Source organism: Myotis daubentonii, chromosome 15, assembly GCF_963259705.1.
Source record: "Myotis daubentonii chromosome 15, mMyoDau2.1, whole genome shotgun sequence".
In the NCBI taxonomy this organism is placed as follows: Eukaryota; Metazoa; Chordata; class Mammalia; order Chiroptera; family Vespertilionidae; genus Myotis; species Myotis daubentonii.
Window position 1 is genome coordinate 46,247,379 of NC_081854.1, and position 138,132 is coordinate 46,385,510.

Consider the following 138,132-nt stretch of genomic DNA (forward strand, 5'->3'; position numbering starts at 1 on the left):
GCACCGGAAAGAGGTCCAACTGAGCCGGGTTCAGACTCCCCAGGAGAGTCAGACGAGCAGGGGTGGGGGCTTCCCATGCAGAAATAACCCCTAATCCCACATTTCCAACACAGCCTGTTTGACACAGGTTTACAGGTTTCACTGTCCTAGCGGGTTTGATGAATCAGGAGGAGTCTTATTACAAAATGGTATTTATTTGGTGTGGGGGCGAGGGGCGGGGCACGCATATGCTCCAGTAAAGAGACCAGGGGGACTGAGGTCGCAGTCCCAAGAATACTAATATCTAAGGAGTAACCAAAGAACATCGAGGAAGCCGTGACGTTCGAGGGAACTGCCGTTCTGCAAAGATGGGTCGTATCCAATAGCAGACCTTCCTTCATTCCTGAACAACCCAAAATCACCAGTTTCCAGAACCTTCTAGCTCGTGATGCGGGCGGCGAACTAGAAAGAATCTCAGGCTGGGAAATATATCCCTCAGCCCCTTCACCGCCGGAAATGAATGACCAAGGCCTCCAGCCAAGCTATTTAACCTGCCCGCCCCCTTCCCCCCGCCTCCCCCCACCCCCTCGCCAACACCGAGCGAGCATGCGCAGTACCGCGTCTCGGCTCCTCCCCGCGGGGTTCCACCCCCGTCGGGGAGCATGCGCAGATCTCCCTCTGACCCACCCCCTCCCTTTCCAGAGCCCCCGGTTCCTTAGAAACCAGGCGGTGCGTTCCCGGTAGCAGCGCGCTAGACTCCGGGCCGGTGAGTCCCTGCCAGCCTCCCTCCCGGGGAGCTGGTGTCGGCGGAGACCGTCCGGACCCAAGGTCTCCGGTGCGGAGCGGGCCGGGCCATGCCAGCGTGCCAGGTGAGAGGCGGCCCGCGGGTGAGGATGGAGGAGGGCATGGCGCGGCTGCCAGCGGGCGTCGGCCGGCCTGTTCCGCCGCCCGGCGTCCGAGGTCGGGGCTGGAGCGGGGGCCGTTCTAGCTGCGAGCACTGGCGCGGGGTTTGGGGGTTGCGCGGAGTTTGGGGATGGCCCGGAGTTGGCCCTCCCCACCTCAGAAATTGGACCTGGTCGTAAAATTGTGAAATTTGGGCTCCCGGAGGGACCTCGGCCCGAACCCATCCCTCGATTGGACGTGGAAACCTGGGCTTCCCCGGGCCCCGTGCAGGCGGACCCACCTACCTGTGCGCGGACCGACGCCTCGTGGATGAGGATGTGAGGGGTGGACGCCTCAGACAAAGGGCTCGTGAGGTGGCTGATCCATCCCCTTTCTGAGTGGGATGGACTTCCCTGGTGTGTGCGTGTGTGAGTGTGTGTGTGTGTGAGAGTGTGAGTGTGTGTGTGTGTGTGTGAGAGTGTGTAAGCCTAAGGAAAGAGAGAGTGTAGGTGGCAGGTGGGAGAAGAGACGCCTCAGGAGGTGCGCGGAGCTCTGCCAGCCCGAGTGCCCCCTGGCCATGTCTCGAGGGCCCCGGCCTCCCTTGGAAGCTCGGGGAGGAAGCCGGTGGATCCGCGGAGACAGAGGGGGGCGAGGTATTCCCCGCGAGGAGGCGCCGTCACAGGAAGGGGAGGAAGGAAGAGCGGGCAGGAGATGAGCCTCAGTGAAGGGTCCTGTGAAGTTTACCTCCCAAACCACTGCAGAATGGGAAGAGCGGGACGGGGATAGAAGAGCCCAAAGCTGCCTTGGAGAGACACCACGTAAGGTGATAGGCCATCCTGTTTATGTCCTTTGTCCCCATAGTGTCCTGCTGAGGGCAAGACACAGGAGGACAGTGGGTATCCTGTGAGCGTCCGGGTCCAGGGCCCGGCCACCCCCCAGAGGACCTTAGTACCCTCTGGGCCCAGGGGTCTCAGAAGGAGACCCCGTAGTGTGTGACCCTCCATCCGAAGGGGACAGCGGTTCAATGAGCAGCCACCCTCGAACCTGTGGGGTGATCTGAAGAGAGCTGGCGAAGATGGCTGTCTGTAAGAGTTGGGGAAGCCAGAGTCATTCCTGATAAGGAAGCTCATTTCCTTCTGAAAAGCTACATCAGGAAACCAGAGTTTTAAGGCCATGCGTTTTACAGAAAATGTGAAAGAGTGACTGCCTTTGGACTAGGGGTTTAGATTACCTGTCTGGACCAAGATTCGGTGGTGAGAGACTTTCTCTTACCACCTGGTTGCACTACTTTTCCTGTGGAATGATTGATCTGGGTCTGATCAATTATTTTTATTCGCTAGGAAAATTCAGAGATAAGATTTCTAAAGTAATACTAGAACCCACTAGTAGTAGGATTAGCCGTGAAAAAAATCCCCCCTCCCCCCAAAGAAACTTAAAGGTTTGTAATATGGGGGGAAGAAGTGTGCCGTTTTTAAAAGATGGTCGCTGATTCTAATCATCAAAGTCAATTTATTGCTAGCTTGATAAAACTAATTTTCAGTGTATATTCAACTTTGTAGCAGTTTTGGTGTGTTTTTTTTCTTGCTCCCAGAGTGGAGATACATTGAAAGTGTGATAATGTTGTTAGGTCATATTTTAAGAAGAATGCTTTAGGTTCACAAATCAATGCCAGACCATAACTGGACATTCAGTGGTAAATTTATTTTATTTAAAATTGCCGAAACCGGTTTGGCTCAGTGGATAGAGCGTCGGCCTGCGGACTGAAAGGTCCCAGGTTCGATTCCGGTCAAGGGCATGTACCTGGGTTGCGGGCACATCCCCAGTAGGAGATGTGTAGGAGGCAGCTGATCGGTGTTTCTCTCTCATCGATGTTTCTAACTATCTCTCTCCCTTCCTCTCTGTAAAAAAATCAATAAAATATATTTTTAAAATATAGTTAATTTACTATATTATATTAATTTCAGGTGTATACCATAGTTATTCAGTATTGCATGGCTATGCATTTTATTGACTTTTCTTGCATCTGTGGAAATATTTTGTGTAAATACCTCAAGAGGTATAATGGGGTATGATCAGAAGGATATGTAATCTGTGGGGGAAATTGGCACTGTTAACCAAATCCTGTCAGAGAAGTTTTATGAAAGTTATTGTATTCTCATTAATTTATCATTAGCCCAGATAGAAGACAAACAAGTAAGCCAAAATCAAGGTAAGGTTGATGGGGGAGCAAGCAGTTACCATCAGCAGAGCTGGATGGGCTGTGGGAGCATGCTTTGAATGTAAGTGCAAATACTAGCTTGAATGACCAGTTTGAGAAGATACTGCTTACATGTAATGAATGTGCTTCATGGATTTGTGTGCATATTTTTGAGCTCCTACAATCAGAAAGACACTTGTTTTCAGAGGAGAAAGATGGACTTACACACTCTCAAGGTGTTTCTTGTTTGCTGTGGCAATGAAACCTTGGACAGATAATTACTTACCATCCACTCTACTTTCTGGGGCAGCTGAGGGAAGTTATCAAATCTGGCCTGTAATAAAGTAATCAACAGTACTTAATAGGCCAAGGTACCAGATAAACCAGTAATGCCAACAGGGTTTGCTTTCACTGAACTGATTTTCTAGTTATACAGTAAGAGGAGAAATTAAATGGCAGTGCAGTGCCGTCTGATGTAAGAAGTTGTCAAAATATAGACGTCAGTGTTCAGAAGATTAGGAGTCAAATAAAGCAGCGGTCGCCAACCGGTGGTCCGTGAGGTCCGAAAGGTTGACGACTGCTGAAATAGAACTTGGAAGTGCCTTTCTGATGCCTGTCAACTCATGCATATTTATAGTAGAAGATCTAATTCTAGAACAAATCCACCATTGGAATTGGAAAATATCTAGGAAAAAATTGTAGATTTTGCTCTTTTTGAAAATGTGTATAAAGTATGGTAATGGGACGTTATTTTTCTTACATATAAGAATAACAGCTTTGTATTTAGAAAACTTCAAGAGAGGCCCCGGCCAGCGTGATTCCGTGGTTAGAGTATCAGCCTTCAAACCAAAGGGTTGCGGGTTCAATTCGGGTCAAGGACACGTACCTGGGCTGCAGGTTCCCTACCCCGGTTGGGATGCATGCAGGAGGCAACCAGTTGATGTGGCTCTCTCACGTCGATGTTTCTCTCTCCCTCTCTCTCCCTCTCTCCCTCTCTCCCTCTCTCCCTTTCTCCTCTCCACCCCCTCCCCCATCCCTTCCACTCTCTCTAAAAATCAGTGGAAAATATCCTCTAGTGAGAAATAACAAAAAAAAGAACACTTCAAGAGAATCTAAAAGTCCAAAAAAAAAAAAAAAAAAGAGAATCTAAAAGTCCAAATTACTTGCAAATTTAGGTGTCGGGTGTTTTAAAAAGTGGGGAATTAAAGATACTTGAAATAGGCTTAGACTCAAGAAAGTCGTTTTAAGTGTGTATGTTACATGCCATTGCGTTGGCTCCGATGCCTGGTGACCCTATGAATAAATGATGTACACAGTGTTCTGTCCTCAGCAGCCTTGCTCAGCTCCTGTAGACTCATGCCTATGGCTTCTTTTATGGAGTCAGTCCATCTCATACTGGGTCTTCCTTTTTTCCTGCTGCCTTATATTTTTCCCAGCATTCTTGTCTTTTCCACAGAACCCTGCCTTCTCATGATATGACCAGAGTAGAACAGGTTGAAGTTTTGTCATTTTTGCTTCCAGTGATGTTTAAGCAATTCTGAGAAAAACACGAAAGCGGTGAGACTTCCTTATACTCTAACACTTATGAATTAGCCATTAGGTCAGGAATGAGCTCAATAAAGTGTTCCTTCTTTAAACTGAGACAAAGAAAATGGAGTAAATATTTCCACCTCATGATGATGGAAATGAACACTTAGAAAATAGGCATTAAACATTCAGAAGAAAGAGATAAATATTCCTCCATTACTTAAAGACACTCAAGCTCTATCTTAAATACTTGTTCTTTAGTTCCTGCTCTTAGAAGGGGTGTAGCAAGTAGTGCTTTTGTCCTAGGTACTGTCAGTTCTCTAGGTGGTCAATAACAAAAATGCTGCACTCTTTGGGACCCAGAATAGCCAGGAATGCTAAGGGGATAGCTCACTCTCCCCCACACCTCTCCAAGTTGTTTACAAAAGCTTCTTCTGTTTCTGTTCGTCCTTCAGAATGACTAAGAAGGAAGGCTGTGAGGAATGGGAACTGAGTACTGAGCACAGTCTTCCTTTCTGGCCTGGGATAACTGTGTTATTCTCAAACTGTCAGCCTTCAATTTTTCATGAGAGGAGATAACCCCAAAATAGAATGAGAAGCACTTCTACTTGGCTTTGAGACATATCACTGTATAACCTCAAAGTCTTTATTATTTACTTTTACAATCCTATATAATAAAACGCTAATATGCTAATCAACTGAACAGCAGAACTACCAGTTGCTATGATGCGCACTGACCACCAGGGGGCAGGCGCTCAATGCAGGAGCTGCCTCCTGGTGGTCAGTGCACTCCCATGGGGGGAGTGCCACTCATCCAGAAGCTGGACTCACGGCTGGCAAGCACAGTGGCGGTAGCAAGAGCCGCTCCTACCTCCACGGCAGCTCTAAGGAGCAGTGAGCTGAGTGGTAAGGGGTAAGGAGCAGCGAGCAGGTAGGCAGTAAGGAGCAAGGGGTCCTGGACTGTGAGAGGGAGAGTGGCCCATCAGTTTTTCTCTCTCCTCCCCTTCCTCTCTCTAAGCATGTTCTTGGGTGAGGATTAAAACAACAATAAATATATACGTACTAGAGGCCTGATGCACGAAATTCCTGCAAGGGGCTTGGCCCTCACAGCCCGGGCTTCATCTGGAAGGATGCCCAGAAGGTCGTTCAGCTGTCCAGTCTAATTAGCATGTTGTGCTTTTATTATTATAGATACTAGAAGCCCAGCGCAGGAAATCGTGCAGCCCCGCCCACCCGCGCTGGTCTTTGGTCTTTACGGCATTAGGACCACTGGGTTTTTATAATATATAGATATTTTTTAAGCAGAGAGGAAGGGGGTAACAATGGCAGGGTCTGGGCAGCACTGACATTTCTTCTTATCTAAGGTGTCAGTGAACCAAACAGTAATGTGGTTACCTAGATAATGAATGTATAATTGAAAGGTGACTTACAGATCTTGTGCTGCTTTCTAAAACCATTATTTCTTTGGTGCTTGTTGATGGATAGTTTTGACCCTTATGGTCTCTTGGGTGCTTGTAGCAACAGTGTCCCAAAGCATATTATAGGAAGTTCCATGTGATTAGTGGTTCTGCAGTCCGATGACGGTTCCCGCTAGGAAATAGTTTTCATCTCTGAAGAGACTCTCTGAGGGTGGTATGTGAGACGGTGTGTTTGTCGTGTCAGGCATCCTCTGATTTTCCTGGAGATGTGGGATGGTAGAGAGATCAGCCATACCTCCTATTACTTTTCAGCCTTTTGAATTCATATTCTTGTGCCAGGGCCTAAGAGGACAGATGTAGCTTGAATCTTGGAGCAATGATTCAACATAGTACTTCTTATCTAATGTTGTTTTCAAGAGTAAATCATTGTGCTTACTAGTACATGGCTGTTTCATTCAGTTCCCCAGTCCTGGGCTTATTCAAGTTCCCCAGATCCTGGTTATTCTTTTAAATGTATTGTCTTTGCCCTAACCGGTTTGGCTCAGTGGATAGAGCGTCCGCCTGCGGACTGAAAGGTCCCAGGTTCGATTCCGGTCAAGGGCATGTACCTTGGTTGTGGGCACATCCCCAGTAGGGAGTGTGCAGGAGGCAGCTGGTTGATGTTTCTCTCTCATCGATGTTTCTAACTCTCTATCCCTCTCCCTTCCTCTCTAAAAAATCAATAAAATATATTAAAATAAATAAATAAATGTATTGTCTTTGTTTCTCCTTCAATTCTTTATGTTTGTTTGTTTCTTAATCCTCACCCTGAGGATATTTTTTTCCATTGATTTTTTTAGAGAGATTGGAAGGGAGGGAGAGGGAAAAGGGGAGAGAGAGAAACATCATTGTGAGAAAGACACATCGATTGGTTGCCTCCTGCACACACACCAGATCCAACCTCAACCCAGGTACATACCTTTGACTGGGAATCGAACCCTTAACTCTCTGGTCTGCAGGCCAACACTCTCAACCACTGAGCCACGCTGGCCAGGGCCTTATGTCAGTTTTTAATATTGCTGGCATACTAAATTAATGTTGCACAAAGGACATTTAAGTGCCTTTAGTAATTTCTAAGTCATTATAGGAATGTTACTAAGATACCTTGAAGTGTTACGTTTCAGGGACCTGTTTTCTCCTTAATATCATATAACAGCCCAATCTTGGTTCTGAAAGAGTTTAGAGTCTCAATAGTGACATAAGACATTGTGCATCATTTAAACAATAATTAGAAAATTCTAAAATACTGAAATGAATGTTTATTTTCAGGTAGGCATATACATCCTGTATTTTATAACCAGCCTTCTTCATTACACATTAACCTAAAAGAAAAAAAGGGCTCCTGTGGCAGACTGTCCTGAGCTTAGCTTATTTTACATCTCACTTTTAACAGAAGATTGTTAAATTATAGTTGAGCATGGTCATGGCCTAGTTAGTAAGCAGTTTTCTGCATACAAGTAGGAGATATTTGTGAAGACACTGGGCATTCAAGTCAGTGGAGAACTACTTAACCTTCCTGGTGACCAGAGGCCATGTAACACAGAGCTAGAGAAAGCTGGTCAAAGTTGCTATGCTCTGAGGTGCCCTAAGAATGTCCGATACTCGAAATCAAGAAGGTAGGCGGATAGGTGACTCTCTCAAGTGTCTCTTGCTGCCATAGAAATAGCAGTTTTCACTGGACTAGAATACTTGTCTCCATATAGGAGGTGGAAAACACTAAGAAAACTTAAGTTTGCACATTGAAAAATGTTTATTATTATAATTAAAACCTCATCCTCTTGGGACCACAGGTAAAGACAAAGTATGTAATATACCTCTCTCTAGGGTTGGCTGTTTCACAGGCATCATGGCCTAGTGTGCTTTACCTCAGTGACTTAAAGGCAAAGGCAGAGGGTTTTTTTCCCACTTACCTGCCACAGGGAATGACCTTTGAACTCTCATTATGTTCCTGCATCAAATCAGTCCTTGATATTCAGCTATGAGTGTAACAAGAAATGGAAACTAACCTCCAGGAACCTGACCTGTCTGATAACTGCTATGTGCTCAGCTCCTGGCATAATGCCTAACTCATTGTGGTGCTTAAAAATATCGGAGGCCTGGCCAGCTGGCGTGGCTCAGTGGTTGAGTGTCAACCTATGAACCAGGAGGTCATGGTTCAATTCCCGGTCAGGCCATGTGCCCTGGTTGCGGGCTCGATCCCCAGTGTGGAGCATGCAGGAGGCATTCGATCAATGATTCTCTCTCATCATTGATGTTTCTTTCTCTCCCTCTCCCTTCCTCTTAAAAAAAAATCTATAAATAAAACATTTAAAAAATATTGGAGAATGAATGAGGAAGGGGCTCTGGTGACTGGATATTGTGTCATTAAAAGGGGTGGGGAGCACAGGAGGAGGTTCATGTTTGACAGGAAAGATTTGGGTTGGGAGAAGTTGGTAAGTCACTTGGGTGGAATTTCCAGTAGACACTTAAAAGTATAGGATTAGAGTCAGAGCAAGTTGTCAAGGCTGGAAATGGGAAGTTAAGAATCTTTATCTTCACAGGGAGGTCATGGTGAAGTTGAAGAATTAGATTAAATTGCCCTGGGAGAGAGTAGAGCTGAGGATGGAATTTTCAGGTTAATGTCAATCTGAAACTCATTCTTAAAGCAATCTTAGAAAAATAATCTTCTGGTTATTGTCAGATTTTCAAACAATAAAGAATTAATATGTAAGCCCCTGGCCAGGTAGTTCAGTTGACTAGAGCGTCATCCTGATATGCTAAGGTTGCTGGTTCGATTCCCGGTCAGGGCACATACAAGAATCAACCAATGAATACATAAATAAGTGGAACAGTGAATAGTGAATTGATGTTTCTCTCTCTCTATCAAAAAAAAAAAAAAAAAAAAGAATTACTATAGCTGGTAGATGAGTACTTTTTCCTACTGTCATCATCAGCTAAAGTTAACTTTTAGACCTAATAGTGATCCAGCTACCTCTGTGGGTGTTAAGTTTACTTCTCCTTTATGACTTGATTTAGCTGACCCTATTGTACATTGGGTAGTTACGCCTCATTGGACAGGTCGTTAGGCCTTTCATTAGTATCTTTCCTGGGACACTGTGTGGATGAAGGCGGGGGAGGGTAGAAGGGGGAGGTATCTTTGGCCAGGGCTAGGTATGCTCTCTGATTTCCTGGTGGCTGCCTAACAGCTTTGTTCCCTATGTCAGCTTGTGGAGCTGAAGGAATAGCATTTCTTTCCTTTGTCCTGTTTGTGTGTTTTCTGTCAATGAGAAGGCAGCAGTCTGTGACCATGTCATTGAGTCAGTATAGGCACTTAAACAAGTCAAAGGAAGACTAAACCTCCATAGAGAAGGGACCAAAGCATTTATCATAATTAGTTTGTAAACTCAATACCTGTTTCTTTAGTTTGGCTTTTCTTTTTCAATGGGAACATAAATGCTGGTAAAGAAACACATCTGTCTGAAAATAGCCTCATGTTATTGTTTCAGACTAAGAACAAGTTGATTAGTGGGGAACTGTAACTGGACTGCTGGTAGTTGCTCTGCTATGGACATGTAGTTTAAAACTCAGGCTGCATACTTTCCCCAGCTCCTGCTCAGGCTCTGTTGATGAGGTGTGGTTGGCTTTCCTCTTTGGGTCCAGGTCTGCTATCCAGGCATTGGTGGCCTATCTGCCACATGGGCTCAATTCTAGATATTGGAGGGCTAAAAGGAGGGCTGGAGGACAATTAGACACACCTTCCTAATTAATTCTTGGTACAGGATTGATTTGAAGGTCACGTGAAAGGCATTCCTGATTATTTCTCCAACAGGCTCCTGGGATAGACAAGGTCCTGCCATCATGACAGAAACTAAATAGGTGATCCCAACGAAGTATGAGGGGCACTGTGAAAGCCAGAGCCCAGGATGCTTGGTAACTGTGAGCAGAATCACTTAACCCAGCGTAGGCACAGCCTCTCTAACAGATCTCCTGAGAAGGAGTTAGTCTGAGGAAGTAAGAAGGAGTGTTATTCCAGGCAGAGCAAACAGTTTGGACCAAAATCTCTGAGCAGGACTGAAGAATTGGATTTGGTAGCTGCTAGCATGTAGAGTGCAGTGTAAGGCGAAAGCGCTAAGGTGGAAAGGTGAGGAAGGGTCCAACCCAAACTGGGGAGATTTGGCATTTATCCTAGGGACACTTAGAGGCTGGGAATGAAAAGGTTAGGACCAGGATAACTGCAGGTATCTGTTCGGGGAACCAGAGCAGTGGATGAATTCAAGAGGTATTACAGCCTGGCTGGTGTGCCTCAGTGGTTGAGTGTCAACCCATGAACCAGGAGGACACGGTGTGATTCCCGGTCATGGGTTGTGGGCTTGATCCCCAGTAGGGGGTGTACAGGGGGCAGCCAATCGATGCTTTGCTCTCGCATGGATGTTTCTCTCTTTCCCTCTCCCTCTCTCTGGAGTAAATAAAAACGTGTGTTTTTTTAAAAGGCATTACAATGTACAATTGTTGGGATGTAACGATGGACTGACTATGGAGTCAGAAAGGTTTTTCTACAGCCAGTGTTTCCTTAGAACTGGTTAGGTTTAAATCACAACCACATGTCTTTCCTTCGTGGTTGTCTGTTGGCATTTGACTTAACAGCCCCTGAGTGCTGGTTCATTGTGGTCCGTCCTGCAAGGCTTGACGTACAGTATGCTTCTTTGTTAAGAGAGAGGACACTTGACTACAAGGGGGCTGAGCTAACTGATAAGCATGAGTCCTGTCATGTGGTGGTTGGAGAGGCAGTTCTGAGTGAAGGATCCTCTTGACAGGCCAAACTGTAGCTTAAGGCTGAGAGCAGCAGCTCATTTTCCTAATCTCAAGTGGCCGGCAGAGCTGTTCTGTTATCATATGGTGTTTGTTTTCTTTCCTGAACCATTAAACCAAATTGTGCCTCAAACTAATTAGGTTAGTGACATGAGTAATTTCTATTAAATTTGTGAACGTATTCCAAGACACTACTGAATTATATGCAATTTTGATGAGTTCAGTATGTGTCTTGATTTATTGATTAGCTAACTATGCAGGAACAAGCTCTGAAAGTTTACAGTTTTTCAGCAAATATTAAGCACCTACTATATCAGGCCTTGTTCTAGGCACTTGGGATACAGCACTGAACAAAAAATAGACAAAAAATTCCATGTCCTGCAGGAGCATCCATTCTAGCAGAGGTGGGAGGGGGCGACAGTAGGAAAATAGACCGGCTTCTGGTCAGACAGCACTTGAACCCTGAAGGAAGCAGGGGAGCAAGTAAGCCAAGTGGATGGATATCTGTACAATAGAACTGCAAGTGCAAAGGCCCCGAGACAGGAATGTACCTGGTACGTTTGAGATACATTAACAGTGAACCACTGTGGCTGGAGCAGAGTGCGTGAGGGAAAGAGAAAGAGGATATAAGGTCAGAAAGAGGAGGGGGGTACAGACAGATTATGTGGGGCCCTGTAGGTCATTGGAGGAAACTTGGCTTTTATTCTAAGAGAGATGAAGTATCCAGAGGGCTGGAGTGTTTAAACCAGTACTCCTTGGTTGTCAGCTGTGATGCCTGAAAACAGATCATAAGATCGTTGCGTAATTGAAGTTCTGATCACTTTGCTCCTACTTTCTTTGGACCCATTTTATATGAAGAAATGCTGTTGGGTAGAGGCTTAAACACTGCTCTGGGTGAAGGCACTGTCTGCCAATCACATACTGGCTTTTTAATGCCATTAGACAGCTGTGCTTGCTTGTTTGTGTGTGTTTTTAATATATTTTATTGATTTTTTACAGAGAGGAAGGGAGAGGGATAGAGAGTTAGAAACATCCATGAGAGAGAAACACCGATCAGCTGCCTCCTTCACACTCCCTACTGGGTATGTGTCTGCAACCAAGGTACATACCCTTGACCAGAATCGAACCTGGGACCCTTGAGTCCGCAGGCCGACGCTCTATCCACTGAGCCAAACCGGTTAGGGCTGTGCTTATTTCTTTACTGAACTACCCATATGTCAGTGTTTTTATTATAATTCAGTCTTTGAGTTTGGATAGTGACTTTTTCATATGGAACCTAAAGTGTGTTACAGATATATCATTTAACACTTCTTTAAATAAGTTAATTCATACCCTTCAGACTGCTCTCATACCACCCTGTTCTTTTTCAATATAACACTTTTCTCAAATTGTAATGACATGTTTAAATGATGATTTGATTGTCTTATCTCTCCTACTGGACTGTAAAGTCTGTGAAGGCAGAAGCTCTACCTGTTTTGGTCACCAGTGTATCCTGTGCTTTGCCTAGACCTGGCCCATAATAGATGATACTTAATAAGTATTTATTAATGAATTAATCTGCATAAATTACAGGTGTCATTTTATACATAAGCACCTGAAACACAGACTATAAAATGCAGCTAATGATGCCTAGCCTGTGTTGCGTGTCGACCTATGAGCCAGGAGGTCATGGTTCAATTCCTGGTCAGAGCACATGCCTGTGTTGTGGGCTTGATCCCCAGTAGAGGGTGTGCAGGTCAGTCAATCGATGTTTCTCTTTATCCCTCTCCCTTCCTCTCTCTAAAACCAATAAAAACCAGTTTTAAAAAAATAAACACAGCTAATGTCACAATCTGTTTTAAAATTAGGTTGAGGGCCCCCATCTCACTTAATAACTGGGGTCATGACCTCATCTCGCCACAGTGCTTTATTTTAGTATATTTTAACAATTACTGGGTGGGAGGGGTTACCCACAGAAAAAATCTAATTCCCAAACAGGCCCCTGACACTCGCTCTTAGGAATGTGTTCGAGAGGACAGAAGTCTATAGCAGTGTCTGCGGAGGCACCTCAGAAGAAGGAGGGGCTGCCCTAAGAATGTACAGTTCTTGATAGTGGGGGGTGGGTACCAAGCAAGGACTTCCCACCCTGTGGTGTTCCTAGCCTCAGTGCCCAGCCTGTATAGCTGCAACCACAACTGTTAATACAGTTTCTCATGCATAGCCATCATGAACTTTGCTTGCCTACAGTTCTGTAGGAAAACTCATTTTGAACCCCCCCTTCCTTAGTATGACTTGTTCATGAGTGGTGAGGATTTGCAGCTCAGTAGCTTGCCCAGTATGATGTTGGCTAGGGAAAAGTACCATCTTCAGATACTCTCGACAAGTGCTGAGAGTGACTAGATCATTGGGCCTTAGCTTGAAGTTACTTCCTCGGGAAACTTATATATTCTCTTGGCTTCAGCCATTGTCTCTATACTGGTGATACCGCAAAAGTAAGCTTACAAGGTTTTTGTTTTAAAGGAAAGAGACTTTCAATTCACACATATCCATTTAGTTTGATTATGGACCTGAACCTGTAAGCTGTGAATAGGTTGTTCTGTACCTTTAGACACAACAAAAGGTATAATTTATATGCAATTAAATGCACAGACCTCAGGTATTCAGTTTGATGAGTTATGACAATTGAATCATCATATAACCACAGTGCAACACAAGGTACAGAACATTTCCATTACATAGAATATTTCCTTGTGCCCCTTTCCAGTCAGTCACCCATTGCCCAACTCAACCACTACCACTACCACCTTCTGACTACTGTCATTATCAGTAAGGTTTGCCTGTTCCTGTACTTCAAATAAATGGAATCCTATAGTGTGGGTGTTTGTTTGTTTTTTTTGGAGGGGAGGGGGGGTGTCTGTTATCTTTCATTCAATGTAATGTTTTTTAAGATTCACATGTGTTGCATGTATTAATAGTTCACTTATTTTTACTGCTTTACTGTATTCCGTTGTATGACTATACCATAATTTGTTTATCCAATGTCCTATTCATGACCATTTCAGTTTGTTTCCAATTTGGGGCTATGATGAATAAGGATGCTATGAACATTTTGTGAGTGGAGTTGCTGTGTCATTGGGTTGATGTTTAACTTCATAAGGAAATGTCAGTTTTCCAAAGTGATTGTACTGTTTTACACTTCTACCAACAGTGTATGAGAGTTCCATTTGCTTCATATCCTCTTCAAACTTTGTGATTGTCAGTCAATCTTTTTTTATTTATTTGTTTATTTTATTTGTTTATTTTATTTTTATTTTTTTTAATTAAATCTTTATTGTTCAGATTATTACATTTGTTCCTCTTTTTTCCCCCCCCATAACTCCCCTCCTCCCAGCTCCCGCCCCACCCTCCGCCCTCACTCCCCACCCACTGTCCTCATCCATAGGTGCACGATTTTTGTCCAGTCTCTTCCCGCATCTCCCACACCCCTTTCCCCCCCAAGAATAGTCAGTCCATTCCCTTTCTATGTCCCTGATTCTATTATGATCACCAGATTATTTATTCACTTGATTCTTAGATTCACTTGTTGATAGATGCGTATTTGTTGTTCATAATTTGTATCTTTACCTTTTTCTTCTTCTTCCTCTTCTTAAAGGATACCTTTCAGCATTTCATATAATACTGGTTTGGTGGTGATGAACTCCTTTAGCTTTTCCTTATCTGTGAAGCTCTTTATCTGACCTTCCGTTCTGAATGATAGCTTTGCTGGATAAAGTAATCTTGGTTGTAGGTTCTTGGTATTCATCACTTTGAATATTTCTTGCCATTCCCTTCTGGCCTGCAAAGTTTCTGTTGAGAAATCAGCTGACAGTCGTATGGGTATTCCCTTGTAGGTAACTGGGTTTCTTTCTCTTGCTGCTTTTAAGATTCTCTCTTTATCTTTTGCTCTTGGCATTTTAATTATGATGTGTCTTGGTGTGGTCCTCTTTGGATTCCTTTTGTTTGGGGTTCTCTGCGCTTCCTGGACCTGTAGGTCTATTTCTTTCACCAGGTGGGGGAAGTTTTCTGTCATTATTTCTTCCAATAGGTTTTCAATATCTTGCTCTCTCTCATCTTCTGGCACCCCTATAATTCTGATGTTGGTGCGCTTGAAGCTGTCCCAGAGGCTCCTTACACTATCTTCGTATTTTCGGATTCTTTTTTCATTTTGCTTTTCCAGTTGGGTGTTTTTTGCTTCTTCGCATTTCGAATCTTTGACTTGATTCTTGCGCTCCTCTGGTCTGCTGTTGGGTGTCTGTATAATATTCTTGATTTCAGTCAGTGTATGCTTAATTTCTAGTTGGTTCTTTATCACAACATCGAGGGTCTCATTAGATTTCTTGAGGATCTCACTACATTTATCGGCGGTCTCACCAGTCTTTTCGAGGGCCTTACTAAGTTTATTGGCAGCTTCTAGACAGTTCTTAAGAGACCTTAAAAGTGTGGTTCTGAACTCAATATCCTCCATTGACAGTTTTGTCCAGTTTCTTTGTCTCCGCATTTTTTATGCTTTCTTGGTACACCCCCTAGTGGTCTTTGTGCGCAGTCTTGTTGCCTTTAAGCCTTGATTGATGTCGGCAATACCGGGGGTGATTTGACCTCCAGGCTAACTGGCTATGAGAGTCCGCTGTGTCTGCAGTGGGAGGGCTTCTGTGCTGGATCTCTAGGGCGGTGCTAATCTAGCGTTTGCCTGAGGCTATCCGGCAAATGGTCCTGTGCAGGGCTTGGGCGGGGCGGGTCCCCGGGGATCTACAGGGCAGGCGGAGCAAGCACTTATGGCTGCTCTCAGTTCCTTCCCCAGGGGCTCTGCCTCTCAGAGTCCCAGCAATGGCTGCAAACCTCGGAGAGAAAGCTGCCTTCGAGTTCCGACCGAAGCCTGACAGTCCCGCTTCTCCCGTTTGAGTCTTGGTCCCCAGAGACTCGCCCGGATCTGGAGCTCAGAGTCTGAAACTCCCTCCCGATTGAAAACAACAACCGTGCCCTCCGCCGCCAGCCTGCTCCGCGCGCGCACTCCGCACCTGAGTATTTCACTTCAGCACTGCGCCTCCTCTGAGTCTGGGTATGATATTCTCTTTCCTCCTAGTTGTAGAATTTCCACTCAGCCAGCCTTCCTGTGGTTCTGGATGATGTCCGTTCTGTCCTTTAGTTATATCTCTGAAGTGGTTGTTCGAGGGCAGCAATCTCCGGCGTTAACCTATGCCGCCGTCTTGGTTTCTCCTCAATCTTTTTTTTATTTTTGTTAATCTAGTGGGTATATCAGTGTACTTTTTAAAATAATATTTTTTAATTGATTTTAGAGAGGAAGGGAAAGAGATAGATAGAAACATCAATGAGAGAGACATTGATTGGCTGCCTCCTGCACACTCCCTACTGGGGATCGAGCCTGCAACCTGGGCAGTGCCCTGACCCAGAATCAAACTGGGGACCTCTTGGTTCATAGGTCAGCGTTCAACCACTGAGCAACACTGGCTGGGCTCTCAGTGTACTTTGAATTGTATGTCCCTGAAGACTAGTGATAGGAGCACTTTTTCATGTGCCTTTGTCCATTCTTGTATCTTTGGTGTGAAGTGACTGTGTCTTCTGATATTTTTAAACATTGGGTCATTCATTGTTTTATTGTTGATTTGTAGGAGTTCTACAAATTTTTTTTTTAGATTTTGAAATCCAGTGTATCAATGGATTAGTGCTTTTTGTGTCCTGGCCAAGAAATCCTTATCTACCCCATAGTTTTGAAATATTCTCTAGTATGTTTTTTTCTAGAAGCTTTATGATTCTGGCTTTTACATTTAGGTCTTTGATCTCAAATTAATTTTTGTATATGCAATGAAAGAAGAGGGGTCAAAGTTCTCAGTTTGCCATATGGATATTCAATTATTTCAACACCATTTCTTTAAAAGAGTTTCCCCCCCATTGAGTTGATTTAATGCTTTGCCAGAAAATCAATTGACTATATTTGTGTGGCTTGCAGAGTAAAGGATAGTATTACAAGGCAATAATTTTGTCTCTAGAAATCCCTAATGGCCCTTTTTGAAGCCTGGCACTGAAAAATAGAAAGCATGATTTGTAATTTTACAAAATATAGTTACAGAGCAAACTATTATAGATACATTTTTAAATAGCTTGGCTGCAACCACCCAGGCTCCATCCGTCTGTAAGCTTCTGGAGAGCTTGATGCTTTTAATAGGATCAGGAAGACACAATCCCAGAACAAGTAATGACACTTGAAAAAACCTGCCGTCAATCAAAAATATTCTTAAAGATATACTGAGAGGTGAATAAAGGATAACATGACAGAGAAAACATGGCTACTCAATGTGTCTTTTATATTTCTCCTCTTATCAAAGACCTGGATGGAAAGAGCAAGCCTGGGGAAAGTACAAACTCATGCAGGAGGCAGCGATCGATGTTTCAGTGTTTTGCTCTCACTTTGATGTTTCTCTCTCCCTCCCTCCAAAAAACCTTTTTTTTTAATTTCTGAATTTCAGACATTCTAATAGGTGTGTAGTTTTAATAAATAAATTTTAAATTGCATTTTTAATTAATCTAATAACTAACCTAATGACTATTGATATCATGAATTATAGTAATTGATTTAGAACAGCGGTTCTCAACCTTGGGGGCGAACGACCCTTTCACAGGAGTCGCCTAAGACCATCGGAAAACACATATATAATTACATATTGTTTTTGTGATTAATCACTATGCTTTAATTATGTTCAATTTGTAACAATGAAAATACATCCTGCATATCAGATATTTACATTACGATTTATAACAGTAGCAAAATTACAGTTATGAAGTAGCAATGAAAATAATTTTATGGTTAGGGGTCACCATAACATGAGGAACTGTATTAAAGGGTCGCGGCATTAGGAAGGTTGAGAACCACTGATTTAGAATGTTGAAGCAACCTTACTTTCCTGGGATTAAACCCTCTTGGTCATGATGTATTGTCTTTTTTTTTTTTTTTTTTTTTTTTTTGAGAGGGAGAGAGATAGAAACATCAATGATGGGAGAGCATCATTGATCAGCTATCTCCTGCAAGCCCTTTACTGGGGATTGAGCCCAAAACCTGGACATGTGCCCTTGACTGGAATCGAATCTGGCACCCGTCAGTCCGCAGGCTGACACTCTATCCACTGAGCCAAACCGGCTAGGGTGATGTATTGTCTTTTTAACACATTGCTGGATTTAGTTTGCTAATATTTTGTTGGAGGATTTTGTGTCTATGCTCATGAGTTCTACAGTTCAGTGTCATTTTGTGCTCTTCCCAAATCTTACTCATAGCTGTCTGCTTCCTTATCTTTTACTTGATATCCTAATTGGTTTTCTATGTCTAGTGTCTCCTAAACTCTATTCCACCTACATTAACTTAAGAAATTCAAAGGTTCTCATTGCTTACTGTATTAGTCAGGGTCCAAACAGGAAACAGCCAGCACATTCAAAGGGTTAATTGAAAATCCTTTAATGACGGGATTATTTACAATGGTGTGAGTTGTGAGGGAAACCTACTGAGAACTGGTGGAGCACCACAGGGACTGGCAGGGACTGGCTACAGCTGGTAGAGTCACTACCCCAGGCATGATGAGGGAAGGGAGAAATTACTGGACTTATTTCTCAACGCTATGCCTGTGGGAGAGGAATACTGTGACCTTGGTCAAAGAACACGTCCCCTATCAGAAGCACATCCTGGTAGGGAGAGAGCCAGAGAATAAATACCTTGACCTTTCTTCTTGCTCCTGATCTCTTCCTGGTGCTTCCCCATTGGCTGAATCAGGTGGAAACCAGATGGCCTGGAGCCCAGGTGATGTAGTCCTTAGAGATTAGCATTCTGACTACTGAGAGACAGAGCAGGGCAGAGAGGGATTTGGTGGGGAAGATTGGGCAGACCCAGAGTACAGAGCACACCCACCAATCAAAGTCTAAACTCCTTAGATTAGCAGTTGTTGCCACCAGCTCTGGCTTCTACTCCCTTTCTGACTTGTTGCACATTAGGACTGTGTCTTTTCATCTTTTTCTCTCCCAAAGCCTCTCGGGTAGGCCCTCAGTAAAGGCATGCTGTATGAACATGTCAATGTTGGTTTGAGTGGTGGGGCTGAGGCAGGCAGTTGCCAAGCCAGACAACAGAATGAACTTTTCCCTCTCACACTCATCACTAAGAATGAAGGAGTTGTTTCACACATACAAGCCTCTGTTTTTACAGAGGTTCAGAGAAGCTAAATAATCTGCCCAGGGTTGTATAGCTGGTTGTGGCAGGTCTGGCACACACAGCTATCAATGTAAGAACGTCCAAACCTGTAGATAATTTTAATAAAATTTTACTTGAGCCAAACAGGATATGCCTGAAAGCAAGAGTTCAACAGACTGAGAAAAATTGCTTTCAGAGAATAGTAGTTTGTAGCTTCTCTTATGCATTTGTAATTAAGGAAGGAAGGTAAGGAAGATTGCATGAAAGTAGTAGAAAACAAGGCAGGGATTGGAATGGAGGATAGGTAACTCAATTATGTGCTCCTGTGAGGGTGGTTACTTTGAAAGACAGGAATTTCAAAGGATTATTAACCTAGATGCACAGAAACAATGGACAAGTCTTGCTTAAGGTAAAAATACGCCTTTTACAAAAGAAGCTTTATGCTTGGGACATGAGTACCCACCATGACCTGCCTGGCTAGGAATCTATGATCAGATCATCCTGTGAGGTTGCTTTCTGTAGAGCCCCTTTTTTGTCCACACAGCCAGCTGTGGAACCCTGGAAAAGTTACCTAGCCTCTCTGAGCTGTTTTCTCCATCTGTAAGAAAGGGTTGCATGGACTTAGAGATGTACTATATATTACACTGAACACTGCCTGACCTATTGCACTCACTGCACATTAGCTCAGAATATTATCTTCATATTCCTACTCAGCTTTTGAAGGCGAGATATTTAAGTCAGTCATACATATATCTTTTTTAAAAAGACGTATGTAGCCCAGCCAGTGTTGCTCAGTGGTTGAACATCGACCCATGATCCAAGAGGTCACTGGTTCGATTCCCAGTCAGGGCACATGCCTGGGTTGCGGGCTTAGTCCTCAGTAGGGGGCGTGCAGGAGGCAGCCAGTTGATGTTTCTCTCTCATTGATGTTTCTATCTCTCTATCCCCCTTCCTCTCTCTAAGATCAATAAAAACATATTTAAAAAATAATAAGAGACTTATGTAGTGATTTACTATGGGTCAGGTCCTGTTATAAATGCTTTACAAATATTAATCATTTAATCCTAACTCCCCTAAGAGGTAGATACAATTATTCCCATTTTACAGATGAGAAAACAGAGGCACAGACTGATTAAGAAATTTACCTGGGGTTACCGGTCTTGAACCCAGGCAAGGTTAGCTGCAGATTCCATGCCGCTAATCTCTGTGCTGCCTTTCCCATAACCTATAGCCTTGTCAAAGTATGTATAGCCAGTCCTGTCAAGGCACTTTCCACCATTTATTCTTTTATTTTATTCTATATTGATTTCAGAGAGGAAGGGAGAGGGAGACCTAGAAACATCAATGATGACAGAGCATCCTTGATCAACTGCCTTCTGTACGCCTCCCACTGGGGATCAAGCCCACAACCCGGGCATGTGCCCTGACCAGGAATGGAACCACAACCACTGACCCACAGCAGCTGGGCTCCACCGTTCATTCTTGACCGGCATGGAAAGTAGGCCTGGGTTTATAGAGATCTTTGTAGGCACATAAAAGGTATATGCAAGGATATTAGGGGCAAGTAGAAGGGAAACGTTAGGGGTGAGAAAGGATAGTCACTGAAATAAATGAGGAAAACCAGCACTGCCTGCTTGAGCAGGAAATACCTAGTCATCCAGCCTGCCCAGCTTCATGCCACCTGGCTTCCTCAGTCCGGCTAATGCCCCTTTATGGATGTTGATAAAGCTGCCCTTTGAGTCAGTGTCAGTAAAACAGAGGTTATTAAAATTTATTTTAATCCACTTTGTTGTTTTAAGCCACAGATGCAAACGTAAAGCCAAACATAACTAGAGCATGAAGGAATGTAGTGCTAGAGAGGAGGAAGTGTGCCCTGGATATGAATTTAGAGGGGCCATGGATATCCTTGCTTATGGTGGCTGTGTCTCATTCCCCTGGCCCTTTTAGCTGGTAATTAATGACCCATAGAAGTTAAGCAGAATCTCACTTACCTAGTACAACAAATTTGACACTCAAGTTCTCAGGATATCCATGACCTGTCAGTAACCAAAAAGAGCCTGTAAATGCAGAAAGTGACCAAAATTGCTCAAGAGAGTCAGGACATGAAAATTTTAGAAGATTCTATGTGACTAACCTGTCTTCTAATTAGAAGGGAGGCTGTAAGGGCAGGAAAATTATCAGCAAAGAGGAAGGAGGAGTGGCTGAGGCCACAGACATTCACCATCAGACAGAAAGAAAGATGGTTAAGATAAAACCCAATGGTAGAGTTCAGGGGACAAGCCAAGCTGCACAGCCCTAGACAGTAGAGACCACAGGAGGCAGGAAGCTGAGAGGGGTCTGGAGTTAGAGGCAGCCCAAGTCATGCTTCTTTCAGTATTTCACACAGGCACAGGTGTCTTTCATGTAGGATCTAGTAGTATAGGATGCTGTACTAGGCTATACTGGTGAGACAACCCCTAACATAGACATGTACTTTGCACAGTACACTCGTATCTACCTTGAAAGTAAAAGAGATGCTGGGGGACCCTTTTCCCCCTCCCCACATGGAGTCCATTCTGTGGGACTCTTTCCCTCTCCCCATGTGGAAGTCTGTACTTGTTGTTCGAGAAATCTCCACCTTTGCTATACCACTTTCTGTCCGTGGATTCATTCTTTGATTCCGGTGGACAAAGAATCCGGGTTCCAGTCCAAAAATTCCATTTCAATTGGTGCGTTGGCCGGGGATTTCTCCATAAATCCATCTACCCTCTTCACATCAAATTGTCAGTGGCATCAACTCCTAAATCTCTCTGTCTCAAGTGAGCCTTGAATGCCAGCATAGGAGAAGGACAAAGCTGCATTGCCATCAACTAGAGCACCAGATTTCTACTCATATGAGCCTCTAAAGGACCTGAAACTTCTCTTTCGAAGGGATCCTGAAGAGTCAATAAGTACCAAATAAGTAACATACTCTGAAGCCCTAAAGCTACAACTGATCCTCCGCGTGAAACCACAGACGAAGGCTGAAGGCTGCTAGAACCATCATCCATGGACCCTTAGTAGCCCACTTCCAACGGGACCCTGACTGCTGCCCCCAAAGGACTACCCCTTTGCCAGCAGGAAGCAGACAGACAGATTGGCGTCCATTGTCTCCAATGGCAGTTGGGGTTTCCTAATCAGAGGGGGGACTTGCCGGGAGCCGGTCCATCCTTGCTGTTTCAAGGGACCTGGCATATATGGCATACTGTTCTTAATATGTTTGCTCACCTTCTTGGCACTATGTGTTTTAACCAAGGTCACCTCTCTGAGAAAGGTTGTTTCCCCAGGTAGGGATTTTCCCCTGAAGTTAGGGAGGGAATAAAACCCCTTAACTAAGTGCCAGGCGGGTAATTAATCACTTTAACTATGAACAATCATGCTTAAGCTACATAATCTTTACTCCCTGGAATAGAGATAAGAAACGCCCTAACCTTTGGAATAGAGATTGATAGGATTGGAATCAACTGGTATAAATACAGATGTAACAAGACAACAGGACACAGAACCTAGAAACAGAACCTAGACACAGAACCTAGAGACAGAAGAACTTCGCTGGAGAGAACATGGCAAAAGATCCTGGACAGAAACTGGCCACAGAACCTAGAGACAGAACCTAGCGAGAGAACATGGCAAAAGATCCTGGACAAAAACTGGCCACAGAACCTAGAGACAGAACCTAGCGAGAGAACGTGGCTGAAGAACCTAGAGACAGAACCTGGCTACAGAACCTGGATAGAACATGGCAAGAGAACCTGACTAGAACCTGGTGACTGAACCTGGCAAAAGATCCTGGACAGGACCTGGCTACAGAACTTTGTTGGAGAACCTAGCCAGAACCTGGCTGAAGAACCTGGCTACAGAATATGGTGACTGAACCTGGCTGGAGAACCTGGACAGAACCTGGCTGGAGAACCTAGCAAGAGAACATAGACACAGAACCTGGCAATAGAACCAGGCAAGAGAACCCAACCATGCTGATCAACTGAACGCTGCCTCCGAGTCTTTCCCTCTTCGCCGACTCCGTCCACACCTTTGGGGACCCCTGGACCTGCTGGGGTTGGACCTCAGCAGGGACTGATACAGGAATTTTTAGGGGTGAAAAAGACAGGTTTTAAGAAATTTTGGAAATTAAGGGGACCATGGAGGAAGCACAGGGCTTCAGAGCAGCAGACGGTACATTTCCATAGAATAGGGAAGCTGGGAACAGCAAAAGGTCTATATTTATAAAATAAAGAGAAGGAAGCCCTTCATCCAGAAGGAGAAGAAGAAAGCCCAAAGGGAATAGGAAAACATTAAGGAAGGAGCGGGGTAGAGCCTCACATGTCCCATGTGAGGTTGACCTTTGAACCCAGGAGTTACTATAGTAACCAGTCTAAGGAAATAGTGACCGATCAGAGGGGATATCAAGGCACCAGGATCTGCAGCCTTTATAAGCCATAGGGAAAAGGAACTCTGTGGGACCCTTTCCCCCTCCCCACATGGGAGTCCATTCTTGGGACTCTTTCCCTCTCCCCATGTGGGAGCCTGTACTTGTTCTTCAATAAATCCTCACCTTTGCTATACCAAAAAAAAAAAAAAAAAAGATGCTGGATCTGAAAATGAAATTAAGAAAAAAATTCCATTTGCAATAGCATCAAACAAAATTAAATGCTTAGAAATAAATTTAACAAAAGTGTAATTTCGCCGAAACCGGTTTGGCTCAGTGGATAGAGCGTCAGCCTGCGGACTGAAAGGTCCCGGGTTCGATTCCGGTCAAGGGCATGTACCTGGGTTGCGGGCACATCCCCAGTGGGAGATGTGCAGGAGGCAGCTGATCGATGTTTCTAACTCTCTATTTCTCTCCCTTCCTCTCTGTAAAAGTTCAATAAAATATATATATAAAAAATAATAATAATAATAATTAAAAAAGTGTAATTTATACTCTGAAAACTCTAAAACATTAAGAGAAATTAAAGAAGACCTAAATAGCCCAACCAGTGTTGCTCAGTGGGTTGAGCATCATTCTGTGCACAGAAAGGTCTCCGATTGATTCCTGGTCAGGGCACATCAGCCAGGTTGCAGGTTTGAACCCCAGTTGGGGTGCATGTGGGAGACAACTGAACGATGTCTTTCTCTTTCTCCCTCTCCCTTACTCTCTCTCTCTCTAAAAAAATCAATAAAAACGTATTTTTTAAAAAGACAACCTGAATAAATGGAAAGACATCCTATGTTCATGGATCAGAAAATTCTATATTATTATGATAATTTTCCTCAAGTTGATCTATAGATTCATAGCAGTCTCTGTCAAAATCCAGTATTGACAATCTGATTCTAAAATTCATAGGAAAATATAAGGGACCCAGAATAGCCAAAACAAGATTGAAAAAGAGCAAGGTTGGAAGACTCACACTGATTTCAGAGCTTACTATAAAGCTAAAATAATTAATACAGGTGGTACTGGCATAAGATAGACATATAGATCAATGGAATAAAATGGAGAGTTCAAAATAAACCTATGTATTTATGGTCAGCTGATTTTCAACAAAGGTGCCAAGGTCATTCCAGAGGAAAGAATAGTCTCTTCAACAAATGGTGCTGGAACAACTGGATAACCACTTGCAAAAGAATAAAGTTGGGTCCCTGTATCTCCCAGTTACTCCCTCCCCCATCCCTTGCTGCTGATTTGCTGTCTCCATGGATTTGCCTAATGTGAACATTTTGTATAAATGGAATCATACACTTCTGTGACTAGCTTCTTCACTTGGCATAATGTTTTCAAGGTTCATCCATATTGTAGTTTGTATCAGTACTTCCGTTACTTTTTGTGGCTGAATAATACTACATTGTATGGATAATACCGAATTTTGTTTATCCTTTCAGCAGTTGATGAACCAATTGGGTTGTTTCCACCTTTTGGCTATTACAAATAATTCTCCTGTGCTTGCTTCAGCAACACATATACTAAAATTGGAATGATATAGAGAAGATTAGCATGGCCCCTGCGCAAGGATAACATGCAAATTCATGAACGTTCTATATTTAAAAATAATAATCTTATATAATAAAAGAATAATATGCAAATTGTCCCCTCTACTGGGAGTTCCACTGGAGTTCAACCAGAAGGCGGGGCTGACCCACCAACCGTCCAGAGCCCCTCCCACTGGCCAGCCCAGCCCAATCAGCCCTGATCAGGGCGGGCAGACCCCACCCATGCACGAATTCGTGCACCGGGCCTCTAGTAATAATAATAATAATAATAATAATAATAATAATAATAATAATAATTCTCCTATGAACATTCTTTTCTTTTAAAAAATATTTTTATTGATTCCAGAGAGGAAGGGAGCGGGAGAGAGAGATAGAAACATTAGTGATGAGGGAGAATCCTTGATCGGCTGCCTCCTGCACATCCCTCTACTGGGGATGGAGCCCACAACCTAGGCATGTGCCCTTGACCAGAATCGAACCCGGGACCCTTCAGTCCTCAGGCCAGTGCTCTGTCCACTGAGCTAAACTGGTTAGGGCTCCTATGAACATTCTTGTATGAGTTTTTGTGAGATGATATGGTATTAATGTGATCTGAAAGAATCTCAGTAAACAACTATTCCCCACTAGATATTTAATTCTCTCGGAAAGAAAAACACATCATCAGTAACTCTGAAGCCATTGTTGTCATTTTGAGTAACTGTACCCCCAACTTTTAACTGGTTTATAGCTAATAATTTCACACAGCATTCTTCTTACTGGGTTATCTAAGTATGTGTTTTAAAACTCATCTCTCTTGGAAATAATCCTTGAAAGTGACTGCACAAAGCTAGACTTATCTTAAGATTTATGGGTCATGCAGGGACTTGTAAGTCATTCTGAGTCCAATGGGAAGTGGCAGAAAGGATGACAAAGAAGGCGTGGATTTAAGAGATAACACAGAGTCCTAACCGGTTTGGCTCAGTGGATAGAGCGTCAGCCTGCCAACTGAAAGGTCCCAGGTTTGATTCTGGTCAGGGCATGTATCTTGGTTGTGGGCACATCCCCAGTGAAGGGTGTGCAGGAGGCAGCTGATTGATGTTTCTCTCTCATGGATGTTTCTCACTCTCTATCCCTCTCCCTTCCTCTCTGTAAAAAATCAATAATTTATTTATTTTTTTTTTTTTTAAAGAGAGAGATAACAAAGAGCTAGGATTAACCAGACTTGATGTTGAGTTGCCTGTACTGGTAAGAAAATAGAGAGGTTGCAGATGCTGGCGCTAGCTTTCTGAGTTGACAATGATAACATTCCATGAGACAGAGAATATAGGAAGAAATTATTGGAGGGAAGGTTTATGATAATTTCCTGAGTCTGGCTCAGTGGTTGAGCATTGACCTTTGAACCAGGAGGTCATGGTTCGATTCCCAGTCAGGACACATGCCCAGGTTTCGGGCTTGATGCCCAATATGGAGGTGCAAAAGGCAGCCGATCAATGATTCCCTCTCATCATTGATACTTCTATCTCTCTCCTCCCTTCCTCTCTGAAATCAATAAAAATATATGAAAAATAGAATAACTATGTGTTCTGGGTTAAGATGCTAAGTTTTCTGTGTATTTTACCACAAAACAAAACATAAAGACAATAAAAATAATGGTGACATGGCTCATCCTGCAGTTTGATTCAGTGGGTATGGGACCAGTGACCCTAATACACAGCCAGAGTGGGGACCGCTGGTTTAGCTGGGGGAAGGGTGCCCTATGGGGAAACCTGATACCCTGAGCACACCTAAATCTCATCTTTACTTCAAAGCAGAATTCTGTTTAGCTTTGTTCTTTGTTTCATTTTATAACCCTTGTGTTCAGAAGGAAAAATAAGTAAACATATCCATTGTAGAAAATTTGGCAATGTTTAAAAAACAAAAATCACCCTGAATCCCATCAGCCTGAGTAATCATTATGAAATTCAGGTGTATTCTGGTCCTTCTACTGTTATGTGTAATATGTTTAGAGATACGTTATAGATATCCTTGAATATTTTCATATATATATATATATATATATATATATATATATATGTGTATATATATATATATATATATATATATATATCTTATGCTTTAAACAAAAACAAAATTGATGTCATACTGCACACAATGTTTTGTTTTCCCACTTTTTAAGGAATATATGGTGATGTCTTTCAGGTTATTGAGGGCCTGTAGTGTTATTTGTCAAACGCATTACTGCGCTGGCTAGTGTTCCCCCCAATGGTTAGAGCACCATCCCAAACACTGAAGGGCCACGGGTTCGATTTCTGGTCAAGGGCACATATCTGGGTTGTGGGTTTGATCCTCACGGGGCCGGGGACCCATGCAGGAGACAACCAGTTGATGTGTCTTTCACATCAATCTTTTTCTCTCTCCTTCCCTCCCTCCCTCCCTCCCTCCTTCCCTCCCATTCTCTCAGAGCAATAGAGCTGCTAGTGGCTGGCTCAGGGGATAGAGCCTCGGCCTGTGGACCAGAGGGTCATGGGTTCGAGTCCTAGTTAAGGGCACGTACCTCAATTACAAGTTCCCCAGCCCCAGTGGGGACACTTGTGGGAGGTAGCCAATCCATGTGTCTGTCTCATATCGATGTTCCTCTGTCTCCCATTCTCTCTAGAAATCAATGGAAAAATATGTCCTTGGGTGAAGATTAACCAAAAAACACAAACCAAAAAAAAATCTGCATTACTGTTATTGAACATCTAGATTGTTTCCCAATTTTTCACTACCATAGTCAGTGTTGGTGTGAATATCTGTATACAAAAAATATCATCTCCGGTAGTATTTATGCATTCATTGGTTGACTCTTACATGTGCCCAGATCAGGGATAAAACCTGCAATCTTGGCGTATCTGGACGATGCTCAGCCAACTGAGCTAGCCAGCAAGGGCTGCTACCATAAACTTTTTAAAAATTATAATCTGTATAACTCCTCTTTCATCTTTTACTGGTTTTTGTTTCCTACTCTTCATGAACTTTTACCATTAGGCCCTGAAAGTATAATGTGTTGACCAGAGTCACAGAGGAAATTAAGTAACAGAATAGGGATTTGAACCCAGCTTTGCTCATATTTTTATTTTCCCCTCTTCCAGGAGATGGATTTTGCTGATATCCTTTAGTCTCCCTGCGAGAAGCTTATGCAGCTTTTCATTTCGGAGGAGTGTTTCCTTTGTGCTTTTGAGAACTTTTTGCTTCCGAATAAGCCAGAGAGCCTAGACTGCGTGTGCCTTCACTAATAGCCAGTGTACTCTTGCTGTTCCAGGAGCCATGTTTGACCAGGACTGTGGGACGGTCGTCTTCATGTTGGAGACTCTTGTGAGGAGATGAGTTGGTGAACAGAGAATCCGGCATGAAGATGCTCCCAGGAGTGGGCGTGTTTGGGACTGGCAGCTCCGCCCGGGTTCTGGTCCCACTGCTGAGGGCAGAAGGGTTCACCGTGGAGGCACTGTGGGGGAAGACTGAGGAGGAGGCGAAACAGCTTGCAGAGGAGATGAACATCACCTTCTACACCAGCCAGACGGACGATGTCTTACTGCACCAAGACGTGGATCTGGTGTGCATCAATATCCCCCCTCCGCTCACCCGGCAAATATCTGTGAAGGCTCTAGGTACGGCGGGCAGACAGGCAGATTGTGCTTCCCTCTGGGTCATCCTTTTGGGGCTTGAGTCTGCAGGGGCTGGTACTCTGGGGCAGTGCTCTAATGCTGGGGAAGACAGCCTTCCCCGCCTCCCGTAAGTAAATCTCTGAGAAGAAATTAAGCCAATGCCTCAAGAGCTGGCTTGTCACGGGGACGAGAGAGTATTACATTTCAGGCAATGTAAAAAGTTTCTCTCTATGAAGTCAGAGTTCAAAGACCTGGGCACTGGGGAATGGACAGATTTGTTCTTCCATTTCTGTGCCATGCATCACCACAGAAAGGGAGGGGAGGGTGTGTAGCGAGGCCGCCACTTCCAATGTTTTGTTAGGCCTTGACTAGTTTGAGCACACACCCTTCCTGCCAGACTTGGCAATCTTGTATGCCAGAGGGCAGGAAGGCGCTCTACAGCACTGGGCTGCCCCGACAGGATCCACAGGACAGCCTGCTCACATCTCTGTTGCCTCGGGAAGCAGTTGGCTCAGCAACCTCCTGCCCTTGGCTGGGCGTAGCTTGCTAAGCCATTTTCCTACAGTTCCTGTTAGGCTTCTTTCCTGTCAACTAGAAAAATTCTTCTCTTTGTCTTATATAAGCCAGAATCTACTTTAATAGGAAAACAAATCAGTAAACATTCATCCAGCGGTTTTTCAAATATATATGTTTCTATTGATTTCAGAGAGGAAGGGAGAGAGAGAAAGAGATAGAAACGTCAATGATGAGAGAGAATCATTAATTGGCTGCCTCCTGCATGCCCCACACGGAATCAAGCCCGCAAGCCCTAACCAGAAATTGAGCCATGAACTCGTGGTTCATAGGTCGATGAGCCACACCGGCCAGGCCATACACAATGTTTTAAATGCCTTCTGTGTGCCAGGCACTGTCCTGATACTATTCTGGACATTCAAAGTGGGGTTGGATCAGAGAGCTCGCCTTACCTTCGGATTTCACAGTCCAATTGAAGAGCCTAGAAATAACGCACAGTACAAGATAAATGAGAAAAGGCAGGTAATAATTCAGGTAGCATATAATTAATTGACTGAATTAATAATTTGATAGGAACCAAGTGTTTCTCAAATGCAGTCAAAGGTCCCTGTGTCTTGGCTGACCACCACACCTTCTGGCCACTACCACGGTGGAGGGTCCAAGGCTCTGTTTTTTTGTTTTTTCCTTGTTCTCAGGTTAGAGGGTGTTTGTCACTTTTGGCCCATTTGGTAGGGAAGGATAAATGTTCATTGAATGAGCAAGAACATGAGTCTGTCTAGTTGTTGATTTGAGGCGTGTAAGTTTTGACCAAAAATTATAGGTGGCTGGCTTTCTTTTCCAAAGAGCTCTCTCTCTCTCTCTCTCTCTCTCTCTCTCTCTCTCTCTCTCTCAGGATATATGTAACATTGGAGCTGTTCATTGGCTCTGATTCTTAGGAAAGCAGATAATGAATGGCTCCCAGATTGAGTTTAAAAGTAGACCTAAGCCAACACTTTAACAGAGGGCTGTTTCAAGGGAATCGAGCTACCATGGCCGCTTGACTTTTTGCCATCCTTTGTGGCATGAATGCAGGTTGGTGAGGCCAGGTATGTCAAGAGGCAGAGTTCTAGAGGCTTCTTGAATTTTAGGGTCCCCACAGAAACCCTTCCCAAGCTCTGTAGGAAGAAAGGCAAAATCCCAGGATTCTTTGGCCACAAGGCTGCTATTTTCAGGTTCCTGGTATGGGAAAAGGCTGACTTTGGGCCATCCTATATAATAAAAGCATAATATGCAAATCGACTGAACTGCAGAATGATGGTGGGGGGGCAGGGCCAGCTGGGCAGGCGGTGCCAGCCGGCAGAGGGAGGGGACGGCAGTGGCGGGGAGAGGGCAACCAGGGGTGGTGGAGGAGGATGGGAGAGTGGGGCCGGCCATCACCGTCCCATGATCAGCCCACCAGGTCGCCTCCCGCAGAGGGAGGCCAATGGCAGCTGCAGCAGTGGGGTGATGGGGGGCAGGGCTGGCCACTCGCTAGCCAGCACCATCCCTCCGCCCACCTGTAGCCTCTCGCAAAGGGCTGTCAGTCAGACATCCCCTGAGGGCTCCCGGACTGCAAGAGGGCGCAGGCTGGGCTGAGGGACCCCCCCCTCCAGTGCATGAATTTTCATGCACTGGGCCTCTAGTTTCATATAAACAGGAATGTACAGGAAGTACAGGAATGATTGGAAACTTCTAGAATCTTGTGTCCCAGCCCTTGGTGAAGCAGGGTCATTAGCCTTCTCTCCATGTCTCTGTTGTCAGGAAGAAGTGTGAATGAGTATCCTTGGTGGTACATGATCCTAGGAGTTGGTGGGCCTGGGAGAGCCCATGTCCCTCAGGCATTGCCCACTCAGGCCCCAAAGGAATCACTAAGACTGTTGTGAAAGCAATGCTTTCCCTTTTTTTTTAGTGAGAATTCTGACTTCACTTTAACATATATGGAAGAGGCCAGAAGAACTCCTCTAGTGTTCCCAAAGGACGGTGTAGTTAATATGAACTGCTGTACGCAGAACACCAAACTGACCATGACATCAGACCCCACTTCTGGTCCTATTTCTGTCCCTCTCAATCTCTGTGGGCCACTGTGAAATGAGGGTAAAATAGGGGCATCATTCAGCCTTTCCAGCCTGTGTTTGACTTCCTGCAAATGCTGACCAAGAAAGACACTGGCATCACAATATGAGGGGAAGTCAGGTCTCCTGTACAATGTATTTAAAGGTCCTCAGAGCCAATATCCCAAAAGACCCTCACTGCCATTCCACCTAACTGTGTGCCCCCATGTATGAATCTACATATATACATGTATACACACACACACACACACACACACACACACACACGAGAGTATATTTTCTGTGCTTTTACCACATATGTCTCTCTTTTTTCCTTTCTGTTATTAGGGCTGTCTAAACCGTAGATCCTCAATCTTTTTAGAGCTTAAAAAAATAACATATTTAGCCCTGGCCAGTTTCGCTCAGTGGGTAGAGCGTCGGCCTGCGGACTGAAGGGTCCCGGGTTCGATTCTGGTCAAGGGCATGTACCTTGGTTGCAGGCTCCAGGGCGAGTGCAGGAGGCAACCAATTGATGTTTCTCTCACATCGATATTTCTGTCTTTCCCTCTCTCTTCCAATCTCTCTAAAAATCAATGGAAAAATACCCTTGGATGAAGATTTAAAAAAAAAAATGATGTTGAAAAACAAACAGATAAATAATAAAATAATTTTTTAAAAAACATATTTAGTCCTGACCGGTTTGGCTCAATGGATGGAGCGTCGGCCTGCGGACTCAAGGGTCCCAGGTTCGATTCCAGTCAAGGGCATATGCCTTGGTTGCAGGCACATCCCCAGTGGGGAGTGTGCGGGAGGCAGCTGATCGATGTTTCTCTCTCATCGATGTTTCTAACTCTCTATCCCTCTCCCTTCCTCTCTGTAAAAAAATCAATAAAATATATTTTTTTAAAAAAACATATTTAGCACTACAACTATTGAAGTACTCTAATTTTAGATTAGCTCTTTCAGATCTTGAACCAGTGAAAAGTTTATCATATGCATCTAAAGCAGTGGTTCTCAACCTGTGGGTCGCGACCCCTTTGGGGGTCGAACAACCCTTTCACAGGGGTCGCCTAAGACCATCACAAAACACACATATAATTACATATTGTTTTTGTGATTAATCACTATGCTTTAATTATGTTCAATTTGTAACAATGAAATTGAGTTCACCACAACATGAGGAACTGTATTAAAGGGTCACGAGAGTAGGAAGGTTGAGAACCACTGATCTAAAGCCTCTATTTAGTTAGGAATCCTCTGTCATTGTGCTATGCTAAGCATTGTAAAAGATAAGTCTTTGTAAAGTTAAGTTGCGGAGACTTAACAAGCAGTAATGTGAGGCATACAGCACTGATACAGATATGTGCCTATCCTGTATAATAAAAGCCTAATATACAAATCGATTGAATGGCGGAATGACCAGTCGCTATGACAGGCACTGACCACTGGGAGGCAGACACTCAACTCAGGAACTGCCCCCTGGTGGTCAGTGCACTTCCTCAGAGGGCGGGTCCACAGCCACTCTGCTGACCAGGAGGAGTGGCCCTCCCATAGTGGGCCGATCCTCACAGGCCATGCCCCCCCACCACCACCACACACACACCAGTACACAAATCCCGTGCACCGGGCCTCTAGTAGTGATATATATGACATAGATTAAGATTTTCCTAAAACTTTCATAATAGTTGTAGAACTGTATTTTCTTCTGGAACTCATGGGCCAGCAGGGGCCGTGGAAAAATGTTTAATCCACTGGTTCTGAGAGTGTGGTCCCTGAACCAACAGTATGAGCATGACGTGGGAACTTGTTATACATCCAGATTCTAGGGCCCCATCCCAGACCTTCTAAATCTAGGGTGAGGCCTGAGAATCTGTTAAACAATCCTTCAATTCTGATGCACACTAAGGATGGAGAGACGCTGATCTAATCCACTGTCTTCATTTTCAGTTACAGAAACTGAGGGATGTTAAGTTTACTTCTCACTAAGTCTTTTTATTATAATTCTTTATTGTTGAAAGTATTATATATATCCCCTTCCCCCCCCCCCCCCATTGGCCTCCTCCAGCCTGCCCCCATACCCCTCTCCCGCCCCAGGCCTTCAGCACCCTATTGTCTGTGTCCATGTGTTATGCATATATGCATTCAAGGGCTTTGGTTGATTACCTCCCACCCACCCTCCCCCACCTTTCCTCTGAGATTCCCCACTCTGTTCCATGCTTCCATGCCTCTGGATCCACTCCATTCATCTGTTTATTTTGTTACTTAGGTTCCACATATGAGTGCAATCATGTGATACTTGTCTTTCTCTAACTGACTTATTTAAATTAGCATGATACTCTCCAGGTCCCTCCATGCTGTCTCAGCAAAGGGTAATAGATTCTTCTTTTTTACTGCTGCATTGTATTCCATGGTATAAATGTACCACAGCTTTTTTTATCCACTCATCTACTGATGGGCACTTCGGCTGTTTTGAGATCTTAGCTGTTGTAAATTGTGCTGCTATGAACATAGTGGTACATAAAGGGTGTCCCAAAATTCACGCAAGAAGTAATTTTGATAAAAAACACAGGTTTATAATTAAAAATTGTAAATTTTTTATTGATTCATAAAGTATACAGTATAGGGTTATGTATGGAATAGCATATCTGGTAAATGGCCTCCACGGCACAAAAAACTGGATTATCATGTCGCGATAGCGAGCACCATTAACTGTTATTGCCTGAGCAGCCGCATTTTGGTCATAGAAAATTTCAACAAAAAAGTGCGTATGTGCCAGCAAAGCCGTGTACCATTCTGACAGGTGTGAGATGGTACCTCATTGTCGTTTTGATTTGCATCTCTAGATGATTATTAACTTTAAGCATTTTTTCATATGTCTCTTGGCCTTCTGTATGTCCTCTTTGGACAAGTGTCTATTTAGGTCCTTTGCCCATTTTTTAATTGGATTGTTTATCTTCCTTTTGTTAAGTTGTGAGTTCCTGGTATATTTTGGATATTTACCCTTTATCAGATATATCATTGCCAACTATGTTCTCCCATACAGTGGGCTCTCTTTTCCTTTTGTTGATGGTTTCTTTTGCTGTGCAGAAGCCTTTTATTTTGATGTAGTGCCATTTGTTTATTTTCTCCTTAGTTTCCTTTGCTGTAGGAGATGTATCTGTAAACATATTGCTACTAGAGGTGTCTGAGATTTTGCTGCCTATGGTCTCTTCTAGGATTTTTATGGTTTCATGACTTACGTTTAAGCCTTTTATACATTTTAAGTTTATTCTTGTGTATGGTGTAAATTGGTGGTATAGTTTCATTTTTTTGCCTATATCTGTCCAATTTTCCCAACACCATTTATTTTATTATTTAAAAAAAACCAACAACACATTTATATTGATTTCAGAGAGGAAGGGAGAGGGAGAGAGAGAAACATCAATGATGAGAGAATCATGGATCGGGTGCCTCCTGCACGCCCCCCATCGGGGATCCAGTCCGCAACCCAGACATGTGCCCTTGACTGGAATCGAACCTGGAACCCTTCAGTCCACAGGTCGACACTCTATTCTCTGACCCAAACCGGCTAGGCCCAACACCATTTATTAAAGAGACTGTCTTGACTCCATTGTGTGTTCTTGCCTTCTTTGTCAAATTTTTTTTTAAACTGATAGCCAATTTATTAAAAAGCCTGATTTACGCATCTGCAATGGTGACCTCGACCTCTACCCCCAGCTCAATGCTCATGGAAGTGATCTGCTTGGCGATCTCAGAAGGGCTGTGCAGGTCGACGAGCTGCGTGTGGATCCACATCTGGAACCGGTCCCCACAGGGAGTCTTCCTTGTGGTGATTCTCAGCGTCTTGGTTGGCATCTGCACGGGCCCCTTCACCTTGGGATTCTTTTCCTTTGCGCCTCTGATCAAGTCAGCACACACCTTCTCCAGGGACTTGACGTTGCGGCTGGTTAGCGTAATTCTGATTCCGTGAATTGCCACCTCTGGCTCCACGGGTGTCTTCCGGGTATCTTTAAAAGGCATGGCTGTGGCCCGGCTTCCTGACCGGCTTCCTGACCGACTTGTTCCTCGGCAGAGCGAACAGCGTGAGTCAGGAGCAGGCGGGAGGGACGGAGCTGCACTACAGCAACCACGTCTTCCTCCTCTTTGTCAAATATTAATTGAGCGTATGACTTGGGTCAATTTCTGTTCTATTCCATTGATCGACATGCCTGTTCTTGTGCCAGTACCAGGCTTTTTTGATTATGGTGGCTTTGTAGTATAACTTGAAATCTGGTATTGTGAGTCCTCCAACTTTGTTTTTCTTTCTGAAGATTGCTGCAGCTATTTGGGTCTTTTTTACTTCATACAAATTTTTGGAGTATTTGTTCTAGCTCTGTGAAATATGCTGTTGGCATTTTACTAGGGATTGCATTGATCTGTACATTGCTTTGGGTAGTATGGACATTTTAATGATGTTAATTCTACCAATCCATGAACACGGTATATTCTTCCACTTGTTTATATCTTCCTCTATCTCTTTTTTCAACGTCGTGTAGTTTTTTGAGTACAGGTTTTTTGCCTCCTTGGTTAAGTTTATTCCTAAGTATCTTAGTTTTTTTTTGTTGCAATGATAAATGGGATTGTTTGTTTAGTTTCTCTTTCTGAGAATTCATTATTGGTGTATAAAACAGCCATTGAGCCCCGCCTGCATGGCTCAGTGGTTGAGCATCGACCTATGAACCAAGAGGTCACAGTTCGATTCCTGGTCAGGGCACATGCCCAGGTTGTGGGCTCGATCCCCAGTGTGGGGCATGCAGGAGGCAGCTGATCAATGATTCTCTTTCATCATTGATATTTCTATCTCTGTCTCCTTCTCCCTTCCTCTCTGAAATCAATAAAAATATTAAAAGGGAAAAAAAAGCCGTCAATTTTTGGGTGTTGATTTTTGTATCCTGCTACATTGCCAAATTCATTTATTAAATCTAGTAGTTTTTTGTTGGAGTCTTTAGGGTTTTCTATATACAATATTGTGTCATCTGTGAATAATGAGAGTTTCCTCCTTTCCAATTTGGATGCCTTTTATTTCTTCTTGTCTAATCGCTGTGGCTAGGATTTCCAGTACTTTGCTGAATAAGTGGTGAAAGCGGACATCCTATCTCGTTCCTGTTCTTAGGGGAAATGCTTTCAGTTTTTGCCCATTGAGTGTGATGTTGATGTAGGTTTGTAATATATGGCCTTTATCATGTTGAGATATGCTCCCACTATTCCCACTTTGCTGAGAGTTTTTATCAAAAATTGGTATTGGGTCCCAGCTGGTTTGGCTCAGTGGATAGGGCATCAGCCTGCGGACTGAAGGGTCCCGTGTTCGATTCTGGTCAAGGGCACATGACCAGGTTGCAGGCTTGGTCCCCAATAGGGGGCAGGTAGAAGGTAGCCAATCAATGATTCTCTCTCGTCATTGATGTTTCTATCTCTCCCTCTCCCTTCCTCTCTGAAATCGATTTAAAAACTAAATAAATAAGAATATGGGTGTTGGATTTTGTCAAATGATTTTTCTGCGTCTATTGATACAATCGTGATTTTTCCCTTTCAATTTGTTTATGTGATGTATCGTGTTTATTGATTTGCGACTTCTTACTAAGTCTTAATGCTGTGGGCAGAATTGCATTTTCCTCTGCTTGTTAGATCATTATATATTTTTTTTTAATATATTTTATTGATTTTTTACAGAGAGGAAGGGAGAGGGATAGAGAGTTAGAAACATCGATGAGAGAGAAACATCGATCAGCTGCCTCCTGCACATCTCCTACTGGGGATGTGACCGCAACCTAGGTACATGCCCTTGACCGGAATCGAACCCGGGACGCTTCAGTCCGCAGGCCGACGCTCTATCCACTGAGCCAAACCGGTTTCGGCTGTTAGATCATTATATTTTTGCCTGACTTCTGAGGCCATAAAGATTGCTTTTTGCCCTCATTTTTATTAGTTTTTCCTAAAATTAATTTGTGGACTGATCCTGCATTGGTGTTCTTTTCATATCACAACTCTCTCTGTGGCATCTGATTTTCTGTTTTTGTTTTACCTTTTTTCATTTCTTCTACAAATTTTATCCTTGAATCTTTCCCATAAATTCCTTAAAGGAGAGGGTGGGATCCTGACATGTTTTATTTCTCAGTTCAGAAAACTATATTTTAATGTGCAAAGTGCCCTAACATCTTTGCCACCGTTGAATGTTTTCTTAAAACTGTCACTAAAAGGTAAGTTTCTGTGCCCAGTTCTTGGCACTTATATGCTTCATTAGAAAAACACTGAGTTTGCCAACTCTTTCCCCACAGGCTCTTGAGATAACAAGAGATCATTCCTCAAGCAGCGTGACCCAGATAATTTAATCCCAAGAACACCAGTCCCTTAAGATACCTTCCCTGAGCCCCAGTCCAGGTCAGATCCCTGCTATATGCTTTCATATTACCATTTATATCATTCATGGCATTTATCACAGATGCAGTTCTACGTGTATTTATATGATAATTTGGTCAATGACTCTCTCTCTCTACTAAATTGTAAGTTGTCTGAAGGTAGAGACTATGCCCGATGTTGTGTCCCCAGAGTTTGACACAAGGCCTAGCACAGCGGATGAATGAAGACAGTCACAAGTTCTACCCATGGGAGCCAGTCTGCTGGTGTGACCCATGGAGCCGACATGGGACTGTGACCCAGGAAAGGGTGTAGAGGGGCCGTGAGCAAGAGTGACTCAGTCTAGTGCTTTCCAAGTTATTTCCCTAGTAGCAGTACCTTTTATGTTTTAAAATACATAGAGATATTCCTTGGATTTTATAAAAACACAAAAGTGTTGCTTTTCCTGGGCTGCTTCTCTACCCTGCTGTTTGAAGTCATTGATCTAGTCCCACGCCTCTAGGCAGGGGCACAGAGGTGTGTGGTCCCAGAGCTGTGAACCTGTGGTGCGTTACTAGAGAGCGAAATGGTGGTCAGGCAGCTTCTCGGGCCTCTGGTGCTCAAGGACACTTCACTCCTAACTATTCTGGGGATTATGGCTGCAGAGAGGCTTGCAGCATGAAACTTGTTCACCCCACAGGAGATCAGAGCTAATAGGCACTCAACATCCACGCTTTCCCCATTCCCAGGAGACAGAGAGCAGTTTTCGGCTTCGCTAAACCTTTGACTTGCTAGCAGGAACGCTAGAGAAACTTAAGTAAGCAAGTCTTTCAGGCCACCCAAGTCTTCCTAAAGGTAAGATCCCATGTAGCTGGCCTGCAGGAGCTTATTTAACTCAAAATGGCTTTTAGCCCTAGCAGGTTTTGCTCAGTGGATAGAGCATAGGCCTGCAGACTAAAGGGTCCCAGGTTCGATTCCTGCCAAGGGCACATGCCCGGGTTGCAAGCTACATCCCCCCTAGTAGGGGGCGTGCAGGAGGCAGCCAATCAGTGATTCTCTCTCATCATTGATGTTTCTATCTATCTCCCTCCCTCCCTCTCTGAAATCAATTAAAAATATATATATATTTTTTTTAAAAATGGCCTTTAGCTCCTCCCACACTGATAGTACTGCTGGTTCCTGAGTTCAAGAGCTCTCTATTGTTTGGGGCTCAAGAAGGAAGGTCTCTCCCCCTTCCATGACCTCTCCTGGCATGAAACGGAGATTACTTACCCTAGTTTTATCACCACCAAACTCTCAGAAGTCCTCTTCCTTCGCACCCACCTCTTCTCCTCCCCACACTGCAGTGTCCACCCATTGAAGAGAATAGTTCCAGCAAGAAGCCTCTGGTTTGGCCGGAGCTACAGCTCTCAGATGGGGTGCTTGTGTATGAGGATCTAATATCCTCATTGCTTTCCTGGGCAGTCATATGTGTTCCGCAGCCAAGTGGCCAAATTCTCACCCAGTGTTGTGATTCTCCTGTCCCTAATCCTAAAATCCTACAAGTGTGAGGAAGCGTTGGTTGAGCATCGTCCCATAACTGAAAGGTGGCAGGTTTGATCCCTGGTCAGGGCACATACCCAGGTTGCGTGTTTGATCCCCAGTTGGGGTGCATGTGGGAGGCAACTGATCGATGTTGCTCTCTTACATTGGTGCTCCTCCCCATCCCCTTCCTCTCTCTCTCTAAAAAAAAAAAAATGGGATGTGAGAGATGACTCCCGTGACTTTGGCTTGAGAAACTGGGTGAATGGAGTTGCTATTGACTGAGATGGGGAAGACTTGAGGACGAGAGTATTAAGAGCTCAATTTTGGATTCCACCCCCAAACTTACCCCTCTCCCTTGAATGTCTCTGTGAGTGATACAACTGACTATTCAATTCCCACATTGCTTATAGGCCCTGTGTAGCCCCTTCAGCCAAGTTCCTGGTGTACACACAGGCCTATAGGAATCTTAACTCTTGGCCCTTCCTTACCTCAGTGCCTTTGCACATGCAGTTTCCTCTGTTTGGATGCCTCTTCCCCTTTATACTCCCTGGAACCTCACTCCGCTGTGAAGCCTTCCCTGATCCTGCCATCTGCACCTGTGTGTGCGTCTAGCCCAGTGATGGCGAACCTTTTGAGCTCTGCGTGTCAGCATTTTGAAAAACTCTAACTTAACTTTGATGCCGTGTCACATATAGAAATTTTTTGATATTTGCAACCATAGTAAAACAAAGATTTATATTTTTGATATTTATTTTATATATTTAAATGCCATTTAACAAAGAAAAATCAACCAAAAAAATGAGTTCGCGCGTCACCTCTGACACGCGTGTCATAGGTTCACCATCACTGGTCTAGTCCATACCACTTCTTGGGCTTTGTAAGTTCTTTATTGAAGGGTAATAGCATAGGACTACTTTTTAATTGAACCACCCCTAGCTCACAGGTGTACCCCAGGTGTTGGTGTCTTACGGCTGCTCATACCCTCATGAACTTGCATTTTAAAACACGGAGGGGAAAAAAAACACACGGAGGAATGCTGGTCTTCTCTGTTTCCTCACATGGAAGTAAGCTGCTCGGTCTCAGGCTCTCCTTGGGTTTCGTCTAGCTTTGTTTTCCTCTCGGCGTGCCTTCCAGCTTCAGTGGACTCAGAATGGGCATGAGGGCAGAGCAGATGTTTTCACTCCCTTTCCCCACCTATTGGAGCCAAGCGTTTTCTGGCCTTTGACTATACTAACTTACTGAACCAGTGTTTCCAAAGAACAGTCTGCAGGGAATCTTAGAGCCCTTTCTGCAGTTACACCTGACAGTGCAAAGCCCATCCCCTAAAATATAGATTCTCTTGCCCAAAGCTGGTGATGTAATAAATGCATAAAAGTACATGAGCATGCCCTGGCCTGTTGCTCAGTGGATAGAGTTTCGGCCTGCAGACTGGAGGGTCCCGGGTTCGATTCCAGTCAAGGGCATGTACCTGGGTTGCGAGCATATCCCCAGCAGGAGGCATGCAGGAGGCAGCTGATGGATGTTTCTCTCTCATCAATGTTTCTAACTCTCTATCCCTCTCTCTTCCTCTCTGTAGAAAATCAATAAAATATATATATTTTTAAAAGTACATAAGCATGTCCTGGCCAGTTGGCTCAGTGGATAGAGTTTCGGCCTGCAGACTGAAGGGTCCCGGGTTCGATTCCAGTCAAGGGCACATGCCCAGATTGCCCAGGAGGCAGCTGATCAGTGATTCTCTCTCGTCATTGATATTTCTACCTCTCTCCCATCTCCCTTCCTCTCTGAAATCAATAAAAGTATATATTTTTTTAAAAAGTACATGAGCATGTCCAAGAAGCATGTCTACCTCTCCAGCCCACTTATATGAGGCAATGTTCTCCAGAGAAACAGAACCAGTAAGATATATTGGGGGGAAGGGTGTGGATAGAGATTTAGTTTAAGGAATTGGCTCATGTGATTGTAGGAGCTGACAAATCTGAAATCCACAGGGCAGGACAACAATATGGAAATCCCAGCAAAAGTTGACGTTGCAGACTTGAGTCTGGAAGCAGAATTTCTTCCACTTCAGGAAACCTCAGTCTTTTTTCTTAAGCTCTTCAACTGATTGGGTGAGGCCCACCTACATTATGGAGGGTAATCTACTCTATTCAAAGTCTACTGGCTTAAATGTCAATCACATACCTTCCCAGCAATGTCCAGAGGTATTTGATGGGCACCATAGCCTCGCCAAGTTGACACATAAAATTACCATCGCACCACCTCTGCTTCCCCCTCCTGGTTTGTGCCTTGTGTCTCTACTCCTTTCATTTTTCCTTAAGAACTTACTCCTCTTTCTCCAGCTCATAACACTTTCTCCAGTCCCAGACGCTGGGTACCATTTTCATCCAAGCTGAAGTCGTGTTTCCTCTTGTCCGAGGCCATCTGGTCTCATAAGAGGCTTTCCTGAGTCCATCTGATGTTCGAGAAATACATTCCCCTCTCCTTCCCCCCATTGTAAACCCCTTGGAACTTTGAGATTTCCTGTTGTGTTTTATTCCCAGGTATTGGGAAGAATGTGGTTTGTGAGAAGGCAGCAACCTCGGTGGATGCCTTCCGGATGGTGACAGCCTCTCGCTACTACCCGCAGCTGATGAGCCTGGTGGGGAACGTGCTGCGCTTCCTGCCTGCCTTCGTGCGCATGAAGCAGCTGATTGCCGAGCACTATGTGGGCGCAGTGATGATCTGCGATGCCCGCGTCTACTCAGGCAGCCTGCTCAGTCCCAACTACGGCTGGATCTGCGACGAGCTCATGGGCGGAGGAGGCCTGCACACCATGGGCACCTACATTGTGGACCTGCTGACCCACCTGACTGGCCAAAGAGCGGAGAAGGTCCACGGGCTCCTCAAGACCTTTGTGAGGCAGAACGCGGCCATTCGTGGCATCCGGCATGTCACCAGCGATGACTTCTGTTTCTTCCAGATGCTCATGGGCGGGGGGGTGTGCAGCACAGTAACACTCAACTTCAACATGCCGGGTGCCTTTGTGCATGAGGTCATGGTGGTGGGCTCTGCAGGACGCCTTGTTGCCCGGGGAGCTGACCTCTATGGGCAGAAGAACTCTGCCACACAGGAGGAGCTGCTGCTGAGGGACTCGCTGGCTGTGGGCGCAGGGCTGCCCGAGCAGGGGCCCCAGGATGTCCCGCTGCTCTACCTGAAGGGCATGGTCTACATGGTGCAGGCCCTGCGGGAGTCCTTCCAGGGGCAGGGGGACCGCCGCACCTGGGACCACACCCCTGTCTCCATGGCCGCCTCGTTTGAGGATGGGTTGTACATGCAGAGTGTGGTGGACGCCATCAAAAGGTCCAGCCGAACCGGGGAATGGGAGGCTGTGGAGGTGCTGACGGAGGAACCCGATGCCAACCAGAACCTGTGTGAGGCGCTCCAGCGGAATAACCTGTGAGCCTGTACATGGGCTCCCTGCCGTGGGGCCCAGGCGCCAGGGAGGGACCAGGAGCAGGATGGCAGGGCTTGGCTATAGCATAGACGGTGTCATTCATGTAACAAGTCAACATGGGTAGGGCCCAGGGGGAGCCCAAGGTGGCCCCAGTAGAACGCCCCTCCAGCACGTGCTCACTCCCCAGAGCTGCAGGGCGGTGATGCTCCTGTTGCATGGCCTGTGGGCTCGCACCGTGTGCGAGGGGCGGAGCTGCTGCCAGGTCTCTGTGTAGTTAGTGCTGGTGAGCAAGGCGAGCACAAGCTTGACTTGGGGGCTTCTTCAGCATATCTGTGGTCCTAACTGGATGTGAAGGCCTAGCCAGGAGCCAGTTTGGCTGATTCCTCCGTCCTGAGGAAAATGACAAAAAGCCTCGTTTCCATGCCCTTCTTGGGCTTGAGGCATCTCAGGAATGGTGAGGACAGCAAGGCATCCCTCAGGGATCCGCACCGCCCTTTCTCCCACATGACTAGGCCCTTCCAGATTTCAGACTGCCCCTTCCCTGGTGGGTGGAGGGGTTATTCATTAGGAGAGCTCTCAGGGGCTGTTGACTAGAGCAGAGGGCCCTTGGTTTGGCAGGGAGAAGACGAGGGAGAACTCTGGAACATCTGATAAATGTTAATAAATCAAACTCTGACACTACGGCACATGGTTGTTGGCTGTTTGGTAGGTTAGGTTTCTTTAGTAATGAAAGGCCTGTTTATTGCTGTAGATTGTTTCTATTTTCATCGTTTCTGATGTCTCCACAGCAGCCCTGACCTCAGATCCATCGCTGTCTGGTGGGCCACACAGGCTCCTGCCACCACCTGCCCTCACCTCCCAGCTTCTTCCCTCGTCCCCACATCCCAGGAGCCTCCAGAGCAAAGTCTTTGCTCGGAAAACGGGACTCAAGCCTTCCTGATGGGGAGCTGTCAGGCCTGCTGGTCCAGGGAGATCCTGGGGAGTGTGGGGCCTTCCTGGGCTGCAGGTCCGGAGCGGTTCTGTTCTTAAGACCATGAAGTTGGCTCCAGGGGAGCCCTGGGGGAGGGGAGGGGAGGAATGGTCCCGAGCGGCTGGATGGGATGAACTTGAGGAGGAGGCCCCACACGCTTCCCCTTGAAGTGGGTATGGCCAAACACTGGCTGGCCAGCCCGCCAGGCACCAAACATGCATTTATTAACTTCTGCACAGGGACGGCCTTTTAGCCATGTCAGTCCACGGTGAGGGTGCGGGGAGGGACATGTGCTTTGTGTCCACTGCCAGCCTGCCAGGATTGTACCTGGATCAGACTTTTCCCTTTTCTAACCCTCCCTGCCCTGCCCTGGGCTCCTTGCCAGAAAGAGGAAGACAGGGTGGGCTCCATCTTCCTCGTGGCACCCCTTATAAAAGTCATCTGGCCTGTTTCCTATATTGCCCTGGTTTTATATCTTGTCTTTGTGAGTTGAAATCACAGTGGCTAGTGTTGGAGTATGCTTTTGTTTGTTTTTGTTAGTCCTCACCCAAGGATAGTTTTTCCATTGCTTATCAGAGAGTAGAAGAGTGGGAGGGAATGGGAGGGAGGGAGAGAGAACCATTGATATGAGAGAGACACATCAGTTGGTGGCCAGGGATCAAACCTGTGACCCTTCGATGCAAAGGGCTGCGCTCTAACCACTTGGCAACACTGGCCAGGACTGGAAGATGTTTTTTGCATGCTGGGCCCCCTAGGGTAGACGTTTTATGCATACTATTTTATTTAATATCCAAATCACTCTAAGGTGCTAATATTAATATTGTCATATTCAGATCAGAAAACTGAGGCAGAGAGGAGCAAAGTTACTTGCCTCCTGTAAGTTATAAGTGACGTAGTCAGGAGCCTGGTCAGGGTCATTTGACTGCAGCCTGACCCTGAACTGCTTTCCCAGCACTAGTGGCTCCTCAGACTCCCAGTGCCCTTTAACATCATATATTTTGTGGGTTGGCCCCTCCTCTCTTAGATCCCCATCCAGATTACTGCCCCCTCCCTGCAGCAAGAATCTCAGCCTGGCCTGAACGAGGAGGTGGACTGCAGAGAGAGCCCCACCAGGCAGGACGCTAGTAGAGCTGAAAGAGGCTGCCCCCACCCCCCTTCCTCCCAGGGACCACCAGCTCGGCTCCAGATCAGTCCCTCTGCGTTACTAGCATGTTGAGATCCATCCTAAATTTGGGAATTGACCGAGAACACACATGCATCTATTCTGCCCAACTCAGATGCTCCTACTTAAGAAAGGCTCACATTGCTGACTCAGTGGCACTACTTAGGTTTTATAGGGCTCAGCAGCAAACCCCTTGTTTACAAAGATGTAGTCCCAGAAGTCCCGGGGCAGACGGCAGTGGGCTGAGTGCAGAGCTGCTTTGAGAAAGATCTCAGATCCTTTGTTGGCACTCCCAGAGTCCAGGGCCACCCCTTAAACTTCTTTAACTGTCCTATCTCTTGGGTTGGCCCCAGGGAGGATATGAACCTTGAGGTAGCTAGATGCCTGTGGTCAAGGAAGCCAGCAGTGTTTTGGTCCCCGGGGGTAACAGCCTGCAGCAGGTTCCAGGCTTGTCCTGCACCGCCCCCTCCTGGAGGGAGGCAGCATCACCTCCCAGAACCTGTGTCCCAAACTCAGGATCTTCTTTTGAGTCAAAGTAAATAGTTTTTCCAAGCCATTGAAAGTGCAGTCAACTTTTTCCTCCCTCTTCCAGCAACCAGACGCGAACTTCCAAAATACCTGTTGCTTATTTTCCAACCCCCAGCCAAAACGAGGCCTCAGACCCGGACAGTGACAACAGCTCCCACCCAGTGTCCCGCCTCTCCCTTTCTCACTCTGTCCTTCACTCAGCTGCCCTAAGAACCTCTCCAAAATGCCGGGCCCAGAGCCTTCCTTGCCTACACCCTTCATCACTCTCAGACTCACCTACCCTGGCCCCCTGATGGCCAGGCTCTGCTTCAGCCGTGCCAAGTGGCCCTCCTGCGTGCAGCTGGCATCTTCCATACTAGCAAGGCTTCATCCCTGGCATAGCCTCTGCCTGGAAGGCCACCCAACTCTCCAGGAATCGGCTGGAGGGCTGCCTCTTCACTGTTTCCTAGGCATAGTGACCGTCACCCCCACCGCCTGTGGTCCCGCAGTCTGTCCTCAGCTCTTCCATAGCGTGTGTCTGCTTGCATCGTGCTGCTTCTGCATTTCTCCCTTAGAGTGAGCTTCTAGGAGGAGTGGTGACTTGTTCCTTTCTGTGCCCAGACACACCTGTCAGGTAACTTCTATGGTTACTGAGTATTTCCTACCTCACCTGCTGGAAGAAAGGAACAGAGCTTCCTTATCAGTGTTGGTCCATACCTCCAGCCCTGGAGACCACACAGGGAAAGCAGATGCTTGGCCTTCCTGTGTCAGGCCTTAGCCAGAGAGCCCCAGGGTACTCAGACCTGCAGGGCTCAGGAAAGGGTGGAGCTTCCTTGAGGCCCAGGATGTGGTCTCATAAGAGGCCATTTCTCTCCAGGCTTCAACCATAACATGAGGGGGTCAAGCTCAGTTACCTTGAGGGGCCCTCTACCTCTGAGAACCTCTGTTCATCCCTATGGGAAGTATTCATTCTGCATGGTCCCTGTGGACAGTATTTCCTGGGTAGTCAGATCATTATCCCAGGAAAAGCATAGGTATCTTTTAAACATATGTATGTATGTATATGTATATCAATAATAATAAAAGTGTAATATGCTAATTAGACCAGACGTCCTTCTGGACGACCTTCCGCACGAAGCTGGGGCTGCAAGGGAAGCCCGGGTCCTAGGTGCCAGAGGGAAGCCATTGCCGGCATCTGGGGAAGGAAGGCCTACTCACACAAATTTCGTGCATTGAGCCTCTAGTATATGTGTATAATATATGTGTGTGTATATATACACACTTTTTTTTATTTCAGAGAGAAAGGGAGAGGGAGAGTTGGAAACATCGATGACGAGAATCATTGATTGGCTGCCTCCTGCATGCCCCACACTGGGGATTGAGCCCACAATCTGGGCATGTGCCCAGACCGGGAATCAAACAGCAACCTCCTGGTTCATAGGTTGAGGCTCAACCACTGAGCCATGCCGGCCGGGCTTCTTGATACCTTTTATGGGGGTCCTCTGCTAGGTAGTTGTGACGCAATGACAAAGGCCTTTGGGGAGTTCACAGTCTAGTCCTGAGACGGTTAATAAACACAGGGCAGTGGTATGTGGGTGCTACAATGCAGGGCAACGCTGGCTTGCCAGGTAACAAGGTGCCCTGAGTTTCTCAAAGGTCCATGTGAACTAGCCAAGTGAAGGGGTGAAGGATTTGGGCTTGAACATTGTGCAGATGAGATACAGGAGGAAAAGCAGGTTGTAGGGAGGAGAAGTTATTCATTTGAAATTCCCTGTGTTTATGGTGTCAGAGGGACATGCAGGAGGACCAGGAAACAGTTGGATATGAGGGTTTTCAAAATGGCCAGCACTGGCCGCCTCTTCCCAGAGAGTCTTACGGGTGAGAGGCAGTGGTCATCTGGTGGCTTGACTGTCAGACTCCAGGGAGACCATTCACCTCCACCACCACCCCTGCCTGCCAGTAAAAAGGCCCTGATCCTCTGTCACTAGGGGCCATTATGGGGGCAAAGTCTGGTCCAGCTGTGGTTTAACAACAGAGCCTCCCAAAGCTGCCAGTCTTGGGGCAGGCAAACAACTGCCACTTCAGAGGGAGTATCCCAAGTGTTGGTCCCCTCGAGGTCAGACTAAATGCAAGCCCCTTCCTGGGAGACAGGGAGCAAGGCCACGCACCTGCTTCCGTGACCTGACAGTCCCTTTCCTCTCTCTGCCCCCTGTTCCTCATCACATCCCTCCCCATCCTCACTATATCCTGTCTGATCCTCAGGTTTATTTGAGGAGCCTTTAAATCAGTGGTTCTCAACCTTCCTAATGCCACAACCCTTTAATACAGTTCCTCATGTTGTGGTGACCCCCAACCATAAAGTTATTTTAGTTGCTACTTCATAACTGTAATTTTTCTACTGTTATGAATCGTAATGTAAATATCTGATATGCAGGGTGTATTTTCATTGTTCGCGACCCACAGGCTGAGAACCGCTGCTTTAAACGCACAGAACCAGGTCCCACCCCTGCAGATTGATTCAGTTAGATCTGAGGTAGTGCCCACGAATCTATACTTTTGTCAAACTCCTGGACGATCCAGATGACCAGTCAGGCTTCAAACCCTGCCCTGGGGAATCCTCCACCCTTCCCAGGCTCTCCCACTTCAGGTATCTTATTTGGGAAGTCAAAGTCTGAGAAAAAGGAAAAACATTTATTTTCAGCAAGTTCAAGGTCCCAAGTTGGGGCAGGGCAGAATTCCCCCTTTCACCTGAAGGCTGAAGCCCACAGGCTGTGCTCTGGTCCTGGCTTGGGAACAGAGGAGCAACCCCTGGGATGGGACAGTCACTTGTACTGAGGAGACAGTGGGGGTACAAGTGGGGCAGCGCAGACACTTAGCATCTTGCTGATGTCCACCTGAGTTGACTTATCCATCTCGGTCTTGAGGAGGCCACTGACTCCCAAGCTGGGCAAACCCCCAGGCTCCTCTCCAGCCTCCTCTCCAAGGGGAACCAGAGCATGGGTGGGAGGCACGAACATACTGGGGCAGGGCAAAGTGCGGCCTGAGCCCAGCTCACCTGCCACTGGCAGCAAGGCTGGCAGTTGTTCCACACATGCCTCCTTGGGGACCAGGGTTGGGTCCGACTCAGGTTCCACCTCGGCCTCAGCCTCCCTCTCCGCTTCCCCTGCCTCGTTCAGCTCAGGGTTGCAATAGTTGATGTACTGGTACAGGGGCCGTAAGCGTTGGGCCTTTCCTGCAAGGACCCGGGGCAGAGCAGGGGCTGGAGCACCATACTGTGCCATGTCAGGAGGCCAGCAGGCAGGGAGGTGGGGGTGGGGGGCGGACGGAGAGGAGGGTCAGGGACTGCCACTCACGCTCTAGCCCCAAGGTCTCTGAGGGTGCAGACGCTGTGCTGGCCACAGCTGGGAGTACTGGGGCGCCCAGACTCTTGCGTTTCTTGGCTTTTTTGTGCTGTTTGGTAGATGGCGAAGGCTCGCTCTGGCTACCTTCCAGGTCCTCTCTCTGCAGCGGCAGTCCCTGGGGCAGCTCAGCTTCAGCCCTAGGATGGGCTTGGTGACTAGGCCCGGGGAGGCTGGGGGACAGGAGGCTTCAGGAGGGAATAGCCCTGCATGCCTACCACCTCAGGCCCAGATTCTTGTCCCTTTCCTGGTCAGTGAGGCCCCGAACTGGATAAGGGCTGAGAGCTCATGTGAGTTCAGTCCTGAACAAGGCCTTGAGGCTCCCTCTCTTAGGGACAGAAGGGGTGAGGAGTGATGGTGGTGGCAGGGGAGAAGGATGCACCCTGCCCTGCAGGAGTGCAGGAATTTGGAATCCTACTGGGGTGTGATACCCCCCACCCCACCAACCCTATTGTTCCTTCCCTCTGAAAGGCCCCTCACTTGACTGGCTTCCTCTTGGGACCATGACTGGACCTCACAACAGAGGCCATAGGCCTGGGGCCTCTCTCCGCCAGTGCCTCCACCTCTGGCTTGAGCCGCTCTTCCTCCAGCTTGAGTCGTTCCTCCTGGAGCTCCGGCTCTGAGACTGGTCCTGTTGGACGCCTGTCTTCACCCTGGGTCCCACAGGCCTCATGGGCTGACACCAGGCCCTGGTTTCCCATTACTGGACACTAGAGGTGACACAGGGGTAACTGGTCACCATAGCCAAAGGATACAGGGATCAGTCATTAGACACCAAATGCGGATGAAGGGCGCCAGCCCCTGCCCCTGTCTGTCTGTGAAGCCTGTCCTGCCAGTTAGGGGGTCAACGTACAGAGTTTGGCCTCCTAGAGAGCGCCGAGGCCAACAGTAAAGGCTAGACAGCCCCGATGTTCACCTCAGAGCTCTGGACGTGGTCACGGGGTGCCTCCGAGAGCTGTGCAGGCCCTTCCGCCGTCCCCTCTTGGGCTCCTGGTCGCCTCTCGGTCCCTGCTGAGGCCATAGCTGCGCGGAGTCAGCACATCTGCTGGGAGTTGGGAGTGAAGGCGAAGACGGGCCCTTTTCACTGCTGTACTCGGAAGACTGGCTCGGAGGCGAGGGCCGGGGTGGGAAAAGGGACTGGCGATCGATCAGCTCTACCCTGAACTGGAACTACAAACCCCAGAAGACTTTGCGCCAGGGGCATTGGCCTCTGACCCCAGAGGCGGAAACTAGTGTTGCTTAGCAACAGCAAACCCGTCGGGTTTCAGCGGCGGGCTGCAAAAAACTGCTCCGGTGAGCCCCCTGCCTGGGTGTCGAGGGGGAGGGGCGCGAACGAATGAGGGAAGTGGGCGAGGAGCGCAGGCGGCTGGTGCAGGCCGGGCCGGGGTCCCGTCCAGGGAATGGCCCGGGCTGAGGACGGAGGTCGGAACCCCAGGCAGGCCTCGGTGCACCGTTACAGGGCTACGACGGCGGCATGTGCGAGGGCCCGTCCCGCATTTCGGGGCCCATCCCCCCAGACCCCACGCTCTGTCCGGACTACTACCGGCGCCCCGCCTCCGGTGAGTTGGGGGGTGTGGCGGCCCAGGAAGGCCCGAGCTAGGCCGGGGTCCGGCTCCACCACTGAACCCCGCACTCCGCTGTCGGACCCCTCAGCCCAAGGGCGCCTTGAGGGAAACGCGCTGAAGTTGGACCTGTTGACCTCGGACCCGGACCCGGACGCCACCCCGCCCCGCGGCCCCCGCATCCGTCCTGAGGGCAGAGCGATCCTGGAGCGCGGCCGATGCGGCGTGGGGGGCATGCTGCTGCAGCTCGGGGGCATTTCCCTAGGCCCACGGGCCTGTCCCAAGAGTAAGTTCTGGGCAGAACGGGCAGCGAGGCAAATCTGAGAGCAAAACCTGAGGTCAAAAACCGGTGCTTCGCTGAAGCCGGTTTGGCTCAGTGGATAGAGCGTCGGCCTGCGGACTGAAGGGTCCCAGGTTCGATTCCGGTCAAGGGCATGTACCTGGGTTGCGGGCATATCCCCAGTAGGGGATATGCAGGAGGCAGCTGATCGATGTTTCTCGCTCATCGATGTTTCTAACTCTCTATCTCTCTCCCTTCCTCTCTGTAAAAAATCAATAAAAAAAATATATTTAAAAAAAAAAAAAAAAAAAACCGGTGCTTCTCCTGCCCTGACCTGGGTTCAGGCTTTGCCTCTCCGAGTGTCCCTTTCCCCGACTGTAAAAGGAGGGAGACATGCACTACCTTCTCCTTCTCACGAAGAGGGCTGGATGAGGTAGTTCAGCGGCAGGAATTCACATAGCAGCTAGCTGTTTGCTGCTCAGTGCCCACTGCTTGCCAGGCCCAGGAGGTGCTATGAAACAGGTTGAAGACAAGCATGGGCCATTATTGAGTCAAAGTGGGAGACAATAGGCAAGTAAGACAAATGTTATATATAAGATGATTAACGGTATACTTCACACTAAAAATGTAGAAAATAATCAGGGATAGAAGATAAATGACCATGTCAGGAAGGAAATCAGATGGTGAGGGGGATGGAGTACCTGCATAGGGTCTAACTTAGAGCGGTCAGACCTGTGTGTGAACTGGTGTGAGTTGGATTTCATGGGCTACATGCAGGGCAGAGCCTGGTAACATCTTTTTCCCAGGGAAGGACCCTAAAGACCATGAGAAGGAGAATCTGAGGAGGATCAAGGAGATCCAGAGGCGCTTCCGTGAGCAGGAGCGCAGCCGGGAGCAGGGCCAGCCCAGGCCCCTGAAGGCTCTGTGGCGCTCGCCCAAGTATGAGAAAGTTGAGTCCCGAGTCAAGGCCCAGCTGCAGGTAACTGCCCCAGGGAGCCAGAAGCATTGTCCAGCTTATTTGCCAGGAGTCACTTATACCCTGATCTGAGTTATGGGGAGGGAGGAAAATCCCAGGACTAAGGTAACAGGAGACTAAGAAATAGCTGGTTCTGTTGCAGGGGATTCTCAGAAGTGGTGATGGCTGGGTGTTCCTGAGGGGCAAGTAGGAATTAGGCAAGGGGCGAATGGAAGAGAACATTCTTTATAGGTGAAAACTCACAGGTAGAAGTCGTGAGATTAGAGGGAGTGTGGGCATGGGGATGCTGTGTACACTTTACTGTGCGGGGATAAGAGCATGAGGGTAGGCTAAGAAATCAGCTGGGCCCATATGAAGAGCCCCATAACCCACTTTTCAACCTTTATTTCTACGGGCAGTGGGAAGGTCAGGGACAGGGGTAGGATGGTGGGATTCTGTCTTGAGTAGATGGTGGCACCATTTCTCTATCAAGGGGAAGATCAGGATTGAGAGAAAAGACAATAAGGTTATCTGGGGATGTGTTGAAGCTGGAGCATTTGTGAAACTCCCAGGGGGTGGGAGTGTGTCCAGGAAGCAGCAGATGGAGAATCAGGTCTGGATCTCAGGAGTGAGACCTAGGAGTTATTGAGGACCAGGCTGAGGACGATGAGACCAGGGAAATGACCCTGCATTTGCGGGCTTGGAAGTCAGCTGCCAATGACCTTGGTGGGGACATATCCAGGAAGCTTGGCTAGGAAGGAGAGAAAAGAATGGTAGCTGGAGCCAGAACTGAGGTAGGAGGGGTGGTTTGTTGTTAAGGATGTGAGAGACACACATGTTTAAAGGCTGATGAGAAGTGCTTTTTTAAGAGGGAGGAGGCCCAGAGGGCCTGGCATAGAGGCTCGGTTTTGAGACCTTGACCACAGCCTGACTGATCCCTTTTCTATGCCCTGCCCTCCAGGAGCCTGGCCCTGCCTCTGGGACAGAGACTGCGCACTTCCTGCGGGCTCACTCTCGCTGTGGTCCTGGGCTCCCACCACCCCGTGTCCCCAGTCCCCAGCTAACCCCACCAGATCCCAATGCCAAGGTAAGAGTATGTGTGGGATAGAAGATGGGACAGGGATCCTGGGGGTTCCAGGGGAACAACTCAGTGCTGTTTGCCCATCACGTTTGCCATGTCCTGCAGGAGCCAGGCGTAGGTGTGGACTTCATTAGCCACAATGCCCGCACGGCCAAGAGGGCCCCCAGGCGGCATTCCCGCTCGCTGCAGGTCCTGGCACAGGTGCTGGAACAGCAGCGGCAAGCCCAGGAGCACTACAACGCCACACAGAAGGGCCACGTGCCCCATTAGTAGGTCCCACTGCCCAACACCCAGGGTGAGGGATGCCTGTGGCAGGTGGGAGCCAACATCTGCCCTGGGATTATCAACCTGAATCTGTGCATCCACAGCTTGTTGGAGCGTAGGGATTTGTGGCGTCGGGAGGCTGAGGCCCGCCAACTTAGCCAGCCGGACCCTGCCATGCCCCCTGGTCACACGCGTATGCCTGAGAACCAGCGTCTGGAGACACTGAGCAACCTGCTCCAGAGTGAGTATGTGGGCATTCTGCTCCAGAGTGAGTACGTGGACTGGATGAGGAACGCACTGAGGACCTTGCATTCCTGCCTAATACTGCTTCTGGGCCCCCTGTAGGCCAGAGCCAGCTGCTGCGTGAGCTGGTGCTGCTGCCTGCCGGGGCAGACTCACTGAGGGCCCAGGGCCACCGTGCTGAGCTGGACCGGAAGCTGGTACAGGTAGAGGAGGCCATCAAGATCTTTTCCCGCCCCAAGGTCTTCGTGAAGATGGATGCTTGAGCCCTTTTACAGGGGTAGTGACGGCTCCTAGCTGAGGATCATTGCATGGTTGCAAAGGACAGGGTCAGGCCCCATCATCAAGTCTAAAGACAGGAGTAGTGTGGGGGGGCTAGGGGGGTATCCCCAGAGCACTTTTCCTAGCCACTGGTGGCTGCAGAAGGGCCATCCTAGCCCAGCCTCTTTACCCCTTTGTCAAAATTAAATTTTTTTGTACACAGTGTGGTTGGTTTCCTTAAGAGCTTTTCTTACCCTGTAAATTCTAACCGTGGTGGCCCTCCTGCTGCTCAACTGCAGGAAGGTTTCTCTGCTGCCCTTATCACTCCGGCCTCATGTCCAGGGCAGAAGGCAAGGCTGTGGGATCAGGGAGGAGGCTGGGGCTGGGACACAGAAGGACCGTCACTGCATTTGTAGAAAACCTTTAATGTTCCCCATACTGAGAGGGCCCTATGAACAAGCTAAAACCCCACTGAGGAGTCCCCTGGAGTGGCAAGGACTGCTTCCTCGTGTGTCAGAGGCTGAAGCCACTACCATCTCCTCGCATGCTACTCCCCCAGCCAGAGCTGGCTTGCTCCTGATTGTCCAGGGATGGCAGAGAGCTGCGGGCACTTGGACGTAGGTGGCCTGGGTGCAGGTCCCAGCATGGAGAGCCCTGAGACAGCCCATTGGAACAGGGAGGCTGGCGGTTCTCAACGACCAGATCGCTACTGTCATCATCGCTTTCCGGCTCAGTAGGCCCAGGCCCAACAGAGGGAGGCCCTGTCAGACGCCCAGATGCCCCACGCACCACATTATTGCGCTGATTGGCTGGCTTGACAGTGACGATGAGGTTGTGGCTGTTGGCGACCATCATATCTGTCACTTGGTCCAGGGTCTTCCCAGCCACCTCAATGCCATTGACTTCGAGGATCTCATCACTGACTGCCAGCAGCCCTGTACTCTCAGCCAGGCCCCCTCGTACCAGGCGAGAGATGAAGATGCCTGGGACACGTTCCAGGCCCTGGGGAGCTACACGAACGCTCATGCCATCTCGGATGTAGAAACCTAGTGGGCGGTCAGAACCGTGCTTGTGCAGCCGCACACGCCGGTGGGTCTCGGGCAGTAGGTCCACATCTATGACAGAAGAAACCTGGCGGAAATCTTGGGGCAGGCTGATTAGGAGGGGTGGCCGGGTGCGCAGAGGTGCCACTGGCCGAAGTAGGAGCCCCTTCTTACGCCGCAGCAGAGAGTTGGAGGCAAAGGCTAGGACGCTGGAGTCAGCTTCTGGAGAGGGAGACACTGAGATCAGAGACCCTGTTCTCCCTTTCCCATCAGGCCCAGACACTATAACTATTTCCTACCACCTGGAGGTCAGCCCAAGGGCAGGGGTTGCTGAGGGTGAAGCCTGAACATCCTGGTCATGAACTTAATCCCTGTAGACCTGCCCTGTCACCCCACCCCACAGAGGCTGCCCACTGTACCCCATTCTCCTCACCCCGCTTCTGCACTAGCAGGCGCAGCGGCTGGGGCCCACTGGTCAGGGCCCGGTGCAGGCTGTCGTCGTTGGTGAGAGGCAATAGGTCGCCGTGAGCATCTGTATAGCCAAGCAGCACGTCCAGCCCCGGGATCTGATGCACCGCACGCAGTAACCTCGAGAACTCCTGGAAGCCGCTCACAGAAGCGCGGGGCAGCGCGAAGCGTCGGAACTCGGCGTCAAACTAGAGGCAGGGGGGAGAGGAGGGGTCAGGAGGGAGCCTGCGTCCTTTCTCACCACAGGTCGAGGGGTGGCAGGGGTGAGAAAGCGGGCTGCGGCAACAGGGGCAGCTTTGTGCCCAGACCTCAGCTCCAGTGCAAGGGACGCTGTCCAAGGTCTTCTCCCCGCCCTCCAGGTAACCCAGGCCACAGAGGGACTCCAGAGGCCGGCCGGGAAAGGAAGAAGGATGGGCGCGGGAAAGCGAGAAAAGCCAGAGAATGGGATGTGAAGGACAGTGGAGAGAAAAAGGTGGTGGGACCAAGGAGCCAGGGAGGGGAGAATGAGGGAATTGGAAGCACCTAGAGCCGAAGCCGGAGCTAGGACTGGAGGGGCCCTTACTTTGCTCTTCACCTCCACGATGCTGTCCGGACTGCGCGCCGGGGTTCTCTGTGGCCTGGCCATGGCGGGGCCGGGCGGGCCCGGGACCCTGCGCCAGGCGGCCCCGCAGGTGCACAGCCCGGCCGCCCGGCCGGCCCGCGCCGCCCCGCCCCTGGCGGTAGCACTCGCCCCGCCCTCCCATCCAGACCGTGACGTCAAGGGGCCAGCTACGGAGCGTGGAACGCGGAGTCCACGTTTCCTAGGCAACGGTGGTGGGGCTAGAGACGTCTTCGTGTGCTCTTACGTCATGACGCTACTGTTCGTCCCGCGTTCCGGAGCCTGGGGAGCGATACCGAGAGTGATACCTATTGAGTGCTGTGTGTCATATTTCTTCTGGCCTTACAAGACTAATTTTGTAGATGAGAAACTGAGTTATAATATTTACGGAGTCCTTCGGGGTCACACGGCGTTGAAGTGGCTTCGAGCCAATTCCCTCGGACTACCCTAGGCCGCAGCCTCACGCCCCAGGTTCCTCCCTCTCCATCTGAAACAGCCCTGGACCCCTTCCTGCCCGGTGCCCAGGGAGTTTTGGCAGACGGCCCAGAAGAGTCTCCGGCTTTGTTGCTCAGAGAGGTAACGAGCAGGGAAGGATCTAGTCGAGCCGACAGGAATCTGCGCGCAAATTCCCTAACAGTATGCGCTCGTGCGCACGCGCGGGGACGCACATGGGCGGGGCCTCGATCTCAGGTCCCGCCCAGCGGTCATGCATTTCCTCTTCCGTTGAAAGGCGGGACCGGGCGCCCGCGGGAAACCTGGGTGAGCGGTGCTGCGTTAAATTCAGCTGCGGGGATGGCGAGGTTGAGGAGCGTGGTCCTGCGGCCGTGGATTCGAGAGTTGGTCCTGGGCTTAGAGAGACTCTCAAGCCCACGGGCCGGGCAGCTGCTTCAGGTGAGCCCCCCAAGCCCTTAGGGCCCGGAGACTGGGGTGGGTCCCCAGGGCGGTGGAATTGACGCCCGTTGCTGTCGTCAGGTGCTGCAGGAGGCAGAAGCCGAGGCCCCAGGCCCGTCCTGCGCCCCTGACACATCTGATGTCGGGGCCGCGCTGCTTGTGTCCGACGGGACCCACAGCGTCCGGTGCCTGGTGACGCGGGAAACTCTGGACGCCGCGGACTGGTGAGAAAGGCGCCACAGGACCGTAGAGGATTTGAACCCAGCTGGGCTCGAGGTGGGCGGGCCCCAGGCGGGCGGGACTCAGTTTCCGCCGGCTGGGCTGTGAGGGTCGAGCTCTCCGCAGGGAAGAGAAGGAATTTGGTTTCCGAGGGGCTGAAGGCCGGCTGCTGCTGCTGCAAGACTGTGAGGTCCGAGTCCAAGTGGCAGAGGGCAGCGCGGTGAGTGGTGAGGCTGGCTTGGGCGGGTTACTTGGCCTGACTCCGTGACAGCCCCTTAGACCCATCCCTGATTTCACCCCTCTAGCCCGCGGAGTTCTACCTGCAGGTGCACCGCTTCAGCCTAATGCCCACGGAGCAGCCCCGGGATTGGGTGATTGGTTGGTAAGTGATGCCTCCACCCTCCAACTGTTCTCCCTATCCAGGCCTGGCTGGCGTGGGCATAGGCCAGGGATGGAGAACCTTTTTTCTGCCAAGGGCCATTTGGATATTTATAATATCACTAGGGGCCCGGTGCACGAAATTCATGCACTGGGTGTGTGTGTGGGGGGGGAGTGTCCCTCAGCCCAGCCTGCCCCCTCTCACATACTGGGAGCCCCCAGGCGTTGACCCCCATCACCCTCCAATCGCAGGATCGGCCCCTTGCCCAGGCCTGACGCCTCTGACAGAGGCGTCAGGCCTGGGCAGGGGACCCTCATTTCCCCGCATCACTGGTTCTGCCCCCAGCCCAGGCCTGATGCCTCTGGCCCAGGCATCAGGCTGGGGCAGGGGACTCCCAGACCCTCTGATTGCTGGCTCTGCCCCTTGCCCAGGCCTGATGCCTCGGCCAGAGTCGTAGACCCCCATCACCCTCCGATCGCCTGATCGGCCCCTTGCCCAGGCCTGACGCCTCCGCCAGAGGTGTCAGGCTTGGACAGGGGACCCCCATCTCCCCCCGATCACTGGCTCTGGCCCCCGCCCAGGCCCGAGGCCTCTGGCCCAGGAATCATGCCTGGGCAGGGGACCCCCATCTCCCTCTGGTCGCTTGCTCCACCCCCCGCCCAAGCCTGACGCCTCTGACCCAGGCTTCAGGCCTGGGCAAGGGGACCATCATATCCCCCCAATCCCTGGCTCCGCCCCCCACCCAGGCCTGATGCCTTGGCCAGAGGAGTTGACCCTCATCACCCTCCGATCACCAATCACCGGATCGGCTCCTTGACCAGGCCTGAGGCCTCCGGCAGAGGTGTCAGGCCTGGGCAGGGGACCCCCAGCTCCCCGCGGTTGCAGGCTCCGCCCCTGCCCAGGCCTAACGCCTCTGGCCTAGGCGTCCGGCTCGGGCAGCGGGGACCCGCAGCTGCAGCGGCCCCGCGATCGTGGGCTCCGCTTTAGGCCCAGGCAAGGGACCCCTAGCTCCCAGGACTGCCAGCTTCGACCGTGCCCAGCTCCCATCGCTGGCTCCACCCCTACTTCCTGCTATCACTGGCCAGGGCGGAAAAGGCACCTGATTCTCCGATCATGGCTGGGGGGCAGGGCAAAGGCGGCCCCAGGGCTGCCTTTGCCCTGCCACCCAGCTCTTAGCTCCCCCCTGGGTTCCCGATCACTGTCAGTGGCAGGGGGCTTCTTCCTGCTTTCCCTTTTGCCTCCCTGCATTGTGCCTACATATGCAAATTAACCGCCATCTTGTTGGCAGTTAACTGCCAATCTTAGTTGGCAGTTAATTTGCATATAGCCCTGATTAGCCAATGAAAAGGGTAGCTCGTACGCCAATTACCATTTTTCTCTTTTATTAGTGTAGATTCGAAGTCCATAACAAAATTATCAACTTAAAAATTAGCCTGCTATATTTGATTGGACAATTATTTTTTTTTCTCATTTTTTTTTTCTTGATCGGACATTTAATTAACTCACCCCTAGTGCCTTGATAGGGCCAGATCAAATGATTTTGTTGGTCTTATATGGCCCGCGGGCCAAATGTTCCCCCACCTCTGGCCTAGGCCTTTTGGGTGAGAGGGCGTGGGTCCTTAGTAACATTGACTGCCTATCACCATCTTTTTCCTAGCAACCAGGACCCAGATGTGCAGAAGAAGCTCAAAGACTGCCTCGCGTGAGTCTAGAATTGGGTCTGGGCCAGATGTGACTTGGTCAGATGATGGCAGACGTGTTGACAGGCCTCAGGGTCGTTCCTCAGGACTGTCCCCTCTCTTTCTGCAGGGAGCACCTTTCAGAGTCAGCCTCCTCCAATGCAGGTAAGTGGGGGTTGATCCTAACTCTCTGTAGAGTGACTTTCCAGCTATCACCTCCTGCTCCTTTAGTAAGCCTCTTCCCCACCCACCCTACCCTTATCTTCAAACTTCAGCCCAACCCTGCCCCCCTGACTCTAGGCCTTTCACTGACCCAACTTCTGGATGAGGTGCAGGAAGAAGAGGCGCATCAGGGGGCACTAGTGCGCCTGGCTGAGAGCTGTCTGATGCTGTCAGGCCCTTGCACGGCACCCCCGCTCACCCGCTGGGCCACCTCCAGCCACTTGGCCATGGTCAGTCTAGGGCCTCCCTTGGGAAATGTCAGGGTGAGGAGTTTGGCAAGGGCCAGGCTGACAGTTCACTTCCACAGGGAGAAGCTGTGTACACTGTCCCCAGCCTATGGCTACACATCTCTGAAGATGACCAGCAAGTCCTGAACTCTCTGGGCGCAGATCAGAGGACACAGGGTAAGGACTGGAGAGGTCCAGAGGGGAATATCTGGGGGTCTGGTCCCCACAGTGCTGATAATCCTTTCCCCTAGGCCCTGAGTTGCCCCCACCAGACCCCGCTCTTCAGGACCTGTCGCTGACCCTGTCCTCCTCGCTTTCCTCACTCAGTTCCTCAGGTAAGGTGCTGCTAAAGCCAAAACACTGCCCGGGCTACGCAGGAAGCTATGAAAGGGACGAACATGGCCCCTGGAGACCTGCCTAAGGTCATAGGTCACTCAGCTGGTCTGAGCTGAGAGGGCTATGCTCACAGTGAGTCCCTTCTTCCCCAGGAAACCCTGCCTTATGCAGCCACATGTCATCACAGGAAAGCAGTGCCAGCGTCAGCCTTCTGCCTGCCCTATCCTTGGCTGCTCCAGACACAGGGCAGAAGGGCAGCTCCCAGTCCCAGCCAGCCATCTGCTCAACCCCCCACCCCCTGCCCCCTAGCTCCCCACATCCCAGCCATATAACCAACTCCCCACTCCTGAGTTGTACCCCAAGTCTGTCACCTCTTGGTCACATCCCCAATTCACATCAGGCCGATGTGACCAGGCCCCAGCCCCAGAAACCTAGACTGGAGTTCAAGGAACTAGGGTTGCCCCCCAAGAACTGGCAGCATTCTCCAAGGATAAGAACCACCGAGGGAGTCCTGGAGTCCAGTCCTGTCTGGGTGAGCATAGTCCCCCTACAGCTGGAGGGTAGAATGGGGTGAACCTTGGATAGAGCTGGGAGGAGAGCTGGGGTAGCCTTGGATGGGGTTAGGGGTCCTTCTTGGCCCCTCTCCAGACACCACATCCTCTTCAGGACCCACCAAAGAAGCATCGTGATGGTTCCGCCTTCCAATATAAGTACGCTCCACCCTGCACGTCCCTCTGTGCCCAGGTCCAAGCTGCCAGGTGAGTGCCTGGGGCTGTCCTGCTCTGTGTGGGAAATGTCCGGCCCAGGGGCCGTATAAGGGCCTCAAAATCATTTGGTCTGGCCCTGCCAAGGCCTTAGGGGTGAATTAAGTAAATGTCTGGCCAATTATAGCAGGCTAGTTTTTAGGTTTATAATTTTGTAAGGCCTGAGAATGATGTTATAAATATCCCAATGGCCTTGGTAGAAAAAAGGTTCCCCAAACCCTCACCTACAGCCTTGGTTCTCTTCCCAGGCTCCCTCCCCAGCTCCTGGCCTGGGCCTTGCATTTTCTGATGGAGCCACAGCCGGAATCTGAGCAAACCCAGGTGTGAGGGGTCATGTGACCACGTAGGAGAATGTGTGCATATAGGTCTATGCCTCTGGGTGGACAAACAGTGCTCCACACTCTGCTTTGAGTTTTTTAATAAAATAATCTCATGCGGCAGGAAAGGAGAGGATCAGGGGTTGGGGCCGCCTCTTTGGTCTGTGGTTGGGGAGGGTGGACTCCGCTCAGGGCTGGAGGGCTCTGTATACTGTGGGAGCAGAGGCTCGGCTTCAAGGCCAGATCCTGCAAAAGGAGGTGGGGAGAGAGGAAGGTCAGAATTGGACTGAGCGGTCCTGCCACCCTAACCACCAGCCCAGCCCCTTCTTACCTAGGCTTGGTGACGGGGGTGCCTCAAGCTTTGGCCTTCGCTTGAGGACAGGGGACCGCTGCAGCCTTAAAGGCCGTTCTGAGGGACACAGAGAGGCTGTGGCAGGTTAAGTGCTTGCTGCTTGCCCCCACCCCTCCGCCCCCAGTGTGTGCCAGTGCACACACATGCACGCACACGTTGCTTCAGAGCCTCCCCTTCCCCTGTGTCCTCCTACCCAAGCAGAGGTTGCTCTTTTGGAGTTGGAACCTGGGCTCATTGGAAGGGCTGTCAGACCCTTGCTCCCTGGTTTCTCACCCCTCACACCACCAGTGGCCCCCTCACCAGAGCCATGAAGGGAGACCCGAGCCCACCCTCCTGCACTCAAGCACACATGGACGTGTCCCCTCACCAACAGGGGCCTGGAGCTGGTCCTCATGCACAGACACTGCTCGTCGCCCTGCCGAGAGAGGCCTCGGCCTCAGCTGGCCATCTGGGGGAGGCCAGGGTATCAGGGTATGGTCCCAGCAGCTGCCACCACTCCAGCCCTTGTCCCCTACCTTCAGGGTCCCCAGAGGAGCTAAATTCCCAGCAGGGACTCCTCTGGCCCCCGGTCCAGTATTGGGGTGGGAGCTAGCATGCCCATTTACCTTCATTTCTGGGGCCCAAGCAAGGATCCTCTGGGAGGCCCAGGCTGTCTGGGGAGGGACTGGCTTTTCGTGGGCTGAGACAAGGGGAAGGGGGTCCTGGACCATCGTGTGGGCCCCAACCACGGCTCCTAAGCTCTGCATTCAGCTGCTGCCCCAGTGTCTTCCAGGTGGTGGACTCGGGTCCCTGGCCCCCTGGCCCAGGTCTGCATGAGGGGTCTGCAAGGAGAAGAGTTTCAGCCAAGACCTAGGCCAGGCATTGGAAGTGAGCTTGACCTGCATATTCCCCCACCACACAGTGGCCCTCACTCACCAGCAGACACGGAGTGGGTGCGGGACTTGATAGAGATGGGAGGGGCCTCCGAGGAACTGTCCATAATGTCCCCTGCAAAGTAGGTCGGGGGGCTCAGGCACCAGGCCTTGGGGGTGAGGAGAAGGAAAACATGGCTTCCCCACCCCTCTCCCACAACATCCCCCTCCCCCAAAATGTACTGCCCTAGCCCAGGATCTCACCATCTGAGCCAGCTTTCTTGATCTCTCCATCTTTGCTCTGTAGGAAATAGGGAAGTCAAGCTCAGCTGCGCACCACCCTTACCCTAGCCTTGTTCTTATAACTACCACTAAATGTGGGCAACATGCCCTAACCGGTTTGGCTCAGTGAATAGAGCATCGGCCTGTGGACTCCAGGGTCCCAGGTTCGATTCTAGTCAAGGGCATGTACCTTGGTTGTGGGCACATCCCCAGTAGGGAGTGTGCAGGAGGCAGCTGATCAATGTTTCTCTCTCAATGTTTCTAACTATCCTTCTCCCTTCCTCTCTGTAAAAATACCAATAAAATATATTTAAAAAAATAAATGTGGGCAACATGCAAACTCAGTCCTGGCCTTCTTAGAGTTCAAAGTCGGGGATGGTGGGACACAGACACACACAATGTGATTTCTTAATTCTCTGATTCACTTTCTATAATGTAGTTCTTATTAGGGACTGATCAGAGTGGCATTAGCCAGATAGCGATGGGAAAGAGTCAGGGAAGGCTCACAGGGAAATGCAGGGATGGATGGAGAGGAGCCTGTATAACCAACCCATGGGTGGTGATGAGCTGGTTCGGGAGGTGCAACCAGGGGTGGAGAGCAGTGAGAAAAGCAGTGACCAGGGCTGAGACCCCACAGGCCCTTGAGGCAGAGTTAGGAGTCAGGGCAGAGGCTTAAGAGGAAGCCCCTAGATGACTTGCTGTTACAAATGTAGGTAACAAGGTCAGATTGCTGTTAGATCTGCAGAGAAAGGACTGTCACACCTCCAAGGAGGAGATAGCAGTGGCCTGGGCCAGGGCCGAAGCCAAGAGGGAAGAATGGTTCACTATTTTGAGAAGGAGGGGGTGGAACAGACCTGTGTCATGAATCTCCTGGTCACACACGTCACCCATAACAGCCACATGGCACCAGCCCCCTCACTTCACACTTGTGTCCCCCCCAAACTCACTTGTTTCCTCTTCCCTTCGGCACTCCCGCTGCCTCTGCTCACGCCAATCCTCTGCAGCATCACTTGTACCCTCTGTTCAAAGGATGGGGTCAGTTCTGTGTCTCCTCGCTCCAGAGGCCGCCTCTGGGGTCAGAGATGCCAAAGTGGGGAGAGAGCCCAGTGCCCTCAGTTCCAGCAGAGCCCTCGCCCCTGGCACCAGGCCTCACCTTGTCAGGTCTGGCACCCAATGCCGCCTCCTCCTCCTCAGCAGGCAGCAGTATCATTGAGTAGGCCTTGCTTTCCCGAGTGTAGCGAGGCCGGCTCCTGCGAGCAGGGTCAGGGCTGCCGGTGCCCCCTTCAGCCCCACCAGGCTCCTCCCCACGGCCAGGGCGGGCCGGTGGCCGCAGTAGGTCCCCAAGTGTGGTTTTTCGCGTGCGGGCAGCTGCCCCAGGGCTGGTCTCTAGATCAGGCCGTGGCCCCCGTGTTGAACGAGGCTTCTTGAAGGCAAAGAGGGTGCCCAGCTTCTTTCGCAGTGTACGGGGGACAGGGGTGGTACCACCCTCGGTGGCTGGGTCCTCCTCAGGGGCCCAGCTGTGGGAACAGCCAACAAACAGTAAGCAGGAAGGCCCATGCAGCAGCCCACCCGCTCCCACCCCCTGCAACTGCCCCTCACTCACAGGCGATCCTGCTGGATCAGCCTTTTGGAGAAGAATTCTTCCACACCCTCATCCACTCGGGCACTGAGCCCATTTCCTTCCTGCGGCAATGCTGGGGGCACCTGGGGGACATCACACAGTCAGGTGTCAGGCTGAGTGCAACTGTGAGTTCTTTCCATCTCCCGTGTCCAACGTCTGCTCTGGGCAATTCTGGGAGCTGGGATGACTCTAGGGGGCTGCTGACATGCAAGCTCTCTCCCTGTCCAGCTAGTGGGCAAATACACTGATTTCACATACCTCACCCACAGCTGGCCCTGGACACACACCCGCCCACACCTATTCTTGTCCCAGGGAGTGTCCTACACTTTCTGAACCACCCCATCACTAGCAGGCTGGAGCCCACGCATCCCCTGGGTCACACGTTCTCACCTGCCACCCCCTCTACTCCAAACAGCTTCCTGCAGCATCCCCCACCCCCACCCCACCCGGCCTGCTGCTGCTCAGCAGCTCAGGCCTGCTGCGTCAGACCCTCTGGGGGGCCTCAAGCCAGCTCCAGTGCCCTGTGCCCACTACCCAGCCAGTACCCGGTCCACACACACACCTCCCCCGCCACACACCATCCAGATGTGCAGGAGACACAGGATTGTCCCTGTAGTCAGGGAGCCCAGTACCTCTCAGTAACCCTGAGGGATGTTGGATAAGAGAGCCACCCTTTCTTGCACATCCACCCATACAGCAGGCCAGCCTGAGGCAGGGTTGGTTCTACACCCAGGTACACCCTTAACAAAGCCCAAACACCCATGACCCCACATGGGTATGGCCTGGGGTGGGGGGTGGCCGGGAAGAATCCAGGATGTAGCCACATGACCAGGTGATTCTGGGCCTCCACAACCCACCTCCTTGCCCACCATCGTCTGAGAAGCAAGCAGGCCACCCGCGACCCCCAATCCACCACCTCTGGAGGGGGAGGACACTCACCTGAGGGCCCCCAGGCGGCGGGCGGTGGTGGTGCTGGCGCCTGGGCCGTGGCCGGGCCCTGGTCGGATGGCGCAGAGGCTGCCCGGAGGGTGGCAGGTCCATGCGAGGCAGCGGGCCGGCGATGGCCCCGGGAGCGGCAGGGCTCGGAGAGCCGCGTGCAGATGGGCCCGCCTGCGGCTCCGCATCCTCTCCAGGAGCCGCCAGCTCGGGCTCCGGTTCCTCAGCAGCACCTGAGGGGAGAGCACCAGAAGAGCACAGAGCACGGAGGAGCTCGGGGAGGTGGCAGTGGCGGCGCTAAGGCGGCAGGGGACCCGCCCAGGGCGCGGGGAGGGGCCCGGCAACGCCGCCCGCTCCCCTCCCCCCTGCCAGCCCCTCCCTGCCGCTGTCCATGGTGCTGAGCGCGGCCCCGAGCGAGCGAGCAGCGCGTCATGCGCGTACTGGGGGTAGGGAAACGGGGGAGGGGGGGGGGGCGAGTGGAGACAGTGTCCAGGCCCTGTTCTGCCCAGGTCCTGCTCCATGCTGACTGACCACAGCAAACCCCAACGTTGCAGGGTGCACGGGGGTCCTGGCCTGGTCCTGGCAAGGGTGAGTTTCCAGGACAACAGGACTGAATGACTGTGTCCAGGTGTTCAGATCTAATGGAGCTTCAGCCCAACTGAGTAACTCCCCTTTCCCCAAGCCCTGACTTACTGTGAGCGGAGGGAACCAGGTGAAGACAGGGGCTGGACTCAGGCCATTTCCGTGGAGGACTGTCGTTCTGTTGGGGAGGGCACAAACTAGGCCTGGGGCAAGCGAGCCTCCCCACCTTCCACACTCCAGAACAAGATGGGAAGATCTAGGGTTCCAGGCCCAGAGTTCTGGCAGCACCTACCTTCCGCTCCTCTTCATCCTCCCTTTCCTTCTCCTCAGGGAAGAAAAGGCCTTCCAATTTCCCAAAGGGGGTGGGCTGGCCTTCTTCCAGGGCCAGTGTGGCAGAGGGCATTGCCACTGTTGTCTGCTGAGCCAGACTCGCCACCTGCAATACCAGGCACCCCAGAGATGGGTAGGTAGGGCCCCAGCCATAGTCCCATCAGTACCTAGGGAACCCTAAAATATCCCTGGGGTTTATGACCCCAGAAGACATTAGAGAGTCCCTACCAGGTAGTGTGTGTGTATGTGTGTGTAAGCGCAGTTTCCCCTCACCAGCCGATCCTGTGCTGCACTCAGACCCGCCAGAGCTTGAGCCACAATGCTCTCTGCTAAGGACCCTGTGACTGACAGCCGCATGTCCCTGAGGGCAAGAAAGCATAAGGATCAGTGTGCTGTCTCTGCCCAGCCCAGCCCAGCCCCATCCAGCTTACCTGAGTCTAGTGAAGGCATCTTGCAGCAGGTGCTCTGGGAGCAGCTCTGGGAGGCCCCTTGAGCCCACCAGGACCCCCTCTAGCTGCTCCCTCCACCTGGGTCCCTGCAGCATCTGTGGGCAGAGGCTCCTTGTTGTGTCCAGTGTGGCCTGAGTGAAGTCCTGGGCAAAGGTCAGAGCATGGTGAGGGTGTGACTAGGGCCTAGACTGGATGGCTTGAGAATCTGACCCCCACGGAATATTAACTCAGGGAATATTAACCCAGTCAAGCCTATGGGGTGGGGTCAAGCCTACACATGGAGGTGGGGCTCGGGCAAGGATGCCATCTCACCTGAATGTCGTGGCGGCAGACCTCGCCCACCTGCTCCAGGAGGCCCTCCAGCTTTTGCCGCAGCTGCCACTGATGGCTTGGGGAGCTTCCTGCCTCATATAGAATGGGGAGAATCTGGAGACCAAGGAGGAACAGGAGTTGCAAGGTGACGCTTAGCGAAGAGGAGAAGGGTCCTCATAATGGGAGGGTGTGCTCACACTGAGAGAGAAGTTGGCATTTTGGATGGCATCCTCGGCCTGGTGCACGGCGGCTTCACCCTGAGGCCCAGCACCACAGCCCAGCAGCTCCACCAGCTCCTGCACCGACTGGCAAAGTTCATTCACTTCCTGAGGAGCATCAAGAATCAGTCTCAGCCCTAGCTGGTTTGGCTCAGTGGCTAGAGCATCGGCCTGTGGACTGAAAGGTCCCAGGTTCGATTCTGGTCAAGGGCACAAGCCTGGGTTGCGGGCTCGATCCCCAATAGGGGGCATGCAAGAGGCAGCGAGTCAATGATTCTCTCTCATCATTGATGTTTCCATCTCTCTTTCCCTCTCCCTTCCTCCGTGAAATCAATAAAAATGTATTAAAAAAAAAAAAGAATCAGTCTCAGTCAGGTCCCTCCCAGTCCCCCAAGCCCTGACTGCCTCCTTCCCAGGGTCTCCCTCCAACAGGGTGTGAGGTCCTGAAGCCAATACCACCAGGCCCAGCCTATCTGTTCGAGGAGGGAGAGCAGTGCCTCCTTAGGTTCATTGCAGGGACCTTATATATACTTCCTACGTGTACAGAATAGAAAGAAAGGAGCCATTAGTCATGTCTGTGTTTTAGAAGCTCCGTTTGTCCACCACCCACCTGGAGAATAGACTGAGAGGTGGGAAGAAAGGGGAGTGAGGCACCATAGAGGAAGAACTAGGGAGGGGAGCAAGGGAGAGCTGGGATGGGGTGAAGAGGCCTGTGCAGGCTCCAACATGGGCAGGAGAGGCCCGGTTCAAACCTCTGTCCACAGTACTTCATGGGGGTGGGCACCAGGGAGACGGGGCCCAGGGCAGAGAGAAGAGTTTGTGGGAGATAATGCGATCACTTGAAAATATACAGCGTGGGAAGCCCCTGTAGGATGTCTGGGTTGAGGTGCCTGGGCTCTGGAGCTTGGGAGAGAAGTGGGATTTGGGAATGGAGAGGTAGGAACATTTCTCACAAAGGGAAGGTAACGGAGGGAGATGAAGCCAGAAGAAAGGCCACTGGGTTGGCCACAACAGGTCAGTGAAGAGGGGAAGGGAGACCTGTAAATGGGAAGTCACATGTGGGGCTACAATGGGCGGGGGGAATTGAGGGGAGATTTTTAAACGCCTCCCATCTTTAACAGGAGAGCCTAATTAAATGCTTTATAAAGGCTGCGGGGGGCGGGGGGGAATGGGGGGATAAGGACACGTGTAATACCTTAATCAAGAAAGAAAGAAAAAAATAAAAAACAAAAAGGCTGCCAGTGGTATTATTTGGGGGAACTACTTCAGGAATGAGTGGTTCCTCTCCAGACCAAGGAGAGGGAACTATCTGGAACAATGGACTTTAGACACCCGGCCCCCAGAAAGCCAGCCCTTCAGACCCATGGAGGCTCCCAGGTGCCACAGCTCTCCCATCTCTCTATCTTTGTTTGTACTCAAGGTTTAGGGAGGGGACACTGACCTGCTCAGAGGGATTGGAGACCCGACCTAGTGGCTGCTGGCATGAGGTGCTGGCAGGAGAGGCCTGGTCTGTGTGGTTGTTCCTCAAGAGACAGGCTTGGATCTAGGGACAAGGGATGTTGGTGAGTGGTGGGGAGGAGGGCTACCGCGGAGAGCAGAGCAGCAGAGAAGGGACCCCCCACACCTGATGCACTGCACGTGCTGTCATTTCCGGGCGGCTTCGCTGCGCCTGGGCCACGTCGGTCAGTGGCAGAGGCATGGCCTTCAGACTTCTGTTCTGCTCCAGAGCCTGAGCCACGTCCAGCAGGCCCAGAGCAGATGTGTGATTCCGGTCCCAGACCACAGACCTGGGCCGGGAGGGGCGGGGCTTCAGCCGGGGGCGGAGCTCCTTCAGGCCACACCCAATCAAAGGACCCGGCTCATCCCCCCTCCATTCAGCCCCACCCCTTAGCCCAGCAAACTCCTCCAAGCCACGCCCTCCTCCCCATTGGCCCCACCCCTCTGACCCCGCCCACCGGAGTCGGGTGTTAACTCGGAGCGCCTTGGCCAGCATCTTGGCACCCGTGTCTCCCATGGCGTTGCCGCTGATATCCAGGGCTGTCAGGTTAGGGTTGGTGGCCAGGGCCCGAAGCAGAACGCTGGCGCCCAGCTTCAGCCTCGACTCGGCCACAGACAGAGACTGCAGAGGCTGGGGTTAAGAGAAAGCCATTTGTCACTCAGGAGTCAGCAAGGAGGGCAGGTCACAAGGTCTGAGGGAGCAGGATTGGGGTCGGGGTCACAGGGGCCCATTGATTGAGAATCCCACTTGGTCCCGTGAACTCACACAGTCGTCATCCTGCATGAGCTGGACAATCCGGTGCAGGACGTCGTCCAGGGTCTCCCTGTGGGCATAGGCCACAGTTGGGGTGGGGGGTGGGGGATCGGGGGGGGGTGCTGTCTGGGAGGCCCAAGAGTGGGATGGGGGCTCACTTGCACCGGACGTTGAAGTTCCTTCCAAGGGCCACATGTCGCAGGGACCGACTCCTCCCGATGGCCAGCACCAGAGTCACCATGTCCGAGCCGAAGCCTGGGGGCGGTTGGGGTCACGCATGGGCGATGTTGCGGGAATGCGGGTGGAGTGGGCATTGGGGGGATAGTGGGAGGACGGGTTTCCGGGCGGCCTCACCATTATCCGACAGATCCAGGGAGCTCACTGCGCCAGCATCGCACACTAAGTCCTGGATCACCTGGGCGCCCGCCGAGCGCAGCTGAGGGTGGAAGCGGAGCGTCTCAGGCAAACAGGCCGCAGGTGGGGAGGCTCGGCCGGCCAAGGGCCCCGCGCTCCCGCAGCCCCACTCCCGGCGCTGGGGCTCCGCGCTCACCTCACAAGCGCTGAGGTCCAGGTGCAGGTCGCCCATGTGCGTGTTGAGCGCGAGACCTTCCAAAAGGGCCCTGGGAGGGGATGTCACAGGGGGGTGGCGGGAGCTGGGATAGGGGCCTCCACGTCGCGAACAAATACCAAGAAGGGAGGGCCAGGGTGCTGGGAAGGTTATGGGTCCGACAGGAGCGGAGCGGGGTGAAGTGCTGGAAGCCTGGCTTGGCTGATGGCCGCACAGGTGGGGGGCGTGGCCACGGGCAGCGACACTCACCTGAGCGCGTCGGGGGGCAGCTTGCAGCCCGCAAGGGCCAGGTGCCGCAGCGCCCCCGCGCGGCTGAGGAAGAGCTGCAGCGAGGCGGGCGCGGCCCGGGACTTGCTGGTGGGAGAGCGGGAGGAGTGGGCTTCCGGGCGCAGGAGGCGGCTCCCGGCAGTCTGAGACCCCCCCCCCCTTCTCCCGCACCCCTGACCACGCCGGCCCTCCTTACGTGCGGGAGAAGACATTCCTGGAAGCGTCGAGGTGGGTGAGGCTGGCGCAGCAGCCGCGGGACAGCGCGGCGAAGAGCTGCGGGAGGAAGGTGTGGGCTGCGCCGGCCAGAGGACTGAACCCTCCCGCCAGCCTTGCCCTCCAGTCCACCCACGGGCCTCAGAGCCGGCGACCAGCCCTATTGATCATCCCTCTCCCCCCCCACCCCCCCACCCCGCCCCCTGACCACCTCCTCACAATGTCCAGGGCGGTGTCGGTGCCGGCGAGATTCAGGACCGTCAGGACGTTGGGGCGGCTCAGGAAACTGTAGAGGCCCTGGTGGCAGGATGGGATGGCCGGGAGGAAAGGAGCCAGGGATCGCCTCGCCCAGGGCGTTCTGACACCCCACTACCCGCAGCGCCCCCAGTCACTGCCCCTAAAAGACAGCCACTCACCCCGTTGTCCTCCGAGGCCCCCAGTGCCCCGGGGTTTCCCGAAAGATCCAGGTGGGTCAGGGCCGAGTCAAAGGCGGCATTGGAAGCCAGTGCCCGGCCTAGAGCTTTCATTCCTGGTGGTGGAGGAGGGGGTGGCTCAGGCCCACCCACACTTGCTCCACCAGCCCTACCCCCTCCCTGGCTCCACCTACCTCGAGGTGTCAACCCCGTCTGTGCTAGGCTGAGTCTCCTCAGGGCTCCAGGACGGTGCTCCAGGTATCTGCTGAGTGCAACCACGCCTGGGGGTAGGGGCACACCTTGTGGGTCCCCCCTTCTCCGGCTCGCACCCCGGGCCCTTCCCCAGGCTCAGCCATACCTCGGTCATCCAGCAGGTTTCCCGCCAGGCTGAGTTCCCGAAGCCCGGAGCTCGAGTGGCCTGCCAGCGCCTGGGCCAGTCGCCGGACGAAGTCTCTGGGGACCAGACCCCAGGCTTGACACTCTGACTCTGGGTTCCCAACTCCTCCCAGTCCCAACTGCCCGGACTCCCCTCCTCAAGCCCTTCCTGTCTCCCTTACCCCCTCAGGCCACAGGTCTCCAGCACCAGCTCCTCCAGGTGGGCCGACTGACTCATCATGTGCAGAATCTGTTCCAAGACCTCAAGGCTCTGAGAACCAGAGGGGAGGCTCAGTGGCTGCACCCTGGTCCCCACACCCTCGCCCCCTCCTTGCTCCTACACTCGCACCAGCTTCACGTCCACACAGGAGAGACACCGGAACCACAGGTTGTAGGACAGGGCAGCCACACTCAGTGCCAGGTCCCTGGGTGGGAGAAGGGGCAGGGGCAGGGCTCAGGGTCCTCCAGCCAGATCTCAAGCCCAGCATCCTGCTCTATGGAGAGGCTCGGGAAAGTGGGTCATGGCATCCTCCTCCCTTCCCAGTCCTGGCAGGCCACACACCGACTGCCCAGGTGGCTGAAGTCTCCGAGGCTGAAATGGCGGCAGCCCTGACGATGGTAGATGGTGTCCACGTCCTGGAGGAAGAAAGTGTCTCCAGCTGGCTTGGGGCCACCAGGAGCAGGGAGGGACTCAATGCACACGGGGAGGAGATGTCTCCAGAGCCCCCCAGAGAGGGCCCTACCCTCACCCACTGAATCTCCTCTCGGAAAGGGAAGCCATTGTAGTCACACAGAGCCTCGTACGTCTCCAAGAAGCCACCTGGGGAGGTGCCAGGGGTATGACAGGGTCAGGTAGGGGGAGGAGAGAGACAAAAGATGGTGAAGATCAGACCCAAGCTGGGAGGTGGCTGTACCTCAAGTGGCTCTGTTCAGTTTGGGAGACCTCCAAACCTGGGGGGCTGGGGCTGCAGGAAGGGGTGGGCTGGAAGCCCCCCGTGGCCCTTACCACAGGGGCTACTGGGTGCGGTAGCCTCTGAGGGGCTGCTTCTCTCCAGACGAACCAGCATGGAGGGGGGCGTGGGCTTCCGGAACAGCTTCCTGAGGAGGGGGAGAAAGGAGAAGGGAAAAGGTGCTTCCAGCCTCTGGGGTGTGAACCTGCCCCCTGCCAACCCCCTTCCCTGCCAGTCCCTTGCAGGTGCTGGGCCTCACCCCAGGGTGGAGTGAGGGAAGACCTTCTTGATGGCCGCAGCGATGTGCTGGGCCAACTGTTCCAGAGCAGCCACACCAGGGAACTCCAGGACCAGCTCAGGCAGGGACTCCAGCTCAAAAGTGACCTGGGGAGAGCAGGTGGTGGGCTGGGCTGGCTGGGCTCCATGTGTGGGGGAGGGAAAGGGCAGGGGGAGGGGAAGGCAGGCCCTGGCAGGCGGGTACTAAGGTTTTCACCTGAGGGGGTGTCTCCTGCAGTGCCATGGCCTGGACCTCCAGGTAGCTGAATGTGCAGTCCACCTGTGGAGGGCCTGGGTCAGCCGGGACCAAGGCCGGAGCCCCACCCTCCTGGGAGCCCAGTCCTTCGTGCAGCCTGGAGCTCAGAGCCTGATGGGCCTACACTCCAGTCCGGCCTGCTGCCTGAGCCCAGTGCTGTTGGAAGGGCAGAGCCCACAGGACAAGACGAACAGTGCTGCAGCCGTCTTGTCAAGGAAGCTGCTGGAGGGCAGGGTGGGTGGTGGCCGGCCGGGAAGGACTCACCCTTAATGGGAGGCAGGTGTGCAGGAGGTAGGCTCTCCATCGCAGCAGCGCCTGGGGAGAGAGCGCACCTGACACCCTGTTCAGGGCAAAAGGTCTTTCTGCTTGGGCCACAGCACCCTCCCAGGCTGACCCCTGCCATACCAGGACGTGGCCTTGCTCAGTACCCTCCCGCTCTGGTAGCCAGGTTTTCAGCAGCAGGTCTGCCTCCTTGGGCCACAGGAACCTGGTGATCTCGCCTGCGGGAGGGCAACCTGCTGGATGACTCTCGTCCTCCCGTGGAGGTCAATACATGCCCATGGTCTATACCAGGCTAGGGACCTGGGCTCATCTATGAGCCAGCAAGGAAGAGTGGAGTGGATCTTGGGGAAACAAGCCCTCCGAAGGAGCAGAGAGAAGCGCTTGCCCGGCATCCCCAGGGCTCCGGGTCGGCCTGGTTTTGGGGCCCGCACTGCTTCCTCCCAGACAAGTAGGCAAAGAGGGGCCGGCGCTTACCTCGCAGCTCACAGGATATGCCGTCGGGGGTCTGAGCCATGGGGCCCGGCCAGGCGGCGGGGGCGGCCCAAGGAGCTCCGAGGAGAAACTGCAGCTGGCAGGCGCGCACAGGAAGCCTGGGGCCCCGGGCCGCACTGCAGCCACCTGCTCCTCTTGCAGCGGAAGGTACGCGCTGCTTCCTGCCAGGCCGCCCCCAGCCCGGCTCCTCCCCGCCCTCGCCTCCGCGGGCCTGGAGAGGTCGCCCGGTTACGTGGGTGCGGAAGGAAGGTAGAGTCCCCACTGCCCGTCCACCCCGTCGCGCAGGAGCTAATCCGTCAGGCCGGGCGGGTGGGAGTGGTGAGGCCTGCAGGGTCGCGCAGGCGTCCGGACCTCTAGCGGTTTCTAGCCCCCTACTTCTACCCCATACCGCAGTCCCTGCAGCGAGCACCAGGGGGTGCTGTCCGCCCGGGGATTCCCTCCCCGGCTCACCCTGGTTAGTACCCTGAAAAGCCCAGCTGGGGAGGTGAACACGGGGGCGGGAAGGAAGGGCATCTGTTCAGCAGGGGTGTGGAATGTCTCCCAACTTCTAACCTGGAGGCTGAGACGCCCTTCTCTGTGGCAGAGGTTCCGCAGCTTTCATCAGGTTCAGGCTGGGTCAGGCGAGAAAGTCCACGTGTGTGTGCTCAGGGGGCAGCTTGGACTAAAACCTGAAACCAGAGGGCTTCAGGGAGGGACGGAGTGAATACGAAAGGCGGCCAGGCACACGGGGGTGGGGTCCTCCTCTGGGTATGCATTCTCCCTGACCTGGATTTGGGGAGGGGGAACCACTAGGAGAGAGGAAAGCTACTGCCTTCAGGGCTGGGAGGGATCAGAAGGTCAGCCCTGAGAAGCACGCTGGCTTATAAAAGACCAAGGACCTAGATTTTGGAAGGTTCACAGCAGGGGATTAACTTTTCCCCTTCCATTGCTTATGGATAAAGAACATTCTCTGCCCTGCCCACAGCTCAGCTAGGCACAGGTGAAATAACCATGAGTAGGTGAGCGATATTGGGCAGAAATCTTGGTTTTTCTTTCCCACCTCCACTTGGGGCTACCCCTCCTCAACTTGGGGCTCAGAGACAGTGCGAACACCTTCTCATCTCCCTTTGTTGAGGTCCACCAAGGACTGGGACAAAGTGGAAAGTAGAAACTGAATATTAACAACTTGGGGGCAGCCATCTCTCCCCTCAAGCAACAGGCTCATGGTGTGAGAGTTGAGAGCTGACGGGAGGATGGGAGGACTCAGCTGGAGAGGGAGCTAGGAATTCCTGCCAACAGAGGCAAGAGAAGGTCCTGCTCCGCTGCCTTTCAACTTGAAAGGAGTCAAGAGCTGGTTAAGATCGAACTCTCTCGAAGACCACATAGAACCCACAAACTGCTTGTAGGGTGAGAACTCACAACGGCTGGCCAAGTGGTCAAGAATGCAAGGTCTAAAGGCAGACTGCCTGAATACACGCCCCGACTCCATTTCTTACCAGCTGTTTGACATTGTTACTTAACCTTTCTGGGCTTCCAGCTCCAGCTGGAGCTATTAACTTATCTCCAAGTGCTGCTTGTATGGATTCAATATTAAGAGATGTGCTCACAACAGTGCCTGGCACTCAGTGAACACTCACATTTGCCAAGTCTACCATGGCAACCCTAGGACTCCAAAACATAACCACAAAAAACGCCACCTCATTAGGCTTTTCCTGTTTAGAACAACAAGGATGAGAACTAAAAGAGGGAATGACTGCCAAAGGGCTGGAGCGGTTCCCTAGGTGGGGACTCTGGAGGCCTCAGTCATTATGGTCCAGTGAGTGCTGGCAGGGAACGCAGGGGGCTACGGAGAGGGAAACCAGGATCAGCATGTAGATCAGACCAGGGGTGCTGAGCTAGCCACAAACCCTCATTAACTGCTGGCACTCAGGGTGGCAGAGACAAAACAAACAGACCAAGTAAGCGCATGGGACTCCGCTCCAACAAGCAGTGAGTGACTCAGTGAGAGGGGGAGGCCTTAGCTTGTTCAAGCGGCTCCTGTTCCAGACAGCATGACACTCCGTGGGCGCTCAGGAAATGCTAAAAGGTCCTAATGAGGAATCAGCCCCGCCTGCTCCAGGAGCACAGGCTGACGGGCCAGGCTGCACCTCCCCGCGCTGCCACAAGGCTCCCTCAGATGGTTTTAAAAGACAAGAGCTGGGCAGCAGTGGACGGGCAACACCACTCAGATGTAACTATTTCCTCACTCCAGTACCTACCACAGTTTAACAGTGGGGAAGAGTGCTGTAGACAGGCCAGGGAACTTCCCCATAAGTTCTCAGGTGTGGAGTAATAATGAAAACTGTTTTTTGCTGAAGGCTTTATGTATGTATGTATTTTAAAATATATTTTATTTATTCTTTACAGAGAGGAAGAGGGATAGAGAGTTAGAAACATCAGTCAGCTGCCTCTTGCACACCCCCTACTGGGGATGTGCCCGCAACCAAGGTACATGCCCTTGACTGGAATCGAACCTGGGACCCTTCAGTCCGCAGGCCGACGCTCTATCCACTGAGCCATTCCGGGTAGGGCTATGTCTATTTTTTTTAAATATTTTTGATTTCAGAGAAGGGAGGATAGAAACAAATTATGAGAATCATTGATTGGCTGCTTCCTGCACACCCCCTACTGGTGATGGAGCCTGAAACCCAGGCATGTGCTCTTGACGGGGAATCAAACTGTGACCTCCAGGTTCATGGGTCAATGCCACACCAGCTGGGCAGAGTTTTAATGAAGTCACATAGGATTATCAATGCAGAATCCCTTTTCAGCCGCAACTCCCATGAGCATGTCACTTTTCTTGCACTTCCTCTAAAATCCACATTTAAACTTTTAAACACGAATGTATACAATGAAAAGCTCTGCTGAAGATAAACATCTCACTGTTCTGCAGAGGTTTTCTATTATAAATACCTAACAATTATTAAAAGCTATGTGCTCAGTGAAAGAATTCTAGTAGGGGGTACTCTGGTCCCTGTGGGGGATAGCCCATGGGTGGGATGGAGATGAAATACTGACTGCCTGGTGTAGTCTTGAGGCCCCAGATGATATATTTTCCTGGAGATCTGACTGCATGGACAGCACAAGCCAGCCAAAGGCTACACACATCTTGTCCTTTGTGTTACCTCTCACTAAAAACTGGAAAGTTGAAATTCGTTAAAAACCCGTAAAATCATTGGCTGAAGCTTTCACCTTGCCAAAGCAGTCTGCCCAGAAATGGACAGCAGAAGCAAGATGTCCTTCCACTAATGTGTAAACTTCCTAACACGACTCCCTTTGCCTCCTGCTTCCTGTGGTGCTAATAAGCAGCTGTGCTATCCAGGTCTCTCCTGCTCATTGTTCTGTCTCCCCTCAAACAGACTGGCCAGCTTCCCTGTTCCCCTGTAGTTGGCAGAGCTTGAGGTACTGATCCTAACCCTTTCTGAGCGGAGATCCTGAGGACAGAGCTTCCCCATCAGCCCCTTCTACTCTAGGCTCGGTGGCCCACCCCCGTGGCCATGGGGACCCACTCCCTAAAGTGGATCATGGAGAATGGCAGATGTCCATCCACTCACACACACACACTTCCAGGGAGTTAAAACTTGGAACAGATGCACTTGGTATCCCATCATCTGCCAAGATCACCTCCCATCTGCTAAAGAGGAAGTGGCCACACAGCCTGCCTGTACCTCAGGCCTGTACCACCTGAGGCCACACATGTGGACCCCTTTGGGCTTCTCATTAGACAGGAATCACACAAGGCAGTGTTTGAAGCATTGTTAATCCGTTATGATTTATTAGCTGTACAGCAGTAGATCCTCCTCCCCAGCTTTCAACCCCATTACGTATTTTATTACAGGTCTCATGTTGGTGTCCTAAAATAATGAAAAATATCACACAGTACAGCTAAGTACAAAATGTATCAACCTAGAGTCTGACAGCTAACTGATGGCTCTCTTAAAAGCAATACACAGAAGAGAAAAGTGTTTGAAATCAACAAGACTGAGGCTCTCTAAAAAACACATTTTTAAACGTGACAGTTCATGTGCAAGAATCATTTATAGTTGGTTTCACTTCACATCATTAACCGCCCCCCCCCCTTTTTTTTTTTGAAGATCCAAAGTTTAAATTACTGACCTAATGAAAATTTCTGGCCCAGCTTTTAAGGGACTGCTGTGACCTGCTCATAATCACCCTTCTGCTTTAACAGAGGATTTATAAAACAGAAAAATTCAGCTACAAACAGAGCAAAGAAAATGTGGATGGGAAATTATAACTGAAAGTTAATTGTACAAGGTTCAAATGCTGGCTCCATGGGCTGGAAATCACGATCTTCTACATGGGCGTCCATCTCTAGTGGGCAGCAGTCTGGGTGCCGTTCTGCTACATGATTGCAATCCAATTCCTTGTCAACATTTACACACTACAGTCTGTGGTAACTTAATTTGCAGGTAATTAAAATGCTGGGTTTTCTTACACTGCACTTCTTTTCAACCTCTTAATTAATGGAAAAGATTAAAATGTAAAAAAAGTTATTTACAAGCTTGACCATACCAGAAACTTTGCCAAGAAAGAGGCAAAGCCTTCAGGACAAAAACCGATCGTAGCATGCCATGTTATTGGTGTGCAGCCGACTCCAAGCAAAGGGAGTCAGGGAAAAAGCAAAAGCAAAAACCAGTTTAAAAGTCTAAGTCCTTCCCAAGTCTGCATTTACAATTAAAAACTCTCCTGGGAAGAAGACCGTAGAACTCTGGGCAACCCGGTGGCTGTTCTGGAGTGGTTTACCATAGCAAGGAGGAGGGTCCAATGTCTCTGTTTCCATCTAAGAAACCAGTTAGGCGTCAACACTGTCCTCAGCACTTCCTGGTAAACCCTCAGGGACTCGGAACATTCCATGATTTGCTAACATCAAATGGCAAGTTCTAGTTAAATCACATTTTCCTAACATCATCCTTGAAGTTTTAGTTCTCAGTATGTTTGGTAAAACGGTGTAAAACGGTGCTTTTCCCAAAGCCAAAAGAAGAAAAAGGGAGAAAAATTAAGATGCAGGCCGTTTAAACACAGCCCTGAGCAGTCCTGGTGAAGACAGGCCCTGCCATCACCGGTCCATCATGCTGAGGATCATCTCAGGGGTGAGGTCTCCGTTGGGGGCATCTGTGGCAGCGGGCTGGGCCTCCTCTTCCTCCCCCTCCACGGGCTCTGCATCTGGCTCCTTTTTTACTTGAACTATAATGTTCTCAATTGCACCTGTATTCTGATCTTCAACCTGGATGATAGCTGTTGCTGGTGAAAAGGGGCACGAACAAAACACATGCTCCGTTAAAGCCCTCAAAGATGGCAAAGGTCCTTCCACACTTGACACTAAATGGTATTAGCAATTCAGGAAAGTCTTCGTAGTTATACAGAGCAAGTCAGTAAAAAAAAAAAAGATGGAATGATCTAAACATGGCCACACATAAAGCCCAAACACTCTAGAAACTATCAAAGAACAAAATGCTGGCAGTTACCTTCATATGCCTCCCAAACTACATATTAAAAGCCTTATTTTTCCTTTATGTCATAAATTTGGCCTTGCAATAATAGTCTGAGACAGGCAAAAGATGTGGACAGCATGACCAGGATCATAGGATGTGTGATGTAGGTCTGTTTTAGAGATGGGTCACCTACAGCAAGAACCTGACATTTGATTCTAGCTCTTCCACACCCAGGGCCCTCCCAACAGTTTGTTTATTCATGTGTGTGCAGGTGAAACGGTTCCCAGGATCTATAGTTAATCACCCCGCTGTGATATATGTCTATACATGAGGCTCAGTAAACACATTTAAAAAGTAGATTAGCCAAAACCGGTTTAGCTCGGTGGATAGTGCGTTGGCCTGCGGACTGAAGGGTCCCAGGTTCGATTCCGGTCAAGGGCATATGCCTTGGTTGTGGGCACATCCCCAGTGGGAGGTGTGCAGGAGGCAGCTGGTCGATGTTTCTCTCTCATCGATGTTTCTGGCTCTTTATCTCTCTCCCTTCTTCTCTGTAAAAAATCAATAAAAATATATTTTTTAAAAAAATAAATAAATAAAAAGTAGATTACACCCTGCATTTATTAAAGGAACAAAACAAAACACACCAGCTTTCAGGAGATCTAGAACAACACATAAGTAGAATAGAGACCTGAGTTCCCTAGAGTCTGCTCTCCTAGGGCTGTGTCTAGTATAGGACTGCTACCCACTGTCATATGTGGTGTGAAGTGGAGGGTGACCACCTCCTCGGTGTCCGCTCAGAAATCAGAAGGCCAGCAACTAAATCCACAGGCCTTAACAGCTCCTCGTTAGTATAGTGGTTAGTATCCCCGCCTGTCACAGGCCTGGGATTCTTAATAGGAGGACCAACCTACTCACAGAAACTGCTTTCTTTCTCCATCCTTTAAAGTTTGGCTCCTTTACATTCACTACCACATCAATTCTGCCAGCTGACTGACTGTGGTTGTTTTGTAAAACCTCCCACATTAACAGCACCCATCGGGTAGAACATAAGCACCCTTCTACGCTAAACTTTTATTCACTGAAATGTAACAGGCCTGATGTTCCCCAGTAAAAAGTAAAAAATCACTTCCTGAGTTTGTTCCTGGCACAACCCTAACTTGTTCTCATGGCTTAGTTCTCATCTTCCCCAAGAACACGGACCTGCATAGCTTCCCCACGTGCTGGGAGAGGATGCCAGCCAGTAACTGAGGGGAGACTTACGCTGGGTCTGTTTGGGTTGGTTGGTTCTGCCAGGGGGGCGTCCTCTCCGCTTCTTGGCAGGTGGTGGGGCTGGGGTCACAGGCTGAGGCTCTGGCTCAGGTTCAATTTCCATAGCAGGCTCCTCTTCATCGTCATTGTCATCCAGGTCTGGCTCAGCATTTTCTTCTTATTAAATCAGGGAGAACAGGTGGTGGAAGAAAAAAATAACACAAATAATCATATACTCTGTGAAGTTTAGTTATGTATTTAATTTCATTGTTAAAAAGCCCATTTTAAAAATGCTTTTGCTGCCCAGTCAGTGTGGCTCAGTGGTTGAGCATCGACCTAAGAACCAGGCGGTTACGGTTCAATTCCCAGTCAGGCACATGCTCGGGTTGCAGGCTTGATTCCCAGTAGGGGGCATGCATGAGGCAGCCGATCAATGACTCTCTCTCATTGATGTTTCTCCCTCTCTCTCTCTCTCACTCTCCCCCTCCCTCCCTCTTCTCTGAAATCAATAAAAATATATTTTTAAAAAATGCTTTTGCTGAAATTATTGCTATCAGTCAAAGCAGAGTAAACTGGTATTGTGGCAGAATTAATAAGCAAAGGAATTTGACTGCTATTAATCATATTTTACATGGACTAGATATTTTTTTCTTTAGCTTTAGACATCAGAAAATATTGAGTTTAAATTCTTTTTTTAAAAAATATATTTTATTGATTTTTTACAGAGAGGGAGAGAGAGAGATAGTTAGAAACATCGATGAGAGAGAAACATCGATCAGCTGCCTCCTGCACACTCCCCATTGGGGATGTGCCTGCAACCCAGTTACATGCCCTTGACCGGAATCGAACCTGGGACCCTTCAGTCCGCAGGCCGATGCTCTATCCACTGAGCCAAACCGGTTTCGGCGAGTTTAAATTCTTAGAGGCAACTTCACCTTATATGTCAGTCATAACAAAACCACAAAATAGCATTTAGGTTGAAAATAAAACAAATATTCCCTCAACCTACTCTACGAGGATAAAGGAGGACATAAACCTGAAATGGACCCGTAAAGATGTGGTCCTGCTCATCTGAGTGGGTGAAGGGTACGTGTGTGTGAGGAAGCAGGACAGACGCTCCTGATGCACTGTAAGGTCTTATTTACCAGGGTAAGTAGCAGGAGTTCTTTTAGGAGTACTACTGATGGCTTTAAATAGGCCAAGTATTTAGAGTTAAAAAGCACAGGTTGCAATCACTTTCTTCTTCCCAGCTTAATATCAGTATCAGGCCCAAAGGGTCATCCTTAATCCCTTACTTTGTCTCTAATGCCATCTAAATATATAAAAAGCCAGTGACCGTAACGCAGTAACAACCGGTCACTATGATGCCCTCTGAGGCCAGTGAACCTGCCTGATGGGGGGGTGGGGCCAGACAGCCAACTTCCCATGGCCCCTCCCCCCAGCGGGCCCTGATCAGCCTCTCCCACCCCAATTAACGGTGGGGCGCCAGCCAACCCCCCCACGCCCCCTCCCCCCATCCAATCCCGTTCCTGATCGGCCCACCACCCCTCCTCTGGCCAGCTCTGCCCCTGATTGCCCCCCCTATCCCAATAGGGGGAGGGCCTGACTGGCCAACCTCCTGCCCCAATTGGGGCCAGGGAGGCTGGACCCCACCTGTGCACAAATTCATGCACAGGGTCTCTAGTAAAAGGAGAGGGAACTATTGTAGAAAAAATACTGATGAGGAGCCTGATAACATATGGCTTTGAGCCCTGGATATCTTACTAGGTATGAGACCTAAGACACTGACCACACTGGACCTCAGTTTCCTTGTGTAATTTTTAGAACTCTCAATCTACTTACTAGTGATTTGAGTATCAAAAGGGTTGAGATAACACATGTAAATCATGCTCTGTAGCTTACAATCTACTACACAAACACAGCTGTATTGACACTGTACACCACGATTTAAAATGTCTCCATTACTCCACTCATTATTTAGTAAGAGATGTTATCCCTATTTTATAGAAAAAGTGAGAAGCTAAGTGATTTGTAAGCACAGCTAAGCCACAGCAGGTGGAAATCCAACCTCTATCCTCAATTTGGGGCTGTTCTGCTGCTCACCCCTGCAAGCAGCCAAAGACGTCTTGTTACCCCTTCCTCACTGCCGTGCCACAAAATGCACACTGCCTGCCTTCCTCCAAGAAGCACAGGTTGCAATCACTTTCTCTTCCTCTGGAACCAAATGTTTAAATTTAGACATCTGTGAGTAAATGCCTGATCTTCGGGACAAAACAACTTATTTATCAAATGACTGACATCCTAAGTGAAATGTGGGGAACGTAGTTTTATGTGGCAGTGTGTCAAGAACTTCCCTGTTTGAACTTATTCACACCCCCTATTGCCTAAGTTAGCCCAATGCCTAGAAAACGAAATAAATTCAGTCAGAAATGGGGAGGTGGGTGGAGGGGAGAGAAACACACAAAAAGGGTTAATAGGGTCAAAAGCTTATTGGCTTGGAGAAATTTGGGCAAAAAACCCTTGAAAATAGCAGTAGACTCTGCTGTACCATCTCTGCAGATGGCCAGGCAGAGCTCCTGGGAGGGGATACATAACTGCTTGGCCTTTGTAAGCAGTGGGATAGAAAACCCAGACTGGGGGGTGGGGAGAGACTAGTATTAGGTAAGAGGCCCAGAACCAAACTGTGCTCTACAAACTAGAATTCTTCAGCTAAAACACGCTTCTGGTGAAGTACAATTAGGGACTGACCCACAGAAACGAGCAGGGCAGTACCACGGGAAAGAAGGGATATCTGTGGCAGCACGAAGCTCTGCAACTAAGAGCAACTCCTGGGACTTCAAGGTCAGGATTATCTGTGGGTCTCTGGCGATATTTGGGGTCTTTTGACCCCAAATATTCCTTGGCATCTCCTAATAGTCCACACATTTTCTTAATGATACTTAGTAGAGTCATGTGTTCTTTTCTAAAAAGCAAGCACACTGACATTTTTTTAAATAAATATATTTTTATTGCTTTCAGAGAGGAAGGGAGAGGGAGAGAGTTAGAAACATCAATGATGAGAGAGAATCATTGATCGGCTGCCTCCTGCACGCCCCCTACTGGAGATCGAGCCTGCAACCTGGGCATGTGCCCTTGACTGGAATTGAACCGGGGACCCTTTAGTCCGCAGGCCGACGCTCTATCTACTGAGCCAAACCGGCCAGGGCAGCACACTGACATTTTAAAGGAGGTAATTCACTTAAAACTTTGAAGCTAAACAAGATACTACTTAAAATACACTTTGCACTAAAAAAGGCAGCAAAAATAAATTGCTCCAAGCCCCAGCTGGTTTGGCTCAGTGGACAGAGTGTCGGCCTGCGTCCTGGGTTTGATTCCGGTCAAGGCCACAATCCCTAGTAGAGGGCATGCCAATTGGTGATTCTCTCTCATCATTGATGTTTCTATCTCTTTCTCCCTCTTCCTTCCTCTCTGAAATCAATAAAAAATAATATTAAAAAATAATAAAATTGCTCCTAGAAGCTAAAGTTCTGAATAGAAAAGTGAATAAATAAAAACTAAACTAAATAAATAAAAACTAAAGGGACCTTCTTTTAGATCTACATATAAAAAACAGTGCTTTCATGAGCAAGTTTTACAGTAAAACTAATAAAATAACTGAAGCTTTTTATTTAATTTTCAAAAACTCTGTTCCCTTCCCACTATTTCTACTAACAAATAACACAGAAAACAAAATGAGGAATCCTTAGAAATAGCAATTAGGCACCATCTGTAATCTCTCCAGTCTGATGGTGCTTCTGGGAAAGTGCATTCCCCAAAACAAAACTTCTCTACATTTTTTTCCATATAAAGCTTACATCTGTAGTCACAGATATGCCTTCTCACCTGGGTGCCAGCAGCCCAAGTGTCCACATTATAGAACCTAACACTTTGGAACAAATTTGTATCCTCAAATGTGACTCCTACGTTACCAACGTTCTTGCTCTCCCTCGCTCTTCATGAGTCTAATACCTCAAAGCATACCTTCTGCCTGGATTTCATGACTAGAAAGGCAAAAACACCCCAAACAGCATCAATGGTAGGAAAATAGGCCAAGTTTTAAAACATAAATGGAGAGATTAAGGAAGGAAAAGAAAGGCTGACCTTCAACAAACTTGATCAACACATCTCAAGGCTAAGCTGACAGAGGCAGTCAAACCAGAAGTTGGCCAAGATGCTTTAAGCAACCTTCTTCATGCCCATTAGATTCACTGCTCAAATCTAGACCAGCTTCCTAAGTGTGGAAGTTACGAACATAGAAAAGAAACTCTGCTGGCCTTAAAATATCACTAATCTGAGTAAACTGTGTAAATATATTAATTTTGCTTTGGCTTTAAATGAACATAACATATAAGGTATTATTAAGCAATTTCTAGAACGCCATTAGAAAAAAAAGAAAAAAAGTTGGCCCCAAAACAAACTAACTGCTGTTGTAAATATATACACACACTACGAAGATTAGAGGTTTAAAGGAAGCACTGGCCTACTTCTATCTCCCAGCATACCCGTACCTAAACTGGGTACCAAAATCTGCCATGTTCAACTAAACCAAGAAACAAGCCACTTACCACTGTCAGAGGAGTCTTCTTTTTTAGAGCGCATCTTTCTTTTTCTTCCACGTTTACTTTTCTTCGTTTCTCCTCCATTTTCTCCTTCTACACCATCTGGACCAGCACAATTATCAGCATGCCTTGCCATGGTATTCTGACAAAAGGAACAAACCCTCTTTCACATCACTGACCAAGTAAAGATGAGACTGGAAGTTCTCTTTATTTTAGTTAAATAAATAAATAAAATGAGTATCTATATTAAGTCTGAATGTCTGCTAAAGCATGTCCTAAAATATTCTCTCCTCATTCAGGGAAATGATCTCCATTTGGAGGGGGACAAAAGGGAGAGAGAAGGGAGGGAGAGAAAGAGGAGTCCTTCAGAAGATGAAGCTGGGTCCCCTGAGCAGAGAGCTCAGCAGCATGAGGCAAAAGGAACTGGGGAGGATCAGACCAGCCCCGTGTCCTGTGCAGGCCTGACTAACATGGTCCCAGATGAAGACCCAGGACAGACCGACTGGGGGACTCCCTCCAGCAGAGGGTTCACACATGGACACAAGACCTCTGTGTCTATTACCTCAGTGGGAAGCACTGTCGTGCTCTGCAGTGAAAGACCAAGACACAATATTAAGAACCATTATAATTAGACTTGGGGTGGTGAACACACAATACAATATACAGATGATGTATCATACAATTGTGTAGCTGAAACCTATATAATTTTATTAACCATGTAACCCCAATAAATTTAAAAGAAAAAAGAACCAAAATAGAGGATGTTAAGCTCTGATGCTTTCTTACCCGCCGTGTGAATGTTTTCCCACACTTAGAACAGACAAAGGCCGCAGGGACAAAGTTGGGGTCGTGATAGCGTTTGAAGTGCATGTCGAGGAGCTGTTTCTGGCGGAAGGTCTTGTCGCAGTGGCTGCAGGCGTAGGGCTTCTCGCCGGTGTGGGTGCGCTTGTGCATGATCATGTGCCTCTCCTGAAAGAGCGGGCGGGGCAGAGGCTTCAGAGCCTGTCAGTCAGAGCGCTGCTACCCCAGCTACCACCTGTGTGCATACGGCTGACAGGCTTCTCTCTCCCAAGGATCTAGGCTTGTTGGAAGGATAAACTGATCTTTACTGGGGTGAACTACTTCCAATAAATCCCAGGCAGATATGCCCACTCCTGCCAGGCTGCTTCTTTAGATCATTCCCCAGCATCAGGCTCCAGGACCAAATTCTTCCCTTCTTTCAAGTCCTGAACTTAATCTCCAGAGTTCCGAGAAAGAAGTCAGTAGTCTGCCTGAGGTGGGGGTGAAGTGGGTAAGCTGTGACTGAATAAAACATCAGCTGGAGATTGAGATACAATCAACAGAAACTTTGAAGATATTCCTCACAAATCATAGCTTGAACATATTAAAAATAGCCACCATACAAGGTTGGTAAGAACCCTTTGATGAAACCTGACACCCACGAGGCATCAACTGCTCTGTAAACATGAGTCTCTACCTGTCTGCAAGCGTAATCACACTGGTCACACTTAAAGCGCTTCTCATTCTTGTGTGACTTCTGATGCTGAATGAGGGCATAGCGCTCATGAAACACAGCATCGCAGTATCGGCACTTCTTGCCTTGCTCAATATAGGAATGCTGCTTTCGCAAGTGGACACCTGAAAGCAAAATATAGAGCCCAGTTTAACTTGTGAAAACATAAACAAGCATTTCAACAAGTTAATAATACATTTGTTTCTGCTTCTTAAAAGGATTACACTGTTACACAGAAAATTAAGTAAAAGGAGGAATAACTACAGATGTGAGGAGACCAGTTACAATGCTGAAACAGGATAGGTGAGAGAAGATGGTGGCTTGGATAAGGAAGATAGCAAGGGATATGGGAAGAAGGGGGAGAAATGATGAGAAATCTAGGAAGTTGAATCAGTAGGACTTAGTGATAGAGTGCAGAAGAGGAAGGTGGGTGTTAGGGACAATTACCTGGTTTCTGGCTCAGAAAACCAAGTAGATGGTGGGGTCATTTACTGAGACAAGGAAGAGTGGAAGAGGGCTGGTCAAGGGAGTTTTAAGGATTCAGTTTTGACATGTTGCATTTGGAATGCCAACACTATCCAAGTAGGGAGAGGGACAGCAAGGTACAGATGGTTATATAAGCCCAACTCATAGGAACATAAATTTAGGAGTTGTTAGAATTTGAGTGAGACCATGGGAGCTGATGAAATCACTAAGCAAAAAGTAAAGAATGGAAAAGAAGAGCATGAGTCATATTTTAAGAAATCTAAAAGTTAATGCCAGTAAGAGGAAAAGGGTTAAAATAAGAGAAGTTTGAGAATGGTCAGAGAAACAAGCCCAAGCCAACAGATTGCAGTGCCATGAAAGCCAAGGGAAAAAAGTGTTTTAAGGAGGAGGCAAAAAACCCCAACACAAAAAACAAAACAACAAAACAAAAGAAAGAGGAGGGCACAGACCACTACAAAAAATGGTGCTAAGAGAGCAAGGGAAACAGGAAGAGCCATGTTCCCTACGCTCTACCACACGGGGTTATTACAGAGTGAGGGGGCATACTCCAGATGAGAGGGAAATTAGGAGCTGTGGAACAGAGAATGCGAGGGACCTAATTCTTTATGAGGGTTGGCTAGGAAGGAGATAAAAGTTAAACCTGGAAGGGGAAATAGTTTTTTAAAGACAGGAGAGGAAGCCCTGGCTGGTGCCACCCAGTTGGTTGGAGTGTCCCGTACTCCAAAAGGTAGTGGGCTCAGTTCCGGGTCAGGGTGTGTACGGGAGGCAAGTGATTGATGTCTTTCACACTGATGTCTCTCTCTCTCTCTCTCTCTCTCAAATCAATAATAAAAAATAAAAATACAGCCAAAACCGGTTTGGCTCAGAGGATAGAGTGTCGGCCTGCGGACTGAGGGGTCCCAGGGTCGATTCCAGTCAAGGGCATGTGCCTGGGTTGTGGGCACATCCCCAGTGGGAGATGTGCAGGAGGTGGCTGATCGATGTTTCTCTCCCATCGATGTTTCTAGCTCTCTATCTCTCTTCCTTCCTCTCTGTGAAAAATCAATAAAATATATTTAAATAAATAAATAAATAAAAATAAAAAAATAAAAATAAAAATACAGAAGAGGCACAAGCATGCTTACAGTTGAGGGGAACATCAAGGAGTGAGAACGTGAACTTAAGTTATTGAGGCAATATTAATGGTGCTAAAGGCTGCCATGACAGGAGAGTGGGATCAAGGCAAACGCAAAGGGACAGACCTCAGACAAGATGGATAAGGGAGGATGAATATAGACATAGGTAGGTTTAATAACAGAAAATCTGGAGTTTCAACCTGCTGCCTTAATTTTATTTTTAAGTAGAAAAAGAGGTCATTCACTGACACCAGGGAGACAGAAAAGGGAAGATTAGAGGCTTAAAGAAAGTGATTTACCTAACTGTCACAGTGCCTCCCACACAGCAGGCACCCAAACATTTGTGGAATGAATCAATGAACAAACTCACTGAGGAGATTGGGAGCACACCTGACAAGGATAAATAGTTGGACTGTCCAGCAGCAATGAGCCCTGTCAGCTGCATTTGGGATCATGAATTTATGGTTCTACCAATCTGATTCAATCAAGGCAATATATCAAACTTACCGAGGGCCAACTCTGGGGAATGGAAATGAGTAAGGGAAGGGTTGGCTATACATGTTCATTATATGAAGACTATTTATTACTAATCCTCACTCAAGGATATTTTTCCATTGATTTTTTAGAAAGAGTGAAAGAGAGAGGGAAAGACAGAGAAACATCAATGTGAAAGAAACCAACCAGGGCCCAGGCCAGGGAGGAGCCTGCAATCAAGGTATGCGCCGTTGACTGGAATTGAACCCAGGACCCTTTGGTCTGCAGGCCGGTGCTCTATCCACTGAGCGAAACAGGCTAGGGCTTAAGGCCTTATATATATATACGTATATATTTCGAATAATTTTTAGGCCTCAACTTTCCCCTTCTGATCCTCTGACAGAGGCCTACCACTCTTTCATATATTCTTATTAAATACTTGTAATAACAGTCCTGTAAGATAGGTATTATTCCTATACATCAGTTGAGGGGGTGGGGGGGAGAAGGCTCATAGTAGTAAGTATTTGGAAGTGAATCTTGATTCTAGTAGGTCTGTCTACAAAGCCCAAGTTTTCCTGTGTCACAAAGTGAATAATTTTATTTACTGCATAGAAGAGTGAAATCAGGTCTGCTTTAAAGAGGAAACACATACTTCTCTGGGATTAATTTTGGGAGATAAACTTGAATATCCAGACAGTGGCCTAACAGCTCACACACTGCCATGAGGTATTATTGGTTTAGATTTTAGTTTCTATATAAGACCAGTAGAACTTTATCAGAGGACAGTGCCTTTAAATCTATGTTCCTGATGCAACCTGGGTACTTATATATTGTCCCCAATGCAAGAGACAACTAAAGAGGACTCAAGTCCAGCTTTGTTACTCATGAGGTGTGTTGTGTAGCTTTTGGTGAAGACATCTGTCTAGCCTATAAAGCTAGAATACATTCCTTGATTATTTAATGTGGTTGTTGTGAAGATCAAAAGGGTCAAAAAGCAAAAACTACAATGTGACAGCTCATAAGCAATTTGTAAAATAATTATCTAAATGTCAAACATTTTTACAAGAATTACTTCTAGGGACAGTATTTTTTTTTTTTAAATAAGAAAAACAAACTGATAATTCCAAGTGACCATATCTCTAAGTATGACATACTAAAATTTCTACTGCTGAACTCTGCCTCTATATGAACTCTAGATTAATTATGCACAGGATTGTAGTTATCAGTTACCAATGAAACAGTACAATAATCCAGAGAAAGCATAAATGTTTTTGAAAAATCTGACTTGAACTGACCTTAAGTTTGACTCATACTATGTCACTTGTCTATTTGGGGACTTAAACATTCTGGCTACTAATTAAAGGTATACTCTGTTTCTTCTCATTACAGCTCCATTAATTTATAGATGAGCTATATGCAGTAAGAGAAAGAAGAGATAGAAAAAAATATAGCAGCTAAACAATAGCTTTTATTAAGTGGTAGACCATCCACATACACAAACTTACACAGGTCAGATAAAGAAGTTATTTATGGCCCTGGTTGGTTTGGCTCAGTGGATAGAGTGTCAGCCTGAGGACTGAGGGGTCCCAGGTTCGATTCTGGTAAAGAGCACATGCCTGGGTTGTGGGCTTGATCCCCAGTAGGGGGCGTGCAGGAGGCAGCCAATCAATGATTCTCTCTCCTCACTGATATATCTCTCTCCCCCTCTCCCTTCTCTCTGAAATCAATAAAATATTTTTTAAAAAAGAAGTTATTTATGATCTTCATACTTTCCCTAATCCTTCAAAATATTTTTTTTCTCAGTTGCCACTAACTTACTTACCCAAATCACTTTTTCGGGCTATGACAGTGTCACAGTGGGGACAGTGAAATTTGGCCACATTTTCTGTGTGCTTCTGTAAGATGTGCATCTTCATGGTACCACTTTGGGTAAATCGCGCATGACAAATATAACATTCATAAGGTTTTTCCCCTAAAAAGGAAATACAGAATGAACACATTAGATGAAATGACTAAATACTATCATTTAATTGGAGGGCAACTCAGGTGGCAGATATATAAAGCCCCAGAGAATCTTTAGTCTTACTCAGGAAGGCTGAGGCTCAGGCCCACTAACTGGCTCGTGCTTATCTTGAGAGATGGCAAACAAGCCCTAAACTGCTGCTGCCACAGGGTTGTACATATTAGAAAAAGAGTAGGACTTGTTCCCATCTCAAAGCCCCACCCTCCACCTATAGCGGGTCCTTCCGCACCCAACACATTGACCTTCACCAGCAGGTGAGGAAGAAACCCCCACAACCCCAAGTCTGAATTCTCAGGTTACCATCCCAAGCTGCCCAGTATGAATGGAGCTCTACTTCCTCTTCCACATGTGCCTGCCCCCCAGGCCTCCCCACCTGATGCCTTATGCTGGATGCCAAAGCTTGGGAGCCGACAGGGCCACTTTCCTGAGAATAGTCTTCCCACCAGGCAGAAGAGCCTGGGCCCCAAGGGGACAAGGAGCCTCCACCCTGCTGAGGAAGTTCCCCTTGCCTCTAACCCCCCCTCCCCACAACCCCAGGCCTTATATATAGATTATAAACATATAAGGGGAAAAGTGGTGGGTGGGAAGGGTTGTGGGGCTGGGGCCTCGCTTCCCCTTCTCCCTGCTCCCCTGGTCTCCTATCCCTGGGGCCATTTGTTAAAAAAAATAATAAAAGAATTAAAAAATATTTCCAAAATGAAAAAGAAACAAAGAAGAGAGTTCCCACAGCAATGCTTACCTTTTGGGGAAAGCACATGGGATGACAAGAGGACCTACAGGTAGATGTTTCTTTTAGGAAAACTGAATGAGCTGGGTTAGTCTACCCAGATTTCCAACAGTAAAAACTTTCTTTTCTTCAATGTATATTCAGAACAATGAATTCAGCAGATATGCCAGAAAGGCACTCATCAATGATATACTTCCATTCAGGTAATGGAGGGGCATGTGGTAGTTCACAGGGTGCCACAGAACCCACTGAAAAGCAGTTCAGTGATACAACAAGGAGGGGAGAAGTCCTACCTGAATGGGTTCTCATGTGCCTTTTCAGCTTGTATGTGTCCCTGCTGGCATAACTGCACAAGCTACACTGGAACGGACGCTCTCCAGTATGAGAACGAATGTGACGTTTTAATTTGCTGACCTGAAACATGAAAGCAACCAAACCTCTTACACTTTAATTAACATACTGTAACGTGAGTGCTGTGGGGTAGGCACAAAAGTTAGCTTTTGGGCACTGAAGGTCAGAGTACAGAAAAAGTCTAAAAGATAGCATCTCTTCCTCATTCTTTGTAATCTTCGCTTCTCAAGTCCATACTGTAATCTAAAGGAAGAGAGTAAATAAACAGGGGCATACATAGTCGAGATTGGTCATTAATAACTTTAAGCTGGATAATAGGGACATGGGGGTATATTATATATCATTCTATATACTTTTATATTTTTGAATTTTTCCTAATAGTTTAAAAATAATCCGTGCTCATCAATTTTCTTCCAAAATTTGAATCCGAATTAATAAGCACGTTTTAATTCCCCCCGTCCTCTCTTCCCATCATCAACACTTCCCAGACAGGCCAGGCTTCAGGGGCCTGTCACTTACGTTCCTCACTACTGACTATGATCTTCGTCTTCTATGGGTACCTTTTCAACAAAATAGTGACTTTCAAACTTGATTCTAAGTGCTTTAAACATACTTATTAATCCCCTTGCACTCATAGCAAATTTTCAGACTGTGAGTGGTTTAACAATGGTCCCAACAGCATTACTGAATAATTCTTTCCAAGATTTGCCTCCTTATCACACATTAAATTCCTATGTGCACAAGACTCTATTCGGTCCCAACGAGCTTTTTGTTTATTTCTGCTCCAGTATCACATTGTCTTCATTTATAACTATATGGTGTTTACAACATCCAATTGCACAACCCCCTCCTTCTTTTGTCAAATTTTCTTAGTCATTCATATTTATTCTTCCAGTTGAATTTGGAACTTGTAGTGTCTCTTCATTTATTAATGTCCTTCAGAAAAATCAAGTTTTCTTCACACAGGTATCAGATGTTTTTTATTGTTCAGTTTATCTCTAAATCATTATATTGCCTTGCTAGAATTTGAAACTGTTTCCTACTATTGATAGTATTATAAGGTAGCGCTTCTCAACCTGTGGGTCGCAACCCCTTTGGCGGTCGAACGACCCTTTCACAGGGGTCGCCTAAGACCATCCTGCATATCAGATATTTACATTACAATTCATAACAGTAGCAACATTACAGTCATGAAGTAGCAATGAAAATAATTTTATGGCCGAAACCGGTTTGGCTCAGTGGATAGAGCGTTGGCCTGCGGACTGAAGGGTCCCAGGTTCGATTCCGGTCAAGGGCATGTACCTGGGTTGCGGGCACATCCCCAGTGGGAGATGTGCAGGAGGCAGCTGATCGATGTTTCTCTCTCATCGATGTTTCTGACTCTCTATCTCTCTCCCTTCCTCTCTGTAAAAAATCAATAAAATATATTTTTAAAAAATAATAATTTTATGGTTGGGTCACAACATGAGAACTGTATTTAAAGGGCCAGAAGGTTGAGAACAACTGGTATAAGGTAAGTCATGGATTTCTGTGTACTTAACTTATATCTGGTCACCCAACTGAACACTTACTACTCTTTTTTTTAGCTAATACTCTTGAATTTTCTATAAGGAAATATGTCTGAAAGAAAGGACAATTTTGTTTCTTTCCATTTATCATTCATTTCTTATTTTATTCTATTAGCTAGGATTTCCAATACAATGCTGAACAAGAAGATAGATGTCTTGTTCCAATTTTAATGGGAATACTTCCAATATTTCAGAGTTAGAGTTTACTATGGATTTCTGGTATACACTCCTTATAGTAAAGACATTTCCTTCCACTAGACAGTAACTGAGTATTGAAATTTAGTTTTTCAATAATCTATACAAATGATCATATGGTTTTTAAAAATCTCTCAATTTCGTTCACACTAATAAATTCCTAATGTTGAACTGTCCTTGCATTTTAAATATACTCTAGTAATCACTTTTTTTTGTCTTGCTAATCTTCTCCCCAGGATGTTTTTAGAGAGAGTGGGACAAAGGGGTAGGGGGGAATGAGAGAGATGGATTTGTTCCTCCCTCACATGCCCCAACCAGGGCCAGGGATTGTTGAACCTGCAACCCAGGTATGTGCACAAACCTGTGCATGGGCCAATGCACTAACCATAGAGCAACACTGGCCAGAGCAGTAATCACTTATTTTTTTAAAATATATTACTATTTTTGATTTAAAAACTAATTTTACTTAGAATATTTGCTTTTCTGTGAGAATAAGGTAGTATCCTTATCCAGTTTTGATAACAGGGTAATCTAAAATAATAAAGGTGATAAAACTCATTTTTAAATACTCTGGATATAGTTATTTGTTTCTGTGAAGTTTGGTGGAAGTTGCCTATAATGACACGTGGAACTAGTGCTTTTTTATAGGGTAAATCTTTCATACTCATTACAGTTTCTTTTGGTGATGGGGAGTGGGGGTGTTAATAATCTAATTAGATTTTCTATCTCATCTTAAGTCAGTTTGGGTAGCTTACATCCTCATACTGGTATCATGATCTTAAGAGTAGCCAACAAGCTGAATACTCACTTCTACGCTGGCGTAATCGCACATGGAACACTTGAATGGCTTCTCATGGGTGTGTTTGTAACGACGATGCCGCACCAATTCTCCACTAGTCACAAAGGCCATGTCACAGTCTGGGCACTTGTGAGGACGTGTACCTAAGAGAAAAGAGGATATAACAGGAAGACAAGATCAAGGGCACAGTTAATGATTCATGAGAATGGACCCTGGTTATTTCATTAACTCTGCAATAGCCAGAAAGTAGGTCAAAAAACTATAAGAAGAACTGGCAGACTTTACGACACTAACCCTAAACTATTAGAAAATGTGCTAAACATTTAGTATCTCTTAATTACCCATTTGATAAAGAATTCTAGAAATTTATCAAAGGTTTTACCAAGTACGACTGCCTTTATACAGATCACTTTCAACACTTTCCAACATCCATGTCTATCATTCTATGATCTGCATGTCAATTCAGGAATATTTGAACATTTCTATAAACTAATAATATACACAGCCAATACATTTCTTGTTTTTCCCCCCGTCATTGAAAGAATCTTATTGTTTTCAATATGTCCCATATTACTTTAGTAAACCTTTTCTAGCCACTTTATATTCTGAATATTGCATTGGAAAGAAATGCCCAGGTAATGACAATGAGGTGATAAAGCTGACAGAAGAACAGAGTGCTGTTTTTACAGACTATTATTCAGACACTAGGGATCATCTTTAATTATGGGCTGCAGGTAAATGGGGACAGCAAGGTAATCCCAAACACCAAAACCAAAAGAAGGCTACCTCTGAGAATGGAATTAGGAAGAGCTCCAATGTAATGAATGGAGGCAGCCATTACAAAAATGATTCTCCCAGAGATTGAGAGAACCATGGAGAGCGAAGTGTGATTGGAGTATGATCATTAACTAAGAAATTCCAATGAATGCTTATTTGCTCAATTTGCTCCTTTAATACCAGAGGATATAGGAGTGAAGGACAGAGTTCTTGTCTATGAAAAATGTATAGTCTGGTAGTATAGAGATATAAGTAAAATAACAGTTAACAAGAGAAGGAAAGCAGCATCCACTTCTAAAGAGGCAAACTGAAAACCAAGAATCTCCAACGCTCACCTAGTACTGTCTAGAGCAGGGGTGGGGAACCTTTTTGTTGCCAAGGGCCATTTGGATATTTATAACATCATTTGCAGGCCATACAAAATTATCAATTTAAAATTTAGCTCTGCTATATTTGGTCAAACATTTAATTAACTCACCCTTAAGGCTTTGGTAAGGCCAGACTAAATGATTTCTTGGGCCTTATATGATCCACGGGCCAGACACTCCCCACCCCTGGTCTGGTGGACGTAAGAATGGCAATTAAGGAAGAATCTCTGCTGTGGGGCAGATTTTCATCGGGTTGCACCACAAGACCACGTATGGCCCGCTGCTCAAGGTCCACGCTCACCAAGTCACGCTTCAATTGCTACAGCATTTTGACATAGGCAAGGGTGTACCTTAGAATGCAATACAACTACATCTAGAAAATGCAAAGATGTTATTCCTCAGCATGAACTGACTTTCTGGGGCCAGCTACTTTTATCTAGTCAGTAGAGGCCTGATGCACAAAATTTGTGCAAGGGGCTCAGCCCTCGCAGCTTGGCTTCGTCCAGAAGGTCGTCCAGCTGTCCGGCCTAATTAGCATATTACGCTTTTATTATTATAGATATGCTGCTTTTATAATGTCTTCAAACTGCCAAATAAAACATATCAAGTGTCTGAGTAGAAACTAGGAAGATCGCGAAAAGTGACTAAGTCAGCCATAGCTGGTTTGGCTCAGTGGATAGAGCGTCAGCCTGCAGACTGAAGGGTTCCGGGTTTGAATCTGGTCAAGGGCACATGTCTGGGTTGCAGGCTTGATCCCCAGTGGGGGGCATACAGGAGGCAGCTGATCAATGATTCTCTCTCATCACTGATGTTTCTCTCTCTCTCTCCCTCTTCTCTGAAATCAATAAAAAAATATTTTTTAAAAAGTGACTAAGTCACATCAGCAAAAAAATACAAATACACACCATACTGCTTATAGGCCAAGCCCCACTTAATCATACTCATTGGATAATCAGCACATCAAATAAAAACAAGAGTCATCATATAAAATTATGTGGAGAATCTGGATAGAGAACAGCTACTCTGCATAAAGAACTGGGTGAAAGAAGTTTCACTGTTAGCACTTAGAGCCAAAGCCAACACTAAAATGCCAAGAGCCCGGAAGAGAGCCTAAAAGAGAGCTCCAGTGCATAGTCCTCCACTTTAGTGACCCCCAAGACCTGACCACAGTCAAGGTGAAGCTAATGTTAGAATGCGGAAGTACACATGGAGTGTGAATGAATAAATGTCTGAACTGTTAGAAAGATCAGCCTTACACTTTCCATTCTGAGATTATGAATTACTTATCTTCCTTGCGGTAAAACAACCAGAAAGCATGGTTTTTGAAATCCTACAAAGGTAGGATTTCACTACTATTTCTAACATTCTTCAACAAAGTGTCTGGCAATTTTTGCCTAGGAATTTTGGGGGTCATTTTTAGTAGTTGTTAAAACCTTAGTAACACAATGGTGATGTCTTTAGGAAATACGACAGGTTATCTACCACAGATAATCTTTCTCTGGGTCACCATCCTTACAAAGTCCAAGTTTTAATCGTAGCTATGCTGTAGTTCCCAACATCTTATCCAGCACCTGTGTGTGTGTTAAGGTGATTCCTCAGGAGGGTGACTGTCCTGAATGCCCTGCCACAGAGATGGCACTTGTGTGGTCTCTCATCAGTGTGACTTTTCATGTGACGATCCAAATTTGAACGCCGTGGACACGTGTAACTGCAAAGCTCACACTGGAATGTCTTCTTTACACCTATATGCAAAATAAAACACTTACTTGTTGTAGGGTTAAAAAATGTTAAGATTAATCCCAATCTTAAATTTCTATAAATATCATAATTATTTTTTTTGCCACTAATAGATTTACTTCTTTATCTTCAGGACTTAAAAACTTATTTTAGACTGGCTATAAAAAGACTAGCACTCACATCATGATCTTAAAAAATAAGTTAATTTAATATAAAATAACCTGCATATATATATCGTTATGTACTTCATTCCAAATTGGTTTTATGAGAATAGAAGGGATAAAATCATTTTACCTTTCTTCTTAATTTTTGTTGGTTTTGGAGGCTTCATGTTACCAACCACTTTCTCTGCATTAACCTCGGATAGCAGACCCTCTTGTTGCTCTTCCTCGAAGTCATAGACAGAAACATCCACATCTTTGCCCTCCTCTGTGTAGCGAAGTTTGCTCTTTTTGGTTTTCTTTGTTTTTTTGGCTGGTGGCTGATAGTCTGGGTCTTTTTGCCAAATAGGATCTTCCTGAGGTGGAAGTTCCCCTTGCTCTAGCGTCTCCACCTCTCCATTGGCCCCCACTTTCACCACTTGAAACCCTTCGGGCAAAGGTAAGGTGTGACAGATCATGGGTTCATTTTCTGCAAGGCCCTCTTTAGACACTTCATTCTCATAAGCCCCGTGGAGTTCATCTACTGAAGTGGTAGCAACAGGTACAGTCACGGGAACGGGGACTTCAACAAGCTGAAGCTCTCCTATGTTTATGGGCTGTTCCTCCATATTTACAACCTGCAAGGTTATGATCTGGGTATCGTCCACAGCAGCCTCTGCTTCTGGAGCGACCGTACCCTCCATTACTTCGGTCTTCATCTGAAGAAGGGTAGGATCCAGCTGTTCCATCATGACCATCTGCACACTACTACTGACATCCTGAACCACCTCACCCCCATCAGTCTGGTTCTGGGGTAGGTGGCAAGCGTCCTCTTCCTGGCCCCCTTCCCGGCGTCTCTGGTAAGTCTTTCTCTCCTTCCCTTTAATGAAAGTTTCAGATTCCTCCACAATGGCTTCAACCGCCTCACCTTCCATTTCCCCTTCCTTTATTAAGAGAGAACACAGATTGGTATTTAAATAAAGTTTATATCTACATGAAAATATATGTAATACATTTTTAAAAAGATCCCTGAAGAAAATAACACACACCATGTGCCTCCTGACAGAAGGACAAAACATTACCCATGAAGCAGTCTTGTCAAACAAAACAAAAACATTTAAACTAATATAGCTTCTCGATTCAACTACCAATTAATAGGGAATTGGTGACAGAGGATGTTAAGTTACACTACAGGGGTGAAATCTAGACAGAAGGAAACTGCAGTTTCTTTTGCAAATAAATCACAAGAAAAAGATGGGAGGGATAGAGAGAGAACCTACAGATCAGTAGTGGGGTGACTTTGCCTCCAGGTGACATTTGGCAAGGCCTGGAGACATTTTTGGTTATCACTTCTAGAGTGGGTATGCTACTTAGCATTCAGTGGGCAGAGAGGCCAGAGATATTACTAAAAACCTTGCTATATGCACAAGTCAGTCCTCCACAAAAAAGAATAGCAATAGTGCTGAATTTGAAAAACCCTGACACAGATAAAAAGAGACTTAAAAAAATGCAGCAATCAATCACTGCATATGGATCTTCTTTGGGTCCTGATTCAAAACAACAAATGGTTAAGAAATATATAACATGAGACAGTTAAATTCTACTCTAGATAGTTTATATTAAAGAATTATTAACAAAACCAGGGGGGGAAAATCAGCCAATTCATAGCTTCTGGCTCTTAAGTCTCGTGAATACTCAGAGTACCCAGATACCTAAGAGTAAAATGAGTCTGAACAATCATCTAACTGAAAGTAACGACTTAAAACCTGCAAGTATATACAAGGCTAATTAAAAATTAAAAAATTTCAAGTGTTTTCCATTCTTCCCTCAGTCTCAAGCAAAGCTTTTGCTACTTCTATCAGAGGTACATTTCTTTAATTCTCTGTCCAGGCACCTTAATGCTGTATCCATGCTAACAGTCAGGGAAGGTTCTTCTTAAGCCAGAACCACCTGCAAAGGAGTACAAAGACTACAGAGGGGTGGGCAAGACCTGGTTCTGCACTGTAGGAGTTACTGTCTAACATGAGGGACAGAACAGGTACAATGGTTTTAGGTAAAAGTAGGTAGGTTTGGAGGCTATTCAGGTATGAGAGACAGGAGAATGCTATGTTGGTTGAATAGCTTTGGATAGTCTTTCCTGACACAAAGTAAGAAGATTATATGCATATGGTACTGGGAAACTACATGTGCTTTCTGGCAGGGGAAGTTAAGACTTACTTGGTTCACAAAAACAGTGCTTGATTTCTACAACAAAGTGTATCCCCTTATTGGCAAAAGGGAGAGATGCATGGCTTTCAAGGCCTCTTACTATCTAACCCCAGATAACCTATTCAGATTTATGACTTGTTGCTCTGTAGCCACTACTTTCTCTGAATGTGTCTGCTGATAAAATAACCACACTATTTTATGCTTAAATTTTTCTCAAATGATCCATTTTCCCAGCTGGCTTGTGAAATCTCTTTGAGGGCAAAAGCCAGGCTTGAAGCAACCTACATTTTTTTGGTAGATTCAGCAAATCCTACCATCTGCACGGAACATAACCCAGGCTGATGGAAAACATTGTGGGTTGCTGGTTGTCAGTCTGATTTGTTCTGCCATTACTTACTTTCATTAGTCCCTTGTTCTCAACAACAAAGAGAAAAACACTACAAGGCTCAATGCAAAGACCTCTTACTAGGTGTTCCATTAATAATGGGGACAAATATAAAATGTTACTACATAAGGTGAGGATCAAGGAACATTTGTAGAATGCTTTATAATTTCAAGCATCAATGTGCTAGCTTTTTATTGTAAGGTCTCGTATTTCTGATAAAAGACCACTTTAAGCATGATCCTAACTGTAATTTCTTTTATAAAACCAATATTGTTCAGATAGATTATTCTTAGGATAGGAATTAATGCTCTAGACTAGAAATATAATAGAGGCCACAAATGTGTCACATAGATGTAATTTTTCTAGTGTCATATTGAAAAAGTAAAAAGAAACAGGTGAAATTAATTTTAATAATTTTATTTAACCTAGTATGTCCCAAATATTATTACTTTAAGATGTAACCAAAAATAAAAAAATAAAAAATAAAAAAATTAAAAAAAGATGTAACCAATAGCCCTAGCCGGATTGGCTCAGTGGATAGAGCATTTGCTTGCGGACTGAAAGGTCTTACGTTCGATTCCGGTCAAGAGCACATGCCTGGTTACAGGCTCAATAACCTGTAGGGGGCGTGCAGGAGCAGCCGATAAATGATTCTCTCTCATCATTGATGTTTCTATCTCTCCCTCCTCCTTCCTATCTGAAATTAATAAAAATATATTAAAAAATAAAAGATGCAACCAACAAAAACATTAATAAGATATTTTATATTCTTTTTTTCATAATAAACCTTTGGAATCTGGTATATATTTTACATTTATAGTACTCCTCAATTTGAACTAGTCACTGTAGGTTCTCAACAGCCCCATGTGGCCAGGGGCTATAGTGTATTGGACAGCACAACTTTATGCCGTTGTTGCTCAGAGTACAGTCTAAGAACCAGCAGCACTGGCGTAACCTTGGAACTCATTGGAAACACAAACTTAGGCCTCACCCTTGACCCATAGAATCAGAATTTGCAACTTAATGGATCCCTATGTGGTTTCATAAAAGAAGTACTACTTTATAATATTACTTTCACACATTTTAAGAAATATTTTTCCAGACCACGAAGGTCTCAAAATTGGGACCTCAGCAAAGATGGCAACTCCAAACGCTGGATTTAGGGAACAGAGAACAAACCCCATCTATGTTGGTGACATTCTTGAGAAAAGTAACAAAAGGACAAAAAACAACATTTCACAAGCTGCAGATGCTATTGCTGGCCCTGCCAGAAAATCACTACATAATCCCAGCTATTTAGATATCCTTTGTAATAAAACTGGTGGAGGAAAAGCATTTAATCTCTGAGCTCTGTAGGTTTTTGTAGCATACAATAATTTGAAAAAAAAAAAAAACCACACCAGAAAAATCCCTCTTGTCCATCTTGAGAACTTAAAATGTTAGAAATTGCTTGTAAATAACCAAGTCCAACCTAAAAGACCAGGTAGAAAAATAACTGGTACAAAGGAGCACAAATTGAAACCAACTGTGTTGCCGGGGAGTCGAGCTGACAGAGTATTAGGTCCATGAACAATCTACTCAGGGTCTTAAAGCAGCAGCTTTTATTTCGACAGAGAAAAAAAGAGCCTCTCCCATACACTGCTTAGAAATCCCCTCAGGCACTGGATTCCTTTACCTAACTTTCTCCAGAAGGGAGTCTCTCCTCTGAAATCAATAATTAACTTTAGAGGCTGGACCAGGTCTCTCCCCGCTCCCAGGGGACTGACTGTGTTCTCCTAGCTATGTCACCACTCCCTCTCCCCACTCAGTAGTTCTGATCCATCTTCTCTCTTTATGGATTCAGCTCTGCCCACTGAGGGGGGTGGGGGAATGGACATTTTCTCTCTCATATTCTTTGCCAGTCTCCTTGCTTGGGTTGGCCATGCTTTCTAGGTTTTGTAAAATCTTTTTGTGGATCACCACCACTAAAAAGGGATTTACATTTATTCCAGGGACACAACTTTTTTTCTGATTATCAAAATATGTTAGCTTACTTATTGAAATCTGAAAAATGAAGCACATAAACGATTAATTTGCATACTACTGTATATGGCTTTGCTCTATTTATTTATTTTTTATTTTTAATCCTCACCTGAGGATATTTTTTCTCATTGGTTTTCAGAGAGTAGAAGGGAGGGAGGGAGAGGGGAGAGAGAGGAAGAGGGAGAGAAACATTGACGTGAGAGAGACACATCAACTGGTTGCCTCCTGCAGGTGCCTGGACAAGGGGTGGGGAAGGAACTGGCAACCGAAGTACCTATCCTTGACCAGGAATTGAACCAAGGGCTCTTTGGTGCACAGGCCAACAGTATAACCACTGAGCCAGGGCATGGCTTTGCTCTATTTTAAGAACTTGTCCTTATGAAAAAGGACTCCAGCCCTGGCTGGGTGGCTCCACTGATTGGAGCATCAGCCTGTATACCAAAAGGTGATGGAGGGGTTCCTTCCCCGTCAGGGCACAGACCCAGGTTGCGGGTTTGATCTGTTTGGGGCTTGTGTAGAAGGCAACTGATCCATGTTTGTTTCTCTCTCTCTCTCTCTCCCTTAAACAAAACAAAACAAACAAAAACCCATCAATAGATAAACCATGCTCTGTTTTTTAAATAAAGGACTCCGCTGCTTCTTAGCCTACTCTGTGGTGCTTCTATTTGGTCCACAAGCACCATTCACCAAAACCCACACCAGCCAACCCAAAGGCCTTTCCTTCATCCTCAACCTTAGTTTCCTCTGGCATCTAACAGTATGAAACTGATATTCTTCCTTCATCAGGGCCTCTTTTTCCCTTGGCTCCTGCCTTCCCTTGTCTCTTAGAGCTCCTCCCTCTTAGCACATTAAGGCTCTGTTCCTTTCTCTGTAGCCACTCCATTTGCTAACCTTTTTACTTCTGCTGTCGCTACACAGAGATCTTTAAAATCCACATCTGCACTCTCAGTTTTACTACCTAAAGGTCATCTATGTGGATGTTTGGTTATCACCTAAGAAGTAAAGAAACATGGACTCTAGTCCCTAATCCGTTACTAACCAATCAAAAGAGCGTGGCAAAGCAGGTTAGTCCCCTGGGACACAATATCACACATAAAATGGAACTCTGAGGACCAGATCCTTCCTGTATTTTCTATCATATTGGTGAAAAAGTAAAGCTTAGAAACATTAAAAAAAAAAAAAATCATTCAAATCAACATCTGGGTAGAGGGTAGGCAGGAGGTTCCCTCAGGCTAAGGCAGGACGATCCTGGTACCTGGGGGTGAAGAGGCTAGAAGAGAGGAAAACTGGCACCTGAGCACCTCCCTTGGCTCTGCTGACTTGTGGAGTGGGAAGATACAGAGGCCTAGACTAGGACACAAAGGGCTCTGAGGTCTGCGCTTGCTCACAGGCCACCCAAGGCGCCTCGCCAGCATCCTTGGGGAGTCTTCTAGATCAGCCCTCTCCCTCTTGCCTCAGCCTCTTGTCTGCCAGCTCTATGTTGCTCAAATCTTTCCCATCTTAAAACTCCCTTTAACTCCCCCTGACAATTTAGCATCTACTATCTCTATATTCCCTCCATGTTCAACTCCACACTGGCTGTCTTCACTCCTTTCTCTTCCACCCTTTGGTTTACCAGTCTGGTTTCTGTTTCTCAATTATTGAATTGCTCGGAAGCCAGGAATGGCCTTTAACAGGTAAATTCAAGAGCCTTTTCTACCCTGGCCAGGTGGCTCATTTGGTTGGAGTGTCACCAAAGGTTACAAGTTCGATTCTGATTGGGGTGGGGCAACCTATTGCTGTTTCTCTCTCCCTCCCTCTTCCTCTCTAAAAATATCAATAAAAACATATCCTTGGGTGAGGATTAAAAAAAGAAAGAGACTTTTCTGTCCTTATTCCACCTCAGTGGAATTCAGCATTCTATTCTAGTCTTTATCCCAGAATTATATGCCCAGAACATCAGAAAACTGGGTATACTTGGGTCATAGGATCTTATCCCCTAAAGAACTGCTTTCATCAAGTTTTGTTTTGGCATTATGCCCTTGGCTTACACTAAAGGATACGTGGGAGAAATTTCATTTGGAATCACATACATGGAAAAGTTTTTCTTTAAAGATTTTTTTTTCTTTCACTGAGAAACCTATGTAATATCGCTTTTTTTTAAGTTGCCACACATTGATCAATTATTTTCCTCTCAAATTATGTACCAATTATTCTATTCTAATTGGTATTTTCTGCAGGTTTGACTTTATATCATTTACTATTTGTACTTTCTATATATTTCTTCAAATGAGATGGACTATACATGAAATTGTATAGAGTATACGTACATATTCAATAAATAGAAAGTACAGAAAAACAATACAGAAATATAGAAAGTTATACTATTCTTATCAAAATAAAAATAACCTCAACTCAAAATGTGCATTTGTTATCTAAAGATTACAAAACTCTTCTAGGAGGCATAAAAAAACACCTCACTAAATAGGGACAGTACTATCTGTATCCATGATCAGAAAGACCAAACATTGTAAAGACATTCTTTCTACTTTTTACATACAATAATTTTCAAAATCTGTCTGAAATAAACAAGATATTGATAGCAATAAAATTTCTGAAAAATGAAGGCAATCTTCTATAACCAAATGTTAACATATTATAAAGCTACAATGATATAATCTAGTACTGTCACTATCACAGAAAATTTAAAACATTATTAAAGCAAATAATGATAAACAACCTAAATTAAAGCGACAGGGGAATAGTTAAATCTAGTAAATGATACGTCCACTAAATGGAATACTATGCAGACATTAAAAATCGTGTTTTAATGTAATAACATGAAGAAAACTCTTGTTTCACATTAAAAGCACCAAGAACCAAAAAAAGAATAGTAATTTTCTTTTTAAAAAGGCAGGACAAGCAGAATGGAATAGTCCAGAGCTTAGACTCTCCAGCCAGAGACCTACATTCCAATTCTGGTTCTTTTATTTACTAGCAGTATGCTGCAGTGAGGGCAAACCTTTTGAGCTCTGCATGTCAGCATTTTGAAAAAAAAAAAAAACAAACCCCTAACTTAACTCTGGTGCCGTGTCACATATAGAAATTTTTTGATATTTGCAACCATAGTAAAACAAAGACTTATATTTTTGATATTTATTTTATATATTTAAATGCCATTTAACAAAGAAAAATCAACCAAAAAAATGAGTTCGCATGTCACCTCTGACACGCGTGTCATAGGTTCGCCATCACTGACCTAGAGTGAGATATGCTACCCCTCTGTGCCTCCATTTCCTTGTGTACAAAACAGGAATAATGTTATCCACCTCATAGGTTGTCATTAAGATTAAATAAAACAATGTGTGCACAGAGCCTGGCAACTGTGCTTCTCTGTATTCCCTTCCCGCCCCACCTCCCGGTCCCACCAAAGGCAATGAATACATGTTAGCTAAACAAAAATATATGATGTTTGTTTCCTACAATTCTAATCACAAGCCCTAGATAAATTTTCTCCACCACAAAAATGACTTATTTGATAAACTACTGAATCTCTGTAGAATAAAGGCTGCAACCAGTTAACAGAACCTGGTGACTGACCAAATCCAGGAATGGAAGAGAAAACTTAAGAGCAAAACAAACAAACAAAACCACCACCACCCCCCGAAAAAAAGAAACCCAAAACACCCAGAACAGCTTCCCAGGCTGGTCTCTTACTAGTTTAGTCTGTCCGGTATATTGCTGCCAGACTAACTCTTGAAATGAGGCACAAAAAACACGTGGTTGAGGCTTACTAAATCAACTCCCCGGCTTTGCTCCCGGACTTCTGTACAATCTGTTCCCATACTTTCCACCCACCCACCCTCACCTTTGGGGCATCTTCCACACAATAGCCAACTCCGTTGTCCCCCACCCTCTCAGCTCAAGTCATCCCCTAAACCAGCGATTTTCAACCTGTGTGCTGAAGCACAGTGGTGTGCCACAAGAATTTGTAAAACATGCAACCTCACTTTTCCCTTAGGTCATCAAATAAAAAAACGACAAGTCAACAAAACAATAGTCGTCCGGTGTGAATGAGTCAAAAGTATACCTATTTTTTGTCAGATAGGCAAAATACATATATTTTTTTTGGTGTGCTGAAGAATTTTAGTAATTAGTGTGTGCTATGAGATGAAAAAGGTTGAAAATTGCTAACCTAAATCAGTAGTCTTCTCAACCTTGACTGCTGACTTCAAGTTTGTTTTTTTTTTGGTTTTTACTGTAGTCAATTGTTCTATGTCTGTGTCTTTTCCCCAAATAGACTTTTAGCTTAATGGTAAGGGCAGGAACTATGTTTTTTATTTCTGCAGCAATGAATATAAAAGTGTTAGATAAAGAGCAGACACTCAACATTGGTGCCAATGTCATATGAAACATGCACAAATGGTTCTTGCACATGACAAGAGCAGGAAGAACACATGGAAAAACAAACATTGTGTGCTAAGTAGAAGCTCTATTGTATGAGCTTATTTTCTTTTTTGCTATGTTTATGTCATTTATTAAGCAGAAAAAGAAGTCCTAACACAATTGTAGGTTAGATTAAAAAAAAAAAAATCCTTAGATGGTTTGGCTCAGTGGATAGAGCATCGGCCTGCAGACTGAAGGGTCCTGGGTTTGATTCTGCTCAAGGGCACATTCCCCGGGTTGCAGGCTCAACCCCCAGTAGGGGACATGCAGGAGGCAGCCAATCAATGATTCTCTCATCATTGGTGTTTCTATTTCTCTCTCCCTCTCCGTTCCTCTCCCTGAAATCAGTTTTTCTTTTTCTTTTCTTTTTTTAAAATATATTTTATTGATTTTTTACAGAGAGGAAGGGAGAGAGATAGAGAGTTAGAACCATCAATGAGAGAGAAACATTGATCAGCTGCCTCCTGTACATCTCCTACTGGGGATGTGCCCGCAACCAAGGTACATGCCCTTGACCGGAATCGAACCTGGGACCTTTCAGTCCGCAGGCCGACGCTCTATCCACTGAGCCAAACCGGTTTCAGCTGAAACCAGTTTTTTAAAAAAATTTAAAAAAATATTAAAAATCCTGCCACGTAAAAATAAAAGCTAATTGAATACACTAATTTTTTAAGACATTAAAATTTAGTAATTCTTCACCAAAAGGTGCCTGATGCTAGTCACACAGATATGAATTTCCCTTTTAATTACTTGGTACTGTAGTGGAGGTCCTAACTGCACAGGGCTTAGTTCCAGGAAGCTCATCTGGCAGGGAGACAGATAAAACAAATAGCAGCTATACAGTGTGATGGCTGCTGTAACAGGAGTTAACAGACTTCCCATACCCTGGCACAAAGGATGGCTTAAATGAGTGAAGGGCTTTAAGGAGAATTTTTATTAAAGCTGGATTTTCAAGGGTGAGAGGATCCTGCCAGGCAAACTATAGTAAGAGAGGAGCATTCTAGCAGGGATATAGCATATGGGGAAATTTAAATATGTAAGGAATTAGACCAACTTTGTGCAAAAATATTCAACGTAACATGGAAATGTGCTAAACCATCTCAAAGTTATTATTGTAACCTGGTTACAGAGGCCATGTTCTAGCCCCACATTAAGGGTAGCCTGTTTATTTCATTTATTGAACATTTAAAACAAAAGACAAAACTTACCTGAGAGTCAACATGCTATGCCACAGTACTGACTGGAGGCTGCCTCCTACACACATGCTGTCCCTCTCTACTTTCTACAGCCTGGATCACACTTTTGCTGGCACACAGCAACCTAATGTCTCACTTCTTTTTGCTCTCTCAAGAGTGACCACCAAATCCCTCCTTGCCGTGCTCCAGGCCCATATCCCTGAAAGCAGCTCAGTTATACTGTCTTTGGAGCAGTTCCACAGTTTTCCATTACTGGGAATAGGAGAAAAGGGTGGGAATCTGTAGCAAATCTATCATCTTGAATGAATGCTATAAAATGGAATAAATTACACACAGAGAAAATTTATAGAACATCTAACAGGCACCTCCATGGATTTTGGGGCACATTCTACCTAAGCACTGTTTCCCAAACCTGGTTGGTAACAGAATCACCTGGTGAACTTTAAAATACACAGATCCCAGAGATTCTGATTCAGTAGCTCTGGTGTAGAAGAGACTTTAAAAAAAATAAAATAAATAAAAAATATATATATATATATATATTTATTATTGATTTCAGAGAGGAAGGGAGAAGGAAAGAGAGATGGAAACATCAATGATGAGAGAGAATCATTGAGTGGCTGCCTCCAGCATGTCCCCTACTGGGGATCAAGCCAATAACCTGGGCATGTGCCCTGACTGGGAATTGAACCATGACCTCCTGGTTCCTAGGTAGGTGCTCATCCACTGAGCCACACCAGCCGGGCTGGATGAGACCTTTTAAAAAGTCCTCAAGAGCCCTAGCAGGCTTGGCTCAGTGGATAGAGCACTGGCCTGGGGACCGAAGGATCCCGGGTTCGATTCCAGTCAAGGGCACATGCCTGGGTTGTGGGCTCTATCCCAAGTAGGGGAAGTGCAAGAGGCAGCCAACCTGTGATTCTCTCTCATCGTGGATGTTTCTCTCTGTCTTTCCCTCTCCCTTACTCTCTGAAATCAATAAAAATACATATTAAAAAAAAGTCCTCAAGAGATTCTGATATAGAATCTCTGCTGACTATGGCTTGGAAGTGACTGACCTAGAATAGTTATTCATCCTAAATGCAGGTCTACAAAAATATAAGCTACTCAAATATGCACTGTTTTCTACTATGAGAATGTTTGATTCATTCTTTAATACAAAGAACTGTTTTATTTATTTAGAAATATAAATGATTCCCATATAAGCAAAAATGAAATGTATAATTTAATAAGGCAGTTCTAAGGTTTAACCTCTATTATGTGTACTATCAGTATCAAAAGATCTCTCTAGATTGTATGGGACAAGGTCAATGCATCACAGAAGGTAAAAAAGAAAAAGAGAGAAATGGACATACATAATAACCAAGTGAATTCATGGTTTGCAATGTGTATCAATGACCATGTGGCCGCTGCTCTAGTATTTCTATAACCCAGTACTCACTCATGAAGGCTACTTGGTAAAAACCAAATCATTTTTATTTGGTAAATGGGGCCCCCTATAATGTCAATCTTAAATTAGAAGCTAACAGCTTAAATTCAGCAATGCACATGCGTACCAAAGGCATAATATGGGTAATAATAAATGTCAATATAATGCCTTTGAACAAAGTTCAAATTATGGAAACAATCTGCCAACTTGGTTGCTCCTTAGAAATATGAAAACAAATATAGGCAAAAAGGAAACATAGGTAATAGCTTAACCAAGAAATTGGGGGGGAGGGTACAGGCAAATTACATATTTATAAATACCTAAAAGACACAACAAGGAGAGGAGAAGAAGCAAAGATCCTGTCTAACAAGAGACCAAAAAGACAAAAAAATTATTTTAAAAATTTATTCCCAAGAGGAAACCAAGTCACTATTACTTTACAGTCTCAACATATACTTATAACAAAAATGTTAAATAGTAGAAAGTTACAAGTACAAAACAGAAACACAAGATATATTAAAAACAATGAGTATCCTATTGTTATAGAATAGTTCTGCACCATACCATATCTCTGTGAATGTAAAATAGTTTGTACCTGCTTTACCATATGTGATTGTGACTATGATATGCCAGAGTTCTGTTATACCAGAGTTTGTGTAAACAAATAAAAAGTAGTGGGCTGAAATAATTTTGACATTTCAGAGGTCCAACTGGACTACACTAAAAATAGAGGTGCTAACCAACACCAGCCCTCCCAAGGATGGTCTGTTCTTATCCCAGGGAAATTACTAAAGGATTCTCAAAAAGTCCTGGGTTATCCAGAAAGAGATGAATAAGCTCAAAGTCCTAACAGCCTTGGTATTAGATTCCAAGCTTTAATATTAGCGACTGCTAGAGTCTAGTAATGCATTATACATGGATAAACTTTAAAGTTGGTGACGGCATTAAAAACAAAATTCTGAGAAATACATACAAAAAACCCAATGTGTGCCAGTGAACAGGTGTACTATATTTGAGAGCAGTAAAGTACAATCTCCACTTTTTCTAAAGATATATGTTTTCTAAACATATATTGATATGTTTCTCTGTCGAAAGATCTAAAAAACTGAATCCATATAAAAAAATTAGCTACAGAAGTAAATGCAAGCTATTCTATGAAACCTAGAAACTAATTAGAGCCAGTCTAAGGAAGAACAAAAAAAGACAGATGTACTGTTCTATACCAAGACCTTCGGTAAATCACTTTGCCTCTGAGCTTTCTTATCTGCAAAATGAGGGGATTGCCAGATGACTTAAAATTTCTTCTGGCTTTTAACATTCTACACTTTAGGTTATCAATTAGATTCATCCTTATAGGTAAGAAGGGGACAAGTATGTCCAGTTTCCAGCTGAAAGAGATCAAACAGGAAATTTCAACAACTGCATATGGATGGTAAAGTTGTACATTAGAGTGGAGCAAAAGGTGGTTCTCTAGCTTTGCAGTATCCTTGTTTGTAACCCAGAAACCAGGCAGAAGTCTCTGAAACCTATTTAGATGAAGATGGTTAATGCACACCACTCTACCAGGTAGCATTTACACCTGAAGTCCAAGAAATTTAAAGAGGAATCCCTGTGTTGGGCAAAAATACCACAAACATAAGCTACAATATACAGACTGGCTCTTTCCTCCATTAGAATATGTTTTAAACTATAAAGGCTTCTCAAAGTTAGGGCGTAATTACTGTTTATAGAACTCCCCTCCCTCCCCACTGCACAGAACATTAAGATATCGGCTTTTTTCTTCAAAAGCCCGCACCCATCTAGAACATTTTAGGACTCTATTTCCTCCTTTGTTGTTGGGAAAGCTGGTGTATCATCTACCTCTTTTTAAAATAAGAAATAGAGGATTTAATTTCAGTGCAACAAATGCTTAGAGCTATAGGTATATACCTGATAGGATAACCTACTTAGCCACTAGCTAAGATGTACACTTATCTAGAAATCACTAAATCAGAAAATATCTACTACTAAGAAGAGTCAAGAACAGACATTTCAAAATCTATGCCCTCAAATTTACAATTAATTTGGCTCTCACTCAAAGTCAATTTACTCTTATGTTAGAAATAATTAAAACAATGGGGAATAGGAGGAGAAATATTAGAGGCAAAAAGCCACAGGATTGCTGCCCTTAAAGGAACAGGTTAACATCCAGAAATAAGGAAGTACCTTCCTAGTAATTTGAAGTTAACATAGGGTATCAGAAAGCTTCAGTATTTCTTCCTAGTGTACTGGATTCCTTTTTCCTTTAAAAAATTTTTACAATACAGATTGTATAAAAGAAAAATTGGTTGTTGCCAGAGATGGGTCGTGGGGAGTGGGAGAAATAGGTGAAGGAGGTATAAATTTATTCTTTTAAAAAGAATACCAGAGGCCCAGTGCACGAATTCGTGCATGGGTGGGGTCCCTCAGGGTGGCCTGCAGGGATTGGGCCGAAACCCGCAGTCCAATGCCACCTGCAGCTCCTACCTGCTGCTCCTGCTCATCCTGGCCCCACGACCAATTAGTCCCAACTGGGAGAGGCTCGCGCTGCCACAGCAGTGCTCGCTAGCCATGAGCCCTTTGTCTGGCACCCTCCCAAGGGAAGTAGCCTGCGGGATCAGGCTGAAACCGGCTCTCCAACATCCCCCAAGGGGTCCTGGATTGCAAGAGGGTGCAGGCCAGGCTGAGGGACCCCACCAGTGCACAATTGGGCCAGGGAGTGACCGCGGGAGGGCTCCAGGGCATGTCTGGCCCATCTCATTCAGTACCAATTAGTGGGACCCCAGCAGCAAGCTAACCTACAGGTCAGAGCATCTGCCCCCTGGTGGTCAGTGCACATCATAGTGACTGGTCAACCAGTGGTCTGCCCCCCTAGTGGTCAGTGCACGTCATAGCAAGTGGTTGAGCAGCCTTAGCATATTACACTTTGATTTGTTGTTCAGTTGTTCTGCCATTCAGTCTATTTGCATATTACCCTTTTATTATATAGGATAGCCCTAGCTGTTTGGCTCCATGGATAGAACGTCAGTCTGGATTGAGGGTCCCGGGTTCAATACCGGTCAAGGGCACATGCCCGGGTTGCAGGGTCAATCCCCAGTAGGGGGCATGCAGGATTCTCTCTCATCATTTGATGTTTCTATCTCTCTCTCCCTCTCTGAAATAAATAAAAACATATTTAAATAAATAAATAAAAATAATATAATACTGTCAGCAATAAATAAAAATAAAAATCTCACTGTTACAGATATATATCTTCATTGGAGAGAGGGAAATTGTACCTAAATAACTTGGAAATGAATAGAAATTATAAGATTAAGGACTAAAGAACTACAGATAAGCATTGTATTATAATTAATAAAGTTGTTTCCCATGGAGTTCAGGTTAACAATTTTGATACCACTATACATGTATACTGGGTTTGAGCAAATAACAAATAGATGACGAATATTGGTAAAAGAAGAATTAAAATAAAAATTTAAAAAATAAGTATGCCATGAGCCCTTCTTTTGTGATGTACCAAAAACAAGAGGAAATAGCCCAGCTGATATGACTCAGTGGTTGAGTGTTGACCTATGAACCAGGAGGTCACAGTTCGATTCCAGGTCAGGGTACATGTCTGGGTTGTGGGCTCGATCCCCAGTGGGGGGACTTGTAGGAGGCAGCCAATCAATGATTCTCTCTCATCATGGGTGTTTCTATCTCTATCTCCCTCTCCCTTCCTCTCTGAAGTCAATAAAAATATATTTAAAAATAACAACAAAAAAATACACAAGAGGAATCATGGTCTAGCTCTTTCCTTATGGTCACATTCTGCTATATATTTTTTTGCTTTTGTACTTGATCTTCCCTCTCTGCATGTAGCATTCCCTATTTAACCTACTGAATTAATTTGTACTCCCCCCTCCCAAAAAAACTACAAAACCAAAAACTTGGCTCTTCCAATGAAAATACAGGCTTTCAATAATATTGTATCAGCTAAAAGTTTTTAGATTAATTCAGGTAGCAATGTATATCTTGGATCTCAGCTACAATTATCCTCCCCCAAACAAGGAAAAAAAAAATACAATACAGATAATAGGAGAAAACTCAGATAAGCCAGAATATAAACCTATAGGTTTTATATAAGCATTCTGGTTTATATCTATAGTCCCCTCCCTATACAGGGTGTCTCCCCAAAATGTATACGCACTTGAATATTATTAATTCCAGTGGGTTAAATCTAAAAGGAAACATCAAGTGAGCTATCAGGGAAAAGGTGTGGGTACATTTTTTGGGGACACCCTGTACACACACACATATTTACTCTCACATGGGAGAACACAGTGTGCATACATACTATTTGGCAATCTGCTTTATGTTTTTTTAAAATATATATATTTTTATTGATTTCAGAAAGGAAGGAAGGGGGAGAGATAGAAACATCCATGATGAGAGAGAATCATTGATCGGCTGCCTCCTGCAAGTCCCCCCACTGGGGATCAAGCCCACAACCTGGGCATGTGCTCTTGACCAGAATCGAACCTGGGACCTTTCAGTTAGCAGGTCAACACTCTGAACCAAACCAGCTAGGGCTGCTTTATATATTTCTATACATAATATATCTATGCATAATATAATGGTTGTATCACAACCTATCATATAGATGTATCAATTTATTTATTTATTTATTTATTTATTTTTTAAAATATATTTTATTGATTTTTTACAAAGAGGAAGGGAGAGAGATAGAGAGTTCGAAACATCGATGAGAGAGAAACAATGATCAGCTGCCTCCTGCACATCTCCCACTGGGGATATGCCCGCAACCCAGGTACATGCCCTCGACCGGAATCGAACCTGGGACCTTTCAGTCCGCAGGCCGATGCTCTATCCACTGAGCCAAACCGGTTTCGGCTAGATGTATCAATTTAATCAGTCCCCTATGGCCCAATATTGTTATTCCCAATTTCTGGTAATTCTGCTTTATCTAATTAAAAGGGGGGGGGCATTTATTTGCATTTATAAAATAATTACATTATACAAACTATAGAAAATGAAGAAAAGTCACCCCAAACCTAACCACCCTACCAATACTAGTTTTTTCATTTTGTTCTGACTACTGTTTTAATGTTTAATTTTATTCGCTAGGCCAGTGATGGCGAACCTTTTGAGCTCGGCCTGTCAGCATTTTGAAAAAAACCCCAAAAAACCCTAACTTAACTCTGGTGCCATGTCATAGAAATTTTTTGGTATTTGCAACCATAGTAAAACAAAGACTTATATTTTTTATATTTATTTGGTATATTTAAATGCCATTTAACAAAGAAAAATCAACCAAAAAAATAAGTTCGCGTGTCACCTCTGACATGCGTGTCAGAGGTTCGCCATCACTGCCCTAGGCATTCATTCATTCAAACTTACTGAGCTCTTGCTATGTGCCAGGTTTTTGTTTGGGTTTTTCTTTACTTTTATTCCTTAACAATTTCTTTTTTTGTATTGCATTTTTTAAAAAACCTCTCAAAGTATGATCAAACACATTACAAGTGTTCAGTAAGTACTGCAGATATCTAAATATCTGGATTGATCCAACTCACATTATTTCAGAGAAAGTCACTTTGGTATGTCTAGAACCAATTAGGTTCAAATATAAAACCTATATTCAAAGAGTAGGCATTATCACTATAGATCATGTAATTTTTAAATACCACTTACATTAAGAGGAACATAAGTAACATTAGAAAAACACATAAAAGTTAAGAATAGATGCTGTTGAATAATCTTAGGAACTGCAAGGTCCATAGCTTAGAATTTAGCCATTTTATTTTTATTTTACTTATCAAAGTGGGGGGAGGGGGATCTATATAAATTGTTAATTATGCTTGAGTTAACCTGTTATGTTTTCAAAATTGTTTTATAGAATTTATTTTATAGTTTTAGACCTGATTTTGTTCATTCTTCCTCTTTTCTTTTGACAATATATCTGACTTGGTCTAGCTATACAGAACTGCCTATCAACTGTGCTGAGCTCTTGCGCATGTCGCACATGTGTAGGAACACGCATGCAAGCGAACAAGCACCATTTAATATAATTTAACATCTACATTTCACAGTAGGATGCTATGGGGAAAATTAAAGAGCTGGATGATAGAGTTGTTCTATAGCTCAAAAGTATTGCTTCTCAAAGGTTTCTACTGTAGTACCTATACAAAGAACGCTTCCCACCACCAGCCATTCATGCCCCATTTTGATGACCTGTGTAATCTTAGACAAGTGTTACAGAGTGCATATCTGTTCCTAAAATATATACCTATTTCAATGTAAAAAATATTTTAATTACTTACCAGTTAAATTACTCAACTCACGGGCCCCTCAATAAGCACAACTGAAGCTCCAAGAAGACGGGTCATGCTTATCTTATAGCTTCAAGTGCCCAGGAATCATACACTTTGTACCCTAAGGGTATTTATATCCCAGTTTGAGAAACAGGGATCAAACTAGTCACAGCACTTAAAAGTGACCAACATGTTTCTACAACCCCATTCCCCAAACTATTTAGTTTAGTTTTCTCAATAGCTTTTCAAATCAGTCTTGTTTTTCTTTTCAGCAGTTCATTAGTATGTATTTTGTATCAACACTTCTAAAGGAACTTGTAGAGTATGTTATTTCTGGAAGGACAGAAAACCAGCACAAAGACCTTGTCCTTCCCATCTTATGGACGTACCAAGACGCCCACTTGGAAAATAGAGAGCTGAAGAATAGTAGAGCTTTCATCCCCTTCTTCCTCTCTATATGCTTCAGGCATAGTTTGTAAGAAAAACCTTAGTAGTCACTTAGATGATTTATTCATATGTTCACCTAATCTCAGCACTTGTAATTTCCACCTCTACACTCCTTTTGCCACTACATAAGTGAAATTAAACAATTTTCACATTTTCCAGGGGATAAGAAAGAAGTGCTTTCTGGTAGCCTGAGAAGATAGAATTTTCACACCCAACACCTTACCTTTATTGTTTATGAGATCCAAAGCCTAGTAGATCCTGACATTTGTGAGAAGCCTGTTTTAAGTTCCCTCTGATGTCTATTATATTTTATAGCAGAGAGTGTAGGCCACAATAAATTTTAAGTGACCCTTTCAAATTTTAAGGACAAAATTGATAACAACTATAACTAATACTCTGATGTAAGCATGGGTCATTAGCTAGGCTAACTCAATTAGGACGATTTTTATCCAGGATATCAAATTCCCCAAGAACAGGATTCCATCTGTCTGTTCCTCTTCAAAATTACAAATCTCCACAACAGACTCTTGAAGTCATTTACCAAGATACTGTCAAAAAATATATATTCCAAAGTTTTCTACAGCAAAGCCGCCACCATTTCCTGTTCTTTTTTCTATGTAGTCCCAAAATGATACTTAATGCTTTACAACATTCTCAACTCTGAGAATATCCTGTAATTAATGTTATTCTCTCACAAGTGAGGGCTGTAGGCATAGAAAGGTTAAGTAACTTGCCCAGTGTCATCTAGCTAGTATATGGTAGTACAGAGTTTCAAACTGAGGACTTTCTGACCATAAAGCCTGTACGCCCTCAACCACTCACCCTCTTGTGTCTCCTATACCCAAGAATGGTCCAGCAAATCCTCCAACCAAGGAGGGTTTTACTACTTCTATTTTTAAGACCAAGAAATGGAAGTATACCTCTCCGTGGCTGCAAAGTCAGTTTGAAAAGGAAAAACAGAATCCAGCTCTCAAGCCCTTGGTCAGCAGTCTGTCCACTAGTGCATCTTGTTCTTTGGCCCCGGGTCCGTGACCATTCTAAAACAGAAGCGTAAGTCATTTTTATGAATACTAAATACACACAAATGCACATACAATATGAAAAACAAACTTAGGACAAGATGAAGACTGATAAAATGTCATCTTATTAATTGGCCCATTCCATAAATATCTTAAGCCAATAATAAAACACTCATTGTTTTTTTAGACATTTGCTAAAATATATAAAGGACTAAAGATTTGTGGTTATCAAAATAACACCTCAGCCCTAGCTGGTTTGGCTCAGTGGATAGAGCGTCAGACTGCGGACTCAAGGATCCTGGGTTTGATTTCTGGTCAAGGGCACATGCCTGGATTGCAGGCTCGATTCCACAGTAGGGGGCAGGCAGGAGGCAGCTGATCAACTCTCATCATTGATGTTTTTATCTCTCTCCCTCTCCCTTCCTCTCTGAAATCAATAAAAATATATTTAAAAACAAAAAAGAAAAGCTTCAGGCAGTGGTAGAGTGGAACTTACCTTCAAGGGGAAAGGGGTTTGGGGGGATTACCAAGTGAAATGAAAAGAGCAAAATTTGAATGAACAGTTTTCAAAGAACTTAGCATAAGATGTATAACCGAGGGAATCCAACTCATAATTAACTACAGCCCACAAAACTAGGCTGATATAATCTTTCTTAGATGAACCTGAAGTCTTCTCTGTTGAGAAGCAATTTAAAACATAGAGGACTAGTGTTTTTAGTTTAAGAAACTTTTGTATTGGAGTCCATACACTGTCAAAGGGAATGAGGATTTATGCCCCTGAATATTCTAAGGGCAACAAAAAATGAAGACTGTGTGTGGAAAAAAATCACTGTTCTTGAGGTATATGTCAGCAGTCTGTATACCATACCACATTTTTGCACCCAAATACTAATCACTGAGAAAATGCACAAAGATACTGCCAGGGAGCCTGGCTGGTGTGGTTCAGCGGTTAGGGTATCAGCCTGTGCACCAAAGGGTTGCAGGTTCCATCTCCAGCACCAGTCCTGGTGTGGGCAACCAACTGATGGGTCTCTCACATCAATGTTTCTCTCTCTCTTCCCCTCTCCCTAAAAAAATCAATGGAGGAAAAATATCATGTGAGGACTAACAACAACAAAAAAGATACTGCCAGGGAAGATCAAGTTTAGGGATGTTTGAAATATGGCATGCCAAATCTATATATATAGTTATGATTCATGGTCTGCAAAGTCATCATTACTTGCCATTATTACTTCTTAAACCTGTATGCTCTTTTTCAAATACTAAATTATGACAATTCTTAGTTGTTTGAAGGAGGACCTAATTTTTGGCAAAAGAGCCTAAAGTCATCTGGAATCAAGATAGGTAAGTAAGGTAGATAAGTGGTTAACTAGGTTTCTGGTTTTAAAAATAAAATGGAGCTTATAAAGTAGATGATATGGAGTGAATTTAATACAAGCAACATCTCTGAAGCAAAAAAACAGTCTCTAGAGGTGAATTTCTGTCAGCAGGCACCATGGTGCAAGGCTCTGCCACAGGATTCCTCCTCAGGGCACTTGTCAGCCACAGATGGCCTCCGCAACTCCCCAAGCCTCCCTTAAGTCTTAGGTGGGTGTCTCATTTCTGTGTGTTCTCTAAAGCAAAATCCTAAAGACTAGAATTTGAATGCATCTTAAGGATAACTTTTACAGCTCCTACATTTTATGCTGGTTGAACAAATCTCTAAGATGACTTTTACAACTACTTTTAAATAAGCAGCACTTTCCTATGTGGACAAACAGTTCTGTTGTAATCTTCCTCATACCACTGATTTAAATAATAAGTTCCTTTGGGTAACCTTATATCCTCAATTTATCTTCTCTGTAGATCTCCTTTCCAATAAAAACAAAGTATGAATCCTGGCATTCGGGAAATCACAAAGGATAGCAACTCTGTGGATAAGCTCTATATCATTAAAACAGCGTAAATGATGTGTAAGATTTAGAAGTTAATGACTGCATATGCACAACTGAATTAAGAAGCAAAATATGGTTTGTGGAGCACAATGCTAACATGGGGGGGGGGGAGCTTTACTCCTGGCTCAATTACAGACCTGCTGGATTTTAATTTTTAATGCATGTGGAGCTTATTTAATAAGTAAAACATGCCACCTGACATCCAGAATTTCAAAAGGAAAATACCCAAAATCACAAGAGTGCAAAAAATTACACAAATGGACTAATATATTAGACAATTAAGTGTGGTCCTATTCCCAAACTTGACACTCCATCAATGCTACTGCATTTAGTTAGTGCAATTTTATTGTGAAGGAGGGGGAGAAGGAACATTCTGTAGGGTTCAAAAAGGGATGTTGAAAGACTCCCCTATGGAGGCAGAACGCTGCAAAAGCCTACAGATTGAGATTACACACAGTGGACTGACAAATTTGCTTAGCACCAGGATGTTTTAATTTCCTCATAAACTTAACGTAACTTTTCTTAAAAAAAAAAAAAGTTAACCAAGACTTTCTTCTCTCCAAATCAGGCGGAGTTATTATTACATCAACTGCCGGACCATACTATATTAAGGCACTAGAATATTTGAGCGAAGAGCAAAAAGACAATTCAACAGAAAGCTTTTTTACGATGCAAGACGGCTTAAGGACGGAGTAAATGTAGTACAGTCATATACGTGCCCCGTTTGACTTCTTTTGCAGCCTATAGAGTAGTGGAATTAACTTGACTAGTTGATGTAAATTCGGAAGAAAGCATCAAGATTATGTACGGAAATGTTTACTTAATTCTGAACTCGGGGCTACAGGAAGTCTGCTACTAAAGAGTAGTTACATTAGGCGTAGATATTTATAAACCAACTGCAGCTAGTGACCCAAGATTCAATTACAACATCAACCCTCAGATTTCTGCGTAGGGGCAAATGACCAGCCAAGTCAAAATAATTCATTCTGCCGTACACTGGACACTGGAGCTCTAGATCGTGTTGCCGAACTCAGAACCGCTTTCGCCTAGTGCTAGAGCCCCAAGTACTAAACACTGTACTAAGTTGGCGTCAGGACATTTGAAAGCGCGAGGGAAACGCAAGGGTCGCCCGCCGGAGTCGGCCAGCCCATCATCCAAAACTCGGGAACTTGTCCTATCACTTGAGATCAGTTTTAATCCCTTTGAGATCTCTGGGCGCACAAGATCAGGCAATCACTACCTGCAAGGGGAGTCGGACTCTGGCTCCCGAAAAAAGACTTGGTTCAGAACTCCTGTCTTTTCCGCCCGCCGTGGGGGGCCGCACCGACAGGGCTCCGCCAAGAGCCCGGGCGCTAGGTTAGGGGCGCAGCGGGGCCCGGCGGGGGCGGCGAGCGCGCGTCCCCCCGCCCGCTCGGGCGGCGTCGAGGCGCGAGTAGCTCAGCCAGCCTTGCAGAGGGAGCTCTCGGCAGCTCTGGGGTCCCTCTGCTCGCAGCAGCGCCGCCTGCGCCACTCGGTGGAGACGGAGACCAGCGGCGGCGACGCGCGGACTGGCAGCGACCGCCGATCAGCCGAGCCTGGCAGCCGGGTAGGTTCCGGGGACCGGGCGGGCTGGAGGATGGGCAGCCCGAGAGGCGTTGGCCAGGGCCCGACACCCATACCGCACGGAGACCCGGCTGCGCGCGAGGCGGCAGAGCCGGGAGCCCCTAGACCAGCGGGCGCGGCAGCCGAGGCACGGAGCTAGCCTGTCGGCTGCGGCTACCCGCCTCGGGAGTGGCAGAGGGCACAGGGCGGGCCGCGGCCGGGTGATCGGTCGAGCCAAGAGCCGGTCTCGAGGGCAGAGACAAAGGAAGGAAAATGGAGTCGCCGGCGCGCGGGCCTCTGTCGCCGTCGCCGCCGGAGGCCTAGCGCGCCGCCAGGAGGGAGGCCTAGCGGGCGGGTGTGTGTTGGGGGGGGCCGGCCGGGCTGTGGCGGCGACGGGCAATGGCGGCGGCCGCGCCGCAGCAGGGACGGTAGAGGGAGACAAACACCCCCCGGCGGCGGCGCTGGCGCCGGGCTGCAGCCAGCGCCGACCGGAGCGGCCCCATCGTGACACCTAGAGGCGGCCCGCGAAACCTCCTCCACCCGGGGCCCCCTTACCTCCGCGCCACACCCCCCGCAGCGCCCGCTCCGCCGCCGCTCCACCGCTCCGGCCACCTGGCGTCCCCCGCTAGCTCCGCGCACCCGCACCGGCCACCGCGCCGCCGCTGCCGCCAAAGAAGCAGCTCCGCGCACGGTTTAATCGCTCCACAGGCTCGGACACAAAATGGCGGCCGCGTGGTGCAGTGCGCCTGCGTCGGCGCTGCCGGGGCCGCGGGTGCTGATAAGGGAAGGGACGGGTGGGGGGGCTGGCCCGGCGACGAGTGGAGGGCGGGGGAGGAAAGGTGAGGGGAGGGGTTGGCGCAGGGCAGCATGGGAGGCGGCCCCGGGCGCCAACTTTCAAAAGCGGGCGCGATGGCGTAACGGGACGCGCTGCGAGGCACGTCACGCCGCACGCGCCCTCCCGCGCTCTCGCCCGGTCGCGCGTGGGCTCCGCGGGCGCCGCGAAGTCCGGGCTCCCGCTGGGTGGGGTTTCTTGGGCGGAGGTCACCGCCTCTGGGCGGTCCGCGATCACGGGTCCGCTTAACCTAGTTCCTGAGCCGCAGCCTCCCGCCCTGAACCCGTGAAGGGGGCGAGGGTGCTGGGAAGAAGCCCGTGCGGGGCTCGGTGGAGGGTCTGAGGCGTTTCTTGGGGCAGGCCCCGCCCCAGTCTCCACCCTCAGCCTTGCCCGACCCGCCTATCTAGCGCCGCACCGCATCCCGCCGGGGAGTTAGGCCGGTGCGGTCCCGGCGCGTTCTCCTCTCAAACAATCCAGCGACCGCGAGGAGAGCTGTCTCTTCCCGGCGGCTTTGGGGAATCTCTCCGCCCTCGAAGAGAGCTTGCTCTTGTCCCCAGGCCACCTCGGCCCGGGAAAGCCAGCGGGAAACGAGACTTGACGCTTTTGCGGGATCGTGGCAGTCCGGCGCCGAAAGGACTTTCTGTTTTTGGCGCGGTGTGCTTCTGCGTTTCAAAACGTGCGCTTCTGGTCTCTGCCCCAGGGCTGTTCCATTCTCGGGGCGGGCGGAGTGCCGGAGTCGCCCTCCCCCTCCCCAGGGCGCACCTGCGGGCGTGACCTAACCAACCAGCCGTAAAGTTGACGCAAGGCCGCCTGGATATTCCGGCGGCTCCGGGAGGAGAGTTTTTGGTGCTTTTTGGGAATCGGACTCAGGATTATATTCTCAACTCCCTTAGATGTGGATAACAAACAGCTTCTGCTGCATTTGTTCTTTTAATTAAGAGAATGCTACCAACAGTATTGACAAATCCGAGTGTGTGGTGTGTGTTTTTTTAAGGGAATCAGAAATTTGGATGATTTAAAATAAAATTTCCAGATGTTTAGTCGTTAGCAACTTAAATCAAGCGTTTTTGAACTGCATGCGCTGATGAAACCATACGTGCGGTTTAACCTGACTTTAAAGGAAAGGCACTCCGGCCTTTAGAGACAGGGTAGTGGAGACGGAGAGGGAGCGGCCCGGAGGGCAGAAGGAAATTCACGATGTTGAGTTGCGAAATCTACGGGCAGGAAAGGTTTCAGGTAGGAGGGACGTGGTCAACTGTGTGTAGTGCTGCCAAGCGTTGTACTTGGGCTGGAGGTATGGTTTGAGTCAGTCGCCTTGGAGATCAGTGGAGAGTATTATTGGTGGCCCTGGCTTGATTCATGTTGGTAAATCAGAAATGTGGATATGATTATAATGAGTTGAAGAGTGGACGGGAAAGTTAGGAAATACCGGCTACATGTAGTCAACACGAGAGAAGTTTTGCCGTGAAGGGAGCAAATGAATTTAGGCATAACTAGGAGGCATAGGGGATCAGAGAGATGTTTGTTTCTTTTATCTGTTGATTCCAGAGAGAAAGGAAGGGAGAGAAACACCAATTTGTTGTTCCATTTATTGATGCATTCATTCGTTGATTTTGTATGTGCCCTGACCAGGGATGGAACTTTCAACCTTGGAGTGTTGGAGACAATACTCTAACCAACCGAGCTATCCAGCCGGTGCAAAGGAGATGTTTAAAAGATGGTGGGGTTCTAGAGCATGTTTTTGTGCCATTGGGAGTGATACAGTAGAGAGAAGGTTTACTTGACCTTTATAGGAGTGAAATCCATGGGAGGATATAAGGAAACTGGAAGGATTAACCTCGGAGAGGAGCAGGATGCTTCCACTGTGATAATCAGCGTAACTGATGAAGATGAAGATGATGCAAATGCAAAGGAGAGGGAAAGCAAACTTACAGCTTTGCTAGTAGGACAGCCTTGGCAGGATTGGGTACCCATTTGAAGTTTATGATCATGAGTTTAAAGATAAACTAGTTGGTTTAATAGGTGATTTTTCTCCAGCAACATTCAGCTGCTTGGGTTCAGACATAAAGAGGGATAATTTGGTTTCTCAACACCAGGACCCAATTTTTTTGATTCCTCCTCTCAGGCACTTGCCTTTTGTGATTAGCTACTATTCTAGAAATGTGTGAAGTATTGTGAGAATTTACATGTGACCCCTTTTCTAGGAACTAAGTGGTTCTATTTGTCTTTTTATGTACACACCTTAAGGCTCAAACATAGCTCTGGCCGGTGGTGCTAAGTGGTTAGAGCATTGGCCCACACATCCAAGGTTCACAGGTTCAATTCCCGGTCAAGGGCACTACCTGGGTTGCAGGTTCAATCCCTGGCCCTGGCCCCTAGTTGGGGATTAGGAGGCAACCAGTGGATGTGTCTATCACATTAATATTTTTCTTTCTTCCTCCCCCTCCCCCTCCCTCCTGCCTTCCTTTCACTCTCTAAAAATCAGTGGAGCCCTAGCTGGTTTGGCTTAGTGGATACAGGGTTGGCCTATGGACCAAAGGGTCCTGGGTTCGATTCCGGTCAAGGGCACATGCCAGGGTTGTGGGCTCAATCCCCAGTGTAGAGCGTGCAGGAGGCAGCCGATTAGTGATTCTCTCTCATCATTGATGTTCCTATCTTTTTTTTTTTTTTAATATATTTTATTGATTTTTTACAGAGAGGAAGGGAGAGGGACAGAGAGTTAGAAACATCGATGAGAGAGAAACATCGATCAGCTGCCTCCTGCACACCTCCTACTGGGGATGTGCCCACAACCAAGGCACATGCCCTTGACCGGAATCGAACCTGGGACCCTTCAGTCCACAGGCTGATGCTCTATCCACTGAGCCAAACCAGTTAGGGCGATGTTTCTATCTTTTTCTCCCTCTATCTTCCTGTCTGAGATCACTATCTACACTAATAAAAGAGAAACATGGTAATTGGCGTACGACCACTACCCTTTTCATTGGCTAATCAGTGAGATATGCAAATTAACTGTCAGCCAAGATGGCAGCCGGCAGCCAGGCAGCTTGAAACTAACATGAGGCTTGCTTGCTTCAGTGATGGAGGAAACCAACGTTCCCCGCCTTTGGCTGCAGGCCTCTGAGCCTTCAGTTTCAAACATTGTAACAAATACCACTGGACTTCAGCCAGCAGATTCCCAACATTGTGTGCAAAGGCCAGAAACCTACTTTCAGCAGCAGAGGCCTAAGAGCTGGAGCTAAGCCTCAAGCTAAAGCTGGCCCAGAATTTAAAAAAAAAAAAAAAAAAGAGCGTTTGGGAGTTCAGTCACCCCCAGCCTGAAAACAGCCCTCAGCCCCTCACCCAGACTGGCCAGGCACCCCAGTGGGGACCCCCACCCTGATCCAGGACACCCTTCAGGGCAAACGAGCTGGCACCCACCGGCACCGGGATCAGCATGACAGGGGGCAGTGCCCAAACCCCCTGATCGGCCCTGCTCTGTGTGTGACAGGGTGCGGCGCCCCAACCCCCCCCCCCCCACCCCGGGCCCTGCTCTGTGCGTGACGGGGTCACGCCGCAACCTCCCCATCGACCCTGCCTTGAGTGTGACGGGGTGGTGCCCCAACCCCCCAGTCGGCCCTGCTCTGAGCCCGACCAGGGGCTGCACCTAGGGATTGGGCCTGCCCTCTGCCACCCGGGAGCAGGCCTAAGCCAGCAGGTCGTTATCTCCCGAGGGGTCCCAGACTGCGAGAAGGCACAGGCCGGGCTGAGAGACCCCCCCTACCCCCCGAGTGCACAAATTTTTGTGCACCGGGCCTCTAGTATATACATATATGATTTAATGTTGACAAATATAAGGCAGTGTATTTAGATGGGAAAAAAAAAACTGTATTTACAATTATATTTCTAACTGCTATGGTCAGAATATTTGTAGTCCCTCCAAAGTTCATATATTGAAATTTTAATGCCTGATGTGAAGGTATTCGTAGGTAGGGCCTTTGGGAGGTGCTTAAGTCATGAAGGTGGAGCCCTCATAGAGATCCCTGGCCCTTTCCACCACGTGAAGTCACATGGAGAAGACTATGAACCAGGAAGAGGGCCTACGTGACTATGTTGGTGCCTTTTTTTTTTTTTTTTTTTTTTTATCCTCACCCAAGGACATTTTTCCATTGATTTTTGGAAAGAGTGGAAGGGAGGGATGGAAGGGGTGAGAGGGAGAGAGAAACATTGATGTGAGAGAGGCACATCCATTGGTTGCCTCCCGCACTCATTCTGACTGGGGCCAGGGAAACAACCTGCAACTCAGGTATGTGCCCTTGACCAGAACTTGAACCTGAGACCCTTTGACATGTGGGCCGACGCTCTAACCACTGTACACACCGGCCAGAGCTATGTTGGTGCTTTGACCTCGGTCTTCCCAGCCTCCAGAACTATTAGCAATAAGTTTCTGTTGTTTACAATGCACCCAGTCAGTGGTATTTTGTTATAGCAACTAGGACAACTATATTTATATTGTATCAACTATAATTACATCTATATGACCTCTGAGTCATCACTTAGAAGCCAGGAATGGGGTTTAAGTGGCCTTGGAGCCTGCTTTCTGAACACACAGATCCCATGTGCTGCTCTGACACAGGGTTGAGAAAATGCTGAGGATCACTAGGAAGGAACAAAAGGAAATGTTTTCTTCGCCTTGTAAGAAATTGTGATGTGTCCTATAGGAATCACCAAGGAACAGAAAGCCAAACTGGAAGGATAGGATGTTTCAGGCTGGACAGAAACAAGCTGAGAGGGAAAAGTAATGTGATGGAACCTGCGAAACAGGATGATAAAAATAAGGACAGGTTTGTTTCCTGCAGTACCACACCAGACTGCCGCACCAGTGAGAACTTGGGTGACTTACAACCCCTTGGTGATCTAAGGACATGTTCTTCCTATGGACTGTCTCGTAGGTTTGTAGTCCACAGGAGTTCAGGGCATTATCAGCAGAAGGCTGTCAGCTGATCGCATGGCATTGGGGCAGTCACCACCTTCCAGGATCTTCAGCCTCACAGTTAGGACCAGAAATGTAGGCTGTATCCTGGAAGTGGGTTCCTTCCTCAGGGACTTGTCAGGTTTACAGGAACTTGGTGAATGAGCAGAGTGCCATTTTACTGGCAAGTGGACTAGTGATTTTGTGCTGGCAAAAGGGGTGTTCTCTCTCTACTGGAAAGCCTCCTGGGAAGCCATGTTACTAGAAAGCATTGATGAATGGTTAATTAGATTAAGAGATGTTCATTATATAACTGAAATGTTTAATATCACCCTCTCTGGATGCTGGAGTCAGATTGTCAGGCATTGGAGTCTTGTCTTGGCTCCTTTTAAAAAAAAAAAAAAGTTTTTTATTGATTTCAGAGAGGAAGGGAGAGGGAGAGAGAGAAACATTAATGATGAGTATCATTGATTCGCTGCTTCCTGCACGCCCCCTGCTGGGGATCGAGCCCATAACTCAGGCATGTGCCCTTGACGGGAATCAAACTTGGGACCCTTCAGTCTGCAGGCTGACACTCTATCCACTGAGCCAAACCAGCTAGGGCTTGGATTCTTATTAGCTGTGTGATCTTGGGTGAATTAGTAACAACTCAACTGCAGGTTTCTTCTCTGTATGGTAGGATGAGAATTGTATTTCACACAGTGGTAAGAATTAAACGAGACAATGCAAGTAGAGCTTTTTGTATAGACCTAGACACCAGTAATCATACAGTAAATGTACACTATGGTTATTATTTATTTTATTTTTATGCTTCTTACCTACCCTCACTCCCAAATCCACTTCTGAAAGATATGATCTTTCTAGATTCTTTAATAGAATTAGTTACTGACAGGCTTTCCTTGGCCTGGGAGCCATTCTTTCTGGGGAAGGTGTACTTTGTGCTAAAATTCTCAGGAGGACAATTCTATTTCCAAGACCTTCCTTGGCTCCCACAAGTTGCCCCATAAAGCTTGCAATAATCATAATCGTTTGTGGGTTTCTTTGTAACTCTTTAAGCAAGAGAATCAAATGAAGGAGAGATGAAGTAATAGTGGCTAGAATCTTCCTGCCCACTTTGGGGAAAAGACCTGAAGTGACACCTCAATACGCCCGATGCCTCTGTATCTCATGGGGACATGTGTGAGATAGAATTTAACCCAGCATTTATTGAGCACCTACTGTGTTCTCCCTGTTCTAGGCCCTGGGGATATAAAGATGACCCAAGGTGTGTTTTCTGCCCTTGAACTCAAAGTTTAAATGGTTAGAAAACAACAACAAAATGTAATGCAATAGTTATAATGGGGTAAAATGGACTCATAGATAAAGGAGCAATTCATTCCCTAGGAATATCTCATTTCAGCTGGATGGCATATAAGGTGAAGTCATAATCAAGGGCATAAAAGGACACAAGAGCATTAGGGGGACAGCAAGTCATCCCACAGCATTTGACGAGGCTGCAGAGTATTGGTGCTAAACCTCATGAGACATTTGGAAAGCTTTCATTATCAACTGTTAAGGCCAACCATTTTATTATTATTTTTGTTGTTAATCCTCACTGAGGATATTTTTCCATTGATTTTGAGAGAGTGGAAGGGAGGGGGAGAGACACAGAGAGAGAAATATCAATGTGAGAGAGACACATTGATTGGTTGTCTCCTGCACGTATCCCGACCAGGGCCAGGGATCAAGCCTGCAACTGAGGTACATGCCTGTTGACTGGTGACCCTTCAGGCAACACTGTAACCACTGAGCAAACTGGCTAGGGCAAGGCCAACCACTTTAAAGACCTGCCCTTCTACATCATCTCCTACCCAGATCACAGGAATTTTTTTTTTCCTTACTGATGTCTGCTTTCTTCAGACCCCTGTAAAAGCTGTATTTATTTTTTACCTCTCAGCTCAGATAACTGCTTTCTAAAGTTTAAAGGATTTTACCTAGACCTATATTCCACATTTGGGAAGTAGGTTACTTTTGTTGTGTGTGCTCTTATCTACATTTTTCAGATATGCGTTGATTATTCTTTATCTTATTTTGCAAAACACCTTTTCATGCCTGCCCCCCCCTTTTTTAAATATATTTTATTGATTTTTTACAGAGAGAGGAAGGGAGAGGGATAGAGAGTTAGAAACATCGATCAGCTGCCTCCTGCACACCCCCCACTGGGGATGCGCCCGCAACCAAGGTACATGCCCTTGACGGGAATCGAACCCGGGACCCCCCAGTCCGCAGGCCGACACTCCATCCACTGAGCCAAATCGGTCAGGGCATGCCTGCCCTTTTTAAAAAATATATTTTTATTAATTTCAGAGAGGAAGGAAGAGGGAGAGAGAGATAGAAACATCCATGATGAGAGAGAGTCATGGATCGGCTGCCTCCTGCAAGTCCCCCGCTAGGGATCAAGCCCACAACCCAGGGAATGTGCCCTTGACGGGAATCAAACCTGGGACCTTTGAGTTCGCAGGCTGATGCTCTATCCACTGAGCCAAACCACTGAGCCATGCCTGTCCTTTTAATTGATGCTCACAACATTATTTGAAGAGCCAGACAGTTTTGTCCCAAACTCAAGAAATGAATACTTGCTCAGAGTCATCCAATAACTTGTTGGCAAAACCAGAATGAATATCAGACCTTCTTGGCCCCACCTGGCTGCTCAGAGGTCCTCACTCTGTCAGATACGTTTCTAGCCATCCTCTGGAGATGGTTCTTTAGCTCAGGGGCTGCTTTGGAAAAGGAAGGGAAGGGAGGTCTAGCAGACAGGCTCCAGGCCTCTGCTCACCCATCTTTCCCTACTTCTCCAAATTTTATGTGACTTATTCAGGGAGAAAAAAGGTTTCTATCCCTAAAACAAGTTGGACACTACTGTCTTAACCCAAAGGATGGGCTTTAATGATGGAAATTTCAGGCACTTGGGGGGCAGATAGCAGAGGTATTTGGAGTGATGACAATCTATAAGTATGTCCTGAAAAAACTGACACCCAGGTCTATGCTTGAGGCAAGATAATACTAGAGATAGGTAATGTGCTTAGTAATGCCTTATATTAGTCTGGGGAGGCCACACTAAACCTCATGAGCATTAGTAGGTTAAAATTAAGGATGGAGAGGCAAGTAAAGGATATGGACTACAGGTGCGGGAGGAACAAAAATTGGTCACTGTACAGTAGGCATACGAGACTTCACAGTAAAACATAGATGACTTCAAGCTTCTGCCTCTAGCTTACAGCCTTCTCTTCTTCTTTCCGGATACTTCCTCCTGGACGGCTCTCACGCCACCCTTATGGGCCTTATCACTCTCCTCCCAACCTGGTTCTCTGGGGCTCCCCATTTTCAATAAAAGATACTACCATCCATCCATCACCCAGGCCAGAAACCTGGGCTTCATTCTTTCATCTCCCACATCCTGTCAATCTCCAAATCCTGTCTATTCTGCCTTCAAAACATTTCTTCATGCTAACCTCTCCATCCCCACTGCCTCCATCCTGGCCCACGTCCCTATCATTTCTGACCACTGCTTCGGAGTCATCACAACTTCTTGCCTCCACACGACTGCCTGAGTGACCTTTGGAAAGCAGAGATATGATCTCAAAATTCCCCTGCTTCAAGCCCTAGGATTGCTCCCCAGTGCCCTGGGGGTAAATTTCAAACTCCTCAACTACTCCAGAAGGCCTGGGTGACTAAGCCCCTGCTTACCTCTTTAACTCTACCCCCTCTGGCTCCTATGAATTCAGTTTGCTTACTTCCTCCACCAGTCTCACAGCTCTCCCTCTATGTTGTCCCCTGGTGAGGCTTCCCTTCCATTCCTTAATTGGGATGGGGTGGTAACAGCGCATTCTAAAGAGCTGTGTTTTATGGGGGACCATGGGGAATGTTTTGAGTGTCCAGGCTTATTCTGCATTGAACATACTTGAAATGTTTTGAGGTTGTGTTTGAGATAAGACCAAGATATCACTTAGGAAGCCTTGCTATAGGGAGCCAAGCACTAGATACAAGTGTTAAGAGGTATTCATCAAAAGCTAATCTTGATCATCTATCTGTATTTGACCTTGGTTGCTGGGGATAGTAAAGACAGATGCAACCTAATTAAATAGAGAATTTCCTGGAACATGTGTTAAAAATATAGGTTCCCGCCTATCTGGCTTGGCTTAGTGGATAAAGCATTAGCCTGCGGACTGAAGGGTCCCAGGTTCAATTCCGGCCAAGGGCACATGCCTGGGTTCGGGCTCCATCCCCAGTGGGGGATGTGCAGGAGGCAGCCGATCAATGATTCTCTCTCATCATTGATGTTTCTATCTCTCTCTCCTCCCTTTCTCTCTGAAATCAACAAAGAAATATATATATTTTTTAAAAATACAGCTTCCCTCCCCCTAATTGGTTTGGCTCAGTGGATAGAGCGTCGGCCTGTGGACTTAAGGGTCCCGGGTTCGATTCTGGTCAAGGGCATATACCTTGGTTGCGGGCACATCCCCAGTAGGGAGTGTGCAGGAGGCAGCCAATTGATGTTTCTCTCTCATCAGTGTTTATACCTCTCTATCCCTCTCCCTTCCTCTCTGAAAAAATCAATAAAATACATTTTTTTAAAAATACAGATTCCCTGACCCCACCCCAGACCTCTGAATTTGAATCTCCAGGACAGTTCTCAGGTGACTCTTAGAACTGGGTAAGTTGGAAAGACCTAACCTTATTTCATTTATAAGAATATTCAGAATAGCCCTAGCTTATTTGGCTCAGTGGATAGAGTGTCAGCCTGTGGACTGAAGGGTCCCAGGTTCGATTCCAGTTAAGGGCACATGTCCAAGTTGTGGGCTTGATTCCGTTGTGGGGCGTGCAGGAGGCAGCCAATCAATGATTCTTTCTCATTGTTGATGTTTCTATTTCTCCCTCTCCCTTCCTCTCTGAAATCAATAAAAATATATTTTAAAAAAGAATATCCAGAATAGGCAAATCTGTATAGGTATAGATTAGTGCAGTGATGGCGAACCTATGACACGCGTGTCAAAGGTGACACGCAAACTCATTTTTTTGGTTGATTTTTCTTTGTTAAATGGCATTTAAATATATAAAATAAATATCAAAAATATAAGTCTTTGTTTTACTATGGTTGCAAATATCAAAAAATTTCTATATGTGACACGGCACCAGAGTTAAGTTAGGGTTTTTCAAAATGCGGACACGCCGAGCTCAAAAGGTTCGCCATCACTGGATTAGTGGTTTCTTCAGGGTGGGGATGGGGATAGGGGGATGTGAAGGCCCAAGGGATTATAGCTAAGGGGTGCAGTTTCTTTTGGGGGTTGATGAAAATGCTCTAAAATCGATTGTGGTGGATGATTGCTCAATTCTGTGACTACATTAAAAGCCATTGAACTGTAGGCTTTAAATGGGTGAATTGCATGGTATGTGGACTAAATCTTAATAAAGCTGTTTAAAAACAAGTAAAACAAAAAACTTGGACCAACCTCCATAAGGGACTTGGGTGGTGCCTGTTATCTAGTAGAAGAGTCAGCAAATACTTATGGATATATACAGAATAGGGGGGAAGTAGTTTTACAGTTGTTTGTAATACAACAATTAATAATAATACAAGGATAAACTGTTTCACGTACTCACAACTGTAAACCTAGTTTTGCCCCACCCTGTACATGGGCAAATACAAAGTAAATGAGCAATTGCAGTGGGGTGGAATTAGCACCCTACTGGGAAAGTGCAGGCTCCGGTGACAAGAGCACAGGGAGGGGCGGCTTCCTGGAGAAATCTGGGATGTCTAGGTTGAAGCCTTTCAGGTGAACAGGCTTATGATTAACAAGGCAAGATGAGGGGCAGGAAGAGTGTACCATGATGGGGCAAGCAAGCCCTGCCCTGAGTCTTCAGGGCAGAGCGAGAAGTTGGGTGGCAGAAGTGGGGCTGGAGAGGGGGATAGACTCAAAGGGCTTTGTGAGCCAGGTCGAGGGTGTTGGAATTTTCCCTAACGGAGAGCCCGTAGTGGTGGATTGATGTCTTAGAAGTCACTCTGGCTGCACTATGGAGAATGGATGGAAGAGGGGCAAGACCAGGAGCAGGAAGCCTGTGAGGGGGGCAGTTTTAGTGTCTACATGAGAGGCCAACGTGTCCTGGATCTGAGTGGTGTCAATGACGAGAAAGAGAGGTGGGTAGAATTTAGTAATATTTAGGGCATTTAATTGAGAGGGTTCCGGTGGCTGAAATGAGGGGACAGAAGAAAAAGTCAAGGATGAGGCTCAGTTGTGTTGCTTGGATATCTGAGTAGTTGGTAACCCCAAGAGCCCTGGAGGAGAAAAAGATTTTGAGATGTTGAGTGATTTGGAGCATGCTGTTCAAAAGGACTGTCTAGTCCGTCAGCACTTGGAGATATGGGGGTCTGGAGGGGAGGAGAGTGCCATGTCAATCACTGGCCTCAGCTTAGAGATGGCAGGCAGGGGGCTGGAGAAGGTGGTTCAGGGAGTGTGTTTCAAGAGCAAGGAGAAAGGGCCTAGAATGGAATCCGGTGGAGTGATGTTTGTATAATGATGCTGGAGGAGGAGGTGGAGGAGGAGGTTTTAAGGAGACTCAGAGGAAATAACCAGAAACGTAGGTGTTAGCTATAGCAATTCATCTGCTTATTCAGCTGCTGTAAGTCAGCATTTATTGAGGTTCCATATGTCCTGGGTGCATTCAGAGACAAGTGCGACTTAACTGTTGACATCAAACTTAAACCATGGCCATCACCCCAGTACAGTCTTCTGAAACAAGAGGCCCCTTTCTTGTAGGCCGCTGACCGTCTTATTTTCTTACTGATAGATTGTTCTTCCTTAGCACTTTTACAGGCCCTGGAGTGCCTCCCAAGGTCACCCTCCTGTATTAACCAGGCCCAAAAGACCCAGGTCTAGCAGTCAAGCCTTCTGTCCATGGTGGGTGTATGGCCTGAACCGGATACTTCAAGGCTGTCAGGGGGCAGAAGGCATAAGGAAGGAAAGGAGGGAACATGTCATATGCTGAGGGTTCAGCAAATTGTACCCACACACCAGGCATAGAAACACAAGAAAATCACCCCCGCTCTGTGGGTGAGACTAAGCAGCAGTCCTCTTCCCATCTGCTTTGCCTTCACAAACATGCCTTTTTTTCTTCTTCTTTTTGGTTCTCTGCAGCTTTGAATACATGAGGAAGAAGAGTGGGAGACAGGAGGAAAGGTAAGGTTGGAAGAGGACGAGAGGAAAGGAGGAGAGTGGCGGTGGGGTGGGGAGCGGGGGTGAGCCTCCAGTGACCACCAACACAATAAATCAGATCCTGGACTACCTCAGCCTGGCCCCTTTTTTCTACAGTGCACTCTTATCAGTTTCCTCCCAGGAAGAGTCCAATGATGACAGCCAAGGCATGGCTGTGGCCTTGATGGACTTGATTGATGGGGTACTGGGAGGGTGTCAGAGGCCTGGGAGGCCCACTTCCTTCTGTTCACCCCACAGAGGCTTACACAGGCTACACAGGACAGGCGGGCACAGACTTTCCCTACCCAGCTGCCTTTGACTCGGATGGTATCATCAACCTCCCATCAGCTGGCAGAAGGCTCCTGACGCTAAGGAGTGTGGGGCAGTAGGAATGAATGCCTCCCTGAACCCGTATGACAGCAGGTTGGGGAGTGAGGAGTCCTGGAGCAGCAGCTTTGCCCTGTGGGAGGCACCTGTGAAGCTGTGTGGGTTGAGGGAGGGGATGCTGTACAGGAGGGTGGACAGGGACTCTCCCTGCCCTCTGTCATCTTGCAGACCTGGGCATGGGCCTGGATGTAGGAGGCCATCCAGTCTGACTTCAGGTTGCAGGTGGACAGGGATTGAGTAGTTGATCCACACTGCTCTAAACTAGGTAGGCTTGATGGGGCAAAGGATTAAGGCTCTTCTTTGTCTTGGCTTTGACAGTCCTTTACCTGTACCTGGCTATGCTCACAGTACCTGCCCTGACCCTTGGCTAGGGTTGAATGCTAGGCTGTGGCCCGAGGACTCTCCGTATAGGGGATAGAAACTTAAGAGCCCTATCCATTTCTAGCATTGGCAAGCAGCGATCTAGGGCCACTGTGACAGTTCCAGACGACCCTCAACTGGGATGATTTTCCCCCCCTACATTTCTCGACGAGGCTGTCCTCTCCTGTGGGTTGAGCGGTGTGCACTCCTGCCGGCCCAGTCAGCCATCTGCACTTTCCCAGAACCCGGTCAGCCAGTGTTTACTTCCTCTTTCCCCACCACACAGGCTGTGCTTTGGATGCAAGTGGACAGTCCTGCCCTACCAGTGGGGCCACAGGGTTGGTTCTTGGACTGCAACCCTCCTGCAGGGGACCTTGAAGCAGGCCCAAGCTGTGGCCGGCTCTGGGTGCTGGCTGGGTCTCTACCACTTGTTTGCCTTGTCTACCCTCTGCCATCCCAGCCAGCCTACCACCCCAAAAAGCTGAACTACACACCATCCCTCCCATGACACCCTTCACAGTCACAGAGGGAGCACGGAGCTGTGCCTAAGTGCTGAGGGCCGTCTGCCCGCCCGCAACCCCACCCGACTGGAATGAGCCACCTGCATCCACACACAGGTGTTTCCTGTGCTCCTTCCTGTTGCCGTTTCTTTCTTTTTTTTTCTTTTTTTTTTCTGCTGCTCAGCGTGGCTTCCCCAGCAGGTGGTTAAGGGCCAGCCAAACCTCTTATACACAGCTCCAAAACATGGGGGGCGGGGCTCCCTGGGGATCTGGGTCACCCCCCCCCCCACACACACACACACACAAGGAGGGACTGTTGGCACCTCATTAGCTCTGCCTGAGTGCAGGTGCACACTTTCCCCCGTGTGTCACGGTGGACTCCAGGATTGGGGAAGGCCCTGCCTGTGCACCGTCTCCCTTGCCCCTGGATAATGAAAGCTCTGGAGTGAGAAGGGAAGGGTGGAGGGCCAGTTTCTCCAGCCTTGGGTGTGGGCCTCCCTCAGGCCCTCCTTAGAACAGGCCTGCTATCCTGAAATCCCACCCCACCCTCCAGTTCCTCCCATAGAGCTCTTTGCCTTCTGGGGTTAACACACTTAACATGCGGCACCTCTGGGGAGGAGATGAACCCTCCCTGGAGCCCTGCTTCCCAAAGCAAAACAGGTCAGCTGGCTGTGGAGGACCACGGGGTTCAGTCAGGTTTGTTATTACAGAGAGGAGGTGGCTTGGGTAGAGGAGGGACTTGTTATTTAGGGTCACTGGGCAGCCATCCTGGTCTCCTGCCGCGCAGGCCCTAGCTCTTCCCCTCTGCAAGGATCTGCTCTCTCTTACTACCCGGCCCTCAAGGAGCGCCTAGTGCTCAGTGCCCTCTGTAGGAAGCTGCCAGGGCTGAGGGGAAATCTAGAAGCCTGGCATTCTCGGACAGGGTTCTTCTGCCCCCTGGTGGCCAGGAACTCCAGCCACCACCACGCCTTTTTTCTCTGCCTGCTTTTTCCCCTTTGCCTCCTGGCAGCAGGGTGCTAGCCGCTGGGGAGCCATTCCCAGGACTGGCTCTCTGGGCCTTCTCTAGGCCAACTCCGTGGTTTGGCTCCAGCCTGGGCCCCTCGCTTCCAGGCCCAGAGCACGCCCAGCCAGCAGGCTGATCCTCAGCAACACGCCACCACCCTTTTTCTCTGCCCTCTTCTTCAAGCCCACTTCCAGCCCCTGGGCTCTCTTCCACCCAGATTTCCAGGGCAAAAGCACATGTCATTGTCACAGTTGGAGGGTGGGCATGTCAGGAAGGCCACAGCCAAAGGGTGCTGGAACCAGAAGATCAGGAGTACACTAGGTCAGGCCATGTAGGAAAGGCATTTTGCTTTTTTATTTTCTGTAAAACTCTGTAAATAAAATACAAAACCAAGGGAGGTGTGATGGGGCAGAGGCAGGATGGCCAGGCCCGGGGCACTGATCTGTGGCAAGTGTGCTGAGCTGAGGCTGGGAGGCACTTGACTGCAGGCACTGACTCTACCAACCCCAAGGGCAACTGAAGAATATATTAGATTTTCTTGGATAGGAATACATGGGGGAGGGGTGTCTGGAACCAGCCCTCACCCTCCCTGCCACCTGGTGAGCCCTGAAAGTGGGGGGATGTGGCACTGAGAGCCAGTGTGTGGGGTTTAGAAGGCTGTGCTGGCCATGCTGCCGGGTCCGAAGATGCGGGGCAGGGCGTCCAGCGACTCTTCTAGCCGTCGGTGGGCAGACTGTCCCTCTTCCCCTGCAATGAGTAAGGATGGAATCAGGAGTAGCCCTGGCCTTGGTCCTCCCACCCTTGACCCCATCTCACCCCTACCCCCATCAGCCAAAATGTCCCAGAACTCTACCTGACCTTTATCTCCCAGCCCCCAGCCTCACCACACTGTTGCAGGCTCCGCCGAGCAGCTTCCCTCACGACTTCTGTGTCCGTCTGGCACAGGTACACCAGGGGTTCAATGCCCTCAGGAGCCTATCAGAGGAGGAAGCACGGAGGTGGGCCCACTGGAGCAGATGAAAAAGCCCAGGGCCCAGGGTTGGGGGCGTCCCGAGGGGAAATAAAGGGGTTGGTTGGCAGGGATCACCTTGATGCAGCCTAAGGCCAGGCAGCCAGCCACTCTCGTCTGCACGTCCTCATCCTCGAGTTGGTTCAGGAAGCACAGTAGGGCCTGGGTAGGGGTAGGAGGGCACTTAGCCAGACACTGGGAACCTGGGACCCCAGCCTTTGCCTTCAAGGGAGCCCTGCCCCGCTCTCACCCTTTCCCGGAAGGCAGGGCCTAGTGACAGGCTCCGGAGCTGGGTGCTGACAGCAGCCATGACCTTGTTGTTGCCATGGACGAGCAGGGTGCTGAGGGCCCGAAGCCCGTCCCTTCGTAGCCGCCCCTCAGGTGCCAACCTCAGGGCCTTGAGCACAACAGCCTGATCATCTGAGTTCAGGTTCTGCACCAGTAACACTGAAAGAAGGACCTTGGAACAATGTAGCAGGGCAAGGAGCTTCCTGGGGTGGGGTCTTCTGTACATTCATGTCCTCATCCAGACCTCAAGGCCCACACATAGTGTCGGGCACTTGGTGATCAGGGCTACTGCCTCACCTTCCTCAGCCGTCTCCGTCACATAGGCCTCCATAGCGGGGCTGTCCAAGGTTTCCACGTAACTCCAGAACTGGAAGACAGTGAGCTGCTCTCCAGGGCCTGGCTGGGGCCTCCTGGGCAGCTTCTGCCCCAGCATATCCTCCAGAAACTTGACACACACTGTGGGAAGCAGTGCCAAAGACCTCAGGGTTTGGATGGACCCAAGCCCTTAGAGGAAAGAGTGCTCCCACCTCAGGCTCAGGTCCAGGGGCCCCTTGTCCAAACCCTACCCATCTGGGTCCTCTTGCACCAAGGCACAAGCCTTTGCTATTTCTTCTCAATGCTCAGCTCAGCACGTCTGTGTGAGCTGACCTGGCTTTCCCTGCGGTCCCATCACTGGGGATCTGAGAAGGGAGGGCAGAGGGGGCAGGTAGGCAGCCTACTTACCAGCCTCAGCTAAGCCTGGCTGGCGCAGGGAGAGCCGGGCACCATACTGATTGCAGAAGGTGAGGAGCACCTGCTTCACAGGGCAGATGAAGGGGCTAAGTCCCTCTGTGCACTGGTCCCAGAAGGTCAGGAAGCCAGGCCGAGAGGCTGAGAACTGCACCACTGTGAGGAGGTGCAAGAGACCGTCAGCAACCGAGTAGGCAGGTGGGCAGACAAGTGTAGGTGGCGAAGAACAAGGAAGGAGCTTCAGGGCAGTCACCAAGCCAGAACCCACAGGGGCTTTACCTTCCTGAGCAGAAGTAGCAGGGATTTCCCACCGCCTGCTTAGCTCGCATACCACCTCGAGCACTCGGGCCTCCCGCAGCAGTCGCTCCAGGGCCCATGCCTCCTGACAGCGTAGGGGCCCAAATGTGCCCAGTTTCTGGAGAATAGGGGTGGCCAAGTAGCTCAGATCTCAGGATAGAACTTGGGGAGAGTGAAGCCCAGGGACTACAAGTCCCAGCATGCATTAGGAGAGATTAGAGGGAGCCAGAGTGTGGGAGGTGTTCAGTAAGAGCCAGATGCCAGGGACCTGGGGCATTGGGGATGGAACTCAGAGCAGGTGTGGAGAGTTCCCTGAGGTAAAAGGAGTGTAGGGGGGAGGCCACTAGTCTCACCAGCAGGAGGCGGCTGCAGTAGTACAGGTGCTGGACCAAGGCAGTGTCCAGAGCTGGACACTCCGTGCTGAGGGGGCGGGCACTGGGTGAGTTGTGGCCGTCTTCAGCCTTAGGCTCCAGGCTGCTTGGGGGCCTGAGAGAAAAATTGTGGCAACCCTCTTAGGAGTACATATCACCATCTGGTCACCACTGTATTTTCATTAAGCCCCCCCGCCCCCGCCCCCCCCCATCCCAGAAGGGAAGAACAGACGCACAGACAACAGACAGACAATGGGTAAGTTCACGGAGAACTTCCAGGAGAAAGGGGCTGGGACCAGCAGGTGGTAGCAGTGGTGTTCAGAGTCCATCTGCTCTGTGCCACATCCAGCTAGGACTGTGGGGTTGCAAGGGGATGGTCTATGCAATGTGAAATGCAAGGGGTTGTGGCCCAAGGGGCTCAGGGCACAGGGCTGTGACCTGGGCAGCAGCAGATGGAGGAGGGGCTGGGCATGACCCTCAACTTGGAATTTTCAAAGGCCACTTGGTCACAGAGAGCTGAGGGGCCAGGCTCTCCAGGATAGCCATGGGGAGTGTCTGAAAGGGCTCACGAGCGGATGGGGACTGGTGAGGGAAGCAGGCATTGCAGGGCAAGCAGACATTGCAGGGTGGTCAGAAGCACTAGGGATAGATGGGGTTAGAAACAGGGCATCAAGGACACATGAGGCGTACATGGGAGGGATAAACAGATGCACCCACAAGCAAGTCCACCCCTCCTGTCCACTTCCAGTCTGGCTGCACTACTCATATGCTCCACCTGGCCCCACCTCACCTTTCTCCTTTCTTGCCTTACTCCTTCACCTGGACTCACCTCACTTATTCCCCCTCACCGAACCCCATCTCACTTAGCCCCCGTCACCTGTCTCCAGGACCATCGTTGTCTTCATCTTCATCCTCATTGAGGAAGCTGAAGCTCTCCAGGGCATGCTCCACAGTGATGCTAAG

The 138,132-nt window shown here is 47.5% G+C and overlaps 9 protein-coding genes and 1 non-coding gene across 25 annotated transcripts in view; 4 read left to right on the forward strand and 6 right to left on the reverse strand.

The window, feature by feature from the left end:
- Positions 1-653: 653 nt before the first annotated feature.
- GFOD2 (Gfo/Idh/MocA-like oxidoreductase domain containing 2) lies at positions 654-43,233 on the forward strand. Of its 2 annotated transcripts, XM_059667743.1 has the most exons (3): positions 655-848; positions 28,299-28,644; positions 41,660-43,233. In XM_059667743.1, the coding sequence occupies exons 2-3, from the start codon at positions 28,386-28,388 to the stop codon at positions 42,556-42,558; spliced, it is 1,158 nt and encodes a 385-aa protein (XP_059523726.1). In that variant the 5' UTR covers positions 655-848; positions 28,299-28,385; the 3' UTR covers positions 42,559-43,233. The 2 variants fall into 2 exon arrangements, with proteins under 2 accessions (XP_059523727.1, XP_059523726.1); XM_059667744.1 differs by lacking the exon at positions 28,299-28,644 and having other exon boundaries at positions 654-848.
- LOC132217749 (U6 spliceosomal RNA) lies at positions 24,968-25,073 on the forward strand. Its single transcript, XR_009449007.1, has one exon. It is a non-coding gene; the product is annotated as a U6 spliceosomal RNA (small nuclear RNA).
- LOC132217454 (small ribosomal subunit protein uS10-like) lies at positions 34,861-35,265 on the reverse strand. The gene has a single exon (XM_059667721.1). It carries the CDS (start codon positions 35,241-35,243, stop codon positions 34,902-34,904), a length of 342 nt encoding a protein of 113 aa, XP_059523704.1. The 5' UTR covers positions 35,244-35,265; the 3' UTR covers positions 34,861-34,901.
- A 4,633-nt stretch (positions 43,234-47,866) lies between the features above and the next one.
- On the reverse strand, positions 47,867-49,622 carry C15H16orf86 (chromosome 15 C16orf86 homolog). The gene is made up of 4 exons (XM_059667748.1): positions 49,506-49,622; positions 49,070-49,299; positions 48,545-48,762; positions 47,867-48,423 (listed from the first exon to the last, which is right to left on the reverse strand). The coding sequence occupies exons 1-4, from the start codon at positions 49,608-49,610 to the stop codon at positions 48,014-48,016; spliced, it is 963 nt and encodes a 320-aa protein (XP_059523731.1). The 5' UTR covers positions 49,611-49,622; the 3' UTR covers positions 47,867-48,013.
- Positions 49,623-49,747: 125 nt separating this feature from the next.
- On the forward strand, positions 49,748-53,455 carry ENKD1 (enkurin domain containing 1). 2 transcript variants are annotated; one of them, XM_059667746.1, is made up of 8 exons: positions 49,748-49,882; positions 50,049-50,148; positions 50,243-50,437; positions 51,238-51,410; positions 52,348-52,473; positions 52,573-52,736; positions 52,836-52,972; positions 53,077-53,455. In XM_059667746.1, the coding sequence occupies exons 2-8, from the start codon at positions 50,064-50,066 to the stop codon at positions 53,235-53,237; spliced, it is 1,041 nt and encodes a 346-aa protein (XP_059523729.1). In that variant the 5' UTR covers positions 49,748-49,882; positions 50,049-50,063; the 3' UTR covers positions 53,238-53,455. The 2 variants fall into 2 exon arrangements, with proteins under 2 accessions (XP_059523729.1, XP_059523728.1); XM_059667745.1 differs by having other exon boundaries at positions 49,857-50,148.
- Positions 53,456-53,637: 182 nt separating this feature from the next.
- Positions 53,638-55,604, reverse strand: PARD6A (par-6 family cell polarity regulator alpha). The gene is made up of 3 exons (XM_059667747.1): positions 55,306-55,604; positions 54,709-54,931; positions 53,638-54,497 (listed from the first exon to the last, which is right to left on the reverse strand). Exons 1-3 carry the CDS (start codon positions 55,366-55,368, stop codon positions 53,746-53,748), a joined length of 1,038 nt encoding a protein of 345 aa, XP_059523730.1. The 5' UTR covers positions 55,369-55,604; the 3' UTR covers positions 53,638-53,745.
- Positions 55,605-55,645: 41 nt separating this feature from the next.
- On the forward strand, positions 55,646-60,506 carry ACD (ACD shelterin complex subunit and telomerase recruitment factor). 2 transcript variants are annotated; one of them, XM_059667741.1, is made up of 13 exons: positions 55,650-55,917; positions 56,072-56,232; positions 56,314-56,456; positions 56,578-56,671; positions 56,757-56,833; positions 58,488-58,532; positions 58,640-58,674; positions 58,810-58,961; positions 59,039-59,135; positions 59,210-59,293; positions 59,447-59,826; positions 59,961-60,052; positions 60,307-60,506. In XM_059667741.1, exons 2-13 carry the CDS (start codon positions 56,134-56,136, stop codon positions 60,383-60,385), a joined length of 1,377 nt encoding a protein of 458 aa, XP_059523724.1. In that variant the 5' UTR covers positions 55,650-55,917; positions 56,072-56,133; the 3' UTR covers positions 60,386-60,506. The 2 variants fall into 2 exon arrangements, with proteins under 2 accessions (XP_059523723.1, XP_059523724.1); XM_059667740.1 differs by having other exon boundaries at positions 55,646-55,917; positions 58,640-58,961.
- Positions 60,460-72,895, reverse strand: CARMIL2 (capping protein regulator and myosin 1 linker 2). 5 transcript variants are annotated; one of them, XM_059667724.1, is made up of 39 exons: positions 72,634-72,893; positions 72,283-72,377; positions 72,142-72,192; positions 71,839-71,901; positions 71,605-71,729; positions 71,402-71,493; positions 71,145-71,215; positions 70,958-71,031; positions 70,745-70,820; positions 70,578-70,666; positions 70,379-70,473; positions 70,215-70,301; positions 70,024-70,136; positions 69,827-69,904; positions 69,591-69,667; positions 69,377-69,481; positions 69,110-69,179; positions 68,914-68,995; positions 68,718-68,814; positions 68,572-68,629; positions 68,264-68,436; positions 67,933-68,095; positions 67,750-67,851; positions 66,288-66,416; positions 66,091-66,204; positions 65,761-65,921; positions 65,603-65,690; positions 65,292-65,435; positions 65,111-65,177; positions 64,421-64,650; positions 63,464-63,564; positions 63,014-63,377; positions 62,808-62,879; positions 61,843-61,879; positions 61,643-61,714; positions 61,333-61,548; positions 61,095-61,175; positions 60,707-60,784; positions 60,460-60,621 (listed from the first exon to the last, which is right to left on the reverse strand). In XM_059667724.1, the coding sequence occupies exons 1-39, from the start codon at positions 72,671-72,673 to the stop codon at positions 60,512-60,514; spliced, it is 4,140 nt and encodes a 1,379-aa protein (XP_059523707.1). In that variant the 5' UTR covers positions 72,674-72,893; the 3' UTR covers positions 60,460-60,511. The 5 variants fall into 5 exon arrangements, with proteins under 5 accessions (XP_059523707.1, XP_059523706.1, XP_059523708.1 ...); XM_059667723.1 differs by having other exon boundaries at positions 62,808-62,930; positions 72,634-72,891; XM_059667725.1 differs by lacking the exon at positions 61,095-61,175 and having other exon boundaries at positions 62,808-62,930; positions 72,634-72,891.
- Positions 72,896-76,415: 3,520 nt separating this feature from the next.
- CTCF (CCCTC-binding factor) lies at positions 76,416-119,970 on the reverse strand. Of its 5 annotated transcripts, XM_059667756.1 has the most exons (13): positions 119,769-119,969; positions 115,600-115,716; positions 114,242-114,353; positions 96,396-97,185; positions 95,936-96,106; positions 93,229-93,362; positions 90,600-90,720; positions 89,379-89,528; positions 85,446-85,606; positions 84,755-84,937; positions 83,975-84,110; positions 79,383-79,547; positions 76,416-77,931 (listed from the first exon to the last, which is right to left on the reverse strand). In XM_059667756.1, exons 4-13 carry the CDS (start codon positions 97,174-97,176, stop codon positions 77,747-77,749), a joined length of 2,187 nt encoding a protein of 728 aa, XP_059523739.1. In that variant the 5' UTR covers positions 97,177-97,185; positions 114,242-114,353; positions 115,600-115,716; positions 119,769-119,969; the 3' UTR covers positions 76,416-77,746. The 5 variants fall into 5 exon arrangements, with proteins under 5 accessions (XP_059523739.1, XP_059523742.1, XP_059523741.1 ...); XM_059667759.1 differs by lacking the exon at positions 114,242-114,353 and having other exon boundaries at positions 76,416-77,925; positions 79,383-79,544; positions 119,769-119,970; XM_059667758.1 differs by lacking the exon at positions 114,242-114,353 and having other exon boundaries at positions 76,416-77,925; positions 119,769-119,970.
- Positions 119,971-134,807: 14,837 nt separating this feature from the next.
- The window catches only part of RIPOR1 (RHO family interacting cell polarization regulator 1), a 24,508-nt gene continuing 21,183 nt past the window's right edge, over positions 134,808-138,132 (reverse strand). For all 5 annotated transcript variants that reach the window (XM_059667752.1, XM_059667753.1, XM_059667751.1 and 2 more), the window contains 9 exons: positions 138,047-138,132; positions 137,152-137,284; positions 136,781-136,916; positions 136,496-136,657; positions 136,070-136,228; positions 135,735-135,931; positions 135,563-135,646; positions 135,360-135,450; positions 134,808-135,222 (listed from right to left, as the gene is read on the reverse strand). The exon at positions 138,047-138,132 is cut by the window's right edge. In XM_059667752.1, the coding sequence (XP_059523735.1) occupies positions 135,125-135,222; positions 135,360-135,450; positions 135,563-135,646; positions 135,735-135,931; positions 136,070-136,228; positions 136,496-136,657; positions 136,781-136,916; positions 137,152-137,284; positions 138,047-138,132 (1,146 nt within the window). In that variant the 3' untranslated portion in view covers positions 134,808-135,124. The remainder of the gene's footprint in view (positions 135,223-135,359; positions 135,451-135,562; positions 135,647-135,734; positions 135,932-136,069; positions 136,229-136,495; positions 136,658-136,780; positions 136,917-137,151; positions 137,285-138,046) is intronic.

Bases quoted from the DNA above. Each gene is read 5' to 3' on its own strand.
- GFOD2 (XM_059667743.1), top strand. From the start codon at position 28,386: ATGAAGATGCTCCCAGGAGTGGGCGTGTTTGGGACTGGCAGCTCCGCC. The intron at 28,645-41,659 runs GTACGGCGGGCA...TTTTATTCCCAG, and splicing joins AATATCTGTGAAGGCTCTAG to GTATTGGGAAGAATGTGGTT.
- LOC132217454 (XM_059667721.1), bottom strand. From the start codon at position 35,243: ATGCCTTTTAAAGATACCCGGAAGACACCCGTGGAGCCAGAGGTGGCA.
- C15H16orf86 (XM_059667748.1), bottom strand. From the start codon at position 49,610: ATGGCCTCAGCAGGGACCGAGAGGCGACCAGGAGCCCAAGAGGGGACG. The intron at 48,763-49,069 runs GTGAGGGGCCTT...CCTGTCCCCCAG, and splicing joins CCCAAGAGGAAGCCAGTCAA to CCTCCCCGGGCCTAGTCACC. The intron at 48,424-48,544 runs GTGAGTGGCAGT...GGGTCCTTGCAG, and splicing joins AGAGACCTTGGGGCTAGAGC to GAAAGGCCCAACGCTTACGG.
- ENKD1 (XM_059667746.1), top strand. From the start codon at position 50,064: ATGTGCGAGGGCCCGTCCCGCATTTCGGGGCCCATCCCCCCAGACCCC. The intron at 51,411-52,347 runs GTAACTGCCCCA...CCTGCCCTCCAG, and splicing joins GAGTCAAGGCCCAGCTGCAG to GAGCCTGGCCCTGCCTCTGG. The intron at 52,973-53,076 runs GTGAGTATGTGG...GGCCCCCTGTAG, and splicing joins ACTGAGCAACCTGCTCCAGA to GCCAGAGCCAGCTGCTGCGT.
- PARD6A (XM_059667747.1), bottom strand. From the start codon at position 55,368: ATGGCCAGGCCACAGAGAACCCCGGCGCGCAGTCCGGACAGCATCGTG. The intron at 54,932-55,305 runs GTAAGGGCCCCT...CCCTGCCTCTAG, and splicing joins TCGTGGAGGTGAAGAGCAAA to TTTGACGCCGAGTTCCGACG. The intron at 54,498-54,708 runs GTGAGGAGAATG...CTCCCTCTCCAG, and splicing joins CCTGCTAGTGCAGAAGCGGG to AAGCTGACTCCAGCGTCCTA.
- ACD (XM_059667740.1), top strand. From the start codon at position 56,134: ATGGCGAGGTTGAGGAGCGTGGTCCTGCGGCCGTGGATTCGAGAGTTG. The intron at 56,672-56,756 runs GTGAGTGGTGAG...TCACCCCTCTAG, and splicing joins AAGTGGCAGAGGGCAGCGCG to CCCGCGGAGTTCTACCTGCA. The intron at 59,136-59,209 runs GTAAGGACTGGA...CCTTTCCCCTAG, and splicing joins CGCAGATCAGAGGACACAGG to GCCCTGAGTTGCCCCCACCA.
- CARMIL2 (XM_059667723.1), bottom strand. From the start codon at position 72,673: ATGGCTCAGACCCCCGACGGCATATCCTGTGAGCTGCGAG. The intron at 70,302-70,378 runs GTATGGCTGAGC...CCCTACCCCCAG, and splicing joins AAACCTGCTGGATGACCGAG to GCGTGGTTGCACTCAGCAGA. The intron at 65,436-65,602 runs GTGAGGGGAAAC...CTGGTATTGCAG, and splicing joins GTGCAGCACAGGATCGGCTG to GTGGCGAGTCTGGCTCAGCA.
- CTCF (XM_059667756.1), bottom strand. From the start codon at position 97,176: ATGGAAGGTGAGGCGGTTGAAGCCATTGTGGAGGAATCTGAAACTTTC. The intron at 84,938-85,445 runs GTAGAGACTCAT...CCGCTCTTTCAG, and splicing joins GTGATTACGCTTGCAGACAG to GAGAGGCACATGATCATGCA. The intron at 84,111-84,754 runs GTAAGAAAGCAT...TCCTTTTGTCAG, and splicing joins GGAAAACATTCACACGGCGG to AATACCATGGCAAGGCATGC.